The sequence below is a fragment of the Tachyglossus aculeatus genome, chromosome 20 (assembly GCF_015852505.1).
Source record: "Tachyglossus aculeatus isolate mTacAcu1 chromosome 20, mTacAcu1.pri, whole genome shotgun sequence".
Lineage (NCBI taxonomy): Eukaryota > Metazoa > Chordata > Mammalia > Monotremata > Tachyglossidae > Tachyglossus > Tachyglossus aculeatus.
In genome coordinates this window covers 6,818,379-6,962,557 of record NC_052085.1, presented here as the reverse complement: position 1 = coordinate 6,962,557, position 144,179 = coordinate 6,818,379, and the positions used below count along the sequence as shown (strand labels likewise).

Sequence of the window (144,179 nt, the reverse complement as noted above, 5' to 3'; positions counted from 1 at the left end):
TTTGCACATAGTAAGCGCTTAATAAATGCCATTATTATTATAGGGAAGAGGGAAAAGGGAATGGTCCCTGTCGGAGAGGCTCGGGATTTGGGAATGCGCTGAAGGTGGCGCTCTTAGGGATTGAAAAAGAAGGGGTGGGGAGAAAAATTCCCCCCAAATCCCCTCCGCTGGAAGCAGTTGAGCAGTGGCCGCGAGAGGCTAGGGAAGAGGGAAGGATTGGGAAGGAAGAAGCGTCGAGATGGCAGGGAAGGGGAGGTCCGGGGCCCCTTCCCGGTTTTCCTGGGCGCAGTAGGAGGGCTTTCGTTTAACGCCGGCCTGTGGGGGGGAGGGAGGCAGGGAGGGAGGGGAGACCACCTGCATCTCTGCGTTGGATGGGAAGGAGCCGGTCCTTGGCGGCCTGGCTTGTCCCGGGAGGCCCGGCCGCTGCGGAGGAGCTGCAGGGGATGGGCAGCGCCCCGGCGGCCCGGCCCGGGCCACCGACTGAGCGGGGCGAAGAGGGGGCACCGCCGCCGCCACCACCACCGGCACCACCACCACCACCACTACCAGCAGCAGCAGCAGCAGGTGAGTTTCTCGCCAACTTCTTATTCACGCGCTCCCTCATTCCGTCGTATGGACCGAGCGCGTCCTGCGGGCAGGGCACTGCGCTAAGCGCTTGGAAAGTACAAGGCGGCAACAGAGAGGGGGGACAAGCCCTACCCAACGACGGGCATACAGTCGCAAAGGGGGAGGCGGACGACAAAACAAGTAGGCAGGCGCCAGTTGCATCAAAATAAAGAGAATTAAAGATATGCAAGGAATAGAATTATAGACGTTTGCCCATCATTAATAAAATGGCAAATATGTACAAATGGACACGAGTGCTGTGGGGAGGGGAAGGGGGTAGAGCAGAGGGAGGGAAGTAGGGGCGATAATAATAATAATGATGACATTTATTAAGCGCTGTCTATGTGCAAAGCACTGTTCTAAGCGCTGGGGAGGTTACAAGATAATCAGGTTGTCCCACGGGGGGCTCACAGTCTTAAGCTCACAGCCCACTGTTGGGGAGGGACCGTCTCTATATGTTGCCAGCTGGTACTTCCCAAGCGCTTAGTACAGTGCTCTGCACACAGTAAGCACTCAATAAATACGATTGATGATTGATTGATTGGGGCACAGAGAAGTTAAGTGACTTGCCCAAAATCACACAGCTGAAAAGTGGCAGAGCCGGGATTTGAACCCATGACCTCTAGACTCCAAAGCCCGGGCTCTTTCCATTGAGCCACGCTGCTTCTGGGGAGGATGGGGAGGAGCAGCAGAGGAAAAGGGAAATTATTAAGAACTTAATACTGCTGGTATTCGTTCAGGGATTGAGACTGTGAGCCCCCCGGGGGACAACCTGATCACCTTGTAACCTCCCCAGCGCTTAGAACAGTGCTTTGCACCTAGTAAGCGCTTAATAAATGCCATCATTATCATTATGTGCTAAACACTGTTGTAAGCGCCGAGGGCGATCCCCAGGGAATCGGGTGATCCCACGTGGGGCTCCCGGGCTTCATCCCCATTTTCCAGATGAGGTCACCGAGGCCCTGAGAAGTGAAGCGACTTGCCCAAGGTCACACAGCTGATGAGTGGGGGAGGCGGGATTAGAACCCACGACGTCCATTCTATTTTGTTAATATGTTTGGTTTTGTTGTCTGTCTCCCCCTTCTTGACTGTGAGCCCACTGTTGGGTGTAGGGGCTGTATATGCTGCCAACTTGGACTTCCCAAGCGCTTAGTACAGTGCTCTGCACACAGTAACTGCTCAATAAATACGATTGATTGAATGATTGATGTGACTCCCAAGCCCGGGCTATTGCGGCCCAGCCGCGCTGCAGCCGGGGCGTTTTTCCCGGCTTTCCCGGGCCTCAGTTTCCCCAGACCCCGAGCACATGATGAGCAGCGTGGCTCAGTGGAGAAGAGCACGGGCTTTGGAGTCAGAGGTCATGGGTTCGAATCCCCGCTCCGCCACATGTCTGCTGTGGGACCTTGGGCAAGTCACTTAACTTCTCTGAGCCTCAGTTACCTCATCTGTAAAATGGGGATTAAGACTGTGAGCCCCATGTGGGACAACTTGATCACCTTGTATCCACCCCCAGTGCTTAGAACAGTGCTCTGCACATAGTAAGCGCTTAACAAATGCCATCACAGCGATCCGCAGACTTGTTTGCGCCCCGCGGGTCCCGGGCATTTCCCGGCCCAGGCTGACACCTCGAGGCCGGCCGGGGAGAGGAGGCTCCCTGTCGGGTTAGCGCCTAGGGCGTTGGGTATAACGCGGCGGGGGGGGGGGGGGGGAGGCGTAGACCCCGAGCCGGCCGTCGGTCCTCTCGCTTTGCCCCCACCCTCGGCAGCACAACCCAGCAGGGCTACTTACTGAGCGCTTCCTGCGTGCGGAGCACTGTGCTAAGCTAGGACGCAGGGACGGAGCCGGTAGACGCCTTCCCTGCCCACAGGGAGCTGACAGTCCGCCCTCGGGGACGGGGATCGTGCTCTCCCAAGCGCTTAGCACAGCGTCCCGCTCACAGCAGGTTGCACGCTCCCAGAGAGCGGGGATCATGTCCTGTTGACTGTTTCAGACTCGCCCCAGCGCTTAGCACAGCGTTCCGCTCACAGCAGGCTGCACGCTCCCAGAGAGCGGGGATCATGTCCTGTCCACTGTTTCAGACTCGCCCAAGCGCTTAGCACAGCGTTCCGCTCACAGCAGGCTGCACGCTCCCAGAGAGCGGGGATCATGTCCTGTCGCCTCTTTCATACTCGCCCAAGCGCTTAGCACAGCGCTCATCTCACAGTAGGTTGCAAGCTCTCCGAGGGCAGGAATCGGAACCGCCAACTACCAGCTTAGCACAGCGCTTGGCTCACAGTAAGTTGCCTGCTCCCAGAGGGGAGGAACCGTGACTACCAACTCTTTTGCACTCTCCCACGCGCTTAGCACAGTGTTCTGCACACAGTGGGCTGTAAACTCCTAGCGGGCAGGGATCGTGTCTGCCGATACTTTGGGACTCCTCCAAACGATTTTTTTTTTTAAAGTGGTATTTGTTAAGCGTTTATTCATCAGTCGTATTTATTGAGCGCTTACTACGTGCAGAGCACTGTACTGAGCGCTTGGGAAGTACAAATTGGCAACAGATAGGGTCAGTCCCTACCCAATAGTGGGCTCACAGTCTAAGAGGGGGAGACAGAGAACAAAACCAAACATACTAACAAAATAAAATAAATAGAATAGATATGTACAAGTAAAATAAATAGAGTAATAAATATGTACAAACCTATATACATATATTAGGCGCCAGGCGCTGTGCTGAGCGTTTAGCACAGCGCTGCGCACCCAGTAAGCTACCAAAGGACAGGGGTCGAATCTACCGATTTTTTGTTACTCTCCTAATCCGCTCGGCCCGGTGCTCTGCACACAGTAAAGCCCTCAATAAATGATGGTGCTGATGATGGCGTTTGTTAAGCGCATAGTATGTGCCAAGCACTGTTCTAAGCGCTGGATTTTTTCGGATGGTTGAGACTCCAATCCGGACTGATGATTGCGCCTCTCCTCCTTGCTTCCCGCGCCCCTTGGGTCTTAATAGGTTTGGGATCGTTTGCGGGGGGGAAACTGCTCTGCTCGCCTAAAGTCCGCCAGTTGGGCCGGGGGGGAAGGAATTCCGGGATCGGGATCGCCGGGATATTCTGGATTCCCAGCGTCTTGGCGGCCAACGGGCTCTGTAGGCTTCTCCTCGGCCCCGCGACGGTGGCCTTGAGAATGGGACGTGTCCCCCCTTTTCCCTCCCGAATGTGAATCCGCCTTCCTCCTCCCTGGAGTTCTCGGGGTGCAGCCAGACCCTAAAGGGTTAAACCTGGGGGGCGCTCGGAGGTTCTGAAGCCCCTCCCCCATCCCCAGCAGGCAGGCTGGAGGGAGACGCCCCTTCGAGGGAATCAATCAATCAATCAATGGTATTTATTGAGCGCTTACTGTGTGCAGAGCACTGTACTAAGCACTTGGGAAGTACAAGTCGGCAACACATAGAGACAGTCCCTACCCAACAGCGGGCTCACAGTCTAGACGGGGGAGACAGAGAACAAAAACCAAACATACTAACAAAATAAAATAAATAGAATAGATATGTACAAGTACGATAAATAAATAGAGTAATAAATATGTACAAACATATATACATATATACAGGTGCTGTGGGGAGGGGAAGGAGGTAAGATGGGGCGAAAGGAGGGGGAGAGGAAGGAAGGGGATGTGCTGGCCAGACCCTCCTAATAATAATAATAATAATGATAATAATAATGATGATGGTGTTGGTTAAGCAATTACTATGTGCCAGGCACTGTACTAAGCGCTGGGGTGGATACAAGCAAATGGTGTGGGATCCAGTCCCTGTTCCACCAGGGACCCACAATTTCCATGCTGCTGCTGCAGCCCTTCGAGGCCGGGGTTAAACTGAAAAACCCCGGGCAGAGGTTGGCAGCAAACGGAGGCCCTGGCTATGACTCCTCTGGGAATAGGAAGCCCTCTGGGCCTCAGGAAGATGGTTTTCCAGTTTTTCCAACGAGACTGTAAACTCCTTGAGGGAATGAACCATGCCCCCCCTCCTTTTTTTTAAAGTGGTACTTGTTAAGTATTTACTTATGTGCCAGGCACTGTACTAAGCTCTGGGGTAGGTACAAATTAATCAGATTGGACACAATCCATGTCCCACAAGGGGTTCACAGTCTTCATCCCCATTTTATGGATGAGGGAACTGAGGCAAAGAGAAGTGAATTGACTTGCCCAAGGTCATACAACAGACAAGTGGCAGTGGCAGGAATAGAACCCAGGAACTTTGGATTCCCTGGCCCAGGCTCTATCCTCTAGGCCACGCTGCTTCAGACTCTTCTGACTGTAGAGCCCTCACCTGAGCGCTTGGCACAGTGCCCTGCATGCAGTAGGCGCTTAGTACATACTATTGATGGATTTACAGTGCACGAGGAATTCTACAGGAGTCATGTTTTTTTTTTTTAGTGGTATTTGTCAAGTGTTTGCTATGTGCCGAGCACTGAACTAAGCATTGGAGTAGATTCATTCATTCATTCGATTGCATTTATTGAGCGCTTACTGTGTGCAGAGCACTGTACTAAGCGCTTGGGAAAGTACAATACAGCAATAAAGACAATCCCTGCCCACAACAAGCTCACAGTTTAGAAGGGGTGAGGCAGACATCAATACAAATAAACAACCACTGATATAAATAAATAAAATGACTGATATGCATATATCTATGTGTAGATAAACACATAGATACACATATGCAAGTTGATCAGGGTGGGCACAGTCCATGTCCTACATGAGGCTCACAATCTTAAGCCTCATTTTACAGATGAGGCAACTGAGGCACAGAGAAGTGACTTGCCCAAGGTCACACAGCAAACAGGTGGTAGAGCCGGGATTAGAACCCGGGTCCTCCTGACTCCGGGGCCCATGCTATACCCACTAGGCAGTGCTACTTCTCTTGAGGCCTGTCTCTGACCCAAACTGGGAAGGGAGGCTAGAGAAGGAAGGTTGTGGCCAGTGCCCTCCATCCGTGAGGCTTCTGACCTTTCCACCCTGCGCGTGTCAGGAATCGGTGGCACTTCCTCCCATGTTACCAGATTCAGTGGAGGGATTCCCTGTTAGCATGGCAACTGAAATTCAAAGGGAGCCCCGTGATGCTTCTAGTTGAATAAGTGGTTGGAGTTCATTAAGTTACCTGCAGGTCCAGCTGCGAACTCAGCCACGAAGAACACATCTGTGGTTAGAGAACCAAGATGATGAGAAAAGGATGACAAGTAATGATATCATCTTCCCTCACTTGAATCCAGGGGGTCAACATGGTAGTTTCATAACTATTCATTCATTCAATCGTATTTATTGAGCGCTTACTGTGTGCAGAGCACTGTACTAAGCGCTTGGGAAGCACAGGTTGGCAACAGATAGAGACGGTCCCTACCCAACAGCGGGCTCACAGTCTAGACGGGGGAGACAGACAACAAAACAAAACATATTAACAGAATAAAATAAATAGAATAGTAAATATGTATAAGTAAAATAAATAGAGTAGTAAATCGGTACAGAGTTCTGCTTAAGTCAGCAAGGAGGAGGGAGGGGCTCCAACTTTATCTTTGCTTTCCTCCTCTCCCCTTCCTCACCCATCCCCAACTAGTAGGGCCCTCCCACTGACCAGAAAAAAGGCGTTAATACTAAACTGGAAACGTGACTGATGTTACCTGCCATGGCCTTGCAGCTCTAATGCAAACTAGGTCCTCTTACTGTCAAATGCAGGACGGGGGTGGAGATATAGAGGTAACATGAAAGCAGACCTGATTCATCCAGGTAGTCAAATCTGGTTCTCTTTCCTCTAGACTTGTTATAGGCAGGGAACATGTCTGCTAGTTTTGTCTTTTCGGACTCTCACGAGTGCTTAGTTCATTGGTCTGCACAAAGTAAGTGCTTAATAAATACTTCTTCCATCTCTCTGCCGTGTGATCACAGGTCACAGTGACTGCATCAAGCAGTTGTTCAGGAAGGACTTTTCCTAAGAAAACGTGATCGGGGATACAAAAAACAATGCACATTTTGAACCTCTTTGATGTTTGAAAATCTATTTCATGTTATGAACAGGCAGCTTTACTGGGGACATTTTGTAGACTTTTTTTAAAGCACAGATTTTGGGAATTTATGGCCTCTGTATATACCCTATTATGTGCAGAGGTTATGAGAATATCAGTAGCAGTAGTTAAATATGACTGAGAACTATAGACCTGACATCTTACCTAGAACAGTCCTGGAAAAATCAATTCGCCAGCAGTGTGCTTGATGAGAACAGAGCAATAGGTAACAGTTATTGTCATTGGTATAAACCTGTTGGATTAATTTAATCTCCTTCAGAACTACAAGGCTATAAAATTCTAGGGAAACTAAAGATGTACTCTTCCTTGACTTTAGGGAGACTTTTGATTCCAAATCACATCATGCTCATCAACACTGGAGAAACTAATTTAATCAATCAATTGTATTTATTGAGCGCTTACTGTGTGCAGAGCACTGTACTAAGCGCTTGGGAAGTACAAGTTGGCAACAAATAGAGACAGTCCCTACCCAACAGTGGGCTCGCAGTCTAAAAGTAACGTTTTTAAAATTTAAAATTTTAAAACTTAAAATTTAAGTAACACTACTAAGTGTAACACAACTGACTCGAGGGGCCCACTCAGAGAATAGAAATATGTGGATTAGTGTCATCCTTAGAGATGAGGGGTTCACCCGTGTGAGTGGGCAACTCACTTAATTTCTCTGTGCCTCAGTTATCTCATCTGTAAAGTGGGGGTTAAACTATAAGCCTTATATGGGATGTGGGCTGTATTTTACCTCATAATATTATATTAGACTCTAAGATCCTGGTGGTCAGGGATTATGACTCCCAGCTTTATTATACTCTCCCAAGCACTTAGTACAGTCCTCGGCATGCAGTAAGCATTCAGTAAATGCATTAGTTGAGTAAAGAATAAATGTGACTCTCAGGATGTTTAAAAAGAAGTCTAGGTTCTTTGCTATAAGCTCCCTTTATATGTAGTTTTAGACCTAAACTTGCTAGAATGCTGTGCTCACTGTGACCTCCGGAACTGAAGAGTTATCAGCATTCATTCAATCGTATTTATTGGGCACTTACTGTGTGCAGAGCACTGTACTAAGCGCTTGGGAAGTACAAATGTACAACAAAACCTGTGAGGAAGGGATAAAGGAATTCCAAATTCTTCCTAGACAAAAGATGATCATGGAAGGCTTTAACATAGAGCACAGTGACCAGCTGTTATCGGTCTCCGCTGTAACCTGCAGAAAGAGTAAATAGATTGAGTCCAACTCGATTTGCTTGTATCCATCCTAGCGCTTAGTACAGTGCCTGGCACATAGGAAGCACTTAACAAATACCGTTATTAGTATTATTTAAACAGCAGTGTGATGGGTTTAGGTTACCTCTGAGAATTTCTAGGCAACAGGAGTTAAATAGTCTATTAAAAGAACAAAGATAGTGTGGCTTAGTGGGAGGAGTGTGGGTTTGGGAATCAGAGGACCTGGATTCTAAACCTGACTTCACCACTTGCCTGTGACCTTAGGCAAGTCATGGGACTTCTCTGTGCCTGTTTCCTCATTTATGAAATGGGGATTCATCACTCTTTCCCCCTCGCACTTAAGCTGTGAGCCCCATGTGGAACATGGATTGTGTCCTGTTCGATTATCTTGTATCTACCCCATTGCTTAGTCAAGTACCTGGCACAGAGGGAGCGCTTACAAACACCCCAATTATTATTACATTAGGAGAGTTCTCACCCAAATTGGTTGAAGGGTTTTCCCACTTGGTGGTTGGGAGATAAGGAAGAGGTGATTTTCAAGGTCTCACCAAGTTTTGACCATCTAATTAATTATACGTGGCCTTTATTTTCCCCATCTCTTTTAAACTTAATCATCATCATCAATCATATTTATTGAGCGCTTACTGTGTGCAGAGCACTGTACTAAGCGCTTGGGAAGTACAAGTTGGCAACATATAGAGACAGTCCCTACCCAACAGTGGGCTCACAGTCTCTAAGGGGGAGACAGAGAACAAAACCAAACATACTAACAAAATAAAATAAATAGAACAGATATGTAAAAGTAAAATAAATAATCATTTATAATATAATAAATAACCAATAACTAATTATTTATAATTATTTATTTATTATATATAAATATATATTTATTATATAACTATACATTAATTATTTGTTATAAATAATAACTAAGTTGAATGGGGTAAGAAGTAGACATCAAATATACACCAGTGATTATGAGGGCCTTGTTTTAGCTAAGCACTGAGGGACAAAAGCCCAATACTGAGAAATCTGACGGAAAGAACGGAGTCCCTGACTTTTCTTTTTTTAACCTAAGGCTACCTATTCCAAAGCTAGATTCAAGAGCTAATGGTATTCTACAAAGTCATTCTTCAAATGAACAAAACATCTAAGTAACCCCAATGTAAGACTGTATTTTTTTTTTGTTTATTTTTTATACTTAGAAAAACATGGATTTTTAGCCCAGATAGCACAGTTGTTACTTTGGCATAATTTTCAGTTCAGTTTGCAATGACAAATTTGTACTCAACCCATTTGTCCGGATCTTACTTCACTTGATAGTGCAGACCACTTAAGTCTTTAAAGTCCTCTGTGCAGCTCCAATTTACTGAAACAGATGGTATTTAAAGCAATGATATTTAAATAATTAGGCTAAAAATATTGGCACAGTGGGAGGAAAGATGGCATTTTTGCTGATGTTACTTGGTTGTAGTTGTCAATTTTTGTTTTGTCACTGAAATCAATAGTCACATCTCCCATTATTTACTGTGATTCTGTGAAAGTAAATACGGTATTAAAACTCTGCTAATTGGCAATAAGACTTGTTAAGTGTTGTTGATGCTAACAAGGTATCGAATAAAAAACTACTCTTGCAAATACATAGTAACAGTTGGGGCAGCTGAGCTAAAGATTAGGCAGGCATGTTTGAAACTGGTAAGATCCAGAACGAAAGTTTACATTTCAGAAAGGCATCTTCTGCACCAGAAACCTGTTAAGTAATTTTCTTTATGAAGGCAGATGCAGTCATGCACAACTTTCTTAGGAGAGAATACAAAGTCTGCCAGTGTTGTAAAGACTCAAAGATCTACGGTGCATTTATGAAAGACAAGGAGGAGGAGAATAACATGCAAGCCATTATAGCAAGAGAAAATGCCAGTACATCCCACCCTTCAATAAAACTGAACCTGCTACTTACTGGTGTCTTCTGAGGAAAAAGCATCCCCAAGTTATACGGATGCCCATTTCTCGGTTTTGAAAGAACCTTATGTCGGCTTGAGGAGAACCAGTCAATCAATCTGTGGTATTAGTGGCTTAGTAATAATAATAATAATGATGGCATTTGTTAAGCGCTTACTATGTGCAAAGCACTGTTTACTAGAAAGAGCACAGGCTTGGGAGTCAGAGGAAATGGGTTCTAATCCCGGCTCCACCACCTGTCTGCTGTATGACCTTGGGCAAATCACATAACTTCTCTGTGCCTCAGTTACCTCATCTGGAAAATGGGGATTAAAAGTGCCCCTTATGGGACAACCTGATTACCCTGTATCTAGAACGGTGCTTGGCACATAGTCAGCACCTAACAAATACTATAATTATTTTTATTATCATTAAGCACCTACCACACACTGCGCTTGGAGAGTACAATACAGTAGAATTAGTCGACCGTTCCCTGCCCACCAGGGTCTTACAGTCTAGAAAGGGAGACAGACATTAAAATAAAGTAGGAATATGTTCATAAGTGTGGCGGGGCTGAGGGCGAGGTGAATGTCAAGTGCCTAAAGGGCACAGATCCAAATACACAGGCCACCCAGAAGGGAGAGGGAGCAGGGGAGACGAGAGTATAATTGGGGAAGGGTGGCAGCTTCGCTTGTCAGACAGCCAGTGCTGTGACTGCTAGGTGCTTAGTACAGTGCTTGGTACACAGTAAGCGCTCAATAAATACAATTGAATGAACACGAGGAAGTAAAGTGGTTAACGTTGCTGAGCCCTGTGAGTCTTGGGGGTAATCAAAACCAGTTAGGGTGGTCTTACAGGACTTGCCCCCCTCCCATCTTATTTCACCCACTGCCCCAGGAGGAATATGACTGGCAAAGATAGTACAGGACACGTGGTGCGTGCAAACCACTAGCACCAGAATCACTTCCTTCGGGCAGCTCCTCAGGCCGACATCTGTGTGACCAGATGCAGGCTCGTCTGTCATTTCTGACTCCATCAGTCTTCCCTGGATGGATTTGAGTCAAGATGGCTCAGAGAAGAAACAGCTCTAGGTTCCTTTTCGAAGAACCATTATCTGGCCTGGATCTTTCTGAAGCCCGGCGGGCAAAAGTGGGCGTCCCACAAGGCTGCCCTAAGCCCCAGCAGGACCAGGGTACCAGTTTGATACAGAATTTAAGGTCCTTACCCATCACACTCCATGCAGTGCTGTTCTGAGCCAGCAGCCGCACAGACGCTCTGGAGCCCTGCTCAATAGCCTGGTAGAATAAGCGTAAGCACGGTCCTAGTAATCAGAGGACCTGCGTTCGAATCCTTGCACGGCCACTTGCCTACTGTGTGAACTTGGACCATCACAACTCCTCCGTGCCTCAGGTTCTTCATGGTTTTCCCTTCTACTTAGATTGTGAACCCAGTGTGGGACAGGGACTGTGTCTACCTGATTAATCTTGTATCTACCCCAGGGTCTGGCACATATTAACAATTTCTACTGGTATTATTAATAATCATCTCTTGCATTTCATGCATTTTATTGTGTGAAGTTTATTCACCTAGTCTATTTCATTTTGTCCCAACAGCAACTCTGTGAATAGGAGAATGGGGAGACACAGGTATCCTGACTGTCCCTCTAGACTGTAATAATAATAAAGATGGTATTTGTTAAGCACTTACTATGTGCCAAGCACTGTTCTAAGCACTGGAGTAGATACAAGGTTATCAGGTCGTCCCACGGCGGGGTTCACCGTCTTAATCCCCATTTTATAGATGAGGTAACTGAGTCTCAGAGAAGTTAAGTGTCTTGCCCAAAGTCACACAGCTGACAAGTGGCAGAGCTGGAATTAGAACCCACGACCTCTGACTCCCAAGCCCGTGCTCTTTCCACTAAGCGATGCTGCTTCTCAAGCTCTCTGTGTGCTGGGAACAAGTCAGTCAGTCAGTCGCATTTATTACGCTTACTGTGGGCAGAGTATCATCATCATCAATCGTATTTATTGAGCGCTTACTATGTGCAGAGCACTGTACTAAGCGCTTGGGAAGTACAAATTGGCAACATATAGAGACAGTCCCTACCCAACAGTGGGCTCACAGTCTAAAAGGGGGAGACAGAGAACAAAACCAAACATACTAACAAAATAAAATAAATAGAATAGATAAGTACAAGTAAAATAGAGTAATAAATATGTACAAACATATATACACATATATAGGTGCTGTGGGGAAGGGAAGGAGGTAAGATGGGGGGATGGAGAGGGGGACGAGGGGGAGAGGAAGGAAGGGGCTCAGTCTTAGTACAGAGTACTGTACTAAGTGCTTGAGAAACAGTACAACAGACACATTCCCTGACCAGAGCGAGCTTAAAGTCTAGAGGGAGAGACATACATTAATGTAAATAAATAAATTACAGATATGTACGTAAGAACGTGTCTACCAACTCTCTTGTACTCTCCCAAGTGCTTAGTACAGTGCTCGACACACAGTAAGGGCTCAGTAAATTCCATTGATGATGATGTTTACCAGTTTTGCATTTGAGAAAACTGAGACCTAGACATTGCTAAATCTTACTAGTGGGCAGGTGCAAAAACTCTTATTTGAAATTCAGTAGAGACTGCTAACTTAAGCAAGCACAAGTTCTTCCAGAAGTCTTTTCAGTGGTAGGCTTAGGAAAAGTGGCAGTTCAATGAACTGACTCACTATTTTGATGATCCTTGATATCAAAATGTCAGTTTACTCCGTGACCAAATTCTGATGCCTCTCATGATGCTACGGCCGGCTTAGCTGTCTAGGTTGCTCCAGGAAGAAAGTGGAGTGAAACTCAGTGGGAAAGAGCCCGGGCTTTGGAGTCAGAGGTCATGGGTTCAAATCCCGGCTCCGCCACTTGTCAGCTGGGTGACTTTGGGTAAGTCACTTCACTTCTCTGGGCCTCAGTTCCCTCATCTATAAAATGGGGATAAAGACTGTAAGCCCCACATGGGACAACCTCATCACCTTGTATCCCCCCAGCGCTTAGAACAGTGCTTTGCACATAGTAAGCGCCTAATAAATGCCATTATTATTATTATTATTATTATTATTATTATTATTATTATTCTGAGGAAATTCATCTTGGGCCAGAAGATCTCACCAAGGGAATAGTTGAGACAGATAAACCTTGTGTGTGGCAGATTTTACTGAGTGAAGTTCTCAGAATCTCACTTGACATCTAAGAGCGTGGCAATACTTGTCTGCTCTTTGACCTTGGGCAAGTCACTTAACTTAGTACAGTTAACTTAGTACAGTGCTCTGCACACAGTAAGCGCTCAGTAAATACGATTGATTGATTGATTGATTAGTGCCTGCTACCTCGTCTGTAAAATGGGGATTAAGACTGTGAGCCCCAGGTAGGACGTAGACTACGTCCAACATTTCTAGTCTGTATCTATCACAGTGCTTAGTACAGTATCGGGCGCATAGTAAGTGCTTAATGAATACCATAAAAAACCTCAAAACTTTGATTATCCTCTAGAGGATTTTTTTAATCTTTCTACTACTCCTCAAGCCTGTCCAGAAAGATATTAAAATCAAGTTATTTTAAAGATCTTTGAATAAGGCCACAAGGAGAGAATATTAAGGATAAACCAAAATCAGTTTCTCTTTAATTGCTTTTGCCAAATGCTGAGACATATCTTGCACAAAAACCTGAACGTTTAGGATGAGAAATCTACCAGAATTCAGTGGAACTGTGAACAGAAGTCTGTTCTCTTAGTCTTGATTTTTTTTTTTACATGGTATTATGTGCCAGGCACCGATCTAAGCACTGGGGTAGGTACAAGTTAATTAGGTTAGACACGGTCCCTGTCCCGCATGGGGCTCACAATAATATATTAATAATAATGGCATTTATTAAGCGTTTACTATGTGCAAAGCACTGTTCTGAGTGCTGGGGAGGTTACAAGGTGATCAGGTTGTCCCATGGGGGGCTCACAGTCTTAAGCCCCATTTTACAGATGAGGTAACTGAGGCACAGAGAAGTGAAGTGACTTGCCCCAAGTCACACAGCTGACAGTTGGCGGAGCTGGGATTTGAACCCATGAACTCTGACTCCAAAGCCCATGCTCTTTCCACTGAGCCACGCTGCTTCTCCTACAATCTACAGTCTAAGTAGGAGGGGAAGCAGGTATTGAACCACCCTGAAGACCCGGAGGCACAGAGATATTCCAAGGTCATCCAGCAAGGAAGTGGCAGAGCCAGGATTAGAACCTAGTTCCTCTGACTCTCAGGCCTGTGCTCATTTTATTAGGCTAATTAGCATGGTTCTAGGGTGTCTTTGTGGTTACAAACTCAGAACGGCACTTTTTGGAGCATGGTGGGTAGAGACCTAAAGTTCTGTATCATTCTGGTATTCTGTCTCTTGGTTTCCTCTGTTGCTGATCCCAGTGAAGTAATGATTTGCCCGGGATACACATTCACAAACATTTTCTCTCCTTTCCACCTCCCCCGACTTTGAATTCCGCCCTGCTTGGCCACTTTCCCTTCTTTGTTCATTACATTTATTCACTGACCCTGGGGACCGTTTCATCACCCCTAACCATTGAGAAAAATGGAATGAAGCAGAGCGCCCGAGAGTGGTTAGGAATTTATGAGAGGCACAGGATTAGTGTCTAGGACTGATAGAGAAATGGAACCCATTTAAGGGATGAAGACCTATCCCAATTAACTGTATTTATTGAGCACTTACTGTGTGTAGAACACTGTACTAAACTCTTAGGAGAGTACACCACCACAACAGATACATTCCCTGCCCACAGTGAGCTTAGTCTAGAGGAGGAGATAGACATTCATGTAAATAAATTAAAGATACGTGCATAAGTGCTGTGAGGCTTTGGGTGGTGGGGGTGAATAAAGGGAGCAAGTAGGGGCGACGCGGAAGGGAGTTTAAACAGAGGAAATTGGAGCTTAGTCAGGGAAGAGCTCTTGGAGGAGAGCTTGGTTTTGCCCCCAAAATAACTCAAGAATTGCAGCTATCCAACTGAATTTGGAAAATTTGATGTGATGACTGTAAAATGTCCATCTATGGCATCAGATTATCAATAGTCGTCTTTACTGCATCCCAAAGCAGCACATTTCGATCTGGCCCAAAACCTTAGCCCAGATTTACACCGAGTGGAAAATGCGGAAAAGTGTTGAAAACTGCCCACTGTGATTCACAGCAGCGTGGCTCAGTGGAAGGAGCCCGGGCTTTGGAGTCAGAGGTCATGGGTTCAAATCCCGGCTCTGCCAATTGTCAGCTGTGTGACTTTGGGCAGGTCACTTCACTTCTCTGTGCCTCAGTTACCTCATCTGGAAAATGGGGATTAAGACTGTAAGCCCCATGTGGGGCAACCTGATCACCTTGTAACCTTCCCAGCACTTAGAACAGTGCTTTGTACATAGTAAGTGCTTAATAAATGCCATCATCATCATCATTCACGCACAATCTCTCAGTTGAAGTGGAGGCAGGAGTGGGGAATAAAAACAAAGACCATGTGGCCATGTTTCAGGCCACTGTAGCCATGGCTGTGATAAAAAGTCAACAGGAAATATTTCTTCACTGGATCAGTTCTAGTGAGAAAGGAAAGCCAGACTCTCTAGTCCTCACAGCTCAGGGGCTTGAAGCAACTCAGGAAATCTGAACTAAAGCTTGCTCTCACTGTTGACTTATGGAATTTCAAGAAAATACTCCTCATTTTCCAAGTGAGACATTTTTTGGACATGTTAAGTCAATTCAGTGCATATTTAGTCTGCTTGATCCACCCACCTCCACGGGGGGTAGTGAGCTGTAGTAAACTTCGAGAGCACTGCCAAGATGATTTCACACTGGGGCTGGAAAGGGAGGAAAGAATGGCTCTTCCCTCTCTTCAGGGGTGAGGCAGCAGGCTTTGTATTATCCTGGTGTGTATCGTGTCACTGAGGCCCTGCGGGGAGGGGCAGACTGGAAGTAATAATGATGATCATATAATAATTATGGTAGTAGGCGCTTACTATGTGCCAAGCACTGTAACGGGAGGGTCACATTCTCGGGGAGCAAACTGCCGGGCAATTCTCCCCCAGCCCCTCCTCCCTGCATTCTGCAAGAGAGTTTAGACAGCCGGCATAATAATTATAATTATGGCATTTATTAAGCACTTACCGGAGCCAACCATCAGGCCAAGTCCAAGGGTAGAAGCGAGATAATCAGATTGGACACAGTCCTTGTCCCACCCGGATTTTGCTGTGTAAGAGGTAGGGAGAGCAGCAGGGAAATAGGCTGTCTTCCCCTCTGTCGGATGTAAACCTAGGCCAATTTGAGTGCTTACTGTGTGCAGAGCACTGTACCTGAGCGCTTGGGAAAGTACAATTGTACACATTCCCTGACCAAAAGGAGCTGGGATGACTCTACCTGTTTTTTGGTGCAAAAGGGAGACTGAAATCCATTGTTTACCCCCAGTGCACCTGGCACTGAACCACATCAGATTTAAGGCACCCACGTACTAGGCAGAATTGTGGGGTCCCTGTTAGTCACTGTGGTATTTCTTCAAAAAATTGGAAAACGGACCCAGTGATCTGGAAAATTCAAGCACAATTTGCCTGAAATGTTCACGGAGCGGAGGGAAAATTCATCCATAGACTGAATTGTCCAGAAAATGGACATTACACCGCATCACCTCACTAATAAAGATCTGGAATCGGAGGGCAATACTGTGACAGTGATAAGGAAAAGCCGGTCATTTAAGAGATTGCAAAGTACAAAAATACAGGGTGAACTCATGTGAAGCTGTCCATAAGTAAAATGGCCCCTCAAGATATTATATCACCATCCATTATTTGCACTTAACTAGTATCTAGAGGAAAGATGACAGTTCCCCTGTGATAACTTACTTGAAGAGAATAATCTCCCATTAATATTGGCTGTTTTCTCCCATTGTTTTGGTTGCCTTTGATGTACAGCTGCACAATACAGAAATGGGTTCTCAGAATGTTCTCAGTGACGCAATAGAAATGTTAATTGAAACATGAACAAAAACATGCCTAGATATCTTTATCCAACACAGTTTCTTTCTTTGAAGAATGACAAGGGCAGTAACATGAATCAAATTTTTGTTTGTTATATTCCGGTGACAATTTTCCTTTGCGGTTGTGAAGTCAGTTGAGCACCCTACCAGAAGTGTGGTTCTTACGCAGATACCACTGAAGAGGAAATTTACATAAGGCACAAAAACATAAAGTTTCAAGATTTGCATAGGGCGACATCCACCGTCACCGCCTCTCCAGTTTAAGCGATTAGCATTCTTACTTAACAAAATAACTGGTTCTTGACTGCTGGGGGTGGAGGGTTTCTAGTCACTGAGCTGACATTTGTGAAATAAATGGATCGATGGTATTTATTAAGCCCTGTCTGGATGCTAAGTCCGATAAACGGGAACAACATCCTCAAAGGGTGCTCTTCCTTTAATCTGTTGGTTAGTGGAAAAGCGTGAACAGAATCAATCAATTAATTGTATCTATTGAGCGCTTACTGTGTGCAGAGCACTGTACTAAGCACTTGGGAAGTACAAGTTGGCAACGTATAGAGACAGTCCCGACCCAACAGTGGGCTCACAGTCTAGAAGGGGGAGACAGAGAACAAAAGCAAACATATTAACAAAATGAAATAAATAGAATAGATAGGTACAAGTAAAATAAATAGAGTAATAAATATGTACAAACATATATACAGGTGCTGTGGGGAAGGGAAGGAGGTAAGACGGGGGGATGGAGAGGGGGACGAGGGGGAGAGGAAGGAGGGGGCTCAGTCTGGGAAGGCCTCCAGAAGTGAGCAGGCCTTACCTTGGGGTCAGGGTTCGTGTCTTCTAACTCTATTCAACTCTCCCAATTAATGGCACTTTTTGAGCACTCATTTTGTACAGGGAACTGTGCTCAGTAGTTAGGAGAGCATGACACAAAGAATAGGTATAGTTGATCCCTACCCATGAGGAGTTTACAAACTAGACGGGGGAGACAGACATTAGAATGAATTACAGATAGGTGCTTTGGGTGAGGGGGTGACTATTAATAATGATGGTATTTATAAATCAATCAATCAATCGTATTTATTGAGCGCTTACTGTGTGCAGAGCACTGTACTAAGCGCTTGGGAAGTCCAAGTTGGCAACATACAGAGACAGTCCCGACCCAACAGTGGGCTCACAGCGCTGGTATATTAACGTGCTTAAGGGGAACAGACCCAAGTGCATAGGAGATGCAGAATAATAATAATAATCATTATTATTATTAGGGTATTTGTTAAGTGCTTACTATGTTCCAAGCACTGTTCTAAGTGCCGGGGCAGATACAGGTAATCAGGTTGTCCCCTGTGGGGCTCACAGTCGTAATTCCCACTTTACAGATGGGGGAACTGAGGCCCAGAGAAGTGAAGTGACTTGCCCAAGGTCACACAGCAGACAAGTGGCAGAGCTAGGATTAGAACCCATGGCCCTCTCACTCCCAGGCCCAGGCTCTATTCATTCATTCAATCGTATTTATTGAGCGCTTACTGTGTGCAGAGCACTGTACTAAGCGCTTGGGAAGTACAAGTTGGGCTCTAGCCACACCATGCTGCTTCTTAAAAAGGGAGTGCTTAGACAGGGAATCAATCAATTAATCAATCTATGGTATTGAGCGTTTAGTATGTGCAGAGCACTGTACTAAGCACTTGGGAGGGTACAGAACAACAGAATTAGCAGTGAGGGTTTAAAGGAGGGCCTCCCAAGTTTCTGGTAATACTAACAATAATAATAGCATGAGTTAAGCACTTACTATGTGCCATGCTCTGTACTAAATGCTGAGGCACATAGAAGATAATCAGATTGAACACAGTCCCTGACCCATTTGGGACTCACAGGCTAAGGGAGAGGAAGAACAGGTATTGCATCCCCATTTTGCAGAAGAGGAGACTGAGGAACAGAGTAGGTAAGTGAGTTGCCCAAGGTCACACAGCAGGCAAGTGTCAGAGATTAGAACCCAGGCCTCCTTACTCCCAGACTTGCACTCTTTCTAAGTACATACCTACATGAGCCTAATCCCAGCTCTGCCACTTGTCTGCTGTGTGACTCTGGGCAAGCCACTTAACTTCTCTAGGCTTCAGTTACCTCTTCTGTAAAATGAGGATTAATAATAATAATAATAATGGCATTTATTAAGCACTTCTTATGTGCAAAGCACTGTTATAAGCACTAGGGGAGGTTACAAGGTAATCAGGTTGTCCCACAGGGGGCTCACAGTCTTAATCCCCATTTTACAGATGAGGTAACTGAGGCACAGAGAAGTGAAGTGGCTTGCCCAGAGTCACACAGCAGACATTAAGACTGTGAGCCCTACGTGGGACAACCTGATTACCTTGTATCAACTCCAGTGCTTCGCACATAGTAAGTGCTTAACAAATACCATTATTATTATTATTATTATTATTATTATTATTATTTCAGCCAAACTTCATTGCAGATCATTCTTATGAGACTTTCCCTTTATAACGTTTTTATATTACTGCACACGGGAGAGGTGGAGAAAGAAAAGGAGAAAAGCATCTATTTTTCAGGGAAGAGATTAAATGCTTTTTTATATATTGTCTTCCAATAAGTCCACTCTGTTTTGTGTTGAAGAGATTATTTCAAATGAGACAGAATCAACAGTACATTAAAACCTTTCCTTAGCTGCGTTATCTTAGCAGATTTATTTCCACATTCAACATATTTATTGTATTTACCTGACAAACAATATAGAAAAGCTCTAGCGATGTGTTATTAATATCCAGTAGGAATATCCAGCACACTCTATCAACTCACTGCTTCAGTGTGAAGGGATTTCAAGTAAGAGAATGCAAATTATAATGCCGACTCTGTCACTCGCCTGCTGTGACCTTGGACAAGTCACAACTTCTTTGTGCCTCAGTTTCCTCATCTGTACATGGGGATTTGATACCTTTTTACCTTGCTACTTAGTCCATAAGCCCCATGAGGGACAGGGACTGTTTCCATCTGGATTGTCCTGTACTTTCCCAAGCAGTTAATACAGTGCTTGGCATATAGTAAGCACTTAACAAATGCCATTATTATGATGCTGCCAAAGTTCTGCCCCTCAGTGCCCTACTAATCTCGAGTTACTCTGTGAAATCGTCTAAAGGTGAAGTATAATCATTTATTCATTGTATTTATTGAGTGCTTACTGGTTGCCGAGCACTGTACTAAGCACTTGGGAAAGTCCAATACAGCAGTAACCAGACACATTCCCTGCCCACAGTGAGCTTAGAGTCTAGAAGACAGGTTTACGGTCTCCAGTAAATATCCCACTTGATACCAGTTATCAGAACTCCAGTAATTTGCTTTCTTTTTAAAGCCTTCTCTGTAGACCGGCTTGGACTCTGCTGGGATGGGGGAGGATTTTGGCATTGGGCCAGGGGCCAAAGCCCACATCTCCCTTTTCTAGAGGAAGAAGGAGAGACATTAACTGCCGGTCATCATCATCATCGTCATCAATCGTATTTATTGAGCGCTTACTGTGTGCAGAGCACTGTACTAAGCGCTTGGGAAGTACAAATTGGCAACATATAGAGACAGTCCCTACCCAACAGTGGACTCACAGTCTAAAAGGGGGAGACAGAGAACAAAACCAAACATACTAACAAAATAAAATAAATAGAATAGATATGTACAAGTAAAATAAATAAATAGAGTAAGAAATATGTACAAACATATATACATATATACAGGTGCTGTGGGTCATGTCCCCCCGCCACCCAATACCCGGTTATATACCTAATATGTCACCCTCCAATGACAATTCCCCCCCCCTACTCCAAAGCGCCATCCCCTGCGGAGGTTGCTTTCATGAAAAATACCCCCCCGTTATCTTCCGATTCCTGCTCTTCCCTGTGTTTTAATCAGGTGACATAAATTGGTTCAACATTAGAAAGGCACTGAGGACAGTTTTGGTACAATCCCGAACCTCTTCACACTAATGGCAGTGAGATGAGCCAGTTGAACAGAAGTTGAGTTTTTCATAGCGTTCAATCCCAGTGAGTCATTTTTTTTTTTTTAAAGTTGTTACCTCACCGTTAAATTTTAGATTACTGGTAATTGTGAACATGCAATTTTCTGGCGCCAGAACTATCCCAGGGCAGTGCTGTCCTTTTCAGTGTGGCCTAGTGGATAGAGCACGGGCCTGGGAGACTAAAGACCTGGGTTCTAATCCCGGTTTTGTGTGACCTTGGGCAAATCACTTCTCTGTGCCTCAGTTACCACATCTGTAAAGTGGGGATTAAATCCTACTCCCTCCTACTTAGACTGTAAGTCCCATGTGGGACAAGGGACTGTGTCCAGCCTGATTAACTGGTGTCTACCCCAGATTTTAGAACAGTGCTTGGCACATAGTAAGCACTTAACAAATACCAACATTATTATTATTATAGTAAGTGCTTAAGTACTATTATTATGATAATTCATTCATTCAATCGTAATTAATGAGTGCTTACTGTGTGCAGAGCACTGTACTAAGCGCTTGGAAAGTACAATTCAGCAATAGAGACAATACCTACCCAACAACTGGCTCACAGTCTAGAAGGGGGGAGGCAGACATCAAAACAAGTAAACAGGCATTGATAGCATCAATATAAATAAATAGAATTATAGATATGGACACATCAAAACAGGTAAACAGGTATTAATATAAATAAATGGAATTATAGATATGTACACATACACAAGTGCTGTGGGGTGGGGAGTGGGGTAGAGAAAAGGGAGCAAGTCGGGGCGATGGGGAGGGGAAGGGGAGCTGAGGAGAAGGGGGATTTAGTCCCACATAGCTATTTTGCCTGTATAATCTGATGCATGCTAAGAAATCAATTAGTGGTATTCATGGAGCACTTACTGTGTGCAGAACACTGTACAGAACACTTGGGAGAGTACAAGCGAGTCGGTAGGGACGTTCTCTGCCCATAATGAGCTGACAGTTGTGAGGTGAAGACAGACAGTAATATAAATAAGTCATTTATAGATTAGCACGTAAGTGTTGCGGGGTGATTACTACATGCCCAAAGGGTACAGATCCAAGTGCGGAGAAATGTATCAAGCCTCCAATATAATCCCTTTTTTAGACAGGATGAGTGTCCTTCGCCTTGCGTGTGTTTTCAGTCCTGTTCCTGGCTTTAGTCAGTAAAAGCTGACCTCTCTGCTTAAAGGCTAGATTTTAGCTCTTAATGATTTAGTCTTTCTTCACTAGTCAGAGAAGGTAATGGGAGTCAGAGGCACATATGAAGAGAATAATGGGCTCCTTGAAAGAGCATTTTAGCGAACACTTTCTCTAAATTCTCATTTGGATATGAAAATTATTTTGATTTAAGTTCCTCTCTGGAGAAACCTTTCCTAAATAAGTTTTCAATTTTAAACTTGAAACGGAATATTTGTGTGGGGGAGTTTCTTATACTCTACTAGTTCCCCTATCCTTCATCTAAATCAATGTCTCTCTCCCTCCTTAGACAGTAAGCTCCTTGTGTAATATTGTACTCTGTTATACTCTCCCAAGTGCATACTACAGTGCTCTGCACATGGTAAACTCTGAATAAATGCCACTGCTCGATTCTGTGGAAGTCAGATATCATTAGAGCACCAGACTGGAAGGTAGATTTCACTGCTTCTCTTTGGGGTTTTCTGTGACTCATTTTACCAAGTGGACTAAGGCTTAGATGCCCCATGGAGATGCAGATGCTTCGGGTGAGTGATTTACTGTGAACTTCAAAGTCTTCTGAAGATGGCACTAAAGTGAAAAATAGCAAACAACGGTGGGTCTGTAGTCGCAAAACAGATTCTTGTTCTCGCCATTTTTTAAACTCAGCCCCAAATGGATCAGATAATTGAAATATCTTAAGACAGTCAGTCAATGATATTTACTGGGCTCTTTCTGTGTGCACAGCACTGTACTAAGTGCTTGACAGAGTTAGTAGACGTGTTCCCCTCCCCTCAAGAAACTTTCAATGCAGTGGAACAGTATACAATGTGCAGTATACGGCATAACAACAACAACAGGATAACAATAAATAGACACATTTGCTGTCCACAATGAACTTAAGGGGAGACCTAGCCAGTATGTGACAAAATCCACTTAAAAAACGTTCTTCATTGTATTTATTATCCCAGCCAGCATGTATTAAATCTTTGGCTCCACTAGTCTGTCAGCTCCTTCAGGGCAGAGATCATGTCAGAGTACAATAATTCAGCTGTACTCTGACAAGCACTTACTTTCTGCCCTCTGCATATGGAAGGTGCTCAATAAATATCGTAGATGGACTTCATTTAGGATTCATATTAGAAGCCTTTGAATCCGTGTAACATTCCTCCAACAACTGTGTTGAACCAGCAGAACGGACAATTCAGGGGCAAAAGCCGTGCTCTGACCTCACTTATGCGTATTCTGCAATATCTCATTTGGTGCATTTAAGTGGTTCCTTCAAATGAAAGTGTTCAGCACTGTCTTGACTTCCCAAAGGAAATAATGTAGTGCGCATCATTGCCTTCCTAAAGTTCAAAAAATGGTCCAAGCTAATATGAAAAAACAATGTTGTTAAACACAGTCAATATAGTCATGTGATCAAATAGCAATGTAAATAGTTGCCACTAATCGAAGATTTTGAATGGGGATTTTGGTGCATGTGTGTGTGTGTAAATGCTGTTCCTAGTTTTCGGAGTATTCTCTTTCACATCCTATTCCGGGAAAGGCACCTTGCGACAACATGCAGTATTTAGGTTAAATAGGTGTCATAAAGGGAGGCTAAACTAAAGTGGGCTGTAACTCGCTAAAGGGCGGAGAAGAAAAACTCAAGCCAAGGTAAACTTTGCATGGGAGAGCCCCGATAGCTGCATTAAAACTCATTAAAGTTGTTTTGAAAGAGCACCAACAGAAGAGGGGGATGGCTATACTTTGGATTTTATTTTGGCCTAAAAAAAACTAGATAATTTTCCAGGGTGGACCTGTCCTCACTGTAGATGAGATGTGGGTTTGTTTGCACATCAGGAGAAGCAGCATGATGTGGTGGCTAGAGCATGGGCCTGGGACTCAGAAGGTCCTAGGTTCTAATCCGGCTCCGCCACTAGTCTGTTGTGTGACCTTGGGTGAGTCACTTCACTTCTCTGTGCCTCAATTACCTCATGTGCAAAATGGACATTAAGACTGTGAGCCCCAAGCCAGACAGGGTTTATGTTCACACTGATTAGCTTGTTTCTACCCCAGCACTTAGTACTGTGATTAACAATTACCCCTATTATTATTATTATTATTACCAAACTGGAAAGGAAAGTGTCTGGCAGTGTGGAGATTACTACATAAGCAGTTGCAAACCTATTTGTTCATACGCATGCTTCCTTTGGTCTTGTCGACAGGAGAAATGATAATGTATTTCAGTGTAAGTAGGATATATTCATTTGTTCCAGTAATTAGGTATAAATATGTCATTTCACAGCTCTCTGCTAACCAGTGGACTTATGTTTGAGCATATTTGTTTTTGTAATGAAGGCAGTTCTACCTAACCCTCTTTACAAACATGGGGCTTGTGGATTACGGCATTATTTCCCAGTGAATTAAAGCCATTTTCCCTTTTGTAATTCAAGTATCCTAAGTGGGCTATAGAATATTTATGTTCCTAGCTGTGTCTCATCTCCTCTCCCTCGGTTCACAGAGTGCTCTGAAGGAGAGTTTTGTCTGTTTGTGAGGTATGGCACTAAACCCACAAAACCCTTCCACGCCCCACTCTCTCCCCCTCACAACTCTTACGTACATATCTTTACATTCTCATTGCATCCCCCTCTCGATCAATCAATCAGTCTTGTTTTATTAAGCACTGACTGTGCATAGAGCACTGTACTAAGCGCTTGGGAGAGTTCAGTATAGCAGAGTTGGCAGGCATGCCTCCCGCCCACGATGAGCTTACCTGTGGTTTGCTTTGGTGATGTCTCTATATGTTGCCAATTTGTACTTCCCAAGAGCTTAGTACAGTGCTCTGCACATAGTAAGCGCTCAATAAATACGATTGATGATGATGATGATGATGATGTCTCTCCTCCCACTAGATGGTAAGCTCTTTGAAGGTAGGGATCCTGTCTACCAAATCTATCGTACTCTCCTGAGCACTTAATAAGCACCTACTCCACCCAAAGCCAGCGTCCTGGCTTCTGAGAAAAGTAGAACCCCAGCATTAGTTTTTCACTTAGCTCTGTCTCCGATGAAAGTTGCAACGTTATATTCACCCCATACATCCTGACTCTCCTCCTGCCAATGCTTAGGCACTAAGTCATGCCACACAGCTTGGAGGCACTGATGAATAGCTCCCTGAGGGAGGAGGATGAGCCAAATGAGGGTGATAATAATAATAATAATAATAATTATGGTATTCATTAAGCGCTTACTATGTGCCAGGCACTGTACTGGGTGGATACAAGCAAATCGGGTTGGACACAGTCCTTTGTCCCACATGGGGCTCACAGTCTCAATCCCCATGTTACAGATGAGGGAACTGAGGCACAGAGAAGTGAAGCCACCTGCCCCAGGTCACACAGCAGACAAGTGGCGGAGCCGAGATTAGACCCCATGACCTTCCGACTCCCACGTCCGTGCAGTCTCAATCAATCAATCAATCGTATTTGTTGAGCACTTACTGTGTGCAGAGCACTGTACTAAGCGCTTGGGAAGTACAAGTTGGCAACATATACAGTCCCTACCCAACAGTGGGCTCACAGTCTAAAAGGGGGAGACAGAGAACAAAACCAAACATACTAACAAAATAAAATAAATAGAAGAGATATGTACAAGTAAAATAAATAGAGTAATAAATATGTACAAACATATATACATATATACAGGTGCTGTGGGGAAGGGAAGGAGGTAAGATGGGGGGGATGGAGAGGAGAGGAAGGAAGGGGCTCAGTCTGGGAAGGCCTCCTGGAGGAGGTGAGCTCTCAGTAGGGCCTTGAAGGGAGGAAGAGAGCGAGCTTGGCAGATGGGCAGAGGGAGGGCATTCCACCTGGGGCTCACAGTCTCAATCCCCATTTTACAGATGAGGTAACTGAGGCACAGAGAAGTGAAGCCACCTGCCCAAGGTCACACAGCAGACAAGTGGCGGAGCCGAGATTAGATCCCATGACCTTCCGACTCCCACGTCCGTGCAGTCTCATAATCTCTAGACTGTAAGCTCGTTGTTGGCAGGGAATGTGTCCATTTTTTGTCGTAGTGTACTCTCCCAAGTGCCTAGCACAGTGTTCTGCACACAGTAAGTGCCCAATAAATCTGACTGAATGGATGAATGATAATCTCAGACGGGCAGTGTGTTCTGGCCCACACCTGGACGAGGCTGAAATTGGGTCAGCTTGCAGGGGGAGGAACCCTGTTCGCCCCGTATTCCCTGGCTGGCCGCCCTTGCATAATTGGGTTCTCCGCCTCCAAGTCCGTGACTGCCAAATGGCCCCTGGAGCGACGAGGGGGGTCAACTTAAAAGTACAGCCTTTAGTGTTCACGGAGGAAGAAAAGTTGTTTGCTCTGTTCGTTTTAACCTTAGTTAACAGAACTGTTTTGGTATCCAGTATGCCAAGCGTTTCATCCATCTCCTTTCCATCAGTTCTCCCTCTCTCTCTTTTGGAACCAACCTAGTATCTTGGCATAAACAAATGATTTTGTTCTTCCATAAGTAAAAGCTGTCTTGATCAATAAATACCTTATTATAAGGGAAGGTTTGTGATGTTACCTGACTAAAATGAAGTATTAAGAGTTTGTACATTGTTTTACTTTGAAGAAGATGCACTATTACACGGATTAGGATTTAATTATCTGCTAGATTGCAAGCTCCTTGAAGACAGGGATCACGTCAACTCATTTTTTTTTTTTTTTAGGTATTTGTTAAGGGCTTACTTTGTGCCAGTTGCTGTCCTAAATACTGGGGTAGATAAAAATAATAATGATGATGGCATTTGTTAAGCGCTTACTATGTGCAAAGCACTGTTCTAAACACTGGGGAGGATACAAGGTGATGAGGTGGTCCCACGTGGGGCTCACAGTCTTAATCCCCATTTTGCAGATGAGGGAACTGAGGCACAGAGAAGTGATGTGACTTGCCCAAAGTCACCCAGCTGACAAGTGGCGGAGCCAGGATTTGAACCCATGACCTCTGACTCCCAAGCCCGGGCTCCTTCCGTTGAGCCACGCTGCTTCTCTATACAAGGTAGTCAGGTTGGACACAGTTCATGTCCCACATGGGGCTCACAGTCTTAATCCCCATTTTACCGATGAGGGAACTGAGGCACAGAGAAGTAAAGTGAACTACCTAAGGTCACACCGCAGACAAGTGGCAGAGTTGGGGCTAGAACCCAGGTCCTGCTGATTCCCAGGCTTGTACTCTAACCACTTGACCACTCTGCTTCTCATTGTGCTCTCCCAAGTGCTTAGTACTGTGCTCTTAACACAGTCAGCATTCAGTAAATACTACTGAGTGATTAATTATAGTCTCAGCTTAAATTTGGGATTTCTAAAAGACCTTGTCGACAGGTTTATTTCCATTATTAATTAGATTTTATTTGGAACGAGAGAAGGATAAAAGAAATCAATTAAATGGGGTGAAAGAGCTTATTAGCTTTTGACCCCTTGAAAAGTAGAAGCATTTAACATTTTTAACCTCTAGCTTTCTAAAAACTAAAATACACCTCTTAAAAATCTTTGCAGGTCAATAGCAATTATTTTGGCGAAGCTGTGTGGTTTAGTGGATAGCGCATGGGCCTGGACCTGGGTTCTAATGGTGACTCCACCACTTGTCTGCTGTGTGACTTTGAGCAAATCACTCCTCTTCTCTGTGCCTCAGTTACCTCATCTGTAAAATGGGGATAAGACTCTAAGCCCCATGTGGTACAGGGACTGTGCCCAACCTGATCAACTTGTATATACCCCAGTGCTTCATCATCATCATCAATTGTATTTATTGAGCGCTTACTATGTGCAGAGCACTGTACTAAGCGCTTGGGAAGTACAAATTGGCAACATATAGAGACAGTCCCTTCCCAACAGTGGGCTCACAGTCTAAAAGGAGGAGACAGAGAACAAAACCAAACATACTAACAAAATAAAATAAATAAAATAGATATGTACAAATAAAATAAATAAATAAATAGAGTAATAGGGCTTGGCATAGAGCACTTAAGCAGTACCATAATTATTATTAATTATTATTTTGGAGAACTAGCTCATGCAGCCGGTTGAAGAAGTTTGGAAAAGTTGACATGATGGTTCCGTTTGAAACGGTGACTCCCTTAGGAGGAGGTCAGGAAAATGTCAATTCTGACCTCCTCCTTGGTACTGGTGCTACATGCTGGGGATGAGATGGGATTTTGGGGTGCCAGCTTCACTGAATGACCCTTGCATATCTGGGACCCACTTCCTCCAGGAAGCCCCCCTGTTCGAACCCATTCAGAGTGTTTTGATGTCCAATGATGGAAGTCTAAGGCCTTGCTAATCCTGGATATTCCCGGCAGGACGACCGCTACTTTGGGCCCTGACTCTTGGACTAAAAAAGAGTTGATTAGTGTGGTGTAGCCTAACTCTGGGAGGAGAATATCCTAGTGGAAAGAGCACAGGGCGGAATCTCATATGTAACTGGTTGCCATAGAAGCGGTGAGTGTTATTATACTCTCCCAAGCGCTTAGGACAGTGCTCTGCACATAGTAAATGCTCAATAAATACCACTGATTAGATTGGATCTTTGGTCATGAGTGTATATATGCATGTTCATTTGCACACTTAATTTATTCTGATTACTGTATTCCTCTCCCTTATTCGAGTGTAAGCTTTTCCGGGGGCAGGGAATGTGTCTCATTTTCTCTTGAACTTTGGCAAGCGCTTAGTCCAGTGTGATGCACTCAGTGAGCTTTTCATAAATACCACCAAGTACTTCTACTACCAGGTGATTAAGAATAAAAATCATAATGAGGTCAGATATTTTGAACAGGTGGGGACAATAAATGTTCCTTATTCTGTAGAGAAATGATATTTGAATTTAGGAGATTTGCCAAGGTATTTCAACCTGGAGGGCAGAAGAAACCCTGGAAAGGCCTGAAATGTGGAATTTTCCAAATACTATTCCAATACCATTTTATTTAAAATGCCCTCTCTAAAATCGTTCCACGCATTTAAGTTGTGAATCACAGTTGAAACATTCAATTTTTGAAACCCTTTAGCATTTCTCCCTGAATTCATGAAATAAGCCTTTGTGATTTACATTTTAAAGATCACTATTAGTATTTTGAAAGCTTTGTAATGTCACATCAATCCACACAAAATACACATCCAAGTGCACCATCTATTTGTTTGGATTTTCTTACTGTGAAGGTGCCAGGATGAACTGCAGAGGTGGTTTATCTATCTTTACAGGAGATGAATCAAATTTCCTTTTACACAGAGGCTTTTGGGCTGAAAATGCTTTTGAAAATAATGAACTGCATACCCATTGTGGAGTGATTTTGTAAACAAATGAAAACACCACTAAATATTCAAATAATAGCACCCATAAAGATTGAGGAGAACCTGCAGGCAGTAGAAGTTTTGTTAGGCTGCACAATTATCCACGCGGAAAGCTCAATGCCCTTGTCCTCGGGAGAAAGCCGTACCATCTAGTATTAAGGTCTATTGTAAATAAGTTAATTATCAGACCTAAATAAAATTGCAGTGGCATGAAATACAACAGATTGCAGTTGCAGCTGGAAAAATAACTCCGCTGGATTTGGGGCAAGCATATTGCCAACTAAAGTGTGATGAAATTAGCACTATTCTACCCTACCTTCCCTTCTTCTCCCTTCCTGCTACCATCTTAGATCCTTGGCCCAGAGGGGAGACAACTGTCTTCTGTTTTTCTGTGGTATTCTTTCTTATAGCCAGATATAAGCACATAAAAAATATCATCCTGGATCAGACCGTTGGTCTACCAAGCCCACTGAGCTGTTTGACAAAGGATGCTGGGATGCTGGGAGCACAGATGGTTTTCCTTGGAGGCATTGATTCCTCTCGGATCGGGATCTGCCCTCGAACATACCCGTGTTTTCCCTCCACGTGTTTAGCCCTTCTCAGACCTTTTTCTCCGGAGAGAAACACCGGGCCGGGGATTGGCCTGGAAGCCGAAGTCTGGCCAGCGGACCCAGTGAGTGGGTGGCGGAACCGGAATCGAAGGAATGGACAGCACAGTTGAAGGTCTTGAGTGGCTGTCCAACGTGTGCCGAGAGTGGGAATCCGGTGAGCCACACAGTAATTCTTGTGGCGTCTGCTAAATGACCACTGAAGAATAACGTGAAGAATTCCTCCTCAATAGTATTTATTGAGCCTCTATGGAGTGCCCTGTACTAAGTGCTTAAAAGAGAGAACAATCTTTGTAGGAGGCGTGATCCCTGCCCTGAAGAAATTTTCAGTTTAACCTCATATTTCCTCATGGAGCCTCCTTATGTTTCCCTCTCTGCTGCTGCCCGCTCTGAGCTGTCTCTAAGGACTTTCCACAAGCCCGACCTTGTGAGCCCACTCTTCTAGACTGTGAGCCCACTGTTGGTTTAGGGACTGTCTCTATATGTTGCCAACTTGTACTTCCCAAGCGCTTAGTACAGTGCTCTGCACACAGTAAGCGCTCAATAAATACGATTGATTGATTGCCCCGCCCCCTTGGCTTTGACAGTAGCCTGAACCCCAGTGCCTTTGACTAGTTCAGTTTTATCCTTTATTGCTTCTTTTTTGTGGGCAGTGCCACTCTTACCCCATCCACCCTTCCTCTTCTTTCCCTCCACTCTTTCTCCTTCAGCTTTCTCCTCCCTCACCTATTACCATTCTGGATTCCCCCCTTCCCCATTCTTTTTTCATTTTCCACCCCCACAGTCTCTTCTCTCATCCGTCCATTCTTAACAAGACAATACCATTGAGCCAAACACTCTCATTTTTCCCCCCCGCAATGGTTCTTCCAAAGTACATCGTATTCAGGGTCTCTGAATCACTGCAGAAAAATTTCTCCAAGTGATCTCCTGGGATTTTAATAATCGAGGTTCCCACAGTATAATTCCCATGTAGGCCCATGTGACTTTTCCTTTGAATGTCATACTGAGGATGAATCATTTCTTAAATGGTTCTGTGAATGGTCCTTGTCCAATGAGGGAATATACTGAAGTCATCTTTCTCTCTCTGACGACCTTTCACTTCTCCTGGAACTATTAGAGGGAAGTTCAGATACCACCGCTTTACTAGAAATACCGTCTCCTCCCTCTCATTTCCTGCTCATCAGTCAGCCAGCAGAATTCACTGAGGACCAGGTAATAATAATAATAGTAATAATTGTGGTATTTGTTAAGCGTTTAGTATGTGTCAGGCACTGTACTGAGCGCTGGGGTGCATACAAGCAAATTGGGTTGGATACAGTCCCTGTCCCATGTGGGGCTCATAAACTTTATCCCCAATTTACAGAGGAGGGAACTGAGGCCCAGAGAAGTGGTAAGACTTGCCCAAGGTCACACAGCAGGCAAGTGGTGGAGTCGGGATGAGAATCCCGCTCCTTCTGATTCCCCATCCCGTTTTCTATCCCCTAGGCCATGCTATTTCTCCAGGCCACACTGCTTCTCCAGATCTCCCGCCTTCCCCGCTCTTACTGGTGATCTTTCTGATCTTTCTTTGTGGACACTGCTTTCAGAGACAGGCTGAAATTCAGGCTGAGGCACCCCAAGTGGGTTGGTGTTGGAGGAACAAAAACAGCCGGTTGAATTGTCGTGGGACATGAGCGACGTTAGATAGGAGGAGCAGAGCTGATCGATAGAACTGATTAGAACTAGTGCATTCACAAGAAAACAAATGCATTTTAAAACAACTCACGCTTTCTTCAAAATTGTACGGTATGTATATGAGAAATTGATTAATGCCATTGTATTCCACCCCTCATTCTCAGCTACCACATTCTGGTTAAGCTGATATGTGCATCCAACTAATGCACTTTGCAGCAGCATTTCTGAAATAGGAAATCTTTGCCGTTCCTTAACTGAGCCGATCATCTGAAACACTGCCCCGCCGAAGAAGACCGTAAGCTTGGCAGATTTAGAGGCAGAGTTTGATTTGTACCAGGGTTTGCCAGAACTCATTCGTGGGACATTTGGGGCTACTGGCACAGCTTGGTAACTCTGGGCCCTCTTCTAGAATAAATTAGGCCCTGTTCAGAGATCCTTTTTTTTTTTTCCCCTGAAGCTTCTGGCACTGACAGCCATTAAAACGAAAGAAGCTGATTTTCCATCTTTAGCCTCTTTACCAACTTTTATTTGTAGCCCTGTATTGGCAGTTGGAAACTTGGCATCATTCAACCAGTTGTATTTATTAAGCACTTATTGTGTGCAGAGCACTGTATTAAGCACTTGGACTACTACAATAAAATTAATAATATATAATAATAATGATAATTGGGAGTATTTTAAGCACTATGCCCTTTGGTAGATACAATATAAAAAGATAGGATGAAGTCTAATTAGAACACATGTCCCCAGCTGTCAAGGAGTGGGGTAGACAAGTATTAAATTACAGATAGGAGGAAGATGAAAAAGGAGATAGATATATGTTATACAGTCTCTCCCAGTGCATAGTAAAGGGTTCGGCATACACGAAGCGCTTAATAAATGCTATTACTACTAATAAGGTATGGGCAGAAGTGCTACATTGCTACATATGCCTGCAAATGTACAAATGAAGAATCATTTCTGGAAGGGTAGTTGGAGGAGATATAACCTGGAGGAAGAAGATACATTAGTCCTGAAAGGCCTAATTCAGTTTCACTCCTAGGGGAGTCAGCAACAATCTTCAGAGGCCCAGATTGGCCACCATTTTCCCAAAGTAGCAATGGAGGGAATTCTGCAAAGGAGCATTTGACAGTGGTAAATGCAAAATGTCAAAAACAGAGAATACTGAACCAAACCAGCTCCAGGCAGAACCCTTCCCCATTTCCCAACCTTTATTGTGACAGTAAAATCCATAGGGTTTGTGACCAAGCTGAGGTCACGGCTTCCTCTTGCCTAGTCAATACAACCATCTGTATTTGGGAATTGCACTAATGACAGGACCAGTGCTATTAAAGGGCAGCAGTCCAGCCTCCCCATAGAAATGCCTTGGAGCCACTTTCTGATGGACTGCATAGCATTTTCCTGCTGGTGAAACGTCTTTTGGGGGCAGAGGAAGTAAACAAGATGTGGAGGGATTAATGGGTTGTTATCTAACAATATGATCAGTGGTGATAAATACATTTTTCCGTCTCCACCTACAAATTTATGCCTTCTTGTGTTCCCATATTTGGAAAGACAAACACACAAAAAATGCGCAACTCCCAAGATGACATTTGTTGGTAGGCAAGTTGGGAAGCGAATTTTGAAAAACTGGGTCACTGATATTGAGAAATCTTATGAAGAACAAATTTCTAAAGGAGAGTCTAGAGATAAAGAGATAATATTGTTGGTGAGGCCTATTCCTGTTCTCATTTCACAAGAATTGTTGCAAAAAGGTCCGAATGACAGTATTTTAAAAGAAAAGTGTTGAAATGGAGAGCAGTACCATCAGTGGAAGAAGCATTATGGCAGAAGAGGGATTTGGAAATCTTCAGGACACAGATGGTAGATTAAAATTATGAATTAGGAGAGCGCACAATTTTTTTTAAAAGCTATGTTGATTTATTTTCACACTCGTATTTTCTTTTCATTATGGCCACAGAGAGCTCACAAATGTTCACTGGGTAATTACTTCTTTCTTTATTATTCCTTTGCTTTTCTCAGTTTACTCTTTTTCTTGTTAGGTTTTTCAGCCTTTTGGTAAACTGCGGTTTTCAAAATGATCTTTGTTGCTAAAATATTTCTCGAAGAGTTCATGTGGTTTGAGGTCTTTATTATAAATATTTTACTCAATTACCGTGAAAATTTTCCCTGAAAACCATTCTACTATGTGAGAGTTGTTCTCTAAATTGAGGAGTTAACTATATATTGTAAGGCAGGATATCAGTCAAGTTTATTTAAAGTCTATGAGGGATTTAAACCAGGAAGATGGACCCATTAGTAATGAAGGATGCTTGAAAAGATTATTGCTTATAGTTAAATTCAGAATTATCTAGCTAGTTTTAAGTAAACCACCATGAAGCAACCACGAGGTAGATGAGAAATTAACAGGGAGCGAGATTTCTAACAGGAAATGGCTTTAAGAAAGAATGAAAAAGCATTCAGCGAGGTCAGGATTTGGAGTAGAGGGGGATTAAAAGATTATTTCTAGCATAGTAAGTGCTCAATAAATACCATTAATTGCACATCAGTACCTGTTCTGGGACTCTCTGTTTTTCACAATCAGAAGAATAACAACTTCAGTGCGGACTCACTCATTAATATGTGATGGGAAAATACGTGCCCATGATCTCAGAAATGATCCCACCTGATGTAGTATTTGGGTTTATCAATCGCAGTCTCAAGTGGTTTGTAGACCATCCATATCCCATTATGTTTTATAAGGACTATTAGGATTATCTCAGTAAAAAGGTAAAGTACAGTCCAACTAATTTGGAAACTGATCCAAAATCAGTGCAGCTGGAGGAATATGGAATGTACATTTTTCACCCTTTCAGTGGAGTAGCACCATTGGCAGTGTTATATTCTGCCACAAAGCAAGTTTACTTCATATGTATTCATTTATTCATTCATTCAATTCATTCAGTCATATTTATCGAGCAGTTACTGTGTGCAGAGCACTGCACTAAGTGCTTTGGGACAGTATGATGTAACAGAGTTGGTAGACACGTTCCCTGCCCACAAGGAGCTTACAGTCTAGTGTTATGCTAAGCGTCAGACTAAGAATTGATATACTTTGCCTTGCTCACCAAAGGGAAAATGGCACTTTAGCCCTGGCTGTTTTAGGGGCTAGAAAAGGAATCCTATAAAGGGTCTGCCTCGCCAGAGGTTCTGTCTGGTGAACCTTAATATAGGAGAAAAATCAGTGACTATCTTTAAGAGCAGACAAGGTGTTCTGATGACATGTTGGCTATTTCTGCCACACTCACACCCATAGATAACATCTTATATTCAGTAGCATCATCTGAAAGTTAAGTAAGGACAGATAAGTACACACATAGAGAGAGAGACTGCTATATGCATTGCACAGAAATAAGTTTTTAATAAGTGAAGTATGGATATATATACCCACACAATATCTGTCTACACCCACTTATATTGTGAGCCCCATGTGGGACATGGGCTCTGTCTGATCTGTTACGTTTGTATCTACCCCTGCGTGTAGCAGTGTGTAGTACATAGAAAGCACTTAATAAATACTGCGATGAACTAGCCATATATACACAATGCACTCGGCAGAGGAAGCATCGCAGTTGTGCATTTTGAAAACCTCGCAATTGTGCATTTTGTTAAATGGTAATTTTACAAAGGAAAAACATGGCCATTCTTTGGCTTTTATGCCATGTCTCTCCGGTATTGTGCACATCATTTATTTTCTACTGGCCTGTTCTCTGTGGTTTGACACCCTCTCTAGACCCTGTTATATTTAGGATTTCTTTTGCCCAAAGATTAATGCCTATTAATTAAGGAGTTGGAATCACTAAGGTCATTAGTTATCACAATCTTGCCATCAAATTTCCTCAAATAAACCACAGTCAATCTCTCTTCTTTCTTCTTAATCAATATCCCTGATTCACATTGATTTTATTCAGGAACAGATCTTCACTGACTGGAACCAGAGTGAGGTTTTCACATAAAAATATTAAATCGCATAATACCCTAGTGCCCTGATTATGGTATTTGTCAAGTGCTTACTATGGATCAAGCACTGTTCTAAATGCTGGATTAGATACAAGTTAATCAGGCTGGACGCAGCTCCTTGTCCCCCATGGGGCTCCCAGACTACGTAGGAGGGAGAACAAGTATTGAACCTCCATTTTCTCTGCACACAGTAAGCGCTCAATAAATACGATTGATGATGATTTTACAGTTGAAGAAACCAAGGCACACAGAAGTGAGGTGACTTGCCTAAGATCACACAGCAGGCAAGCGGGGGACCGGGAATTAGAACCCAGGTCCTCTGACTTTCAGGCCTGTGCTTCTCCACTAGGCCGCAATGCTTCCCATAGCTTCGATCTGAAAATTACAAATAAACCTGACCATACTTTAGAAGAAGCTAGCACCTGATCTTCTCCGGTATGTGTTAACGTTAAATTTGATTATTCAGCTATGGCATATTAGATTGGATGACTTTTCCTCTCGTAAAGACTCCGGATGAAGCCATGACAGAGGAGCGGATGTCACTGATGCGTTTCATTCCTGTGCTACTGGGTTAAAAGCTGGAGCCTAGAAAGAAGCCCAGAACACAGATGCAAACCTCTGGCAAACAGCTACAAACTTAGTTAAGTTGGACCTCAGAAAATGCTGTGGAAGAATGCCTTCTCTTACCTGGCACCTGCATCCTGCAGTTGCCAAAGGTATTCAGTGTGTGAGTATCTTCACTGGTAGCTAGATTGTAATCTCCTTTAAGGCAGGGGCTGTGTCTACCAATTCAATCAGTCCATCAATCAATCGTATTTATTGAGAGCTTACCGCGTGCCGAGCACTGTACTAACCACTTGGTAGAGTACAATGTAACAGAGATGTTAGACACATTCCCTCCCCTCTATTATACTGAGCTCTTCCAAGTGCTCTGCACCCCAGAAAGCAGTCCATAAATATTACTAATTGATTGATAACATTTTTGCTGAAATGCAACATAAAGAAGGAAAAATGCATTTTAACAAGACTTAAGCAGGCTACCAATCCACCTTTCATATAATAAAATGCCTATGACATTGTGGACAAGCCTGCTAATTGCCAAATTTCATGCATTCATTCAGTGCATGACAGCCCACTGTAGATGCCTAATTTACTTTGTAAGGAGGCACATAGTTCATGATAAAGGGATAATAGATCTATAGAATGTCTTGCCTACCTATTCGTATTCTACAGGTTATTGTCACTAAGGGATATTACAAAGGGAATGATAATGAGTTGTTCAGTATACGAACAACTTGCAAGGTAGGACATATAAAGCAGGAGTACTTGGCTTACAAGTTGTTTGCACCTGGATGTCTGAATTAAAACACACATTTAATTTCAGATAGGTTAACTGTGGATAAGACCAGCTAATTTTTTTTTACCCATGACCAAATGGAAATGCTTTGTGAATTAATAATGTGAATGAGTAATCTCCTTTAGATTATAAAATCCCTGTGGGCAGGGAACATTTCATTTGCTTTTTAAAAAATATTTTTTATGGTATTTAAGTGCTTACTGTGTCTCAAGCGCTGAGATAGGTACAAGTTAATTCTAAGCTCTGGGGTAGATACAAGTTAATTAGGTTGGACACAGTCCCCGTCCCACTTGGTATCACCTTTAAATATAAGGTGCTGTTCATAGGCTTTAATGAAAGGAAGCAGCCTTTTAACATTTCTTATCACTGGGCTCTGTTCTCCCCCAGCGCCTGTTTGTTCCGTGGTTATAAATTGGACCCTTTGAAAGTGTATTGTTTTTCGAGGTCAGAAGTGCAATATCTAGTGGCTACCATAGAAACAGTTCCTATTCTCTTAGCTTTTATTTTCCACCTCTTAAATTTCTATACGACCGTCTTCTGAATCCTTTTTGAGTTCTCCATGACCCTTGTGGTGTTACGGGACTGTACATAGTGACCTAAGAAGGGTCAAATCATTACTTAGAATTCTGGGAAGATTACTTCACGTTTCTATCTATACCCTAGTTTTTGGTTTTGGTTTTTTTTTTCTTTTTTAATTACAGGGCAATGTTCTTACTCCTCATCACAGTGTTACCCTCTATGATCCCTAGATCCTTTTCTGATGACTCACACGTAGGTAATCCTCTCCCGTCTTGTATTTGTGCTGTTCATTACCTTTCCCAGGTGCACTACCGTGTATCTGATGTTCAATAAGAAGCAGCATGGCTCAGTGGAAAGAGCACGGGCTTTGGAGTCAGAGGTCATGGGTTCAAATCCCGGCTCCTCCAGTTGTCAGCTGTGTGACTTCGGGCAAGTCACTTCACTTCTCTGGGCCTCAGTGACGTCATCTGTAAAATGGGGATTAAGACTGCGCCACCCCCCCCCCCCCCCCCCCCCCCCCCCGCCGCGTGGGACAACCTGATCACTTTGTAATCTCCCTGGCACTTAGCTCATCCTGGCTAAACTATCAGCTTGGCTTCCAAGATTACTGCCGTATATTTTTTTCTAATGGCATTTATTAAGCACATACTATGTGCAAAGCACTGTTCTAAGTGGAGGGACATTCCAGTCTAAAGTTGGGGAATGTTGTCTCCAAGACAAGCAGTGTGGCCTAGTGGATAGAGCACAATCCTGGGAGTCAGAAACACCTGGGTTCTAATCCTGGCTCCGCTGGTTGTCTGCTGAGTGACCTTGGGCAAGTCACTTAACTTCACTGTGCGTCAGTTACTTGATCTGGAAAACTGGGATTAAGACTTTGAGCCTGATGAAGGACAAAGATTGGATCGGACCTGATTAATTTGTATCTATCCCAGCACTTAGTACAGTGCCTGACACACAGTAGGCACTTAACAAGCACCATTTAAAAAAAAATCTCTCCTGCAACTTCTCCACTTCCTCATATCTCACGAAACTACTGAAAACAGTCCCTTTATATCGAATGTCTACATATTTTTATTTTATTTATGTATTTGTAGTAATGCTTGTCTCCCTCTCAAGACTGTAAGCTCATTGTGGACAGGGAATGTGCCTACCAACTCTGTTGCATTGTAATAATAATAATTATGGTATTTGTTAAGCACTTAGTATGGGCCAGGCACTGTATACTAGAGCACTGGGTTGGATGCAAGCAAATCGAGTTGCTCTCCCAAGCTCTGCTCTGTGCGCAGTAAATGCTCATTAAATATGATGGATTGATTGATATATCTTAAGAACATTCAACATGCCTTCCAAATGGCTTTATTCAACCATCAAGGAACACTGTCGCCAAGCTCCTCAGTGTTTAGAGCTGCAAGAAGCTCCGAAGAGGTGTAGGCCCTTTCAAGTTCTCAGTAACTCCTATGGCCGATTCACTGAGGGTCTACTACCCATTTTGCAAAAGGTTAAAGGGGCAAAGTTGACAATCAGTTAATCCCTAGGTAGTTTAACAGCTACACAGACTAAGTTGATGCTTCCCAGAAAAAGCATTTTGAATTCTGTTGAAGCCAGGCCTTCTATAAGAATGCGTTCACTAAATGATACTCTTTTAAAGAAAACCTCACCCGACTCCTATAGATGTAATTTGCTAAATGCCCACAACCTTTGAAAAGTACAAATGAATATAAAATAACTGCAATCAAACATGCCCTATAAGGTGTTTATTTTCACTTCTGGGAAGACTACAGGAGGTGTGTGTTAGGCTGTAAATGTCCTTAAAAACGGTAGAAATGCAATTTACCTTCCATTCAAAGTACTTTCCTTTATATTATAAATAAGGTCTAAATTGTCAGGTAGTTGGTAATTGCACAGATACTATTCACCCACCTGCCATTCAGAACTGCGCCTGTCACTGTCAATCACTCTGAAATTCCAACCAACCAAAAAGCCACTCTCTTCTCATTTCCTAGGTTACCAGTACATCGCTGGTTACAGTTGAGAAAAATATTCCCCCCTCTTCCCTCCTCCAGAAGAAAGGCTTTCAGCATTTGCACTTGATAATGAGCATTGATTTTTCTCCCCGTATGTGGGAGTAGAGTGTTGTGATGCGGTATAAGGATGTCTTTTGTCAGTTTTCGGGGGCAGGAGAGAAAATTATGCTTCCTGTGTTCGAAAATGACGCTTCCTGTGTTCATGGGGAATGCTGCTTTATGGGTGTATATCGAACCAGTGTAACTTGTCAGGCTTGCAGGGCAGAACTCCGGGCTGGCAGCATAACTATGGCAAAATTGACACCCAGCAGCTGCTGCATGGTTGATGGTTCCATTTGGATAAAAGAACCAGAATTTGAGGGGTGCGGGTGGAACCTAAGAGGGTGGGGGACAGAGAGAGAAGGGAACTAGAGAAGGTGGGGACAGAGAATAATCAATCAATCGTATTTATTGAGCGCTTACTGCGTGCAGAGCACTGTACTACGTGCTTGGGAAGTACAAGTTGGCAACATATAGAGACAGTCCCTACCCAACAGTGGGCTCACAGTCTAAAAGAATAAGAAACCAGATCGTTAAGGAAACTTTGTGGCTTGATGGAAAGACCACAGGCCTGGAAGTCAGACGACATGGGTTCTAATCATGGCTTGGCCGCTTGTCACCAGTGACCTTGGGCAAGTCACTTAACTTCTCTGAGCCTCAGTGTCTTCATCTGTAAAGTGGGGATTAAATCCTCCTCTTTCCGATTTAGACTGTGAGCCACATGTGGGACAGAGGCTGTACCCAATCTGGTGATCACGTATCTATCCCAGCACATAGTAACTGCTTTACAAGTACCATAAAAAGCAACAGTGGAGGAATAGGAAGAGTTAGAGAGGGGAGGGAAGAGAAACAGCAGGGGCCTACTGGAAGGAGCCCAACAGTGGGTATCAGCAGACCTGGGTTCTCATCCCAGCTATGCCATTTGCCTGCTGTGTGACCTTGGATAAGTTACTTGACTTCTCTGTGCCTTAGTTTCCTCAACTGTAAATTGGGGATTAAATTCCCATTCTACCTCCTAATTAGACTGTAAACCAGACTGGGCCTTGATTATTGTGGATCTTCCCCAGCATTTAGCGCAGAGCATTTTAGTGCAGAGCTTGGCACCAAGTAAGCATGTAACAAATATCTCAATTATCTTTCTTAGGTGCAGCGGGAGAAGGGAAAACATTGTTTCTGTTGCAGCCCCACCACTATCATGACCTTGGATGCAATTCTTAACTCTTCGTTAATAACAATAATAATGTTTGTATTTGTTAAGCACTTACTATGTGCCAAGAACTGTTGTAAGCGCTGGGGTAGATACAAGGTAATCAGCTTGTCCCATGTGGGGCTTGCAGTCTTCATCCCCATTTTACAGATGAGGTGACTGAGGCACAGAGAAGTTAAGTGATTTACACAGCAGACAAGTGGCGGAGCTGGGTTTAGAACCCATGACCTCTGACTCCCAAGCCGGTGCTCTTTCCACTAAGCCACGCTGCTTCTCTATTCTTTGACAGCACCTCCCCATTATGTTTTTACTGTCATCATTTGAATTTACGACAGTTAAAGAACAACAGCCAGGAAGCTGGAAATTGCCGTGAGATCCCACTGTTCTCCACCATTGCTGGCAAGATGCTTAGCCAGAGTTTTCCTGGTACTGCAACCCGAGATTTAAGGCTAAAACAGAGCAGGCCCTGGAAACCTTGATGTTTGCTTCATGTCAAGTATAGGAGAAATGCAAGGAATTATTAGAGGGACGCTGCACTGCATTTGTAGGCCAAATAAAGATGTCTTCCACCCACTTGAGACCCCCATAAAACGTATTTCAAAGCCTCGTGGGCTTTTGCAAGATGTACTGCTCGAAGTTTTGGCTCCTTGCTGATTAACTGGGCGGCCGTCGTCAGGATAGAAATGACCCGTTCCCTATCACAGAGAGAATAAATCTAGGTTATGTAATGTATTAGGTCCATCCTTGTCTTCTGACCGATTCTGCATAACCGTGGTTGAGGGAGCTAAAAGGACTTGGTCTTGCAAGAATCGGATTTATGTCCTCCTAAAGAGGACTAAAAAGGTCACCTAACACCCTTGACTCAATCATCTAGAAGCTGTTTTGTGACGAAGATTGCATTCTAGAAGCCCACCCTCAGATGGTTACCATTGGGTCTGTGGAAACAGCAATGTTCTGGCTTTAAAAAAAAAAAAAACACTGCGGAGATGGAACCTCCTGAACCCACCAAGCAATGCTTTCAAGCCAAAGATCTCCATCAGGGAGACAAAATTAAATGTCATCATTGAAGTTTGCTACCTAAAGCGCTGCAATTTGAGAGCAGATTAAGATGTAGAAAATCAATTGAAATAAGCTAGCATGTCCGTTAGGAGACTAACAGAGTGTGGTGCCAGCTTGGCATGCCTACATATGTAAAACCTTTGCTTTTTGAATATAATGCAGCCAATGGGGAGACCCATTCATTCAGTTGTAATGATTGAGCGCTTACTGTGTGCAGTGCTTGGGAGAATACAAAACACCAAACAATAGACACATTCTATGCCCACGATTAGCTTGCACTGTAGAGACCCCATCCAACACCTTCAGTGTTGAAAGCAAACTATCAAGTGCTTATTACAGGAGGCAATGTGACCCAATGTTACACCTGTATAGTTATTATAAATTACATTAATGTCTGTCTCCCCTTCTAGACTGTAAGCTCATTATGGGCAGGGAATGTGTCTGCTAATTCTGTTGTATTGTACTCTCCTAAGTGCTCAGTATAGTGCTCCGCACATAAGTGCTCAAGGAATACCACTGATTGATTGATTAATGGAAAGAGCATGGGGCCGGGTTTCAGAGAGCCAGATTTTAATCCCAGCTCGGCTACCAGCCTGCTGAGTGACTTTGGGCAAGTCACTTAACCTCTCTGGGCCTCAGTTTCCTTATCTGTAAAACGAGGGTAAGATACTGGCCCTTCCTTCCTCTTTGACTGAAAGCCCCACGTGGGGCCGAGACTGTATCCACTCTGATGATCTCATCCCCGTTTCAGCACTTTAACACGGTGCTTAGTGTGTAGTGAGCACTTGATAAATACCTTTAAAAACATAAGGCTCTTGGGACACATAAGAACTAATGCAGCATGGCTTAATGGAAAGGGCCCGGGCTTGTGAGTCAGAAGACGCGGGTTCTAATGCCGGCTCCCCCACTTGTCTGCTGTGTGAATTTGGGCAAGCCACTTAACTTCTCTGGGCCTCAGTGACCTCATCTGTAAAATGAGGATTAAGACTGTGAGCCCCCCGTGGGACAACCTGATGACCTAGTATCTAGCCAGTGTTTAGAACAGTGCTTGGCACATAGTAAGCGCTTCACAAATACCATAATTATAATGTGGCAGGAGTGTTCAATAGAATGACGTGCCCCTGACTTACCATTATGGCCTGGGTCTTTTTAAAGGGGTGTGTGCTCATGTGTTCCGTCTTGAAGCTCTCTCTTCAGCTGGTGTTTTGCTCTGCACGCAGTGATTGCTTCTTGTGTTGCCAGTTGGGTTCTGGTTAGCCCAAGACTGCGGCAGAAATCCTAAGCATCCTCACAGAGACGAGTGACTCCCCTCAGCCTCCGAGCAGCTGCTTGGAAAACCTCTCCCGATTTTGCCCGACATTCGGCTCGCAAGAAGCTAACGAGATCGTAAATAGTAATAGGAGTCAAATAGGGTCCCGAGCACATATTTCTTCCGGGTTATGGGTCCAGATAAATTTGTTGCTGCTCCCATTTTAAATCCTGGTTGGCGAAAACCAAATTATGACCAAGGGTTTAATTACTGCGCCCAGCTGCTTCCAGTGAATAGCACTGAACTCATTTGCTCTCCAGGTCTGGGCCCTCCCCACTTATCAGGAGGAAAGTGCAGAGCTGTCTGAGTCGAGGTTTATTTTGATTGAATTAAGACACAGACATTGCTTTTAAAGAGGCTTTCATGGAAGGAGCAAGGGACTGGGAATTTGAAGACTGGTGGTAATTCTCCTTTGGTCACTAGCTTCCTAGGCAACCTCGGGCAAGACGTTTTACAAAAGAGGAAACAGTCCCAGAAAGATTGAGCTATTTTCTCTCCCTTCTTCTGAGATCGTGAGCCTCTATGGGCCAGGGACAATGTCTGATCTGATTATCTTCTATGTGCCCTAGCACTGAGGAAACAATCAATGAACCAATCAACTGTATTCATTGAGCACTTTCAATGAGCAGAGCACTGTACAAAGCACCTGGGAGAGTATAGTGTAACAGAGTTGGTAGACATGTTCTCTTCCCACAAGGAGCTTTGGGCATAGTGCTTGGTGCCCAGGAGGTACTGAAATAACCCCGCAATGTTGACAATTTTAAGGTATTTTATTTTTCATTGGAGATGTAGGCTGGTAGACTTTCATTCAGTCAAATGTAATGTCTGCAATAATTTGTAGAAACCATCTACTTTGAAAGAAACAAAACAGAAGATTTCAACAGTTGAGGACAAACAGTGCAGTGCAGAAATTCAATTCAGGTCGATGAAATAGGCTCATGTGACTGAAACAGTTCTTTTCATCATTGCTGGAAGAGGAACAAACCCAAGCACGTAAAACACTTCTCCATGATAAAGTTCATTCATTCAGACATTAGCGAGGGAAGGTAAATAAATATTAATAATTGAACAATGGGAAATGTAAGCTGAGCTTTAAAAGACAATTAGGGGTGAAAAGTAATCAATGCAACCATTAAAGGTCAATCCCCAGAATGTAAGTATATATTTGTGTCCATGCTGCCTTTCTGTTTCAATAATTATGTTCTGGTTGATGTAACTTCTGTTCCACGTGGCCTGTAGGTTCAAAGCTTTAGAGAAGAATGGTCGTTTCCACACCTGTGGGAAGCCATGAAATCATTTCTCCAGGAAGTTGTGCAGGTTGAAAAGGTAGTTGGGTTCAAGAGGGGTTTGGATATATTCACGGAAAAGTAGTGTCTTTCTCTCCCTCAATGAAGGGAGAGAAAATAGCTCATTCTTTCTGGGACTCTTTCCTCTTTTGTAAAATATCTTGCCCGAGGTTGCCTAGGAAGCTGGTGACCAAAGCAGAATTCCACCAGTCTTCAAATTCCCAGTCCCTTGCTCTTTCCATGAAAGCCTCTTTAAAATCAATGTCTGTGTCTTAATTCAATCAAAATTAACCTTGACTCGTACAGCTCTGCACTTTCCTCCTGATAAAGTCACGAGTGTCTAAAGGGAAAATTAGGGACGTAGAAGAAAAGGTGATAGATTGGGTGGTCCATGGAAAACCCTGGCAGGGGGTGTCAAGGAGGTTCACCATCACAGAGTTCTACCAATTATTCCTTTGCCACTGCCAGAGGCAGACTATCAGGCTGAAGCAATCTGGTTCAGTAATGGCATTTCTTTTCTTCAGTTTTATATTATCAATCAGTCGTATTAACTGCTTACTGTGTGGGGGGCACTGCACTAAGCACTGAGGAGAGTATAATACAACAATATAACACTATTCCCTGCCCACAATGAGCTATATGAACCACTCTGCAAGAAACTGGCAATATTTTTTTTTAATTTATAAATGCATTTTATTAATTAAATTTCCTTTAGCAGTATTATTAGTGTATTTCATTTCTGATTATTGTAAAGATACAATTTCTTTGCAATGCGCAGCTTTTGAGAGTACGATAAGTGAATGAATACGTAACTACATCTGTGGCCCACTCACAGGAATGAGCTTCACATGTCTGCTTTAAGTAGTGGTATTAGTGTAAGATGCTTCATCCCTCCAAGATAGCTCAGTACATTGTTCTGCACACAGTAAGCGCTCAATAAATTTGGTTGAATGAATGAATATTAGCCTCTGGGATTTTCTCCAGTGTAGCATTCTTTAGTTGCTTAGTCCACCAGTAATATTTACTGAGCATCTCCTGAGTGCAGAGTACCGCATTAATTACTGGACAGAGCTCTCTGATTGCTTAAACAGGTCATTTATGCTTTTTATTCTAATCACTTAAATCTCAATTGTTGGCTCAGCATTTATTAGCCCTAAATGTGGACTCTACTAGCCACATCAGAGCAGTGTTGCCTGGAAGGGCTTAGTAAATGTAATTCATGATATTTGGCAGTAATGTAAAGTATCAGACTAGTGGGGGTCTGAAATGAGAACTTGAAGAAATATCAGGTTTATTCCTTGTTGATTTAAAACCGCAAAATATGAGTTCATGGATTAGCCAGTTTTTTTTGGCGGGGGGGGGAGAGGGGGTGTGTGTGTGTGTGTGTGTGTGTGTGTGTGTGTGTTGTTCATTCATAAGCTGCACTGCAAGTCTTTTTCTCAAGTCAGGAAAAACCAATTGTGTCAAGCCCCTCAGTGAGGGCTTCAATAAATGCTTCTCTCCTGGAATTGATTGCTATTTTTAGGTAATGGTTTAGGCCGGTGAGGGAAAGGAAACTGGTTTAGAGCTATTAAAGCTCACTGACCTGCTCTCTTTGATATATGCTCATGTGGCCCCCGGGGAAAAAAGTAAGTGACTGTAGAAGGTATAAACTGTCAGGCTGAGAGTTTTAAGACTGAAGGCTCCCAACTAGACTGTAAGCTCCTTCAGGGCAGGGAAGATATCTTTCAACTCTTTTGTAGTTTCCCAAATGCTTAGTCTTCTGCACATAATAAACACTCATATATCTTTGATTGATTGAGTGGTTGCTGCCGGAAACCTTACTTCCTTTGAACTTCCCAACCAAGCACTTAGTACACTACATTGTATTTATTACGTGCTCAGTAAATACCATTGCTACTACTGCCTTGCTAGAAAAAGTGCAGCCCACCCCGGAATAGGGCTCTAAAGAAACAGGTGCTGGAAGGAAGGCTGTGTCTGAATTTGCTAAGTTTGCATTCATCCCAGTGCTTAGTACAGTTTAAACTTCTCATCCTTGTCAGAAAGTTCCTTCTTCTTCTGTCCCACTTTCCCAAGTGCTTAGTCTGGTGTGTTGCACTCAGGCACTGTGACCTAATGGAAAGAGATATACGTATATATATGTATATATGTTTGTACATATGTGTTACTCTATTTTACTTGTACATATCTATTCTATTTATTTTATTTTGTTAGTATGTTTGGCTTTGTTCTCTGTCTCCCCCTTTTATACTGTGAGCCCACTGTTTGGTAGGGACTGTCTCTATATGTTGCCAACTTGTACTTCCCAAGCGCTTAGTACAGTGCTCTGCACACAGTAAGCGCTCAATAAATACGATTGATGATGATGATGATGAAGAGAACAGGTCTGGGAGTGACTTGGGTACTAATCCTGGCTCCACCGCTTGCCTGCTGAGTGACCTTGGGGAAGTCACTTAGCTTCTCTGTGCATCAAGTTCCTCATCTTTAATATGGGGATTCAATACCTGTTCTCCCCCCTACATAGTCTGTGAGCCCTATGTGGGACATGGGCTGTGTCAAACATTATTAGTTTGTATCTAACCTAGCGCTTAGTACAGTGCTTGGCACAGAGTAAGCACTTAACAAATACCACAATTATTGTTAGTAGTAGTGGGTACTCAATAAATAGCATTAGTATTGCTTCCCACAAAGCAAGCACTCGATAAATGCCGTTGCTACCACCATGAAGCAGAAATGTAATCTTTGTTTATGTTTTACCAAGTCAACATGTGTAATAAGGTCCGAGTTCAGTTTTCAGGTTATTCACCGATTGACTGTGTGCAGATACTACTCTAGTCTCAATTTTCCATTCTATAAAAAAAGATACCCCTTTTCAGCAGGATGTTATGTGGATGAATGCCTTGATGTGAAAAATGATTTAACCTAAGAAAAAACTGTTGCTAAAAAGAAAAAAAAAGTCTTATTGTCTCCTATAAAATTCTTAAATAGTCATATCTTAGGCAACACTTTCCCTTTATTCCTCCTACATTGACCGTGTTCACTATTTCAATGCTATAAACCTGGTTTCAGGCTCTTAATCTCTTGTGTAACCTTTAATTGGAATCCAGTTGTGGCATTATTTTCCATAAGCGTGACAGCAACTTCAAACCCATGTATTTGCAAGTCAAGCAGAAGAGTTGCAAAGGAATACAAGGTGACAAAGCCTCACAAGGCTATTAAATCTTCCCCCTCAAGACATAGATGGCAGAGCCTAAGCAGATAACCGTTCAATTTAACCTCCTCTTCTAATCCCATATGAAACCATACATATTACTAGCAGGGACTTTTTCGTCAGCTTTTCATAGACGGAGCCAAAAAAAAAAGTCCTTTTTAAGTTAGGGAGCAGTGCTTTATCATTTTCATTCTTGGTAATTACAAGGGTGCTTTGACCACCATGGTCATCAGTCAACTGGATTTATGGCACGCAGGACAATATTCACTGTCTTTTAAGGTTATTTTCACATTGCGACCCTTTTAACTTTTCCCCCATCCCTTGGAGGTTGAAAGCCTCTCCTTTCTCTATGGGAAGGAGAATGACAAGGACTCATTTCAGCCCTCAAAGCGTAAGTGCCCATCGCCCCATATCTTTTACAAATGACTACTGCTGGTATCTTGTTGACTTTCAACGAAGCAGTAAATCCACTTCTAGATTATTCTTTCAGAGGCAGCATGTCAAGAGTGCTTTAAATTTCCAAAGACAGAACAGCCTTCGCTGTGATTCCCTCCTCATCAAGATGCAGAATTGTGACTACTGCCATGGAAGCTGTTTGTTTCTTCTTCTCTGGACAGGATGGTCTACCTTTTTTTTTTTTTAATGGTCTTTGTAAAGCGCTTACTGCAAGTTAAGTGACTTGCCCAAAGTCACACAGCTGGCAAGTGGTGGGATTGGGATTTGAACCCATGACCTCTGACTCCAAAGCCCGTGCTCTTTCCACTGAGCCACACTGCTTCTCATTTTGCAGATGAGACTGAGACACAGAGAAGTTAAGTGACTTGCCTGAGGTCACATAATAGGCAAATGGTACAACCTGGATTAGAACCCACACTGTCTGATTCCTAGACCATAGTCTCTCCACCAGGCCATACTATTCATTCATTCATTCATTCACTCATATTTATTGAGCACTTACTGTGTGCAGAGCACTGTACTAAGCGCTTGGGAAGTATGAGTTGGCAACATAGAGAGATGGCAACATATAGAGACAGTCCCTACCCACCAGTGGGCTCACAGTCTAGAAGGGGGAGACAGACAACAAAACAAAACATATTGACAAAATAAAATAAATAGAATAAGTATGTACAAGTAAAATAAATAAATAGAGTAATAAATATGTTCAAACATATATACATATATACAGGTGCTGGGGGGAGGGGAAGGAGGTAAGGAGGGGGAGAGGAAGGAGGGAGCTCAGTCTACTTCTTCTCTATAGCTAGAGCAAGAGGGACTTCAAGATGATGTGATCCGCTTCACATGATGTCATGTGACACCTAATAAATGTGGAATAGAATACAAGATACTTGAATCTGACTTATACTTCCCAAGTGCTTAGTACAGTGCTCCGCACACAGTAAGTGCTCAATTAATATGAATGAATGAATGAATGAATGAATGAATGAACCCAAGTTTGTTAAGAATGACTGACCATCCTCCTTATGGGATAAGGATGATAGTTTCTGCTAGGTTGTAAATTACTGAGGGCAAGGATTATGTCCACTAATTTTATTGTAATCAATCAACCAATCGTATTTATTGAGCATTTGTGTGCAGAGCACTGTACGAAGCACTAGGGAGAGTGCAACCTAACAGAGTTGGTAGACAAGTTCTTTGCCCACAACGAGCTTACAGTCTAGAGGGAGTCTCCCAAGTCCAAAATACAGTGCTCTGGACATGGTAGACTCGCAATAAATATTCTTGACTGAATGTCTCTGCTTAATTTGCTAGCTTAACAAATACCATAATAATAATAATAATTATTATTATTATTATTATTCATTACTCTATTTTGGATCAAGTATAAGGAGAAAAGAGGATAATACTGGAGGAGCAGGCTTCCTTTGGAGACAGGTTTTCAAAAGCTTATAGCAGTTCCTGAATCTTCAGAAGGTTTTGTGGCATCAGAGTATTTTTTTCATAACCAGCAAGAAAACCCAGAACATGCTGTAACAGTCAGCATTTCTCTCCTCAGAAACCATCCAGTCCTCCTTGTAGTAAGTGTCAGGGAATCGCTAGACTCATTAACTTTGTACCGTGCCTCTGGGAAGTGCAAAAATCTTGAGCTGGGAAATCGCACTGCCATTTGAAAAGAAACTCAAACCTTCAGGTAGCGAGGAGAAAACTGACTTAAATTAATACCACCATTCCCACTCTACAGATGTGACACATTCAGCAGTCAGCAGGCTGCTAACCAGAACCCATTAGACATCATGGATCTTAAAGCTGATTTTAGATGAGACATGCTAAGCTATTATTATCTAGAAGAAAACAAAGCCAGCTGACATATTAGCCATGTAAATATTGACTGGCGAAGGCATTTAAGATGGGTGTAATTGCATTTCTTTGTTTGATATGTCCTCATCCATCTTCCAGGAGTGAAATCAACATTGCACTATTCCTTTCTATTTTTGCCTCTTTCTCCAGTAAAGCAAGTTTCCAGTACCTCTCTGGTCTACCAGTCACTGGCCCAAGGTCTTTGACTACATATTTATTACTCTATTTATTTATTTATTTTACTTGTACATATCTATTCTATTTATTTTATTTTGTTAGTATGTTTGGTTTTGTTCTCTGTCTCCCCCTTATAGACTGTGAGCCCACTGTTGGGTAGGGACTGTCTCTATATGTTGCCAACTTGTACTTCCCAAGCGCTTAGTACAGTGCTCTGCATACACTAAGCGCTCAATAAATACGATTGATGATGATGATGATGATGATGATGATGATGAATAACCCGTGTCTGAGACACATTGTCCATATGAGGTTCTGGTTTCAGGTGTGGAAGCTATCTCACTGGTTATTATTATGGTCCTTTTTAAGCGCTTAATATGTACTCAGCTGTAGAGGCAAGATGATCAGATTGGACACTGTCCCTCTCCCACATGGGGCTTACTAAGTAGGAAGGAGTAAGATTGAATCCCCATTTTACAGATGAGGGAACTGAGGCACAGAGAGGTTAAATGACTTGCCCATGGTCACACAGCAGACAAATGGTAGAGTCAGGATTCAAACCCAGATCCTCTGACTCTCAGGCCCAAATTCATTCCACTAGGCCATGCTGTTCCTCATGGTGAAAGAGCAGGTTTGTGGCGCATCACCCTAGTCCGATCAATCCAACAGTTACCCATGGCACTTCCTGATATTAACACTTATGTGTCCCCTTAGCCATTGTGCAGGGACTTTTTAACATCGGCAATTCATCCTGCTGTTACTCTTTTGAAGAGAGACGTGGAAGGTGGTTTGCATGATCCAAACAACCAGATTCCCTCCACTCCGGAATATCTTTTGCAATAAAGCCATCCTACAGTATAGACTGAAATCAGAAAACATTCTGTGTGGAACCATCTGATGTGTTCAGGGAAAGTCGTATGTAGCTTTCATTAAAAACTGATAGGAGCCTGTGAATCTGCTTTGCTTTGCTCCTGTTTGTTTCTATTCGTGGCCTTAGGACTTGTTCTGTCATAAATAGTCATCCCACATTCCTGCTCCTCGTAAATGAATTGTGTCATCTAAAATGAGGGGGGAAAGTTGGGCGATGGTACCTCTCTGTATGTATTAATTAATTGCTCATGGTATACTTAATCATTCACTTTTCTATCCCAATTTTTTTGGCCGATTTTACTGGTGAGTTCAGAGAATCTTGGGTATGGTGAACGGAGCATTAACTCTTAGTTTTGAGCATAGCGAATCTACTTGAAATAGGGTGAAAGGTGTACGGGCCTAATGGGAAGAATATGGGAATTGGGAGACAGGAGATGTGGGTTCCAGTTGGCTATTTAACTGCCCTGTTGGCCTTGGCATTAATAATAATAATAATAATTGTGGTATTTGTTAAGCGCTCCTTATGTGCCAAGCACTGTACTGAGCACTGGGGTAGATAGAAGATGACTAGGTACCACTTGGGGCTTACATCCTAAGTAGGTATTGAATTCCCATTTTGCAGATGAGGGAACTGAGACGTGAAGTGACTTGCCCAAGGTCACACAGCAGGTAAGTGGCAGAGCGAGGGTTAGAATCCAGGTCCTCTGACTCCCACTCCCGGGCTCTTTCCATTAGGCCATGTTGCTTAATACTTAATGTCACTCCACCAGGCAGAACCCAGGATCCCAGCCAGAGGAACAATAAGACTTTGTCCATATTTTTAAACATGGCAGGAGGGGGAATGTCGATCGCCTCTCCGTCTTTTCGGTCACACGCGCGGTCACAGGAATGAGGAGAGAATGTTCCCTGAGGTTCCTAATGAGGTGGAGTGGCTAAATGTGGGTGGGATCCATGAAAACTTTGAGGGACGAATGGAATTTTATGACCCTAAAGAATTTTAGAATGTTTTGCAGGCATGACAGTAACTGCCTCATTTAGGAAACACATGAGGCTCTAAGATGAAAGATACCACTGAGAGGCTAGTAGCTATTCCATTCCCGTTTTGCCAAGCAGGTTGCCATTTCAAACTCAGAATGTGCAACTCACAATTCACCATAATTGGAGGGGATAAATCAGCGTACGGCAATTTTAAAAGACCGGCTTGCGATTAAATGCTGGCATTTCTATAAATTAGCCTTTTAATAGGTAAATTACAGAGGGCAGTTATTAATGCCCTGTGCTTCGGGCGTGGTTTGTTTTTGCAATTTCAGGGACCGAGGAATAACATGGAATGAAACATGGCCCAGTTCTACTACAAAAGAAACGTGAACGCACCCTATCGAGACCGCATCCCCCTTCGCATAGTCCGAGCCGAGTCCGAGCTCTCGCCCTCGGAAAAGGCCTACCTGAATGCCGTGGAGAAAGGCGATTACGCCAGCGTGAAGAAATCCCTGGAGGAAGCCGAGATCTATTTCAAGATCAATATCAATTGCATCGACCCCTTGGGACGCACGGCTCTCCTCATAGCCATTGAAAACGAGAACCTCGAACTCATCGAACTGCTCTTAAGCTTCAACGTGTATGTCGGAGATGCCCTGTTACATGCCATCAGGAAGGAAGTAGTAGGTGCTGTGGAACTGCTCTTAAATCACAAGAAGCCCAGTGGAGAGAAGCAGGTACGGTGCTGGGCGGAGCGGGAGGGATTATGGCCTTCGTCACTGGGTCTCCAGAGGAGCGTATCCAGGGTTAAATAATAGTAATAATAACAATTAGGGTATTTTTTAAGCGCTTACTATGTCCCAGCCACTGTTCTAAGCACTGGGGTAGATACAAGATCAATGGGTTGGACACAGTCCCTGTCCCACACGGAGCTCACATTCTTAATCACCATTTTACAGATGAGGGAACTGAGGCGCAGAGAAGTTAAGTGACTTGTCCAAAGTCACACAGCAGACAAGTGGCAGAGCCGGGATTAGAACCCATGACTTTCTGGGCCCAAAGAGAAGCAGCATGGCATGGATAGAGCAAGGGCCCGGGAATCCAAAGGTTCTAATCCTGGCACCACCACCTGTCTGCTGTGTGATCTGGGGCAAGTCACTTCACTTCTTTGGGCCTCATCTGTAAAATGGGGATTGAGAATGGGAGACCCATTTGGGACAGGGATTGTGTCCAACCCGATTTGCTTGTGTCCACCCAAGAGCTTAATACAGTGTCTGGCACATACTAAGCACTTAACAAGTACCATTGTTATTACTACTACTACTACTACTACTACTACTACTACTACTACTGATAATAATGTTTTAATTACGTTGGTCTGCCTTGTTTGGGGTTCAAGGCACTTCTTCCCTCCCCTTAGCTGAAGTGCTCTGATTTTTTTTTTTGATTGCCTAGTTCCTGAAGTAGCTTATCTCCTGTTTCTTGCCAGAAGGTATTGGTCTCTAGGTTTCCATGATGCTTCTGATTGCCTCCCATCTCTTCAATCAGGCCAATTTCATTCCCATTTGCCAGGGTAATTGGGTGTCTGGAGAGGATCTCTGCTCTTAGAAAGATTCCCTTGGAATCTGTTCAGCCACCAGGCCCAAGTCCCCTTCTTCCAAGTAGGTGCTGACTCCTTAGAGGCACTTTGTCTGGACCATATTATTAATCAGCAGCACTAAAGGTTTGAGATGTGTCAGGAAGCTGAGAAACCCCAGACTGGGCAGGTTTCTGGAAAATTTCTTCTAGGGCGGTGGGTGAGCTAGCATTCCTTTTCTGTTTGAATGTTTCTCTATTCCACTTGCGGGGAAAGTTGGGGGTGAAGGGAGGAGCCTTTTTATGAACCTGTAAGCGCCCCTGGGCTTGATTCATGCAGCTCACAGTTCCTGGTGGCTCAGAACAATGGCTTCTCCTCCTTCTGCACTTTAAATTTGCTTCCACACAAGTAGGATGCAAATTCAAACCTTACTGTGCCGTAGCACAACTTCTCTGTGGAGTTAATTGCTCCCCTAAACATGGACCCAACACAGTGTGTTGCTTTTACCCAGCACGTCCCTCGGTGCTGTTATCTTTTAGAGTGCCATTCCCTCTTTCAGTTCTGGACCACAGTTCCCCAGTATGAATGCAGCTGCTTTTGCCCGAGAACCCAATCTTCCCTCTTCAGTCCGTATCCCAGGGAAGCCAGGAATTTAAACCATTCCTTATAACCCTGTTCTTTCTCTTAACTCAAACCACAGTCCGCGTTCAAGGCTACCCCCTGCCACCCCGAGAGACTCCGTCATTCCTCCTCTCGTTGTCAGATTTTGTGAGGGCTTTCGGTGCCACGGATAAACACCGAAAGCCGAAACAGCCAAGTAGGAAAATGGATGGAGGGCGTCTTGACTGTAACTAGATAAATAACATTGTTCAGAAGTCTCGCGGAGGGTCTCATTCTTAGAAAACCTGCATAACTGTGAAATGATAGAGCTGGGAAGTATAGCACGTCTTTCCCCTCGAATTCCTTCACTAAGGATAAGTGAGCATTCAAACCGTTAGCACAGGAGTGATTAGAGAAGCAGTGGGGGGGCTGCGTGACCCTGGGTTTGTCACATTGCCTCTGTGTCTCAGTTCTCGTATCTGTGAAATAGGGCTAAACTATCCATCCATTGTATATACTGAGCGTTGGCTATGTGCAGAGCACCTTACTGTGCACTTTGAAGGACACAATACGATAGAGTTGGTAGACAAGATCCCTGCCCTCAAGGAGTCTAAGGGGGAGGCAGACATTAAAATTAATTACAGATATGTGGGACAGAGACTTTCTGCACTGAATTAAACACTTGGGAAAGTACGCTATAGCAATATCATCATCATCAATCGTATTTATTGAGCGCTTACTGTGTGCAGAGCACTGTACTAAGCGCTTGGGAAGTACAAGTTGGCAACATATAGAGACAGTCCCTACCCAATAGTGGGCTCACAGTCTAAAAGGGGGAGACAGAGAACAAAACCAAACATACCAACAAAATAAAATAAATAGAATAGATACATACAAGTAAAATGAATAAATAGAGTAATAAATATGTACAAACATATATACATATATACAGGTGTTGTGGGGAAGGGAAGGAGGTAGTTGGTAGACACACTCCCTGCCCACAGCAAACTTACTGTCTAGAAGGGGACTAAATTAGCATTTAACCAATTCCAGAGTTATTACTAGAAGGTGCTATTCTGCTGCTTCTCCTGTTAATCTTTTGACACATTAACACAGGATGCTCTGATTCACATATTTTTAATGGTATTTATTAAAGCACTTACAGTGTGTCAGATCTGTTTTAAGCACTGCAGTAGGTACAAGTTAAGTTGGATGCAGTCCCTGTCACATGAGCAGATGATGATACTGGCTCTATTGGAATTTCTTTTCTGTGCCTTTTGAGTATTTCTATATTTTATAACCTACATCCATCTCACTGATCGGGCTCTCTTGTTTTATTCATATCCTCTTTGTGCAGTCCCTGTGTGTTCCTGAATTAATCTGAACCTGTTGGAGTTTAACTGTGCTAGATTTAGCCCCAAAGTTAAATCCTCTGAGGGTTTTTAAAATGAGAGTTTACCGTATCCCTTAATTACAAGTGAACCTAAGACCTCTTGCATGTTCTCTTTAAATGGCTTCAATATTTGTCTGCAGATGCCATTCTTCTCAGCTACCCAGAGTCAAATAAGATTTACATTTTGGGGGGTGATTAAGTCATTTGTAAGTAGATTACGATGCACTTGAAAACTGACGAGCTCATAACGAACCAGCTAATTGAGTCTCTAGAGTGCCTTTGCCCAGTGATGGATTCATATTTTTGCATAGCTGCAAGGTTTGGTAGGGCCTGCCACTGTAAGATAGCACAAGGGGAGCATGTTTTGCATTCGTGACCGTAACTGTTTTGGGATCTAAGTGTGTAGACACAGTGCTTTATTTTTCCTCATTGGGGATATTGAAAATTGCAGCAGTAGTGGGTTGCCTGACTTTTCATGACATCTCATGAATATCCGGTCAGTGGCATTTATTGAGCGCTTACTGTGTGTAGAGCACTGTATAAACATTTGGAAGAGTGTAGTACAGTAGAGTTGGTAAACATGATCCCTGCCCACAAGGACCTTACAGTCTAGTGGTGGAGACAGACATTAAAATTACAGATAGGGGAAGCGGTGGAGTCTAAGGATATGTACATAAATTTGGGGGGCTGGAGGTGGGTTGAGTATCAGTCTAAGGAGTAGACATGCAAGTCCATTGACGGCACAGAGAGGAGGGCAGATAGGGTGGGGAAATGTGGGGTTAGTCAGGGAAGGCCTCCTGGAGGAGGTACAGTTTCAGTTGTAGCTACTGTCAATACATCCGCAACAGAAATGGGGGTTAGTTAGTTTTGTCTGATCAGAGGTTGGCCACAGGTCTATACTATGTGCTAACAGCTATCGTGATACTGAAATAGCAAAAGAATTACTTGTTTGAACAGTTGTTAGGAAACCTGTTTCTGATGCCATGGGTTTGGGATATTATCTTGGAAGACATATGTTACGCCTTTAGTTTCCCCAGTGATAGAGTATTATGACTGTTTTCCAGTCCAGTTGGGGATTGGGTTTGAATTCTGTGGAAGAAAGATGATATCCATAGTGACTAGCTCCTAGAAGTTGTTTTACCAAATCTCCCATATGTCCTTATCTTGCTTTTCTTAAAGACGGTGTCAAACTCATTTTAACTTCAATAATTCTATGGGCTAACTTTTATAGCTGGTGATTTAGGCTATAGTGGTCCCCTGTAATTCAAAAGGATTTTTAATTTTCATTCATTCAATTCAGCTGTATTTATTGAGCTCTGTGTGCAAAGCACTGTACTAAGTGCTGGGAGAGTACGATACAACAATAAACAGTCGTATTTTGGCAAGTGAGAGCTCATGGGAAATATTCTTTTACTTTATTATTGGAAGGAAAACATTCTCCCTCCCCCTTAGACTATTGAGCCCCATGTGAGACAGGGACTGTGTCCAACCTGCTTAACTTGTATCATCCCTAGTGCTTAGAACAGTGCTTGGTACATAGTAAGCGCTTAACAAGTACCAAAACAATTATTATTGTTATCACTGGCTCTGCAAAACAATCCTTTTCTGATGGCCCTCTTTCATTCAATCGTATTTATTGAGTGCTTACTGTGTGCAGAGCACTGTACGAAGCGCTTAATAATAATGATAATGATAGTAATGATAATAATGATGGTATTTGTTAAGCGCTTACTATGTGAGAAGCACCATTCTAAGTGCTGGTGGGGGGGAAACAAGGTGATCAGGTTGTCCCACGTGGGGCTCACAGTCTTAATCCCCATTTTACAGATGAGGTAACAGGCCCAGAGAAGTTAAGTGGCTTGCCTAAGGCCACACCACTGACAAGTGGTGGAGCCGGAATTCGAATCCATGACCTCTGACTCCCAAGCCCGGGCTCTTTCCACTGAGCCACGCTGTTTCTCTAATGCAGCTTCTCTGATGGCCAGGAAGCATTCCTCCCTCTTTACCTTCCAACTCCTCCTCACACCCTTGCTCCACTCTGCTCCTCCTGCCCCTCACCCCACCTACCATGGTGCCGTCCTTCCTCAAGGATATTTATTGAGCACCTCCTGAGAGCAGAGCACCATACACTCAGTTCTTCCAGAACGCATGCTTTTGCCATATGCTATGGATCGAATGCTATTTGGGAATTAGGGAAGGTTCTACCGCTGGTGGACTGCAATGTCGGAAGAAATGCTCATACAACTACGTGGTCAGGGCATGTGTTTCCCTTCAGGTGGAGCGTCAGCAAGAAGTAACCCCTGCCCTTTAGGCGAAATGGGGGAGCTAAGCGGTCGGTTGGGAGAACAGAAATCACAGACCTTTGCCCACCAGGAATGGGAGACACGAGACAGATTCCCCAAGGGAGAGAGCAGGAGAAGCGTCCAGATCTCTGACCCGGCAGAGGGGAAAGCCAGAATGGCACACTGTTCAGCGACATCTTCCAAAGACCCCACAGAGAGACAGTGAACGGAAATTTACTCCTCTACTTCTAAGTGATAGCAGGCGGCAGCCGGAGAATCCGACTTATACATCCTCATCTCAGCCCTACTGAGAGCTCACCTCCTCCAGGAGGCCTTCCCAGACTGAGCCCCTTCCTTCCTCTCTCCCTCGTCCCCCTCTCCATCCCCCACATCTTACCTCCTTCCCTTCCCCACAGCACGTGTATATATGTATATATGTTTGTCCATATTTATTACTCTATTTATTTTACTTGTACATATCTATTCTATTTATTTTATTTTGTTAGTATGTTTGGTTTTGTTCTCTGTCTCCCCATTTTAGACTGTGAGCCCACTGTTGGGTAGGGACAGTCTCTATATGTTGCCAACTTGTACTTCCCAAGCGCTTAGTACAGTGCTCTGCACACAGTAAGCGCTCAATAAATACGATTGATTTGATTGATTGATCTTCATCGATTTAGCTAGCTTTGGATTGGGCCCAGCCAAGAGCCCATATATGAACAGTAAATACCGCAAATATTCCAGCTCCTTGCTGCCGCACAACAGGATAATCTGAAGTCTTTATTAAGCAACTGTCATGCTTCTTGGGGTCCTCAAACAAACCAGCAGCAGTGGGAAAACTCACAAATCGATAGACAGGCTTATCAATTTGGCTGAGGTTGGGATTTTTCTCCTTAAGAGTGAAAAATTGTCGGAGAAGAATTCTTACCTCACTGTCTGGCAGAGAAGTCTCGGTTGAGGAAAAGGGTTTCGTGAGAGGAGAAAAGGTGTTGGACAAAGTTATAGGACCTGTAAGCCCAGCTGCTGGTCATTGCTTTCCTCAGGGTTCGGAAGTCAGATAAGTAGGTCTCCTGTCTCCAGTGAGAAAACTTGCACGAGAGTATTTTAGTGAGTTGTATAGTGCATTTAAACTAAAGGGAGCTCTTTGCTTTTGATTCTTGAATTTTGTTCTTTCTGTAGCCACGAAGAAATAACATCGCACAGGGTTTATTTCCTTCAGAAAACCCAGCCACCGAGTTCTAGACCTCTGATAATGGGGAAAGTTGAGAAGTACACAGTAAGAGCTCGACAAACGATACCAGCTAACCACCAAAGGAGGAGTGCAAGGAGATAAAAGCAAGAGCAAAGTAATTGCAACTGTAAATTTAGCAAGTGTAATACAGAATCTGTACCCTTTGAGCACTTGACATCCACTCCACGCTCAGTCCCATGGCACTTAAGTAGCTGTAATTTATCTATTTATATTAATGTTCTCCCCGTCTAGACTGTAAGCTTGTAGTGACCACGGAAACATGTCTGCTAAATATGTTGCATTGTACTCTCCCAACTCCTTAGTACAGCACTCTGCACATACTAAGCACTCAGTAAATAACCTTTGATATGATTTCGATTCTTGGAGACAGCTAGGTCTGGGGACCGGGTTCTAATCCTAGCTCTGACACTGCCCCGCTGGGTCAAATTGGACGAGTAAGTTATTTTACCTCTCTGGGATTCAGTCTCCCCAGCTGTAAAATGAGGACAAAAAATAACCGCTTCTCCCTAACCCTCAAGGACGTTGTGAGGATAAAATGAGTTAATGGATGAGAAAGTGCTTTGGAAAATAAAGTCCTTTCCCTTCTTCCTGATACCACAGCCAAACTTGAACTCAGATAGGAAAGGCTACTATTAAGATAATTTGTAAAATTCAACAGAAATAATTTGGTCGGGGAAAATGTATTCTACTAGGCAAACAATTTCTTTTTGAAGTGAAAAATGCACTCACCTAAAATGAAGGGGCCGTATCAGGAGAGATGAAAAAGCATTCCATTCAAGTTATCCTTACTCTCACGTTCCATTTGAGGGAAACTTTTCCTTTGTCTCTTCAGATATATTGATGCCATTAACAATAGACTGATGGTGCCATGGCCAGAAAATCAGTGATTCTGAAATAATTAGCTAGAACTGTAGCATTCTTATGCAAGAGACTCAGCTAGCTAACCAACAGTGTCTATTTACTCTATTTATTTTTACTCTAATTATTTATTTTTACTCTATTTATTTTTACTCTATTTATTTATTTCACTTGTACATATCTATTCTATTCTATTTTATTTTGTTAATATGTTTGGTTTTGTTCTCTGTCTCCCCCTTCTAGACTGTGAGCCCACTGTTGGGTAGGGCCTGTCTCTATATGTCGCCAACTTGTACTTCCCAAGCACTTAGTACAGTGCTCTGCACACAGTAAGCGCTCAGTAAATATGATTGATTGATTGATTGATTGACTGACAGTGTCCAGCATGGAGGAAGTTATCGTTTGATTGGGGATAAACAGATAACCACCTGTTGCTGTAGATGGAGTGCATATTTTTTTAAGCTTCTGCATTTTGGGGACTGCTGACTTGGCCAAGTCAGAAGCAAGGAACACTAGGATCACATTATTCTGGAAAAGGTCACTTTTGTCACTTTCCTTATATTTATAAACTTCCTAAGAGGCAACAGCTGCTGGAGACTTTATAATATAAATTAGCCAAATCTGAGGTGACTAGATATTGAAAAACCTGTATAACAGCTTCCAAGAGCCCAAATTTTCCTAACCCAATGGCATAGCTTAATATAGATGTCAAGGTGCCCATTCATTAGGATAGCAGTGACCAAAATATCTTTTTTCTGAAGAGTGGATGCCCGTTTCTTCCAATATGTACACATGTAGAAGAATCTGGTTTGGTTTTGTTGTCTGTCACCCCCTTCTAGTATGTGAGCCTGTTGTTGGGTAGAGATTTCTCTAACTGTTGCCGAATTATTCATTCCAAGCGCTTAGTACAGGACTCTGCACACAGTAAGCGCTCAATAAATATGATTGAATGAATGAGTGGGGCTCACAGCTTAACAGGAAGGGAGAACAGTTAAGAAAACTGAGTCATAGAGAAGTGAAGTGATTTGCCCAAGGTCACACAGCTGGCAAATGGTGGAATAGGGATTAGAACTCAAGTCCTCTGACTCCCAAGCAGGTGCTTTTTCCACTAACCCACTTGTGGATTTCTACGTACCCCTATGAGAAACAGCGTGGCTTAGTGGAAGAGCACAGGCTTCGGAGTCAGAGGTCATGGGTTCAAATCCCGGCTCCCCCAATTGTCAGCTGTGTGACTTTGGGCAAGTCGCTTGACTTCTCTGGGCCTCAGTTACCTCATCTGAAAAATGGGGATGAAGACTGTGAGCCCCCCATGGGACAACCTGATCACCTTGAAACCTCCCCAGCGCTTAGAACAGTGCTTTGCACATAGTAAGCGCTTAATAAATGCCATCATTATTATTATTATCAACCATGCCTGAATGTTTCTGGCATTTGTATTCTGAATGATTATGCCTTTAGGATCTAATTTTATGTTCTTGAATTTTACCTACTCCAGTAGCTTTACTACTCCTCTCTTACTGCCATTTCCCAAGGCGGGACCTGGTGAATAAGGTTTGTAGAGAGCATAAGAGAGACTAAAAATATTTTTTTAAAAAAATCTATGTTTGCCTGTATCCCAGATAATTTATCCCTTAATCAGAAATGCCTGGCATAGGTTGTTACTTGAACATAAACAGTCTAGTCTTTATCACTGAAGAATGAACTTCCAGTGACCTGCTCCAAACAGGAACTGCATATGTCAGGCACAAAGGAAGTCGATAAAAATGTTCCATCGATATTAACCTCGAGAACCGAAATGATAGAAAAGTGTAGAAATTAAAGGCAGTTTACTATGTTTGGTTTTTCGTACCGATCTGACAAAGCGACAGTCACTTTGGCTGCAACTAGTCCTGTACTGAAAGGTCACATTTTAAAAGGTGGAGGGTGCTGTGGAATTTATTTGGCTACAGTGGTTTAGGAAGAACAGGCATTCTGACTCATAAAATCATGTCATGTCTGAAACTCCGTAGTCACTCTGTCTGCTTCCCGAACACACGTGAACAGCCCCTTCTCGAACATTTTCCCTGCTACTGCCTTGCCATTCATTGCTCTTTATTTTGAAAGCCTAATATTACATCTGTTAGGAACCTGTCAGAGTCCAAAGCAGTTAGTCCCTCTTAGCAACCCAGGTGTGGACACCATTTTGCATTTATTCTGCACCTTTCATACAACAATTGGAAACAACCTCCATCCAAGTGAGCAATGGTCATCCCATTTGACGGGAACAGAACTTGAAGAGCCCGAGACATTCCCCGTTTCTCACACTAGTCCTGCATTTGGCTCATTAATCCGTCTCCAATAATAGAAGCCCTAAGAAGTGTGATATCCTCTAGACTCGAAGCTCAGTGTGGGCAGGGAATGGGTCTACCAACTCTGTTATACTGTACTCTCCCAAGTGCCTAGTAAGGTGCTCTGCACACAGTAAGTGCCTAATAAATACCTTTGATTGATTTGTCAAGTGCTTACTATGCACCAAGCACTGTACTAAGTACAGGGGTAGATGCAAGATAATCAGGTCAAACACAGTCAAGAGATGCTCTCCTAAAATCAACCTCAGGCTTTTGGACGTAGCATTTTCCTCTATCAAGCCTTCAATCGATTGTATTTATTGAGCACTTACTGGGTGCAAAGCACTGTACTAAATGCTAGGTAGACACATTTCCTGCCCACAGTGAGCTTACTCTCTAGAGGAAGTTTTGATCCAGCACCCGTGAATCTGTTCACTCCTTCTCAAACTTCTACCACCCCTAACATTTCCTCCTTTCACATTCCTAACTTTCTAATTATCCATTCCAGACCCACCATCCAAAGGTTATTCAAGTCCAGGGGGAGCAGGGGAACTGAATTCAAAAGGTCTCTCTCTGCCTCCTAGTGCCATCTTTTCACCTCTAGGAAAATTTCCTCCTGGGTCTTTTCTCAGAAACCACATTGGAAAGTAAGTACCGTTTCTTGAAAATGAGGAAATTCTGGTCCAATAAGAAGAAACACAGTGCGGTCTAGTCGACGGAGCACAGGCCTGAGAGTTAGAAGGCCCTGGATGCTACTCACGGCTCTTCCACTTCTCTGCTTTGTGACCTTGGTCAAGTCACTTCACTTCTCTGGCCTTCAGTCAACTTATCTGTAAAATGGGGATTAAGACTGTGAGCCCTACATGGGACAGGGACTGGCTCCAACCTGATTAACTTGTTTCTACCCTAGCTCTTGACACTTAGTAGGCACTATACAAACACTATATATATGTTTTAAAATTCACACAACTTGCAGAAAGTAACCTCCTTCAAGTACATCTTTTCATATATATATATACATATACATATATACATATACATATACATATATATGTATATGAAAAGATGTACTTGAAGGAGGTTACTTTCTGCAAGTTGTGTGAATTTTAAAACATTCATCCTTGGAACAAACTATGGATTAATGTTGAGCTAAGGCAAGGCAGTGTGTACTTTGTCCACGCTGGACTAGTCTTGTGGTTTGCTACCAAACTAAAATTCTTGTTGTTTGGTTTCTTTTGCATGGTTAAGTGAGCCTTCCTTTTTCAGATTTAAAATGATCAAACTATCCAGTGAAAAAACACATCATGACAAATTCATCATTCATCAGCACGTCTGCTGACTGCATTTCTCCAGAAATGATGTTGCTTGAAAAATGATTGAGAGTTGCCAATCCGTTTCAAATTTATCTGAACCAAAGTGGTTTTCTTAATGTAAATAAATGCTGTTAGAATCCAAAATGGGATTTGAATGTTCTGTCCCTGCAAGTGATCTTTTCTCTGAAATTTTTTTCCTCTCCTAAATTGCTCCTAAAAGTTTCTGCAGTCTTTTGTTTCTACGTATTTTAAGTAGTTGGAGCATGTTTCTGTATCTGAAGATAAGAATGAAAGATTCAGCTAGGTAAAGCGTTTTTGTTTTGGTTTCATCCGTCAGTCCTCCAGAAACAGATTTTTCATGCAGAACAGAGTAATCTGAGGACTGAGACTTCATATCACATTCTCCTCCTTCTTGTGGTTATGGCCCCTTATGGTGAAAGGAACATTTTCTGTGGTGGGGATAATTTATTTACGTAATTTATTTATATCAATGTCGGCCTCCCCCTCTAGACTGTAAGCTCACTGTGGGTAGGGAATGTGTCTATTATTATATCGTACTCTCCCAAGTGCTCTGCACTTGGTAAATAAATACGATCGAATGAATGAATGAATAGGGTGGGGGAACTCATACACACTCACACACACACACACACACACACACGTATGCACGCATGCACAAAAGGTGCCATGGGGGGGTAGACTGAGGAATTTGCTCACTAGCTTATCCAGATCTAAAAATGATCAAATGTTATTGCATGATGAAATAGTGCACTTTCACATAAGACTTGGTTGGACAATAGCTGGTGTAAAATGCAAAATCAGCGATAATATTGACAGGGATTAAGGCGAGTTGTTACTTAGCGTATTCAGACGAAGCCTAAAATGAAAAACCCTCAAACAATGCTTGCTATATTTCAGTGGAGGAAAAAAAAATCCTTCCTGACTTCAGCTGGCGATTGGTTTCTATCCTGAAGGCTGTGATGCCAGCAGATCAAGGCAACACACTCATATTTTCTATTAAGGTTCAGTGGCTCATTTAACAATTGGTCCATTTTAAAGCTCACGAACGTTTGAGTTCGACTTTTTAGAGAATCACGTCTGCCTTGGAAACGTGTGTCTTCAGAGGCCCCAAGTGAGCTATGCCTCTCTCCAGTGACCATTTTGCTGCCATTTTGAGTGAACGGTCTTAAGACGGAAGGTAGATGTGAAAAAGTCTTCCATTTTATGGGAGGAAAGCGATGGAGTGTTTTCTTGGGGCCATCTGATTAGTGTGAGCTCTGTTCTGTTTAAAATACAAATAGAAGGGAGGCTAAACGATTCTATTTTGAGCGGCTAAAGCAGAGATAAAGAATCTGAGGCACCGTGTCCTGTTTCATACTGTAATCATTCTTATCAGATGAGCACCTCTGGCTGCTCCTCCGAGCTCCATTGTGAGATCTGGGGGATTATCTCACAGATGGAAAGCTGGACTCTTAAGTTGGGTGTCCAAGGAGTGCTTTGTGAAAGCCACTTGTCAGTTTTGTTTCTAAATTTGCTTTGTGAGGGCGTAAGACGATAGATTTTGTTGGCCTTATTGGGGCATCAGGTAATAACAATAACGGTATTTATTAAGCATGAACTGTATGTCGGGCACTTTGCTAAGCACTGAGGTAGATTCAAGGTCATCTGAGCTGACACGGTCACGTGGGACTGGGAGGGAGAATAGGTATTAGATCCCCATTTGACAGATGAAGAAACTGAAGCACAGAGAAGTTAAGTGACATGCCCGAGGTCACACAGCAAGCGTGTGGCAAGCCAGGGGTCGGGGGGTGGGGGGAGACCGGACCTGAGGGCAAGGTTGTTTTCTCTCCGTCCTTCCCCCACCAACTCAGAAACTCAGAACAAATGCCATTTTCCTTGGAAATCAGAAGGCAATTTTCCCAGCACCTGATTTCCTCCTGATCCTTTTTTTTTTAACATGGTATTTGCTAAACATTGACTATAATAATTATGCTATTTGTTAAGCGCTTACTGTGTGCCAAGCACTGTACTAAGCGCTGGGATGGATACAGGCAAATTGGGTTGGACACAGTCCCCTGTCCCACGTGGGGCTCACAGTCTCAATCCCCATTTTACAGATGAGGCAACTGAGGCACAGAGAAGTGAAGTGACTTACCCACAGTCACCCAGCAGACAAGTGGCGGAGCCAGGATTAGAACTCGTGACCTTCTGACTGCCAGGGCCAGGCCGTAGCTACTCTGCCATGGTATTATGCGTCAAGCACTGGTTTAAGTTCTGGGGTAGATACGGGTTAATCAGGGTGCACAAAGTCCCTGTCCCACCTGGAGATCACAGTCCAAGTAGAAGGGGAATAGGTATTGAATCCCCATTTTACAGTTGGGGAACTGAGGCATAGAGCGGTTAAATGACTTGCCCATGGTCTCACACAGCGGGCAAGTGGCAGATTCAGAATCAGAACCCAAGTCCTCCGGTCCCCAGGCTTGTGCTCATTCCACTAGCCCACGCAGTTTCCCTTACATTTAGGCTTTTCGTTATTTATCATTTCGGGGCATTTTTTTAGTACCAGCCTGTTCAGAAAGCAACAGTTGGGAACTGCGGTAAGATTTCTGTGTAAGAGGTTCATAAGTTTTATAACAGCTTGCATCTCACACAGGATTTTTCATTTTAGCCACATTTCCGATTGGCCTCGGGGGACTGTGAAAACTACCAGTTTGAGGACCCGCCGCAGTCCCGTTTAAATCCCAAGTTATCTACAGAATTACTCAGATCAGAAAATCTCACACTTCACTATCTTTCTCTTCCTTTTAATAATGCAGCTCTGGAATCTTACGGAACTTCCATTTTGGGAACGTTATGGTATGACAGGCGAGTTTGTTCCGACACGAAAGGAAGCTAATTATTCTCTCTGGTGTCATCAGTAACCGACTTGTTTTTGCATCCAGCCATCCCTCCGCTCAAGGCTTGGCAGTGCTGATTGACTGAAAGTATCTCTCACAGCCTGTCATTGCTGATTAAATGCACGAGGCAAGGCCCAGCATCTTCCCAATCTGATTTAAATTGGTTCTGTATCATTATTCTATTTATTTTATTTTGTTAGTATGTTTGGCTTTGTTCTCTGTCTCCCCCTTTTAGACTGTGAGCCCACTGTTGGGTAGGGACTGTCTCTATATGTTGCCAATTTGTACTTCCCAAGCGCTTAGTACAGTGCTCTGCACATAGTAAGCGCTCAATAAATACGATTGATGATGATGATCATCATAGGGGCAAAGACATTCACCTAATAACAGTTTAAAACCAATTTGTTGAAACCCAAGCAGCAGATTCCTTTTGCAGTTGCATCTATGCAGTTACTTTTTTTTTTTTTTTTGTATTAAGTGCTTACTATGTGTCAGGCACTTTACTAAACTCTGAGGTGGATACAAGGCAATTGGGTTGGACACAGTCCACGTCCCATATGGGACTCAGCCTTAATCCCCATTTTACAGACGAGGTAACTGAGGCACAGAGAAGTGAAATGAGTTGCCCAAGATCCCGGAGCAGACAAATGGTGGAGCTGGGAATAGAAACCAGATCCTTCTGATTCCCAAGCCCGTGCTCTATCCAGGAGGCCACACTGCTTCGCTAATCCAATTTAATCCTGACGGAATCATGGGCCTTGACCAAAGGGAGGGTTTGTCTGCTTTGCAAAGTGTTAAGAAAGTGGTATCCGTGCAATGGGCACATTTCTGCTTCAAGACAGTTCTCTGAGGAAAGAGGAGAGAGTTAAGAGAAGAGGGCATTTTGTCGATCGTCAATGCTATCATTAGAAGAAACTGAAGTTAGATGAAAAATAGTGAGGGGAAACTGCATTCCAGGTTAAATCTCTCTGTCTCTTTCTCTCTCTCTCTTATCCCATAAGGGAAAGTGTCTCTGCACTGCTTTCTGCTTTGACCAGTCAATAAACCAGTCATATTTATTGATGCTTACTATGTGCAGAGAGCACTGTGCTAAGTGCTTGGGAGAGTACCACGTAGCAGAGAAGCAGTGTGGCCTAGTGGAAAGAGCATATGCCTGGGAGCCAGAGGAACCGGGTTCTAATCTCGGCTCTGCCGCTTGTCTGCTGGGTGACCCGGGGCAAGTCACTTCACTTCTCCGTGCCTCAGTTACCTCATCTAAAAAATTGGGATTAAGACTGTGAGCCCCATGTGGGACATGGACTGTGTCCAACCTGATGATCTCGTATGTACTCCATCACTCTTATGTACAGTGCCTGGCACACAGTAAGCAGTTAACAAATAACATGTGTTGGAGGCACATTCCCTGCCCACAAGGAGCAGAGGGGGAGATGGCCATGAAAATAAATTAGAGCTATATACATAAATGCCGGAAGGCTGAGGGGGTGCTGACTAAAATCCAAATACAACGGCGACGCAGAAGGGAGAGGAAGTAGGGAAAATGAGGGCCTAGACGACACTAGGAAAAGCCAAAGTCTCCGGTTGGACTATAATTTCCACTGAGTTTCTAGCAGGTCATAATGTTCCTCAAAGCAGAATATTGTCTCTCTAATGAAGTCAAATGAAAAAATAGTTGGTGCATAGGCATCCAAGATTCAGGCTGTGAGCCCACTGTTGGGTAGGGATGATATATGTTGCCAATTTGTACTTCCCAAGCCGTCACCAAAACCTGCCGGTCTCAGCTCCGCAACATTGCCAAGATCCGCCCTTTCCTCTCCATCCAAACCGCTACCCTGCTAATTCAAGCTCTCATCCTATCCCGTCTGGACTACTGCACTAGCCTTCTCTCTGATCTCCCATCCTCGTGTGTCTCTCCACTTCAATCCATACTTCATGCTGCTGCCCGGATTATCTTTGTCCAGAAACGCTCTGGACATATTACTCCCCTCCTCAAAAACCTCCAATGGCTACCGATCAATCTGCGCATCAGGCAGAAACTCCTCACCCAGGGCTTCAAGGCTGTCCATCCATCACCTCGCCCCCTCCTACCTCACCTCCCTTCTCTCCTTCTCCAGCCCAGCCCGCACCCTCCGCTCCTCCACCACTAATCTCCTCACTGTACCTCGCTCTCGCCTGTCCCGCCATCGACCCCCGGCCCACGTCATCCCCCGGGCCTGGAATGCCCTCCCTCTGCCCATCCGCCAAGCTAGCTCTCTTCCTCCCTTCAAGGCCCTGCTGAGAGCTCACCTCCTCCAGGAGGCCTTCCCAGACTGAGCCCCTTCTTTCCTCTCCCCCTCGTCCCCCTCTCCATCCCCCCGTCTTACCTCCTTCCCTTCCCCACAGCACCTGTATATATGTATATACGGTTGCACATATTTATTACTCTATTTATTTATTTATTTATTTTACTTGTACATTTCTATCCTACTTATTTTATTTTGTTGGTATGTTTGGTTCTGTTCTCTGTCTCCCCCTTTTAGACTGTGAGCCCACTGTTGGGTAGGGACTGTCTCTATGTGATGCCAATTTGTACTTCCCAAGCACTTAGTACAGTGCTCTGCACATAGTAAGCGCTCAATAAATACGATTGATTCCCAAGTGCTTAGTACAGTGCTCTGCACATAGTAAGCGCTCAATAAATACGATTGATGATCCAAGAGGCTTTGCACATTTTCTCAGTCCAAAGCCAACAGCTTTATTCATTTACCACTCCGTCCCTGCACTACTGAGCATGCCTCGTTTGGTTGGGTACTGCGTCGGACCGAACATTCACTGAACCAAACATGTTCCATCTTTCTGCTGCCTCCCTCCGCCGTTAGATCCCTCTCCTCACTCAGTAGTGCGCCACACCAAGTGATCAGTAAATCCGATCGATCGATTGCTGCCAGAGCCACTGCGAGCTAACGGCCCTTACCATCACCAAGCATTCTCCCAGATCTCAATAAAGCCAGGGAGGGCAGCCCTAGCCATTCTGCTTTGTAGGGAATGAGAAAATGTGTTCTGTATTTGCAGTGTGAAGAGGGACTGGGGAGACAGGTGACTCCCAACTAGGGCAAGCAGTGTGAACTAGTGGATAGAGCACAGGCCCGAGAGTCAGGAGGACCTGAGTCCTGAAACTGGCTCCATCACTTGTATACTGTGTGACCTTGGGCAAGTCGCTTCACTTCTCTGGGCCTCAGTTGCCTCATCTGTAAAATGAGGATTAAGGCTGTGAGTCCCGTGTGAGACGGACTGTGTCCGACCCAATCAATCAATCAATCGTATTTATTGAGCGCTTACTATCTGCAGAGCACTGTACTAAGCGCTTGGGAAGTCCAAGTTGGCAACATATAGAGACAGTCCCTACCCAGCAGTGGGCTCACAGTCTAAAAGGGGGAGACAGAGAACAAAACCAAACATACTGACAAAATAAATAGAATAGATATGTATAAGTAAAATAAATAAATAGAATAATAAATATGTACAAACATATATACAGGTGCTGTGGGGAAGGGAAGGAGGTAAGATGAGGGGGATGGAGAGGGGGACGAGGGGGAGAGGACTGCCTTGTGTCTACCCCAGCGCTTAGAATAGTGCCTGTCGCACAGTAAGCACTTAACAAGTACCCCAAAAAAAGAGAATGGGGCAGAGGGGCAAGAAGACAGACAAAGGGCAAGGATAATAATAATAATAATAATGATAATGGCATTTATTAAGCGCATACTATGTGCAAAGCACTGTTCTAAGTGTTGCGGAGGTTACAAGGTGATCAGGTTGTCCCATGGGGGGCTCACAGTCTTCATCCCCATTTTACTGAGAGACAGAGAAGGTAAGTGACTTGCCCAAAGTCACACAGCTGACAGTTGGCGGAGCCGGGATTTGAACCCCTGACCTCTGACTCCAAAGCCTGTGCTCTTTCCACAGAGCCACGCTGCTTCTCATATGGGCAAAGGGAAAAAGTGGAGAAAAAAGAAGATTCATGAGGCCACTAATCCTTTTTAGTTCAGTAGGATGAATAATGATATTAGCAGACGGTCGGGAACAGTAATCACGTTAATATTTAGAAACAAGGATTATGGTATTTGCCCTGGCATTTATAAAAATGTAAAGCAAAATAGAGTTTTTGATTATTATTTGTTTTGGACAGGGAACATGTCTGCTAATTATGTTGTACTCTCCCAAATGCTTAGTACAGTGGGCTGCACATAGTAAGTGCTCGATAAATATGATTGATTATTACTATTGTACTCCTTAGGCGTTTACTATGTGTCAAGCACCGTTCTAAATCCTGGAATATATACAAGTTAATCAGGTTGGACACAGTCCATGTCCCACTTTGGGGGAGTCACGGTCTACAAGAGGAAGGAGAACAGGTATTTAATCCCCATTTTACAGTTAAGGAGCTGAGGTACAGAGACGTTCAGTGGCTTGCCCAGGGTCACACAGCAAGCAGTTGTCAGAGCAGGGCCCTCTCTTTCTGCTTGGCTGTAATTATCAAAAGAAATGTGATGCCTGTGGTATCTCAGCCAAAATCATAGTATTTTAGATAACACAGTTTGGTGATCACAGAGTCTTAAATGCCTACAAATCATCCCGCTCCAGATTAAGTCCAGGTCTTCCAATTCAACCGAACATTATTTGCAATCATTAAAGGGAGACTTCATAAACAGAATTAGACCAACTTAAACTCACACTGTAGGAAATCATGTTGTCCTAAGTCTGTGAAGGTTAGCAACACATCATCAGTAACGGTGCGTGAAAGGAAGGATGTTTTAATAGGAATCATAACTTCTCAGTTGATGGGTGCACAGTGTCGTAGATAGGATGTTTATTTAGAAGCCAATAAATTGTTCAGTGGCTCTGTCCTTAAAACTTACGGAGAAATTTAAATTCAAATGCATTTTATGTTTGTTTCAGCAGCAGCAGTCGTGGTAATAGTACTTATTAAGCACTTACTGTGTGCAGAGCACTGGGGAGAAATAAAGAGGTGGGAATGATCTTACTTGTACATATCTATTCTATTTATTTTATTTTGTTAGTATGTTTGGTTTTGTTCTCTGTCTCCCCCTTCTAGACTGTGAGCCCGCTGTTGGGTAGGGACTGTCTCTATGTGTTGCCGACTTGTACTTCCCAAGCGCTTAGTACAGTGCTCTGCACACAGTAAGCGCTCAATAAATACGATCGATCGATTGATTGATTGATTGAATTACACCTAGTTCCCCCTTTGTGGGGGTCTCAGAACCTAAAAATGGGGAAAGGGGCTGTCAAGGCATATGGGGAGAGATAAAACAGTAAAGCAACATAAAGACAGGAAGAGAGATCAGTTGACTACCATGGCTAAGCTTGGGTTGCACTAAGCTCAGGCTAACAAATATGCCATCTAATACTGCTACTGAATTAGTATCTTAGGTCTTTGGGACAAGGAATTTGGTCTTTCACTTCATCATCATCATCAATCGTATTTATTGAGCGCTTACTATGTGCAGAGCACTGTACTAAGCACTTGGGAAGTACAAATTGGCAACATATAGAGACAGTCCCTACCCGACAGTGGGCTCACAGTCTAATTCTAATTGATTGCATTTCATCAGAAACTTACAGTGACACAGGACTTCTGACTAGGTTAAGTAAATAGTAGATCTTAATTGGGTGAAAGGGGTTATAGGCACTTGAAGAACTTGATATTCGCCACCCAAAGCTCCATAGTGCTTAGGTCTGCGTCTGGAATTTATGAAAATGTCGGCCTCCCTGCCTAAATCAATCAATCAATCGTACTTATTGAGCACTTACTGTGTGCAGAGCACTGTACTAAGCGCTTGGGAAGTACAAGTTGGCAACAGGAGCCTAAACTGTTGGCTCCTGGTGGGCAGACAGCATGTCTACCAGCTTTGTGGTAATGTACTCTCCCAAGTGCTCTGCCCGCAGTAAGCACTCAGTAAATACCATGGCTTGATTTAATTGATTGAAAGATTTCAGTTATTTTTATTATAATTTTCAACGTTAAGCCTCATTAATAATAATAATAATGATGATGATGATGGCACTTATTAAGTGCTTACTATGTGCAAAGCACTGTTCTAAGCGCTGGGGAGGTTACAAGGTGATTTGGTTGTCCCACAAGGGGCTCACAACCTCAATCCCCATTTTACAGATGAGAGAACTGAGGCTCGGAGAAGTGAAGTGACTTGCCCAAAGTCACACAGCTGACAATGGGTGGAGCCAGGATTTGACCCCATGACCTCTGACTCCAAAGCCTGTGCTCTTTCCACTGAGCCACGCTACTTCTCATTTGTTTCACTTTCCACAGTATAAACACCTTATTGTGCTGCCACGTCAGAGATGGAAGAAATTCAGAAAGTAAAGGGGAGGGAGTTTGACTGACTTTTTAAAATTTTTAGTTTACTGCAGGAAGATTTGACTCATGGCTTTTGTAGGAGACAACTTTACCAACCAGAAACATATTAAGGGAGCGGAGGTACTCAAACATTTGCCATGGCAAGGCAATTAGAGAGAAAAAGGCATTTCTTTCTCACTGATCTTTTCAGTCTCTGTTTCAAATGACATCTGTGGAAAAAAAGGAAGATCAATCAATCATATATTGAGCACTTCGTGTGAGCAGGGCACTGTACTAAGTGCCTCGGAGAGTACTATGTAACAGATTTGGTAGAAACATTCCCTGACCACAGTAAGCTTACAGGTTAGAGGGTGAGACAGGCATTTATATGAATAAGGTATGGATATGTACATAAGTTCTGTGGGGCTGGGGAGAAAATCAGGGGGACACAGAAGGGAGTGGGAGAAGAGGAAATGAGGGCTTAGTCAGGGAAGGCCTCTTGGAGGAGATGGGCCTTCAATAAGGCTTTGAAGGTGGGGAGAGTCATTGTCTGTCGGACTTGAAGAAGGAAGGCATTCCAGGCCAGAGGAAAAAAGATAAAATGCCTCACCCCCATAAGAGGAGAGAGAGAAGAGAGTGATAAAAATGAAAAATTTGTCGACTCCTCACCACAGCTTTTACGCGTAAGCAGGAAAGTACTTTCTACCCTCAAATCTGTGGTTGTAGTTTTTAAATCGAGGTCCCATCCCTGGGGTGCAATGTTTTAATGACATTTCTGTTATTTTTTAGACTCTGGGGATAATCCAACACGGAAGGGAATAGTCAATTTACATTTTAGTTCAGTGAAGGCAAGTGAAGAGATAAGTGGTTAATTTAAAAATGGTCCATTTCCCTAAGGCCTAAATATACGATGATGACGACGAATAAGGTAAAATACCAGTCTCTCTTGTCCTCAGTAGGGATAGAAGATTATTTAAAATCTGGAGTTGCAAAAGCTTCAGAGAAATGCACTGTTATCCAAATTAGCCAACGTGGATAGAGTGAAAGACTAACAAGTGTGACAAATTTGAAATTAACTATGTATCTGGGAAAATCTGCTATTGTGTTCCCGAAAAAGTGTAATTATAAGATGTACTGACTTCGGTAGATCTCTCGATTTAAATATTGACTTGTTTATTTTGTGAACCCGGGAAAGTGACGTTCCTGAAGATTATCAACATTTTCCAGTTGATAGTGAACAGAGAAATGGTAGGAAATAACATCTCATGCAGGGTCTAGTGAAAGCCACCCTCTAGTACAGCTTAATATGCGTAATGTTCTGGAAGCTAATGTTCCGGTAATAAAGAGACTTTTCTATATTTGGATAAATTCAGATGGCACAAATTCCAAAATGTGTGCCTCAGACTGGAGCTCATTTCAAGATGAAACCCTTGGATAAATCATGAGAAAAGCAATCAGCTTTGCTCTAATGGGCTTCCTAGACAAGTCAGTCTCACTTCAGCGTTCTGGTGATGGAAACGGTGATGACATTACTGTTCTAAAAACTCCTGGCACGTGGATAGCCCAGAAGTCAGATGGAACTAGAAGCATCCTCTGGTTCCCTATCTTCAGACAGAAGAAAAACTGTCTACACTGAAATGCAGAAGGTGAAACCAGGGAAATCCAAGTGTGAGGGTGACACTGAAGGGAGAGGGAGTAGGGGAAATGAGGGGGAAGGCCTCTTGGAGAAGATGTGATTTTCATAAGGCTTTGGAGGGGAGAGAGTGATCTTCTACTGTACAAGACGGGTGAGTTTATTGGATGTCGTACTCTCCCGGGTACTTAGTGCAGTGCTCCGCTCACGGTAAGCGCTCAATAAATGCAGCTGATTGACTGACCGCCTGTTTGATGCTGAAGGTGGCCTCCCGGGTGTCACCGCCCTCTTCAATCAATCAATCGATCGTATTTATTGAGAGCTCACTGTGTGCAGAGCACTGTACTAAGCGCTTGGGAAGTACAAGTTGGCAACATATAGAGACAGTCCCTACCCAACAGTGGGCTCACAGCCTGGAAGGGCTCACTCTTGCGTTCTTTCCCTCAGGTTCCTCCAATCCTCCTGGATAAGCAGTTCTCGGAATTTACCCCCGACATCACCCCCATCATCTTGGCGGCCCACACCAACAACTACGAGATCATAAAGCTGCTCGTGCAGAAGGGCGTGTCGGTCCCCCGGCCCCACGAGGTCCGCTGCAACTGCGTGGAGTGCGTGTCCAGCTCGGACGTGGACAGCCTGCGCCACTCGCGCTCCCGGCTCAACATCTACAAGGCCCTGGCCAGCCCGTCGCTCATCGCCTTGTCCAGCGAGGACCCCTTCCTCACCGCCTTTCAGCTGAGCTGGGAGCTGCAGGAGCTGAGCAAGGTGGAGAACGAGTTCAAGTCGGAGTACGAAGAGCTGTCCCGGCAGTGCAAGCAGTTCGCCAAGGATCTGCTGGACCAGACCCGCAGCTCCAGGGAGCTGGAGATCATCCTGAACTACCGGGACGACAGCAGCCTGATCGAAGACCAGAGCGGAAACGATCTCGCCCGGCTGAAGCTGGCCATTAAGTATCGGCAGAAAGAGGTCAGTGTCCCCCTCGCTGAATGGCCTCGGAGGCTTCAGTTGGTTAGGACGGGGGGTGTGGGGGAAGAGGATAATAATAATAATAATAATAATAATGATGGCGTTCGTTAAGCGCTTACTATGTGCTAAGAGCTGGGTGGATCGCGTTTGAATTGCGCCTTGGCTGCATACCTCCTTCCCTTCCCCACAGCACCTGTATATACGTATATATGTTTGTACCTATTTATTACTCTATTTATTTTACTTGTACATATCTATTCTATTTATTTTATTTTGTTAGTATGTTTGGTTTTGTTCTCTGTCTCCCCCTTTTAGACTGTGAGCCCACTGTTGGGTAGGGACTGTTTCTATATGTTGCCAACTTGGACTTCCCAAGCGCTTAGTACAGTGCTCTGCACACAGTAAGCGCTCAATAAATACGATTGATGATGATGATGATGATGATCTTGGGCAAGTCACTTCACCTCTCTGGGCCTCAGTTTCTTCATCTGTAAGATGGAGTTTAAGTACCCACTCATTGTCGTATTTATTGACTGCTTGCCATGTGCCACTCAAGACGGTGAGCCCCTTGCGGGACGGGGACTCTATCTAACCCGATTTACTTGTATCCAGCCCAATGCTTAGTACAGTGCCCGTCATCCCCCGGGCCTGGAATGCCCCCAATCCCTCTGCCCATCCGCCAAGGTAGCTCTCTTCCTCCCTTCAAGGCCCTGCTGAGAGCTCACCTCCTCCAGGAGGCCTTCCCAGACTGAGCCCCTTCCTTCCTTTCCCCCTCGTCCCCCTCTCCATCCCCCCCATCTTACCTCCTTCCCTTCCCCACAGCACCTGTATATATGTATATATGTTTGTACATATTTATTACTCTATTTATTTATTTTACTTGTACATATCTATTCTATTTATTTTATTTTGTTAGTATGTTTGGTTTTGTTGTCTGTCTTCCCCTTTTAGACTGTGAGCCCACTGTTGGGTAGGGACTGTCTCTATATGTTGCCAATTTGGACTTCCCAAGTGCCTAGTACAGTGCTCTGCACATAGTAAGCGCTCAATAAATACGATTGATGATGATGATGATGATGGCACATAGTAAGCACTTAAGTAGTGACTTGCCTAAGGTCACACAGCAGGTAAGTGGCAGAGCAGGAATTAGAACACAGGGCTCTGTCCATCAGGCCACACTGCCTCCCCACTGTGCGACACCATCTCACCAAACCACATTTTTACAAGGGAGAAACTATCCCATAGGCAGAGGTGGGTTCTTCCCAATTCTGTTTCCTTAATCGTTGACTGTTCTATAATGCCAAGAAGGTTGACACATTTTAAATTCAGTCTGTTGCCCTCATTTGTATCCCTTGAAACGGGCAATCTTGCTTTATAGGTAAGACTTTCAGATTCATTTAGCCGAAGCTGCCTGCAAAAAAATTTGATTTGGTATTTTCTAGTGAACTCCTGCATTTTAAATGCAGTTCTGATTTAGCACATTCATCTTGCATCCTAGCTGCTTAATTTAAGTTTTCCTAATTTTAGTCTTAACAAGTTTCATGTAGCTGAAAGTGTCGGTTCTTGGGTGAGGTCCCTGTAGAATTTTTTGTCTAATTGAGTTGCATTATTTCAGCTGATTACCTTTCGTAGAGTTCCTCAGAGGGCAGACATTTGAAAGATTCCCACTTCAATGGGTTTGATTCTAAATGGGGATGGTTTCCTGTCTTCTATCAATGCCTAAAAATATGGTGGAATTAACCGTCCTGCCAACTGATTTCTGCAGTGTTGCAGGGAGAAGGGGGATGGGGGTAGTTGAATGTGTAGACCTGTCACTGAGGATTAGCGCCTATTGGATTTGAGTTTGAGGAGGTCCTGTCTGTTTTTTGAGATTACCTCTTGGTATCCCAGTCTCTTTCCCAGCCTTCTCCTTGCTTCTCCCTTTTGTCCCCTCACTCTTTTTCCAAGTACAGCCTAATTGAAGTACACACTAGTGGAAGATTCCCCTCTCTCCCTGCTCGATCCCCAGCTCAATCCTCAATCTCTGAGTGGCAGAGAAACAGATTGCATCTTTTTCTGTAGAAGCCCCTGCCGCTCGCCGGCTATTCTTTCTTGCCTTCCTGCAGCAAGTTAATCTTGTTTTTTTTTGGTGGGTTTTTTTCCTCTCCAAAGTCCAGCCAACAGGCTCTTCCCAGAGCGAGCAGGCGCGCTGCAAAAAGCCCTAAGGAGCCCTGAAATGTTTCAGTTCCATCAGCCTCTGTTTACCTCCTTGCGTGGTTTTGCATCCTCCACTGTGTTTGAGGTTTCAGGTCTTCTACTGCTCCCCTTCACCATCCTAAATTCTCCCCCTGATCCCCACTTACCTTCCTTCAGTGGCACAGGAGGACAGGCTAAACATCTTAAAGGGACAGTACTATAGTTTCCTGTTGGAGAAGCAGTGTGGCTTAGTGGATAGAGCATGGGACTGGTTGTCAGGAGGACCTGGGTTCTAATCCCAGCTCTGCCACGTATCTGCTGGGGGACCTTGGACAAGTCACTTCCCTTCTTTGGGCCTCAGTTCCCCCATCTGTAAAATGGGGATTAAGACCTTGAGCCCGATTTGGGACAGGGACTGTGTCCAACCTGATTAACTTGTGTCTTCCCCAGGTCTTACTGTAATCAGGCATCAGTTCTTGGTGTGACTTTGTCAGGTCACTACGCATTTAAGTGATCTTTTCGTTGATAGAATTGGATGCCCGAAACTCTAGAGCTCCTTTACAGTTAATTGAATGATATGTAACATCATTCCTTTACTTCATTTCTGACCTACTAGTTCAGTTATTTCACTGAGCAAGTCCTGAAGGGTATACGATCTCTGGTGTAACTTGATGAGTTTTTAACTGTTCTTTTGGTAAGCTGTGAATTTCAAGGCTTACGGAACATAAGTAATGGAAGATCGAAAAGGTATTTCATACTCCTGGAATCCCAAGGGCAACTCTTACCCATTTTTACAAACAACTACAAAAAGAACATAATCAGCCATCAGCCAACCTAGATTCCCCATTATTTCAGCCTGTCCTTCACGGATGGAAGTTCTCATCAAAATAAGTCATCTGGCTCAAATTCAAATTCAGACTCCCTTTCGACAAAAGTCTTGTTCAAAGCTGCTTTAACGTATCGAAAACAAAGTGGAAATCAAAAAACAATAGAGGAAACTACCAAAGTTGAAAAACATCAAAGTGGATTTGAGCACCTCTTCCCTTTTCAAAATAAAGAGCCTTTATTCGAGGCTTCAAAAATGTAACAACAAATGCCATTCACAAAAACTCACACCTTGGCCCATCACTTCACATGTCTGCAAAGTCGTTACAAAGTCCGACATCCCGTGGTGTTATATCCATACAGGTGTGCCTTGTGGGGAGACTCTTTGCTGATTCTTGACTAGTGTTCTGTCCAAAATGCATAATGATAACCTGTGTTACAGAAAAACTGACTGCACTGGGATCTTTCGCCTTGTCTCTTAAAGATGGCACCTTTGAGATCCTATGATAACACTGATCCACGTATATCAAAAAGTAGCTTGGGTGAGCATTTAAATAGTGAGGCATTTTTATTCTTACAGATCTTGGTACGATATGCCCTTAGATACATAGAGGCTTTATCTTTTTTCATTGTCCTCCCTGTGGTAATGTCTTCCTCAGCAGTTGTAACTATTTCTCTTTCCTCACTAGAGTGTAAACTCCTTAAGGGCAGGGAATAATAAGCATTTTAATGGTGATACTTCTTTAGTGCCCAGTATGTATCAAGCACTGTACTAAGTACTGGAGAAATCACAAGATAAGTAGGTCGGACACAGTCCCTGTCCCACAAGTGTAATCCCGACTCCACCAGTTGGCAGCTGTGTGACTTTGGGCAAGCCACTTAACTTCTCTGTGCCTTAGTTACCTCAGCTGTAAAATGGGGATTAAGACTGTGAGCCCCACGTGGGACAACCTGATAACCTTGTATCTCCCCCAGCACTTAGAACAGTTCTTGGCACATAGTAAGCGCTTAATAAAAAAAAAAAAAGGGAGAAGGAGCCCACATATTTAATCTATATTCTAGAGATGATGGAACTGAGGCACAGAGAAGTTAAGTGGCTTGCCCGAGGTCACCCAGCAGACAGGTGGTGGAGCTGAGATTAGAACCCAGGCCTGTACTCTGTCCATTAGGACATGTTGCTTTTTTTTTTTTCACCTAGTAAAGGGCGATAGAGAGGCATTCATCCATTCAGTCGTATTTATTGAGTACTTACTGTGTACAGAGCACTATACTTAGCGCCTGGGCAAGTACAGACTAGTGGTTAGAGCACGGGCCTGAGAAGGACCTGAGTTCTAAAAACGGTTCTGTCACTTGTTTTCTGTATGACTTGGGCAAGTCACTTAACTTCTCTGGGCCTCAGTTTCCTCATCTGTAAAATGGGGATTACAACTGAGCCACTTGGGAGAGTACAATATGATAGAGTTGGTAGACCCCATCCTTGCCCCCAAGGATTTACTAGATCGTAAATCTAGTGTCATTAGGAGCAACAGAGGTAGGAAGATGGTGGCTCAGGAAAACTCCATTCAGTCAATTCAGTTATATTTATTGAGCGCTCACTGGGTTAAAAGCACTGTACTAAGGGCTTGGGAGAGTACACTATAGCATCAGACACATTCCCTGCCCACAATGAGCTCGCAGTCTAGAGGGGGAGACAAACATTAATATAAACAAATGAATAGATACATAAGTTACAGATATATACAGATATATGCATATGTGCTGTGGGGAAGAGGAGATTTTCCCATGACATCTTCCCCCTCTCATCTTCCCCTCACTTCTCCCCATATCTACCCTTCTCTTTCCCTTCCTTCAATCTTGTTCTCTCTCCCCCCACTCTTCCCTTTTCCCTTTCCTCTTCCCCTTCTCTTTTCCTTTTTTTTGACATCTTCCCTCTCTCATCTTCCCCTCACTTCTCCCCATATCTACCCTTCTCTTTCCCTTTCTTCAATCTTGTTCTGTCTCCCCCCCACTCTTCCCTTTCCTCTTCCCCTTGTCTTTTCCTTGTTTTTTTTTCCATTTTATGTCTCTCCCTATTCCCCTCTTGCAGGATCTCCCCGTCCTCTGTTTCTCTGCTTTTCCCTTTTTAGGTTCACTCAGTAAGACCTCGTCTTGGCTCTAATCCTCCAAGGGCTTGTTTGGTTCTCTCAATTTCTTTTGTTGTATGGTCATTTCACAATCCATCATCCCGGACTACTGATCCGGCCTTATCTCAGCTGCTTGCCATTGCTGCGCTCTGAAGATTAAGTTTAGTTTTTCCCACCTTTTTTTTTCTGTTAACCCAAAATGTCCAAATGCTCCTGTCTCAAAGACAGCACCTGAAATTGATGGAAAAACAGAAATCTAGCCTGCATCTAGTGATCCAGGAGTGAGACAATACTCAGGTAAACAATATCAAGAAAAGAAAAGGAGTTTTAAGCGATTGGGAGATAAATAGGGATGTTTTTAAATAACCGTGATGAGGCAAGTGCCTTTGGAAACTAAAAAAAATCAATTCTGAGCCAAACCTCCATTTTCTTACGGACTTTATCTCTAATGTTCTTGGCTAAAACTGCGTGATGTAGTTTGCTACTCTATCTAGCCATCATCAGTGTGCTGCCTAGATAGAAAAATCCCATGAGAGCCCTCAGAGGTTTATCTTTGATGAAAATATTTGGTGGTTGTGTAGGAATTTCAAGATTCAGCCTTTTGCAGATATACCGTGAGTTCAATGTGCTTTCCTGTTTCTGCCAAGGAATGGCATACCATTTCATCGTTCTTCAGGGGACTGGGCTTCCTGAAAACAGGTGTCAGCAAATGGCTGCTTCTGTGTGACAGATTTCAGTACTCGGAAGAGTTTCCTAGAGATTCAGGGGTGGCCCCTTTTCCAGGTTCCTTGTCATGTCCTTAGCATGACCTGATGCCGAATAAAGTAGGAACTGTTACTTAGATGGTGACGACGGGGGGGAGGAACCGACCCAACACATTTGCAATTTTGACACAACCGACTGTACCACTGAGTTGTCACAGGTTGGATCTTACCCACTTCTAAGGATAGCCACATCCCTCATTTCTTTTTCTCCCACTCCCTTCTGCATTACTACTGCACTGGGATTTGCCCCTTTATTCTCCCAACCTTCCCTCTCACAGCACTCATTTACATATCTGTTAATTTATTTATCTTAATGACTGTCTCCCCCTCTAGACTGTAAACCCCGGGGCAAGGACAGTATCTACCAACGCTGTTATTTTTGTACTCTCCCAAGCACTTAGGACAGTGCATACAGTAAAGGTGCAATAAAAAGCAGCGTGGCTCAGTGGAAAGAGCATGGGCTTTGGAGTCAGAGGTCATGGGTTCAAATCCCGGCTCCGCCACTTGTCCGCTGTGTGACTTTGGGCAAGTCACTTAACTTCTCTGGGCCTCAGTGACCTCATCCGTAAAATGGGGATTAAGACTGTGAGCCCCCCGTGGGACAACCTGATCACCTTGTAACCTCCCCAGTGCTTACCACAGTGCTCTGCATATAGTAAGTGCTTAACAAATACCATCATTATTATTATTATTATTAAATGGGATTGATTCATTGATACAGTATGGAGAACTGTTTCTGGATTGCAGTTAAAATCACATCTGTTGAAGGAATGCATTGAAAATGAACAAGAGTGAATAGGGGTTGGTGCCAAACAGGCTGATGGGTTTATCCCAGAAAAGCCCCAATTCCAGGATATTTGTAGAGTTTCCTAAAATAACCCACAGTCCCCTACAAAATGCGGGGTCTGCCCTGGCTAAAGAGCTGATAAGTTTGACCTAGCAGCATGCGGTACCTTGCGAGTCTTCCTAATTCCAACTTAACCAATTGTCTGCTGTGTGAGCTTGGGCAGGACACTTAACTTCTCTGTGCCTGTTACCTCATCTGTAAAATGGGGATTAAGACTGTAGTCCCCATGTGGGACATAGACTGTGTCCAACCTGCTTAGCTTGTTTCTACCCCAGCACTTAGTACAGTGTGTGGCGCATAGTAAGTGATTAACAAATACCATAAAAAAAAAAAATTATGGCCAACCAGGTTACAGGAATTCATCATGGAAGGAACAAATGGAAAGTATAGGTTGTTCAATGTCTAGAGAATGATGAACCTGAAGTGAAAATGAGATTCATTTGGAAAGAACAAATCCTTCCATACAGCTTGATTACTTTTCCACCAAATTAAGAACTGAAGGACCCAGTTGGGAGTATCAGTTTTATACTGTATCCTATCATCCAGTAAAGTGCACCACAAACTGTTAAATGCAGAAGGTATTTTAATTGCTGTATTTACATACACCAAAATTGCACTAACTTAATTGGAGATCAGTTTGTTCCACATTTTTGGACAACATCAGATCGCAAAAACTCATGTTCTTTTATGGATAGCTTGATTAATTATTGTCACACAAAGAGTCTTCAACTTGTTGATATACAAAAAAGTCACTTTAAAAGTGAATCCACACATAATAATAATAGTAATACTCATGGTATTTGTTAAGCGCTTACTGTGTGCCAGCCACTGTACTAAGCACTGGGGTGGATACAGGCAATTCTGGTTGGACACAGTCCCTGTCCCACATGGGACTCACAGTCTTAATCCCCATTTTACAGTTGAGGTCACTGAGGCACAGAGAAGTTAAATGACTCGCCCAAGGTCATACAGCAGACACGTGGTGGAGCTGGGATTCGAACCCAGATCCTTCTGATTACCAGGCTTGGGCTCTAGCCACTAGACCACATTGCTCTAGCTGCCTTTGCTGTACTTAATTTCTAGAGAACGATACCAAATGATCCTGCTACAAGTAGATTACTAGTATTTATATAGAGTACTCTGTAGTTTATAGAAAGACTGAAGTGTAAATATTTTAAAAAATAATGTATTTAAAGGATTAGGATGACCTGGGGTTGTTCCACGCTGTGAAAGCCTTACTTATATGGGCTAAACGAGAATATATTTAGTATACATTACGTCCAGGACATTTGTTAATTTTCAAACAGTTGGTCTCAGTCCAACTAACCCAAGGCCTCCACGTAGAATTGATCCAGGGTGGCTGAGTCCGAGAGAGCCTGGTGGAATGAAATTGGGAATGCACTACGGTTCCTCGGGGACAGCCCAAATAACGATGAATTTGTTAAGCGGGGTGAAAGATTAATCTATATTAATCATTATGGTATCTGTTAAGCGCTTACTATGTGCCAGTCACTGTACAATGTGCCGGTGGAGAGACAAGATAATCGGGTCGGATACAGTCCCTGTCCCAATGGGGCTCACGGCCTCAGTCCATATTTTATAGATGAGGTAACTGAGGCCCAGAGAAGTGACGTGACTTGCCCAAGATCACACAGCAGAGCCGGGATTAGGACCTTTTGGCTCCCAGGACCATGCTCTCTCTACTTCACCATGCTGTTTCTCACATCTTTAATCTTTAATCACATCTTTAATCACATCTCACATCACATCTCTGTCTCCCCCTTTTAGACTGTGAGCCCACTGTTGGGTAGGGACTGTCTCTATATGTTGCCAATTTGCACTTCCCAAGCGCTTAGTACAGTGCTCTGCACATAGTAAGCGCTCAATAAATACGACATGATGATGATGATCTTTAAGCACATCTGTCTGTCTTAGGGAATTTTTGACTGATTCTCGAATATAAAGGCACTGATATAAAAAATGGGGACCGAACATTTGACTGAATGTGGGGGTTTGGTGGATGTAGAAATATGGACCCCATATTATCACTGGAACCTAGAATAATCCCTTTACTGTTCTCTGATCCCCAGTGTGAGTTATCTGTGGGCAACAGGTAAACATAAGCAGAGTATCTTAGGGAAAAAAATTGATGAAATTTGCCCAGGGGAGAATTCACAATTCCATCTCTTTGCCAGACTGCATACTGTGGATTTCAGCTGTGTGGGGTTTTGAGCAGCTACTGTTCAAGTTCAACTTTGCAAAACCAGATCCACTGCGTTTGGTGTCTGAATAACAGAAGAATGAGGAGGAGCCCGCTAATTCTGTTTCCAACCTGATAGTAATGTCTGAGTTGTTTGCAGTATAATTCCAAATTAGTTTAGGGTTACTGAAGACAGCCAAGTAGGTCTTTTTGTTGAAAATCTCAAAGTGAACATATCGTTCCAAGTGAACATATCTTATGGCCTTGTGTTTCAAGCAGCCAGTACAGTGTGTTGCTCCTTGGGGGCACTCAACAAATAGCATTGCTACTTTAATTTGCTGAAATGGGAAATGCAAAAATGAGTTTATTCCAGTTGTTAGAAAACACGTTCTCTCCCGCACTACCTTTCAATGGAACAGTTCAAAGCTAGAAGGGGAAAAATTTTGAGAACATTTTGTTCCATTTAGAGGTAGGAAATTACAGGGTTTGTAAGGTTTGGCCAGTAGGATCGGCTAATCGTTCCCGAATGCTTTCGAATGCCCATGGATTCACAGTAGGGCAAATAACTTTGAGAACAAACTGCTCTATGCTATTTGACAAGTGTAATAATACATTCATTCTAAAAGCCCAAGGCACTTTTTTTTTTTGCAATCCCCAGAGACTGAATTTGTATTCACATCAGTATTCTGAATGGTATATTGAGGCAGCATTTCGTGAGACCGTATCAGCTTGCTCGATCAATTGATGGATGGCTAATTAACACTCAAAATCGCTGAAAACATTGAAAAGCAAAAGGACATGTGGGTATCTGACCGAGTTTCTACAGCCATCGAGTCACCTAGTGAATGGTGGTCTCCTCCGTATGGTGCCATTAAAGCAAGGAAAAGTGCAGACCATAATTGGAGGAGGAGACCTTTCTTTCTTCCTTTTTTTTTTTAAAAAAAGAACAGATTATTCAGCTTCTGACTCTTTGAAACCTGTGTGTTTAGTCTAGGTGGTGCAAGAATGACTTTCAAGGTTGGGTATCTGCCACCCTAGCTCCTGTTTCTCCACAATCTCAGACATATTTTTTAAGCCCTTTAAGTAAGCACTTTGCCAAGCAGGGGCAAACATCTTTAAAACAGACCATATGTTTGCTTTGCAAATATTTGCCCATCTTTTCTGTTTACGGATTAGATTCTGTGGGTTATTTGAATAGCTTAAATTGTGGCGGTTACAGCTCTCTTTCATGTGTCATTTCTTGCTTCGGTGCAACTGCTTATGTCTGCCCAAAGAGCTCTAAATAGATTGCTATTCAGATCTACACAAATCCCATTAAAAATGAAGGAAGCTCTGTCCTCAAAATCAAATGGAGAGGAAAATGGGTTCTTAAATATAAGCAAGTTTACCCCATTAACTGTCAAAAGGGTTAGCCCTATTGTGTTAGTGCCTATTTAATTTTAACGGACATCACTTCTGAAGAGAAAGCTTGAGGCTGCAAGAAAGCCGAATTTTGACGTCCCTTATTTACTCTTTTGGAGTTACAAGCCCGTGGTCAAGTGGGAGAGGTTTCCAAGGCCAATTATATTGACAAAAATCAATTAAAGGAAAATGTCAGCATCCACTCTCAGTAAATAACTTTGCCCAGGGTACCATTTCTAGCCCAGAAGCAATTTGGAAGGGGAGCGGAAAAGAGAAACAAAAGCTTTCTGAGCCACTTGTCCCTCAGGCCCAAACTGGATGAGTAGCAGGGCCTGCTCCCCAAACTGGGAACTGGCAAAGCCTCCAGTACGGAGCAGAGTAATTAGAGAGCGTTTTCCTAAAGGAAATCTGTGTCTGTGAGGCTGTCTAGACCATCTGACAGCTAACAAACATTTGGGGACATGATCAACTGATGCGTTTGAGTGAGGGAACCAAGGGGAAACAGTTTTTCCCTGGGAAACATTTGATTAACATGTTTATTTTAAAACCAGTATGTTCTGCTGTATTTCGGGGAAAATTCCAGAGAAAAACAGCAACTGCCACCCAGAGCCCTTATGATTGGATGTCAGAAGGGCCCCAAGGGGGGTCTGACCAGAGACTGCCAGTGATTAGCTGGGACAGAACAGGACAGCGTGCATTGAGGCGAGAGGAGTTAACCTCCTCTCGGGGCTTAATTTGGAATGGAAGAGTTGCCAAAACTCAAGCAATTATGTCAGTTTGCATGTTCAATGTGCTCTGAATTTGAATATGCTCCGTTTTTACCAAAATTCCCAATACTGCCGCACATTCAGTTTATTTGGAAGAGCAGCCTAAAAGTACAGTAAACTCTATGGGGTTTAGAAGATTAGCTGTCTAAACTCTGTTTTACTTTCATAACTCTAGACTGTAAGCTCATTATGGGCAGGGAACACGTCGGCTAATCCTGTCACACTCTCCCAAGTGCACAGTACAGTGCTCTGCACTGAGTAAGCGCTCAGTAAATACTATCGATTACTGATCTGCTAAGTCCAAGCAGGAGTCTGCCCAAGGGAAGCCCAGTCACCTTTCCCGTTTGAACCCAGCTAGGACTGGTTTCTGAAAAACTTCGGGGATCTTTTAAATACCCTCTTAGAATGGAACTCAGACAAGGTATTGTCTACCCAGGCAAAGAGAATTGATTTATCTCCAGTAGATTGGATGAATATAGACCCACTATTATGGGTGATTTTTGGGGGTGGGAGGGTGGGGGAGAGGAATGGTTCCCTTAATCCTCCCCAATAACATTTTTGCTTAAATCACCCAGGAAAATTCCACTTCATTCTGTCACTGTAGGCACAGATCTAAAAAAAAAATGCTTTGTCCTCAAAGAGTGATTAATGTCTATGTAGCCATACCTATCTGTTTAAAAAAAAAAGTTGGCCCCAGCAAATATTTACCTAGCCTTAGGCCATGTAATATTTAAACCATTTTTCATAGTCAATATATACATAGAATGAATTGAATTTTTCCTGGAGAGCTAAATGTGTACCAATTTCAAAAGGCAGAGTTAAAACTACCTTCTGAATTCAAATTCTGGAGAGTTGTGGTTCTCCTTTCACTATCCCAAAATGTCCACTTTGTGAAGGAAAATCTCCAAATCAAGTGCATTGTCCAGATTTCCTGCTTCCAGGACATATTTCAAACCAACTTTTCCTGTAAAGTGCTTCTCTGTCCATAATTTTGATTACTCCTTCCTTTCCGTACTTCTCTATCCATAATTTTGATTACTCCTTCCTTTCCGTACTTCTCTATCCATAATTTTGATTACTCCTTCCTTTCCGTACTTCTCTATCCATAATTTTGATTACTCCTCCCTTTCCTTAGTATTCACTGACTGCCTGTTGTGTTCATAACACTGTATTAGTAGCTTGAGAGCATACAGTTATAGTAAAAGACACTGTCCTTGCCTTCAAGGAGCTTACAGTCGAATGGAGGAAACAAGAAGACACAAATTGTATACCAGGCAGTACAAAAAAAGTAGAAATATAGAAAGAACTGTTTAAAAACAGAAGTACGCAAAACATGAATAAATGGAATAAACAGATTATACCCGTGAGGGGTAAGGATTACTCAGAAGTCTTTTGAGAGAAGCAGCGTGGCTCAGTGGAAAGAGCCCAGGCTTTGGAGTCAGAGGTCATGGGTTCAAATCACGGCTCTGCCAATTACCAGCTGTGTGACTTTGGGCAAGTCACTTCACTTCTCTGGGCCTCAGTTACCTCATCTGTAAAATGGGAATTAAGACTGTGAGCCCCCCATGGGACAACCTCATCACCTTGTAACCTCCCCAGCGCTTAGAACAGTGCTTTGCACATAGTAAGCGCTTAATAAATGCCATTATTATTATTATTATTATTTTGAGGATTCCTCAAGTTTCTTGAGCCAGAAGAGTTTTCCAATGAATTGGGAGACCTTCCTGACTCTAGTTTCCAGTTGGGTGACTGCATTCTGAAGCAGCGTGGCTCAGTGGAAAAGAGCCCGGGCTTTGGAGTCAGAGGTCATGGGTTCAAACCCCGGCTCCACCAATTGTCAGCTGTGTGACTTTGGGCAAGTCACTTAACTTCTCTGTGCCTCAGTTACCTCATCTGTAAAATGGGGACTAAGACTGTGAGCCCCACGTGGGACAACCTGATCACCATGTAACCTCCCCAGCGCTTAGAACAGTGCTTTGCACATAGTAAGCGCTTAATAAATGCCATTATTATTATTATTATTCTGAAGCAAGGTAGCATTGGTATAGGATAAACAGGACAGTACCAAACGTCCAACCCAAGTTCACTCAAATGGGGATGGGGGAAAAGATACCAAAGCTTGTCCGAGAGACGTAATAATAGTAATAATAATAGTAAAGTGCTTACTATGTGCCAAGCACTGTTCTAAGCGCTGGGGTAGATACAAGGTAACAGGTTGTCTCACATGGGGCTCACAGTCTTAATCCCCATTTTACAGATGAGGGAACTGAGGCCCAGAGAAGTGAAGTGACTTGCCCAAAGTCACACAGAGCTGGGATTAGAGCCCACGACCTATGACTCCCAAGCCCAAGCTCTTTCCACTAAACCACGCTGCTTCTCTAATGTCAGCGTGGCATTATCCCCCCCATCCACCCCAACCAGCGATGTTGCTGTGAGTTTATAAACAGCTCATTCCCACTACCAAAGGGAAAATGGGTTTCTTTGAATGTATTGTTCTTTAGTAGACCTCTAGCTCACATAATTGTGGAGTTTTAACATAGGGTTCCGAAGCCTCTGGAATCGAAGTCTTTTGCAAATCCAATATTTTGAAGGTCTGAGCTTTCCAAATTTTTCATTCTACCGAAGCCTTTCTATTGAGAGGAACTTCAAACTGCTCAGCAGAAGCAGCTGTTAGAAAAATAAATCTACCCACCGACTCACAAAGGGAAATTTAAAAATAAAATGTTTTTCCAGCTTCCTGGTTTAAAAATACCACGCTTGCTGAAACTTGTATGGATTAAAAATAGCCTTTAAATGGAGATATCGTGTTTATTCGAGATTCTATTTACTTGAGATTCTATGCCTGAAGTATTTAAGGAAGGCAGCAGTCAGAGTTTGGAAATCACTTAAAGACTGCGGGAGTAACCAAGAGAAGTCAGGATTAAGATTGAGCCTGGCCCTGGATGAAGTACAGGATTGTAGCTCGTTGCGGGCAGGGACTGTGTCTACCAACTCTGTCTAGCGTACACTCCCAAGCATTTAGTACGATAGTCTGCACGCAGTAAGCGCTCAATAAGTACCTCTGATCGACCGGTACGTCCCACTAGGTAGAGGAAGTAGATTTTGAAAGGAAGCGGGAAGCCTCTTCTTATCAGAGAAGTGACATGCCCAAGGTCACACAGCAGACATGTGGCAGAGTCGGGTTCGAACCCAGGACCTCTGACTCCAAAGCCCGTGCTCTTTCCACTGAACCACTTGTCAGCTGTGTGACCTTGGGCAAGCCACTTAACTGCTCTGTGCCTCAGTTACCTCATCTGGAAAATGGGGATGAAGACTGGGAGCCCCACGTGGGACAACCTGATCACCCTGTATCCCCCCAGTGCTTAGAACAGTGCATCGCACATAGTAAGCGCTTAACAAATACCATCATTATCATCACAGTGCTCTGCACACAGTAAGGGCTCAATAAATACAATTGAATGAATCATTATTACTATTATAGAGAAGCAGCGTGGCTCAGTGGAAAGAGCCCGGGCTTGGGAGTCAGAGGTCAAGGGTTCGAATCCCGGCTCTGCCACATGTCTGCTGTGTGACCTTGGGCAAGTCACTTAACTTCTCTGAGCCTCAGTTCCCTCATCTGTAAAATGGGGATTAAGCTTGTGAGCCCCACGTGGGACAACCTGAGAAGCAGCGTGGCTCAGTGGAGAAGAGCCCGGGCTTTGGAGTCAGAGGTCATGGGTTCAAACCCTGGCTCCGCCAATTGTCAGCTGTGTGACTTTGGGCAAGTCACTTCACTTCTCTGTGCCTCAGTTACCTCATCTGTAAAATGGGGATTGAGACTGTGAGCCCCACATAGGACAACCTGATCACCTTGTAACCTCCCCAGCGCTTAGAACAGTGCTTTGCACATAGTAAGCGCTTAATAAATGCCATAATTATTATTATTATTATTGTATCCCCCTCAGCGCTTAGAACAGTGCTTTGCACATAGTAAGCGCTTAACAAATGCCATTATTACATGAGAAGACAGCTGAGAAAACGGAGAAAGGTTGGACTACCAAGGACCACGTGGGGCAGGGACAGTGTCTGATCTGATTCCACTGTCTCTGCCTCATTGCTTGGCAGATAGTAAGCCCTTAACAATTACAACAATTACTATTAGTAAGGGCAAGGTTAGAAGGAGAGCTCATATAATAATAATAATAATAATAATGGCATTTATTATCATATCTCTAGGCTCCGCACTCTTTCTACTAAATCACACTACTGCTGAAATGCCACCTCATCCACAAGGTATTCTCTCTCATTTCTCTTACTTCCCATTTGTGAACCGAGGAAAAGAAAACACACTTTGAGAAATATTCATTCTAGCAGATCTTAACTAAATAGAGATGCCTGTTTACTTTTCTTCTTCTGTGGACACGAGGGAGTTTGGATTTAAGTATTGCTTTCGGGACGGAAAATCGTATCAGGGCATTGGCTGGGGGAAAGGAGTGAAGAAGAGTTTCACTTAATCCCCCCAAACATAACATCATTAGTACCAGCTGGATTGGAAAAAAAAAATCAAAAACAATCAAAATTAAATAGTCTTTCTTAATGGCGTGCTTGTGTCATGTTATCTTTCATTAAAGTAAATGCCTTTATCATGCAAAGCAAGAAAATCGTACTTAATGTAGCTGGTGAACAAATTTGACAATGAAAAACTTGCCAACATTCACGAGTGGAATGATAAAGGTGATTCATCAGCTTTGAGAACAGCAGACACAATTTTCAAAATTCAGTGAACAATATCCCTAAATGCACAATTAAGCCTTGAAGAATAGTTGTTATTTACTGGGATGTAGCCTATAAAAGCATCATCAATCTCATTCAGAAGGGAAATGGTTCCTCTGGACAATACCAGAAATATTTTAATCCTGGCAAAGCCTGTTGATTCTAGGGATAACTAGTACTTTTGTAATATGCAGAACCTGATTTGATAGTGCACAATTGATCCCTCCACCAAAGGGAGAGCGAGTGCAGGGATTTAATCCTCGTTTTTCAGATGAGGGAACGGGCACAGAGAAGTTATAGACTAGAGGATGAGCTTACAGTTTAGCGATGGGCAGTGATTGATTGATTGATTGGGATGCCCTGAGTGGCTGGCTTAGAGTGGCATCACGTTTAATAGAATCGCTCAAGAAACTGTCTCATTTTACTACGCTCGCATCTACCTGGGGATTCCTTTGAAGACACCCAGTCACCGGGAGGTGAGGTGAACTGTAAACTACCTTGAGGGTAGGGAACATGTCTACCAACTCTGTTAAACTGTAGTCTCCCAAGTGCTTATTACAGTGGTTTGCATAAATATGACTGAAGAATTGATTGATTGATTGAGGTACCCACCAGGATTGTGGGCAACAGTAGTGCTTTAATAATAATAATAATAATAATAATGGCATTTATTAAGCGCTTACTATGTGCAAAGCACTGTTCTAAGCGCTGGGGAGTTTACAAGGTGATCAGATTGTGTGTGTGTATTGTCGTCAACCCCAAACCCTAATGGGAGAAATAATATTAGTAGACCTCAGCCTCTTTCCTTCTCCAGCAACTTATGTCCCTTGTAACTTCTGTGGAACCAGAAGTGGCAAAGGTAGCAGAAGCGGTTAATATGGACTCCATCAGATGGGCTGGCACATCTGGGAACATCTGATAATAATAATGATAATAATAATGGTATTTGTTAAGCGCTTACTATGTGCCAAGCACTGTTCTAAGCGCTGAGGTAGAAACGAGATAATCAGGCTGTCCCACGTGGGGCTCACAGTCTTAATCCCCATTCTACAGATGAGGTAACTGAGGTACAGAGTTGAGTGACTTGTCCAAAGTCACACAGCTGACAAGTGGCAGAGCCAGGATTAGAACCCACGACTTCGGAGTCCCAAGCCTAGGCTCTTTCCGCTGAGCCACGATCAGTGAAGGGGAAAGCAGCCCTTCAGACTTTAATGAGGTCCCTCCTGACACAGAATGGGGACTTTTGATTCCCAGCCGTTCCAACCGACACGGAGCAGGGTTCCATCTATCATGAGGGTGATGATAATCAGGAGAATGGTGATGGTCATAATTATATATACTTAGCTGAATTCTTTATGAATCATTCTTCATTAAGGGTCCTAGCTACAGGCTATTATTAGCATCTGTAGAAGAAAATAGATTGATGTTATTTTTGAACCGACATGTCCCCAAGGTATCTTTGGAGTCCTCCTTTTGAGAGCAAACAGGTTCTGTCTGCTTTGTATCATCATTATTTGCCAACAGCAGATAATTTTTTGACCACCTTAAATGTCTGTACAGAAATTTCTGGTGTGTCATGTGTAAATGCAAAAGCCCAGCAGTTAAAATATTTACTTCGCTTTCTATCAGGATAATGCTATTAGACCAAAATTTTACTTTAGCATTTTGCATAATTTGAACTCATTGCTATGACAAAATTAAGCGGGATCAAACCTATCTTGGGATGCTTTCCCGAAAAGCACATATTTACAAAGGAAAAACTGCTTATCGCCTGCCATTTGTTTTTATATCTATAATAAACATACATAAAAAACAAAATCTCTATTGCTGTTCAAATGAATAGGCGGGACAACAACAGGTAGGGCAGTTTGAAAAGTATTCTCTGCCTCCCCCTCTTCCCCGGCGTTAGGCTTGGCAAATTCAGCTCCACCTCTTTCAGATCTAGGTATCCAAAGGTGCCAGTACTGAACAAATTGACTTTTCTGGCTGACTTAATCATCCACACCCTACATCTTTGAGAGGCAGGCGGCGATGGGGTTTTCGTCTTTTTCCGATGACTCTATTTGTAAGGATTTTATGTCCGCATCCCTTGCAGGAGAAAGCTCCTTATGTGCAGGCCACTTGTCTCTTCTTTCTGTTGCACTTCCCCAGGCGCTCAGTACACTGCTTTGGGATTAGACCCCCAGGCTTCTGATTCCCAGGCCTTTGCTCTATACACTCAGCCACGCTGCTTCTAGGCTATAATACCTGGCTACTAAATTCCCAGTTTGAAACCGGTTGAGTCGTGATTGTGAGCATCCTTTGCGGAAATGTCTCTGAAACTGATTAGGAAGCAGCGTGGCTTAGTGGAAAGAGGCCGGGCCTGGGAATCTGAGGACCTGGGTTCTTGTCCCGCTCTGCCACTTGCCAGCCGTGTGGCCTTGAGCAAGTCGCTTAATCAATCAATCAATTGTATTTATTGAGCACTTACTGTGTGCAGAGCACTGTACTAAGTGCTTGGGAAGTACAAGTTGGCAACATATAGAGACAGTCCCTACCCAACAGTGGGCTCACAGTCTAGAAGGGGGACGTAAGCGCCGAGGGCGGGATGTAGACCCAAGTGCATAGGCGATGCAGAGGGGAGGGCTGATAGAGGAAATGAGGGCTTAGTCAGGGAAAGCCTTTTGGAGGAGATGTGATTTCAGGAGGCCTTTAAATCTGGGCAAATTATCAGTCTGTCATGTATGAAGGAGCAGGGAGTTCGAGGCCCGAGGGAGAACGTGGGCAAAGGGTCAGCAATGAGACAGAAAAAAATCAAGATGCGGTGAGTAGGTTGGAATTAGTGGAGTGACGTGTGTGAGCTGGGTTGAAGTAGGAGGTCACCGAGGTAAGGTAGGAGGGGAGGAGTTGATCGAGTGCCTTATAGCTAATGGTAAGGAGTTTCTGTTTGAAACAGGTGTAACTGGGCAACCCCTGGAGGGTCTTGGTGAATGGGAAGACGTGGAATGGATGGTCGTGTTGAAAAATAATCTTGGCAACAGAGAGGAGAAAGGCAGGAGGCAGGGAGGCCAGTGAGGAGGCTGTTGTAGTGAAGGCAGGACTTAATTGCTTGGAGCAGCGTGGTAGCAGTTTGGACTGTGAACCCCATGTGGGCAAGGGACGGTGTCCGTCCTGGTTGTCCTTGTAGCTACCCCAGCACTTAGTACGGTGCTTGGCACAGCGATAGCCCTTAACAAATACCACAGTGACTATCATCATCTCTTCCTGGCAGGCCCAGCTGGTCTCCCTAGCCCTGAACTATGTCACAAGCAAAGGGCGGGCTTTAAGGGCACAGCAGTCAGTCATACTTATTGAGCGCTTACTGTGTTTAGAGCGCTGTCCTAAGTGCTTAGAAGAGTACGATATAACAGTATAGCAGACATATTCTCTGCCCGTGACAAGCTTCCAGCCTAGAGGGCTGTGTACAAGACTGCTTTGCCTTTGTTGCTCTTTTCAGAAAGGTGTCTTTGAACGGGAAAGGTGTTTGCTAATTGAGCATTGGAATCTCTCCCTTCATATGTTGATGGTAGGAGAAAGACAGTCTGCCCAGGACAGTTCCTGAGAGGCCGTCTCCACTCCCCCCAGTCCCTGAAAGCCACCAGGACCATACAGCATGTGAACATTGGAAACCAAGAGACCAATAAAACAGATGAAGCCCTCTTAAGCCAAAGAGCATGCAAACATAATGCCACCGATGGGGAAGATGCTGTTTCCAAGCCCATTTTAGGAAGAAGTAAACTTCAAAGAAAATATGCTGGCATAAGGACAACCGCTTATCCCCAACCAATTCTCAAGAATCGTCTGTACTCGCTTTGTTCTGGCAATTAAAAGTAGAAATATTTATTTTTTTAATTACAGAGATGCTGTTTCCCTCCCACAGTGAATAGGGGGTTTGTTCTGGTAGAAAGGCAAGGGAAAGGAGTTCTTTTAAGGCTGCTGAAGGAGCGGGAGAATTCATGATAATTCATGTCATTTATTTATTTTATTTTACTTATACATATCTATTCTATTTATTTTATTTTGTTAGTATGTTTGGTTTTGTTCTCTGCCCCCCCCTTTTAGACTGTGAGCCCACTGTTGGGTAGGGACTATCTCTGTATGTTGCCAACTTGTACTTCCCAAGCGCTTAGTACAGTGCTCTGCACACAGTAAGCGCTCAATAAATACAATTGATGATGATGATTGATGATGTCTGTTTGAGTCACTGGTTTTTAGACTTCCCTGGCCACACACCAGGAGCGGTCCCCTCTTCTCTCTCCCACCCCGTCAGAAGTCTGAATGAATGATTGAATGAGAATTTGCCCCGGTTTGGAGATACTAGATGTCTAATCTGTACGGAGCCCAATCCCTAGCAATCTCGTCTCGGTAAACAAAAACACCACATAGAAACATAGGTATTATTCTAAGTGCTTAATACAGTCCTTTGCACACTATATGTGCTCAATAAATACGATTGAATGAATGCGCTTACAGTCCCCATTCTATATGGCTGCCAGTCTCAGTAGTCTGTGATTTATATCATTCATGAGGGTGAAAATAAGCCAAAGCCAATGTCTCTGAAATGTACAAAGTCATCATAATACAGGGGACAAATATGGTGTGTACAACCTAAAGGGACTTAGGTTCATTTTCAAGTTCGGTGAATGCTTCAAGTCCAACTAAGTGTATTTTTGTTAACCTGGAACCCCAAATCCTGAGGAATAGAAGAGTGGGAGAAGCAGCGTGGCTCAGTGGCAAGAGCCCGGGCTTTGGAGTCAGAGGTTGTGGGTTCAAATCCCAGCTCCGCCAATTGTCGGCTGTGTGACTTTGGGCAAGTCACTTCACTTCTCTGGGCCCCAGTTCCCTCATCTGTAAAATGGGGGATTAAGACTGTGAGCCCCCCGTGGGACAACCAGATCACCTTGTAACCTCCCCAGCGCTTAGAACAGTGCTTTGCACATAGTAAGCGCTTAATAAATGCCAGTATTATTATTATTATCATAAAGGAAAGAATTGTCGTGAAGATTTGAATGTATTAGTGTTGCAGGAAATTGTTCACAGGCTATTTCAGTTCCTTTCAGATAAGATCACGGTCTGCATCTATGGCTTAAATCTTTGCTGGACTTAACATGTTACCCACATCCGCTCAGATGGCTTTATAATGTCCGTTTTAAACCCTTGTTTCTGTTAAGATTTCCTGTGCCTGAATTTTCATGCATTCTTCAGGATGGAGAAGTTATAGCACTTCCTTCAGGTCAAAACAGTTTTAAAGTATGTTTTAACAATGCCTTATTAATCAGCAGCACTGATTTGCATATCTGTAATTTATTTACCATAGTATCTGTCTCCCTCTCTAGATTGTGAGCTCCACGTGAGCAGGGATTGTTGTACCAACTCTGCTGTACCTTATTGGCAGAGCAGAGCACAAAGCATATACTAGGACAAAGTGATTCACCACCCCCTGGAATAGATTCCTCACCCAAGTGGTGGAGGACAATGTCACTTGATTTGGCTAGATCGGGTGCAGTTTGGGATGGTAATTTTCGCCTTGTTCTACGAAGGCTGGAAATTACCACTGCTGGTAAGATGGAGAAACCTCTGATAATTTTGGAGATTGGTCCCTGATCATAGGAATAATGATGATAATAATAATAATAACAATAATAATAATAATGATGATGATGATAGGAAGAAGATAATGTTGTATTTGGTAAGCTCTTACTATGTGCCAAGCACTGTGGAAGATACAGTACAATCCAATCGGACCCAGTTGCTGTCCCAAACGGAGCCCATAGTCTAAGGAGGAGAGAGAGCAGGCGTTTAGTTTCCCTTTTACAGATGGGGAGACTGAGGCACAGAGAAGTGAAGTCACTTGCCCACAGCGACTCAGCGGGTAGGTGGCGAAGTCGGAAGTAGAACCCAGATCTCTTGTCTCCCAGACCTGTCTTCTTTCCTAGGCTGCACTGGTTCCTCTAAAGCTCTCTGAGGTAAACTGGATTTCTTTCTTTTTTCCTTTCCTTTAGTTTGTGGCCCAGCCGAACTGCCAGCAGCTGCTCGCCTCTCGCTGGTATGACGAGTTTCCGGGCTGGAGGAGACGGCACTGGGCGGTGAAGATGTTGACGTGTGTGGTCATAGGACTTCTTTTCCCCGTCTTCTCCGTCTGCTACCTAATAGCCCCCAAAAGCCCCCTGGGACTCTTCATCAAGAAGCCATTCATCAAGTTTATCTGCCACACCGCGTCCTACTTGACTTTTTTGTTTCTCCTCTTGCTGGCCTCCCAGCACATCGACAGGTCAGACTTGAACATGCAGGGACCGCCGCCCACCATCGTCGAGTGGATGATATTACCGTGGGTCCTGGGTAATAATACTCATCATCATAATTGTGGTATTTGTTTTGCGCTTACTGTGTGCCAAGCACTTTGCTGAGCGCTGGGCTAGATACAGCATGGGACCCGGTCCCTGCCCCACCTAGGGCTTACGGTCGAAAGGGGAAGAACAGGCATCTGACCCCCGTCTACATTTACAGATGTAAAAATGCATCTGTTCAAGAAGTTAGCGCCAATTGGGACTCGGGAGCAGAAATCAATCAATCAGTTGTATTCATTGAGCGCTTATTGTGTGCAGAGCACTGTACTGAGCACTTGGGAGAGTACAGTATAACGATGTTTTTTTCTCGTGGTATCTGTTAAGCACTTCTTATGGGTCAAGCCCTGTTCTAAGAACTGGGGTGGATACAAGATAATCGTGTCGGACACAGTCCCTGTCCTAAATAGGGCTCATAGTCTTGCTCCCCATTTTGCAGATGAGGTAACTGAGGCACAGAGAGGTGAAGTGACTTGCCCAAGGCCACCCAGCAGAGTGGTGGTGGAACCGGGATTAGAACTCAAGACCTCCTGATTTCCAGGCCCATATTCTACCCACTACGCCATACGCTGCTTCCTTGTTTCTGTTCTCGGACTTCCCCTGAGATCTGTAGAATATCTTCCCTGATGTATTATCAATAGGTGCAGAACACTACTCAGTAGGCTATAATAACGATCATATATTTCCTGGGTACTGTACAGTTTTCTAAGTTCAGGGGTAGATATCATCATCATCGTCATCAATCATATTTATTGAGCGCTTACTATGTGCAGAGCACTGTACTAAGCGCTTGGGAAGTACAAATTGGCAACATATAGAGACAGTCCCTACCCAACAGTGGGCTCACAGTCTAAAAGGGGGAGACAGAGAACAGAACCAAACATACCAACAAAATAAAATAAGTAGGATAGAAATGTACAAGTAAAATAAAGATATAAAATCATCAGATCTAGTCCCTGCCCAACTTGAGGCTTGTAATCTAAGAGGTAGGGAGGACAGGATCTTATCCCCGTTTTACAGAGGGGGAAACTGAGACCCAGAGGGGTTGTGACTTGCTGGAGGCCTGGTGGCAAAGCAGGAATTGGGCCCTGAGATTCCTGATTGCCCACTCTGTGATCTGTCCACTAGACCATGCCATCTCTCTGCGTACAAGTCGTTCATCATCCTTCAATTGGCTTTTTGGGGGATTTTTTTCAACCTGTACGTCAGCAACGGTGAGGTGAAGAGCCACTCTCGAGGATGCGTTTGCAGATTTTCCCACATGAAAGCAACTCTCGATCTTGGTGTATTGGGGGAAGGGTGGGATGCTGCAATGCCTTCTTGCAAAGCACATTGTATTCTCTCAGCTTAGTTCCCGGGATTCAATGCGCCGGAAACAAAAATAACCCTCACAGAGCAGCTTGTAGTGGGTAAGGTGGGAAATAACTATTAGATCAGCCTGAGACCCACAGGACTTTTTATTTTAAGTAAAAAAAACCTCATTTTACTCATCTGTACTAGACACTTGTCTTTTGTTTTCCCTAGTCCTGACATTAATAATTACAGTTCTTCTTAAACCGAAGTTCTGAGCCACGCGGGCTGTATTTATAAACAACACAAAGACGTTTTTGAAATATTCCCATCGTGGAGACTCTGATCATCTCCCCAGCTGCTTCTGTCTGGATTTCCGAATCTTGGTTCCTTTTATTCTGCCTCCCCCGTTACTACAGGTTGGTTTGAATTTGGGTAGAGTAGGGATTGGATGTCAGCGAGCATTGTGACTGGCCGTGTACTCTGAGTCTCATTTTTCTGAAGCCTTGAAGGAGAGCAGACAGGATGGTGAGTGTGATAACCTGGTTAGCTGTGCATGGAGCAAGCGTACCTTTTTTAAAGGGATTTTACAGAGAAAAATGATTTCATTCCATCCTGACTGGGGCAATTTACTTTCGGGCCCCGAGTGATGTGCTTGGTGATTATAACGATAATGATGGTATTTGCTGAGCGCTTACTAAGTTCCAGGCGCTGGGGTGGATACAAGCAAATCAGGTTGGACACCTGGGGCTCACAGTCTCAATCCCCATTTTACAGATGAGGTAACTGAGGCCCAGTGAAGTGATGTGCCCAAGGTCACACAGCAGACATACTGTATTTTTAAGGTGCCAGGCACTGTTCTAAGCGCTGGGGTAGATATACAGTAATCTGTGTTGGACACAGTCCGTGTTCCACATGGGGCCCACGGCCTTAGTCCCCATTTTACAGGTGAGGTAACTGAGGCACAGAGAAGTTAAGTGATTTGCCCGAGGTCACACAGCAGATGAGTAGCAGAGCCAGGATTAGAACCCAGGCCCTTCTGAGACTCAGACCCGAGCTTTAACGGATTGATTGATTTAACCAACACTTTTACGTTGGTTCCTGGTTTGGGGATTATTTACCAACACGGTGGTGGTTCATGTCAACTAAATCAATGGTTGCAATTTGGTACTTAGCTAGTCGGTCCCCCAAGGCACCATCCAGATTGGCAACTTTCCAGTTAGCATGGACTCTAGCAGTGAACATTCTTCTCTCCAACATCCTCCTCTTCAGCTTCAGTGTGAGGTAGGAGAGATGTCAGGGTGGTTTTACCCAAATTCAGCTCCTGGTTGATAACTTTTGATAACAGGGCTTTCCCAATCGCCTTAATAGGAATAATCAGGTAAGAAGAAACAAAACTTCAACTGTGTTGATAATGGTGAAAAATCTAGAATGATGACTGTTTTGAGATTTGGGTGTTTTTTTTTCTCTGAGCGTGAGTGAGTGTGTGTGTGTGCACCATTGAATAATAGCTTAATAAACTTCCTTCGACATAGCCTCAATCCTTTCAACTGCTGCTGGAGAAAGACTTTGTACTGAATGGTCCGCCGTGTTCCCAGGAAGTCAGTGGGGCTTAGTCGATGAAATGATTTCCCTGAACTGCTCGAATCCTTCCTCGGATGTATTCTGGGGTCTGTTGCTCTTGATTTCATTCACAGTTAAGGGGAATCATGTACTTCAGACTCAGGGAAAAATTTCATCCTGAGTTTCAAGGTGACCTTTTTGGCATTCTTTCGGTGGTATCCTGCCAGCCAGAGTGCGAGATCGAAAGCAGAATATGGAATAGTCTCTCCCCCAAAGTACTTTCCGGGAAGACAAATGACACCGTTTTTATATCTCTGATTTTAGAGGCATAGAATTAAAGAATGGAGAAAGATATGGTTCTGCTTTGAAAATAAATAGCTTCAATATTTCTTCTAATTCTAGGTTTTATATGGGGTGAAATTAAACAGATGTGGGATGGCGGACTGCAGGATTACATCCACGACTGGTGGAACCTGATGGATTTTGTAATGAACTCCTTATACTTGGCAACAATCTCTTTGAAAATTGTTGCACTTTTAAAGGTAACTACTAATTATGCTACTAGTTAAAGCAAAGAGGGTAAGTGATTATTATTACTGAGATATGCTTTTGATACTTTCACATGTTTTTCCTTAAAGTGTGCCTTCAGCGGTTCTTTAGAGAAATCATAATCCGGGCCCCCCTGCTTACCTGCTGTGTGACCTTAGGGAAGTCACTTAACTTTTCTGGGCCTCAGTTCCCTCGTCTGGAAAATGGGGATTCAATACCTAATCTCCCTCCTACTTTGACTGTGAGCCCCATGTGGACTTGATGATCTTGTATCTACTACCCCAGCGCTTAGTACAGTGCTTAGAACAGAGTAAGAGTAACAAATATCACGGTTGTTATTATTATCATTTGAGTGCCTGAGAGCAATGCATCAAGCACTTAGGAAACTAAAACAGAGGCAAAAAAATGCATTCCCTACCCACAAGGAGCTTTTGCTTTTATGGGAAAGAAAAGGAGTACCAAATGTTTACAAATAGTAGAAGCACTGGGAAGAATAAGGGTCAGCTAAGGAATAGAATGGAAGTGCTAGGATGAAATAGCAGAATAAATGATTGACTGGTCAGTGGACTACAGATGCATTCTCCTTTCTGTGCCAAAGGGACTATTCAATAGGTGTCTTAAAAGGAATCGATTTCATTACAAAGACTGACTTTTGAGAGCATAGGACAAAAAGACCCCCCTCACCCCCCCAAAGACCACCACCCCATGTTCCTCTGCATCACTGCACCTAGATCAAAGCAGGGCTTCAAGATTCCTTGAACAAATGCTATATAGTCGGCAGCTTATCCCAAGATGAATACAATTCCACCCTCACTCAGGCACTGTTTAACGTACGCCACCTAAATATCCAATTTTATCCGAAAGCACACATAAACCTCATTTGCAGCTCAAATATTACCTTCCCGAATCATTCAAATTATATTTCCAGATCAAATGAATATGGCATAATATTGTTACACCTGAATTATCATCTCTTCATTCCCCTGATCCCCTTCAGCTTGACAGTGTCGGAAATCACACACTCCCATTACTCCTCAGGCTTTTGCGCGGCATCAATCTTACCCGAAACCACATACTGCGTCAACCGGTTTTTGTTCTGCAGTATTGAAATGAATTTGCCTTGGCGGTGACATTTCAAAACACTCCTGCCTTTCTCCCCTCCCTTCTTCCCAGGTTTCCCTTTTCCTGGAAACGATCAGAGGTTCGATAAGCCTAACGGAGATGTCTTTCCCCAGCTATATGAGTCGCGCCTCTGATTTAAGGCAGCCACTGGACCGCCCAACAGGAAGAGGGCGATTCTAAAAAACTGACAAGCTGCAGTCGAGAGGCCTTGCGTTGGTCTTTGCTGAATGACCCGGCGTGATAGAGGCCCTCGTAGGGAATTCTTCTCATCAGGGCTTTGTTTCCTACCTAAAACAGGGCCTGGCTCGGGGTGGGTTGGAGAAGGGAAGGAGATAGGGACAGGCTCCTCACAGACTTGGATCCTGACAGCAGAGCTGCCCTGCAGCCCTGTTTGATCGGGGGAGTAGTGGCCTGGAGGTTTCCAAAAATCTCTCTCTTCCCACTGTCTCCTACATCGCTCTCTTCCCACTGTCTCCTACATCGCCCCTCTCTCCCATTTTTTCAGGCTTGCCCTCCTGCTGGGACTGTTGACAAGTATTGAGCAGCTCTGTCCCTTCTTCCGTGGACGAAGGGAAAAGATCAGTTGCAGCAGCTTTGTCGGAAGGAAGGTTAGAGTTGAAGGATGGAAATGGAACTACCGTTGTGAGTTGGCTTTACTCGAGTTGACGTAAAGACCCCCAGGGTGCACTACAAGTGGAGGAAGATATGTACATATAAACCCCACCTTCCTCCGGGAAAGATGATTCAATCCTAGATGATGAAGAGAGTAGCTTTCTGACGCCCCTTTTTTCAGGCTTGCCCTCCTGCTGGGACTGTTGACAGGTACTGAGCAGCTCTGTCCCTTCTTCCGTGGACGAAGGGAAAAGATCAGTTGCAGCAGCTTTGTCGGAAGGAAGGTTAGAGCTGAAGGATGGAAATGGAACTACCGTTGTGAGTTGGCTTTACTCGAGTTAAAGTAAAGACCCCCGGGGTGCACTACACGTGGAGGAAGATATGTACATATAAACCCCACCTTCCCCCAGGAAAGATGATTCAATCCTAGATGATGAAGAGAGTAGCTTTCTGACGCCCGTCTCCCGACTAAGGAATTTTCTTTAGACTCTTTGGAAAGCTTTTGGAAGTGATTTGCTCTAAACTACTTCTAATTAGAGCATTCTTCTCGGCTCAAACACTAAGTCCAACATGGAGCCCAGTGAAACTGTTGCTGGCAACGCCAGCTATCCAGGGTAGCTAAAGCAATCCAAAAAGCAGAAACCAGGGACACTGAATTTGAAGGATTCACATCTCAGTGGCAGCCTCTGTTTTGGCTGAAGATTTGCAGTTATGGAATATAATGTAACAAAAGCAAGCAAATGAAAACCCTTTGTAGACTTTTTTTTTTGAAAGATGAGAAAGCATGTGTCAGGCTATTTTGGTCTCCATCTCAAAAATAAAGCCACTCTTTGTTTTATTACACCCTAGGATGCTTTCAATTTTACGTGAGAACAGAAGTCTGAACACACAGCTGCTAGTGTCTGGACTCAAGAACAAACAGCTCAAAGTAGGGCTGTTTGAACCCCCTAGGACTATTACTGTGATATACAGTTGGATTTTATTTCTTCAGGCATGAAATATCTAAGTTAAAGACAACCCGGTTGAATATTAAGTTTGGGGAAAAATATATCTGGGTGCTCAGCGTTTTATTTTACTTGAAGGGCCAGGCTTCCGCTATCTCTTTTTTCCTACCCAAAGATGGAGTTTACCGGGTATTGTGCTCTGTAGGGGAAGTATTTTTTTTGCTTTTTTTTTATTATTCCAAAGGAAAGAACATTTGCTCTCCTGGTCTGTAATCCTATGAAAACTTCCAAACCGTTATCCCGAGTTACTTGTCTTTTTCCTTTCCTTTTCTCCCCAAGCTAATGCTTGGACATCTGTTCATCATCAATCGTATTTATTGAGTGCTTACTATGTGCAGAGCACTGTACTAAGCGCTTGGGAAGTACATATTAGCAACATCTAGAGACAGTCCCTACCCGACATTGGGCTCACAGTCTAAAAGGGGGAGACAGAGAACAAAACCAAACATACTAACAAAATAAAATAAATAGAATAGATATGTACAAGTAAAATAAATAAATAGAGTAATAAATATGTACAAACATATATGCATACATACAGGTGCTGTGGGGAAGGGAAGGAGGTAAGATGAATCCGCCAATGAAGCAATAGCGTTTGCAGAGTTCCTACCATTTGGGGAACCCTGTATGAGATGCCTGGGAGAATGCAATGTGAGTAAAAGACACGGTTCCTGCCCCCAGAGAGCTTACAGTCTAAATGAGAAACAGGCCACCACCCAATTATTTCCAGTTCGCCCCAAAGAGTTACAACTACTTCTAATGAGAGGATGAACAGGCAAATGAAAAAGTATATAAATGGCACTGTAAATGTTTGCTCCAGTGTTGTGGTGGCTGTTGTGCTGACATAACCTGGGCTGAAGGATGAATCAGGGAACACTTTCTGAATAATTCGAGGAGCGTATCTGCTCCCAAGCAAGAAGGGATTCTGCTATTCTCCCCAAGGTTTGTGTCTCAATATTGTAAAGTTAGGCCAAAGAAGTCATCTTTAGGGTCATTCCGGGGCAGAACGCAAAGGAAACTACCACAGGCTGGTGGAGCCACAGTTTCAGTGTCCAGCCCACTTTTCAGATAGAGGTTTGAGGGTATAGAAACGAGGCTTTAGAAGACTCGTAAATTGCTGCCAGTAAACGGGTCAGACTCGGGTGTTTGCAGATGTGTCTTCATTCATTTGCATTCTCAGATTCAAGAAAAACCTGGCCCTAGGGATATTTTTTTTCTATCTAGGAGAGGAGGATTTGATCATTTTGGTCAATTTCCCCCAAATCCTGTAGAGCCATTAGTTAACTGTGGATTTGTCGTGGCCTTGGGACCTTTCTCATGCATATTTCATTGGCCTCAATACACTGGCTGATGATTTTATTTTGATCTTTCGCCCCTTTGCGCCATTGCTGGAGATTTTATTTATTACATTTGTCTTCAATTGTTCAGAAGTTTAAGGATCACCCATATACGCACGTTGCCTATATTTCTGACCCTTCAAAATGCAATGAAAACCAAACGGGCCAAAGATTAACTTCAGAGATAGGATTTCATTTTTCGTGCTTCAGCTTTCTTCTCAAAAAGGAAATAATTGTGCATCAGTCCCATTATTCTTCTGTCAGCGAGGTCACCCCAACTACTGTCGTCCCCATTTTTCAGATGGAAAAATTGGCGCCCCCAAAACATCCTTCTGCTATTCTTGGCACACCCAAAATATCCTTCTGCTATTCTTTTCTTCCTTTCTTCCCAAGTGCCTGTGGCACTCCATTACCTTGGCCTTCTGTTGTCTATCACTTAGGCTGTATCCGCTAGGCTCTCCTATCTCAGGAGAAAGCCGGAATCAAACTCGAATCCTTTACCTCTGACAGAAATCTTTTCCCTTGCTAGCTTTCTGTCAATCCTGATGAAGTGAGATGGGAGTCTTGGGTTGGCCCGGAGGGCCACTGATTTGACCTTGGCCAAGGCTTTGACCTGTAATGACTCACCCCAGTTCCCCAGTATTGTATTCTCATCGACCATGGCCACCTATATGTTGTTAGCTCATTTTCCAGAAATGAAACCATTGCAAATCGAATCAGCTCTGAATTCTTGAATGAGGATTTTCTAGATGGGCAATATGTAAAAGCGTAAACCAGGAATTCAAAACCTCCAAATACGCCCTGTGAGTTATGCAAGTTCAGGATACTTCACAAGTAAAAAAGACAACTGCTATACTGACAGTCTGTATTAATCCCTTCAAATTGCATTTACTAACCCTTCATTAATTGAAAAGGTGTAAGGTGATATTTGGGTGTGTGTATGGAAATGAAATAAATGCATCTAGTAAGGTACGGGTGGAATTATTTCCCCAGTGAACTTCTAAAAGACCTGTAGCTAAAAATCCAAGTTGTCATTTTCACCTACTCCGAAACAAAAGACGGAAAATGACCATCACCTCCCTTGGTTGAATAGTAGGTGGATTTCTCAAACGTTACCACCTCCGGGCTGAGACTGTGTATGAGAAATTTCAAACCTAGTTATCAGCGGATCGAAACTAAGGGAAATGATCGCCCTCTGGTACAAACTTGATTTTCTAAACTGCCAGTCTTGCATCTTGAATCGAAGATAGAAGTCAAAGTTGGAAATCTTGACCTAAGCCACTTTCTAGCTTTTTCTACCCCAGGCAGGTCACGAACACCCTTGTGTTCGAATGCATAGCTTCCCCATTTATTACGAGGAAATGAAAACCTCTTCTACTAACCCATCTCAGGATGCTTAGGCAAGAATTAATGGGTTAGCGTTCAGAACGCTAAGTGTTCAATCAACCCATGGTATTTATTGAGGACTTACAGCCTGCAGAGCACTGTCATAACTGCTTGGTAAAGTACAGTGCAGTTGGGAAAATGTTGTTGGCAAATGTGGGTTGCTGCCCACAGTTAGCTTACAATCAAGTGGGGTCACTGAGGTCACTGGTCTCATGGCCAAGTTTAGCCTGGAAGTTGTAAAAATTAGCACCGGTTATATGAATTTTCTAATATCGACTGTACTTGTGGTTTAGTAGTCTATTTTTTAATGACATTTACATAGTGATTACTATGCCTGGCACATAGTAAGCGCTTAACAATCAATCAATCAATCAAATTTATTGAGCGCTTACTATGTGCAGAGCACTGTACTAAGCGCTTGGGAAGTACAAATTGGCAACATATAGAGACAGTCCCTACCCAACATTGGGCTCACAGTCTAAAAGACCAAATACCAGTCCAACAAATACCATAATTATTATTATTATTATTGTTATTTTACTATATGCCAGGCACTATACTAAGCACTGGGGTAGATGACGATGATGGTATTTGTTAAGCACTTACTGTGTGTCAAGTCCTGTTCTAAGCGCTGGGGTAGATACAAGCTAATGAGGTTGGACACTGTCCCTGTCCCACATGGGGCTCACAGTCTTCATCCCTGTTTTACAGATGAGGGAACTGAGGCACAGAGAAGTTAAGTGACTTGTCCAAGGTTACACAGCAGGTACATGGCAGAGCCGGGTTTAGAACCCAGGTCCTTCTGCCACCCAGGCCCGGGCTCTGTTTTCCAGGCCACGCTGCTTCTCTACAATTGTAATCTAATATTGACTCCCCTCTGTGGGGTCTGAACCATGAGCTCCATCTAACTTGGAGCATGCCTGTGTCACTGTTGTTGTTGTTATTATTATTATTATTATCAGTGGATTTATTAAGTGCTTACTTTGTGCCAAGCACTGTATTAAGCACTGGGGTAGATAATAATAATTATCATATTTGTTAAGCGCTTACTATGTGCCGAGCACTGCTCTAAGTGCTGGGGTGGGTACAAGCAAATAATAATTATGGTATTTGTTATGTGCTTACTGTGTGCCAGATACCGTCTAAGAACTGGGCTGGATACAAGCAGACAATAATCCTAATAATTAATAGTTAATAATGAATTGGGGAAGCAGCAGAGTATAGTGGATAGAGCGTGGGCCTGGGAGTGTCAGTGTCATGAGTTCTAATCCCGGCTCTACCACTTGTCTATTGTGTGACCTGGGGCAAGTCACTTTACTTCTCTGGGCCTCAGTTACCTCATCTGTAATCAGGGGATTGAGACTGTGAGCCCCATTGAGATTGTGTCTAAACCGATTTGCTTGTATCCACCCCCGTGCTTAGTACAGTGCCTGGCACATACTAAGCACTTAATACCATTATTATTGTTGTTGTTATTATGGTATTAGTTAAGTGCTTACTATGTGCCGAGCACTGTTCTAAGCGCTGGGGTAGAGACAAGCAAATAATAATAATAATGATTATGGCATTTGTTAAATAATAGAGAAGCAGCGTGGCTCAGTGGAAAGAGCCCAGGCTTTGGAGTCAGAGGTCATGGATTCAAATCCCGGCTCTGCCAATTGTCAGTTGTGTGACTTTGGGCAAGTCACTTCACTTCTTTGTGCCTCAGTTCCCTCATCTGTAAAATGGGGATAAAGACTGTGAGCCCCATGTGGGACAACCTGATCACCTTGTAACCTCCCCAGCACTTAGAACAGTGCGTTGCACATAGTAAGCGCTTAATAAATGCCATTATTATTATTATTATTAAACACTTAGATACAAGATAATCAGTTGGAACTTAGTCCCTGTTCCATATGGGGCTCAGAGTCTAGGTAGGAAATAGTAGGATTGAATGCTCCTTCTACAAATGAGGAAATTAAGACACAGAGAACTGAAGCGACTTGCCCAAGGTCCCACAGCAGACGCGTGGCAGAACCGGGTATTAGAACCCAGGTCCTTTGACTCCCAGGCTTGTGCTCTTTCCACTAGGCCACACTGCTTCCCTAGTGTCGTAGTTAAGGAAAACAGACCCAATTGGATGTTCATTAGAGAATTAGGAAAATTGAATTTGGGACTAGAACAACAAAAACGAGAAGGGTAAATAGAGTTGATGGTTCTGACCCACTGAGGGTGGGAATGGGGTGACATAAACCGTTTTCAGTCCCGGTCAATTCCCATTGAGCCCAAGTTCCTTCGAGCTATCTGCCATTTTTGATAAGGTGAAGGGGAGACCAACAGTATTTGTTGAGCGCTTGCTCTGTGCAGAGCCCAGCAACGAAGCGCTCGAGGGAGGACAAAAGAGTAAGTAGACACAATCCCTGTTCTCAAGGGCCTTCTAATCTATCGGGGTCTCTAAGAGAAGAAATAAAGCCAGAGGGTGGTGCTTTGGGAACTTAACCAGATCCGTTATATTAGGAAGATGAAGTGCTGTGCTTTATGTGGAACCACCCCCCCTAAAAAAATTTAACTTTCTCTTTTCTGATTTTGTGTTTTCTCCAGTATAGTCAGAGGCTCAAACGGGATGAGTGGGACATGTGGCACCCCACCCTGGTAGCTGAGGCTTTATTTGCTATTGCAAACATCTTCAGTTCCCTGCGCCTGATCTCATTGTTCACTGCAAATTCTCACCTGGGACCTCTGCAGATCTCTCTAGGACGAATGTTACTGGACATTTTGAAGTTTCTATTCATATACTGTCTCGTGTTGCTAGCTTTTGCCAATGGCCTCAACCAGTTGTACTTCTATTATGAAACAGGTGGCCTAAATAACTGCAAAGGAATTCGGTGCGAAAAGCAGAATAATGCCTTTTCCACGTAAGTTGGCCCTTTCTTTCCGTTTACCTTTGGAGAATCTATCGCGAGTATCGGTTCCTGCAGTCGCCAGACGCGTATCGAGAACGGAGCAGAGGTGGTTATTGGTAAAACCGATCTATGCATACAGTAGTAAATAAGGTTAAAAAAAAAACCCCACCATCAGTTGGGCTGTATAAGGGTCCTCTTGACTTTAAAAACTTTCATATCTGTGTCAATATTGGTTTCGGAGACAACTGGAGGAAGCTATTTCTCTAGCTTGACCTCATAAAGATTAGTAAGGAATGATGCCGAAGCTTTGAAACCTTAAGAAAACCTTGGCACGGTTGATAAATCACAGTGCAAGGTTACTTGGGTATTGATGAAAGAAAAGCAATTTGGTTCCATCTGTCACAGGCCTTGTGTGCCTGGCAGTCCCAAAATGAATCTTTAAAAACTCTCATAGATTTTCGACTTTTGTGATTTTTATTTTCTCTACCTGGTGCTTTGTGGTGCCACGCTTTCTAGAGGTGCTGCAAAGCTGAAACTCCCCTCTTAGGCGGATGCCCGCATTTAATTGGAAAGGCTATAATGGGCTTGAGTATTTTTTGGCTAATAACCAGTGGCTGAGCACAAAAGAATTTGGTCAGAATAGTCCTGGGTGAATTCCTGAAGTGCTGGTTTACTTCATCATCAATCGTATTTATTGAGCGCTTACTGTGTGCAGAGCACTGTACTAAGCGCTTGGGAAGTACAAGTTGGCAACATATAGAGACAGTCCCTACCCAACAGTGGGCTCACAGTCTAAAAGATACTTTGAGAATCAAATGCCAAAGGACTTCAGGCCATTCACCTTTCTTTTAATAGAACTTGTGATTTGTATACCTGGGGTGTCACTTTCAAAATCAGATATTTCATGCCCCCACCCCTTCCCCTTTCAGTCTCAAGGGACACAGAGTAAGATGTATTCCTGAAGCTATCACTGGCTGTTTAGTATCACATAGTGATTGCTCATTGAACCAGATATCACCAAATGGAAGTGTAGTAAGTCAGTCAACTGCGTTGAGCACTTGCTGTACTCAGAGCACTGTACTAGGCGCTTGGGAAGCTCCTTTAAGAGCTGTTTTCCACAGAATAGGCACTGGCACTGACTCAATAGTTCTGATTCCCCTTCCGTGCTTATGAGTCCTTTATAACCGAGTCTGGGAGGACTGAGATTTAAATGCTTAAAGGAGGACACAGTAAGGGATGGGGTTAGATGGGGGAAGGTGGAAAAAAAGGAATGCTTTGGAAAACTGGTGGCCACATAGTGTTTTTATATCAGATATGCCCACTACTGCAAGGGATGGGCAAACAGAACTTGCTCTCCCTTGCAAAAACTGGAGAGAGTATGACCGTACCCTTAGTTGCTTGGAAAGGAGAACATCTGGGCGGACGGGGAGGCATTACTCCTCAAATGGGTTTTCGATCATTGCTCTGTAAGAGGGAGTTATTTGGTTTCCATATGGGGTTCATCTGCTGCCTTGGGGGCATAAGGAGGCTAGGCTAACCCCTAGCAAAGGCTCGAAAGTGATGTACCAAGCGAAGGAAGTCAGTAGAGTCTTTCTGCTGGACTGAAGGACTGAAACAGGATGATTGATTTGGAAATAAGTTATTTTTCCATCACAGATTGTACGAGCACACTGGTCTCGATATTGAAATAATTTAAAATCATCCATGCGAAGAAAGTCTGTATCTACATTCTCTGTCCAGCCGGGAATTTTAATACATTAGATTCAAAGTGTGATTAATAAATAGCTCAAACTAGAAAACTGTTTTTCTTCCCGGGGGGTCCGGGGGACACAGTGCATCAATGTTTTGACAATGATCTCAACTAAATCCCAGCGTAAGGCTTTAGGAATGGTTCTGAATGTTGCACTGATTGTTGTCAAGGGGATGTTTTTGCCTTTTCTTCCAGGTTATTCGAAACACTGCAGTCCCTCTTTTGGTCTATATTTGGGCTCATCAACCTGTATGTGACCAATGTCAAAGCCCAGCACGAATTCACCGAGTTCGTCGGCGCTACCATGTTTGGGACGTATAACGTCATCTCGCTGGTTGTTCTGCTCAACATGCTCATTGCCATGATGAATAACTCCTACCAGCTGATTGCGGTGAGTCTTTCCTTACTTTTATTACTTTCTATATCATTCCCCCCCCCCCCCCGCCCCCCATCACCTCTTTCAGGGCCGTACGAGAAAATAAAAAGCCTATCCTTTCTGTGCTTTCTGTGATGTTTAAATGATGCTTTTGAAAGATGAGCGAAGTTACGCTGGCAGAGAAAATACGAATGCAATTATGTCCTGTGTGAGGAAAAGAGGCACAAAAATGACTAATGGTTTCATAGGCCTTTTCAGTTGAACCTCTTTGAGGAATCTCAGTGGTCTTTTGGTAACAGAAACCCAGAGGCTTCTGGGAGAAACCAAAGTGAACTCTGTGCATCTCCGCAATTAACGATTGGAACACGGCAGCTGTAAAGAGACAGACCAGAGAGGAGCACTGTGACTTTCTTGTACTGAATCAAGTTAAAATTATGCCAGAAAATGAGGACAGGTGGGCTTGGGCACAGCAGGAGCCAGAGATGACGGTTATTTGCAGTTAACTTTATCAAGCAGGGAGCCTTGGGGTTTTGCTTAAAGTGTGTATCTCGACTGAGTCTACTGTCTTAATGTGAGAGAGCCCGCGCCAGTTTGGCTGAAAACAGAATGTGGCCTAGAAAGATTGGAAGCAGCAGCAGAACCAGAGCCATTAGGATCTCAAAGAAACCAGAGGAGGGTTGGAAATTAAGACCACTGGTGACCACCGATACCTGTGTTGTTGGTAAAGGATGAACTTCGAACAGGTGTGAACGAAAAAAGAGACAAAGGAAGGGGTTAGAGCATGTTCTGTTGTTGGGCAGATTTACGCCTCTTGGCACAATATATTTCACTGAGGGAGTTTAACCCATACGTTTGCATAATTTTCTCCATATGGAATTACAGTTATGGTGTAGTTGAATTCACTGTTGTACTCCCATAATATTCTAAGAATTATTTAAATGGGAAGCGTTCAGATGTACACTAGCATCCTCAATTACACTGAAGCCGGACTAGTTTTCTGATTTGGGCCTGTCTCTGGCGAAAAATCTGCTTAACATATAGTTCGTAAATGAAATTGAGTCCGCGATACCCCTACCCGAAGTCTCCCAGAATGTCACAATTCCACAGGGCGTGGGTAGGATTTTCATAGATATATGTCAGTTTGTCATTAATTTTCATTCAGTCGTATTTATTGAGAGCTTACTGTGTGCAGAGCACTGTACTAAGCGCTCGGGAAGTGCAAGTTGTCAGATGAGGGAAGTTGTACATAGGCAGATAAAAGCAGTGTAAGGGTCTGTCAAAATTCTTCCTTTTTTTGTTTTATGGTACTTGTTAAGTGCTTACTATGTGTCAAACACTGTTCTACGCGCTGGGCTAGGTACAGGTCAACTAGGTCGGACACAGTGCCTGTCCCACATGGGGCTCACAGTCTGAAGTAGAAAGGGGAACAGGTATTGAATCCCCATTTTACAGCTGAGGAAACAGGCCCAGCGAAGTAAAGTGACTTGCCCAAGGTCACACAGCAGAACCGGGATTAGAACCCAGGTCTTCTGAATCCCAGACCCATGCTCTTTCCACTACGCGACGCTGCTTTTGGACTTCAACCAGCTGATTACTTAAGAAAATAATAATGATAACAATGTTGGTATTTGTTAAGCACTTACTATGTGCCAAGCACTGTTCTAAGCACTGAGGTAGATACAAGGTAATCAGGTTGTCCCACCTGGGGCTCACAGTCTTCATCCCCATTTTACAGATGAGGGAACTGAGGCCCAGAGAAGTGAAGTGACTTGCCCAAGGTCACGCAGCTAAGTGGCGGAACCGGGATTAGAACCCATGACCTCTGGCTCCCCAGCCCGGGTTCTTTCCACTGAGCCATGCTGTGGCTCAGAATGTACATGGACTGTATCCAACCCGATTAGCTTGTTTAGTACAGTGCCTGGCACCTAGTAAAAAAAATAAAATATTTGTTAAGCACCTATAAGGTGCCAAGCACTGTACTAAGCATTGGATTAGATAAAGCCCAGTTAGCCCAACTGGCCCTGACCATTTGGGATGCCACTCCATTGAGCCCCCGTCTCTACTAATAAAGCCCTTTATTTCTTGAATGAAGGCGAGGTTCAGTCAGCAACCAAGTAATGGATTGTACGGGGCAGTTCTTTTCGAGGCACAAATTTGTCTGTTTTCAGACGGAGAAGAGGAGAGGAGAGCAATTTTTGCTTAGTGCTACGGCACAAATTAGGAACCGAATTTTGGTAAATTGCATGGATTACAGTTGGTTGAAAAGGGGCTGGCATTAGGGATTGGGTTCTCTCCATACCAATCTGCGGTCTTATTGCATCTTGCCATTGTCTGGCATTAGGGATTGGGTTCTCTCCATACCAATCTGCGGTCTTATTGCATCTTGCCATTTACCCCTCCAGGCCCTGGTGGGTCTGAGACAACAGCTGGAGCCCTGTAGGAGAAGATGACTGCATCACGCTGGGACCGGAGGGGTTGGCGTCTCTGGCCTCAGGGGATTTGTGGGGTCAGGCCCCAAAGGGAGTGAGCCAAGGCTGCCGGAAGATTCCTCCGATGCTGCCGTTTCTGGTGTTGATAACAAATCCCCGACACTCTTTTGATATTCAATTATTTTAGTTCTCTACCACGCTGAAGGAGGATGAAAAGGGACAAGAGCGCTCGGCCTTCCCGCGGGCGTAAAGCCATAATCTGAAATGTTTAGACTGCTATCGCGCGGAGACAGCTGGGCTTCCTTTCCCCCCTCCCCTTCACTAGTGGTCTCAGACCCGGGCCGAGTCGGGGGTCCCGAGAAGCTGTGCCGGGCTGGTCTCACCTGGTTCGGTGGGCTACCGGTCAGCTGACGCAGCCTGGCTTAGTGGCAAGAGCCCAGGATGGGAGTCAGAGGTCATGGGTTCTAATCCCACCTCTGCCACTCGTCGGCTGTGTGCCTTTAGGCAGGTCACTTCACTTCTCTGTGCCTCAGTTACCTCATCTGTAAAATAGGGATTAAGACTGAGAGCCCTACCTGGTATCTACCTCAGGGCTTAGAACCGTGCTTAGCACATAGTAAGCACTTAACAAATGGCATCGTTATTATTCTTCTAGACTGTAAACCCGTTGTTGGGTAGGGACCGTCTCTATATGTTGCCGACTTGTATTTCCCAAGCGCTCAGTACAGTGCTCTGCACACAGTAAGCGCTCAATAAATATAATTGAATGAATGAATGACGTCATCTTCTTCTTGGGTCTAGGATCACGCAGACATCGAATGGAAGTTTGCCCGAACCAAGCTGTGGATGAGTTACTTTGAGGAAGGAGGGACCCTGCCCACTCCCTTCAACGTCATCCCGAGCCCCAAGTCGCTGTGGTACTTTCTCAGGTGGACGTGGAGGCATCTGTGCAAGAAAAACATTAGGCGGAAACCCGAAAGCTTTGGAACCATAGGGGTGAGTGAGGCTAGACCGCGGTTTCGCTGATTGGCGTAGCTCTGCTCTCTTCTTGGCAGGTAACCCTTCACACTGCCACATTTTATTCCCTTTCGGGGTTTCGCTCACCTAGGGTTATTGCTGGGGCTGGGGCTGTACCCTTCCTGGCAGCTAGCAAATCATTTCTTTTAGTCACGCTGAGCAGGGCGACAGTTCCTGCAGGTGGGCAATTGAACCCCCATCTTCTGGACAAAGTTACGTGAATGCGTCATCCCCTCCATCCCAGAAAGGCTCCTCAGACTCTGTCAGCAGTCTACCCAATACTAGCCTCACAGCTGCAGATTGAAGAGACGCCTTTCTTCTTGCCACCCAGGGTCATTTTTTCTCTCCTGCTCTACCCTGATCAGTCAGTCAGCAGGAGACAGATTGCTTAAATTGTCTAGAAAATATGACTTATAGGAAAAGCAGTGTGAACATTCGTTTTCCAGAGAACAACTATACTGTTGTTTCTCCCAAGGAAATAGGATCACGTTTTTAATTTTCCCAGAAAGAGCGATGGCTGGAAGGTCAGAAAGGCATACCCAGCTCCCAAGAGATAGATGTATAATACGAAGCTCATTCTACCTGTATGGGTAAACATTCCTACATCAGTTCTGGTGCTGTAGTAGTGAGTCATGTGGCACTGCTTTTCATCAGCTAGCATTACTGACTGTAAAGTATTGGATTTTATTTGCTTGGTGCGAGGCATTGTCTTTCTTTTGGAAGACAGAGGACCTGGGCCTGTGGAGGGAGTTATCTATTGCTATCTAGGGCAGCCATAAGTCTTGAATCTGGATGTAGCCAGAGAAAGAAGGAAAATCAATCGGCCATATGTACAGGGAACTTACTCTGTGCAGAGCACTGTACTAAGCACTTGGAGAGTACAACAGACTGGAGAAAACTTGTTTATATCAAAACTTGTCAAGTTGACAAGTGATTGCCAGGAGGTGAGCACAAGAGAGTCCTTGGACTGGATTAGGCCTGCCAATCCCTTTGGTCAGTGTGATGGTCACTTATGCTAGCCCCCCCAGATGTGGGGTTGTGTGGGGGTGGGCAGGGGAGATACCTTAGAAGTAGCTAAAACAGGTAAAAAAACAAAAACGAACCCAAAACCCCACTCTGAGGGGCTCCCTCCAGGGGAAATCTAATCTCCTTAAGTCCCTAGCTGGAGGCTCAGTGCCTCACACAACCAAACACAGGGAGGGACCGGGGAAGAAGCCCCTCGGCCATTTTCAGTTAGTTGGGACGGCGCAAACCTTGGTCCAGGATGCTGGAGAAGGCAGCTCTACTTTAGGGTCCAGAGTGGAGGAAATGTAGTTTCACCCTGGAATCCAAAAATCCTGGGGAGAGAATCTGCAAGAGATCAACTTAGGGGTTCCCCGAGAAAGACTGACAGCAACCAGGGCTGCCAGTGGAAAATGAGAAGGAAAGGGACCTGCAGGGAGGAAAGGGATGGAGTCAAAGTGGTAGGGGGTTTGGATTTATTTTGTGGCTTAGATATAATCTTAATGAATATAATTCTTTTTTGATTAAAAATCAGTACAGCCCTAACTTCCAAGGCTTCTGGTGGCCTGGGAGGGAAAGAGAGAGGGAGGGAGGACTCCTGTAAACTTCTTGCAGTTTGGGATGTGTTTCTTAAAGTTAAGGGGGCAGTGGTCCTCGGCCTGAGGGGTGGAGCTTTGGGGGTTTTCTTTGTGCAGGTCCCCAATTCTCGTCTGCTCCTAGAGAGGGCCTTGGGAATCCCACAGATGTTTCTGGGTGTCCGAGCCCCCTGACAGTCCTCTGGGGGCTATTTCAGCCTTCAGAAGGGCTGAGGGAACCCCGCTCTGACACAATCCTCTCAGCCGGGCCCAGGGAACCAATCTAGTGACAGGAGCAGAAGAGAAGCAGGGGTTGCCGACTCAGGCAGGAGCCCAAAGGGGCAGAAATGAAGTCAATTCCACCTTTCAACCCCCTCCTTTTTCCCCACCCTACACGGGCACCCCCGAGCTTCCAATCTAGAAAGTGGCTCTCTGACCAAGAGAGTCCTGCCTTTAGTAAGGACAGCTCCCTGCACTCTGTAAATCGCAAGGTAGGCAGACGAACCACTAAGCAGGGAGGGAGGTGAGAATCAGAGTAATTCAGCCTCACCGTGATGGCCACAAAAATCTTCCAATGCACAAACACATTCCGCAACTCCTGTCCTTAAATCCCCAGTGCTTTCCCCCTTCTCTTCCAATACACAGGTCACGTTCCAGCTGACTGTCTGATAAAAGACTAAAAACGTTTCCCTGCAGAAAGACAGTCTTGTATTCCTCCACTAAAACTCTTAAGATAGCTGACCTCTCACCCTGCAGAAAAACCCAGGGCTCAATCCATTTATTTCAGGCTTCTATCGGCTTGCTTTCAACTGGAGGACACCAGGCCATATCCTGCTTTGCCTAGCTGGGAGTTGGAGAGAGAGAGAGAAGCCCAAAAAGACAAAGCCAGCTAAAGGTGGTAAATGTTGAGAAATGAAAACATTAGGCAGGCCAGCAGAAAATCTTCGGTAAGGTGACCAAAGCAGTGAGGAACTCTGGCTTTGGGGACGGGAGGGAAAGTGATGAGTCTCTTTAGGAGACACTCGATGAAGTTAAGGTCAGATGAGAGGAGTGATAAGCATGGCTAGAGTCAGGAGGTCATAGGTTCTAATCCTGGCTCAGCCACTGCTCTGCTGTGTGGCCTTGGGTAAGTCACTTCATTTCTCCGGGTCTCAGTTACCTCATCTATAAAATGGGGATTGAGACTGTAAGCCCCGTATGGGACAGGGATTGTGTCCAACCCAGTTTGCTTATATGAGCCCCAGCGTGTCTCAGTGGAAAGAGCCCGGGCTTTGGAGTCAGAGGTCGTGGGTTCGAATCCCAGCTCCGCCACAAGTCTGCTGTGTGACCTTGGGCAAGTCCCTTAACTTCTCTGAGCCTCAGTGACCTCAGCTGTAAGAATGGGGATTAAGACTGTGAGCCCCCCGTGGGACAACTTGATCACATTGTATCCCCCCAGTGCTTAGAACAGTGCTTTGCACATAGTAAGCGCTTAACAAATGCCATTATTGTTATTATTATTATTATTATTATTATTATTATTATTATTATATCCACTCCAGTGCTTAGTACAGTGCCTGGCTCATAGTGCTTAACAAATGCCACACATTATTATTATTATTATTATTATTATTATTATTATTATTACTGGCCTCCCATCCAGTGTGCTGCACTCTTCTTAGCAGTTGGGAAACTACAGTAGACATAAAAATATTGACAAAACAGAGAAATTAAAATAATTGAACGTACAATTGAAGATACAGATCCACACAAGTGCTGGGGACTGTGAGCCCACTGTTGGGTAGGGACTGTCTCTATATGTTGCCAACTTGGACTTCCCAAGTGCTTAGTACAGTGCTCTGCACACAGTAAGCGCTCAATAAATACGATTGATTGATTGATTGATTGGGGATGGGTATAAAGGGGAAGACCTTTTGGCAGAGGGACTTTGTAAGATGTGCCGATGTCTTATGCCTGTGGTCGATACTCAGATGTTTATCATCGGATTCTTCCCTGAAATCCTATGGACCCACAGAGCAGTGTGCCTGAAAATAGTTTGTAGTATCACTCTCCTGGACTGTCAACAGCTTTTGTCTGCAAAAACTAGACCAAAAGAAAGTGATTAAAGTTAGGCTCTCTGGGTCAAGTTATTTTGAATTCTAATTTCTTTTTCCCCCTGGAAAAATTAAGCTGGTCCTGAAATTGGTCACATTTTTCTTGTTAGGAAAAAAAAAATCAGACTAAAAACAGAAGCCCTGTGAGTAGAGCATCTGTATGGGAGAGGGCAAACCTCTGACCATAAAAAGATTGAAGTGCTTGGCCAGGATGATTCGTATATTCATTTATCATCTCAGATTCTGTTAGCTTTTTACTTTATAGTTTTTTTTTAAATCAAATCACGGCCCTTCAACTCCTCTGTGCTTAGCATATCCTTTTCCCTGCTGCAGATTGAAAAAGCCAAGTCGGTCTGTATGTCTGAGTGAAATCCATTTTAAAGCCCCATAATCGTAAAGGCTGAGAGAGGAGATACATCATTTTTTTCTGCACGAAGTTTACATTTATAGTCGAGGATAAGAGCCTGTTCATCTGCTGAAATAATCCCAAGAAAAGTGGCATGACGTTTGGATTAGCTGCTGTGTTTGGGCTTACGCAAATACCCCTGTAAATCTCGAAAAGTAAAAGTTACTGGTTGTTCGGAGTTTGCCGAAAGTCAGATGCCTCCATCTGGTGGCTCGGTTTAAAAGAATCCATGATTACGCGTGCTCGTGGTGCTGATTTATATATATATGATTGTTCTAGGGTTCCTGCTCTCAAATACTGAAGCTCAGGGCGTGAACCCACAAGCGAGTCAATGAAACTGACAAAGGTCAAATACAGTGAGCGAATATATGATCAAAATCCGATGAGAAAAATGAACGTCAAACCCTGTGAATAGATCGTGCTGCTGTTAGGAGCTGGGCCCTGTGGATTACTCACAGCTGCTAATCTAAAGCCCCGATGCTTTTTTGACCATCGGGAGAAAGTCTAACCTACCAAGTCCTTCAAAGGATGATGTCTTTGACCCTTTGCAGTATACCTTCCAATAAGACAAGCTTCCTCCTGGCATCATCTAGACTGTATTTTCCCAGGCATGGAGTGGGTTAGATTTGAAAGCCTTGCTGGAAAAAAAAAAAGTCACCCTTCTCGTGAACAAGAGTACTTTAGTACCCAGAAGGTCCTGGGGCCATCAGCACTTTTCCTGTTCATTCATTCAGTCGTATTTATCATCATCATCAATCGTATTTATGGAGAACTTACTGTGTGCAGAGCACTGTACTAAGCGCTTGGGAAGTACCAGTCGGCAACATATATAGTCTGGAAGTCTAGAACGCTTTTCCTGTTCCAACTTGGTGTCCCAGTGCCCAGTTTACTTTCCACTTGTAGTTGGTAGAGGCCAAAAGTGCATGTTCCACTCAGTTTTCCCTCCCTATTAGAGGAGCAACACCCCTTTAGCTCTCATTTAAAACAGATTTGAAAGGATTTCTCCACCTTAAACATGGCAGTGTCAGGTTTCCAACTTTGCATTTTAAGCTCTTTGTACCCTGACAGATAGCCTTTTTGCTACAGGTCTGGAGTCTTCCTTGGCTATGTGATTTTTTTTTTTTTGATGTGATAGCACATTCTCTGGCTTTAATCATAATGAACTCTTCCAAGGAAAGAGGTTATTCAAATTAAAGAAAAAAATGTTGTTTCCTTTTCAGAGGCGAGCGGCTGACAATTTGAGGAGACATCACCAATACCAGGTGAGGGGGTGATAGTTTTTTCTACCTGCTGTTTGTGGACTCAAGCATTGTCAGGGCACTGTACTGAATGCCAGGGAGAGTTCCAAAGAGCGTAGACACATTCCCTGCCCCCAACGAACTTACAGTCATATTTAATAGCTACTTGAACAGAAGCAATGTCTGGGTACCTCAGTCCAGAACAAATGTTTGTTTTTGAACCTCTTAGGAAGTTATGAGGAACCTTGTGAAGAGATATGTTGCCGCAATGATTCGAGATGCCAAAACTGAAGAAGGCCTGACAGAAGAAAACTTTAAGGTAACTGGATGTTGTGTAGGGAAAGAAAAAAAAAATATCAATAGGTTCAACAAGGGTTTAGATAAATAGGTTGTCGGGGGAGAAAGGCTAGGGAATGTTTCAGGGGTCAAGAAGCCACATCAGACATGCATTATAGGTCCCTGATACATTAATTCAGTGAAAAGTTGGGGACAGGAGGTGGATCTCAAGAGCGACAGCCATCATATGGCCCTACCAAGCACCCTTTGGTGGCCCTGATGGGGACAGAATACTGACAGCATTGGAAATGGAATATTCTTCCGATCCCAACTCTGCCTCTTACAGCAGGCCTCGGCTTAAAATGTGATGTGTATTCATTCAATCGTATTTATTGAGCGCTTACTGTGTGCAGAGCACTGTACTAAGCACTTGGGAAGTACAAGTTGGCAACATATAGAGACGGTCCCCACCCAACAGTGGGCTCACAGTCTAGAAGGGGGAGACAGAGAACAAAACCATAGTAATAAAATAAATAGAATAAATATGTACAAGTAAAATAGAGTGTACATATGCAGTTGAGTGGGTTCAGTCGATGATACACACCTGTTCATTAAAATCGCAAGTCGTGTTTTTTCACATGACTACATATTATTTAAAGCCCTTAACTGTGATTTCTCCCCACGCCCCTTCCCGATTTTAGGAGTTAAAACAAGACATTTCTAGCTTTCGTTTTGAAGTCCTCGGATTATTAAAAGGCAACAAACTGGCCACTCTCCAACCCTCCAAGGTCGTTAAGGAACCTCTGAGTCCCCTGGCTCCTGAAGACAGAAGTGACGGCGGTGGTGGCAGTAAGGCAGCCAATAAAAAGAATTTCAGCCTTTTTGACATAACTAGCCTGATTCACCCACGGTCAGCTGCCATCGCCTCGGAGAGACACCCCATAAGCAACGGATCCGCGCTGCTGGGTCCCGAGACCGCAAAGGAGAAACAAAAGAAAGTGAACTTTGTAACGGACATCAAGCACTTTGGGTTGTTTCACAGACGCTCTAAACTCAACTCTGGAGAGGTACAGGCGAACAAAATCTACTCCGTTTCAGAAGAAGTCTCCCGCCAACAGGCCAACCAACAACGTGAGAAAAACACTCAACTGGAAGCGGAAGGCTTGGCCGTGAAATGTGAATTACGCCTCGCCGGACTCGGGGAGCAGAGCGTGCCCACGGACGCTAAGCGAGATAACCCAGAGACCGTGGATTTACAGGTGGGCGAGGCTCCTTGTACATTGGAGCCGGAGGCGCTGATGGTTAAATCCTCAGAGCCGGACACAGTTAAGGAGAATCTGGACCAGGAAGGAGACAGTAACAAAGAGGCTGACCTGAAGATCTCGGAGACGGTCGTTCACGAAGATTATGTGACAACCAGATTGTGATACTTGAAGACAGGATATACAAATATACAAATATATATATTTTGCATAGTGCTTGGGCGGGGTGGGGGGGGGGGGATGTTTAAAATGATATAAGCCCATGCTGAGTTATACTTTCTAGCATTTAACAACTGTGGCTCACCAACTTGTAACATGATTAAATAAGGGAAAGGCTATAGAGGAACCTTGTGTTTTGTAGCCTGATTTTGCTTTCACAATTTGAGATTTTTTTAATAAACTGAAGCATCTTGTATTCTTGTACTGTTGCAATAACCCACAGAAGAAACTTTTTAGCTATCTTTTTCAATTAAAACAAATGCAATTTCTCTCATGATGGTAGTTGATTCCTATGATAAATATTTTTCTACGTAAGGTGAGCGGAAGACAGTGTATTACTGCTTGTTCACATCCTGGACCATAAATAATTACCTCCCCGCTAGTCATTTTTGGACAGTTTCTTCCATCCCAACTGTCCAAAACGTCTGAGGTTCGTTTGAGAAGCAAAGTTGAAACATAAACAAATCTTATAATGACGGAATCTATAGTCATCAATCCTTCCTCACCAGGTTCTTTTAAATCCCCACCGGCCCTTGCAGTTCAACTCCACCTTTGGCTGAGAAAGTTTCATTTGTCTGATTCTTTGTGCAAACGGAATGAAAAAATATCTCTAGCTTGCAAAAAGACTGATAGCTACTTTCCCCCCACATCTTTGCAATCCAAAACGGTGTTGCAACTGTCAGCATCCCTTATGAGGAAAGAGGATTCTTTATGGACTACTCAAATGCTTGCTACTGGGAGCCTTTACCAGATAGCTGTAGTTTAGTAAACATATTATCCCTAAATGCTAGAAAAGGATGTCCGTCCTCTAGGAATAGTTTAAGCACCTTAGGCCAAATTCTCTGATCCTTACCGGAAAGAACGGGACCACGTTGTACAGATAATTTTCCTTGTTTCAAATGTGATGGTTTCTCTAGTGCTTCTGGGTAGGCATACTGAATATAAATCCACTATTTAATTTAACCGCAGAAGTTCACATTGGCTTCAAAGGAAAAGCAGATAATGGCCTGCTCAGAAGTCCCAGACACAAATATGATTTTATGCAACTAATTTAGGCCTTTCCATTTAAAACACACATGCTGTTTTTAAAGAACAAAGAGTTATTTTTTCAATTTGAAATAAATATTAAAAAAATAAGCATTAGGTTCCTTTTTAATGGGTGATTTGTGTCTGGTATGTTAAAACTTAAATGGTATAGCCAAGAGCCGTCAAATTGACAAAAGCACAGCGATACAGAGGAACTCAATTAAGTGATTGTTTTCTTTCCCAACTCATTCTCTTGCTAACTTCGCATTGCAAGACCCACAGTCAGCGACTGCTTTTTGACAACCACTGTGTCCCAAGCCCTCTACAAAGGAAGAGGTGGGTAGACTTCTTAAAGGAACAGGCTGGCCAGCTTAACATGGTCACCCTAAAAAAGAAGTAAAAGTCACATTCCCTGCCCTTGAGAAGCCTTCAATCTGGCTGGGGAAAACAGGACAGACCCAGCTAAGTGTATATGGAAACCTTGGGGTAGAATCAAAAAATACATTATAAACAGTTAGCTAAGGATCTGAAGAAACGGAAAGGTCAAAAGGCAGGGAAGACTTACGGGTGCCTATAGCCAGATAGATTTAATCAGAAAAGGCTTTGGGGGAGAGGATGGGAAGCAGATATGCTTGACTAAACTGGTTAGCTGGGATACAGAAGAGACTGGGTAAGGTTAACAAATACCATAAAATAAAAATAAACAAAATGCCTGCAAGGCTGATGAGGATCCTCCCAATAAGTACCCACCTGATCATCTTACATCTTTCCCAGCGCTTAGTACAGTGCTTGGCACATAGTAAATCTTGTAATAGTAAACCAAAGTATAGTAAAACTATAGTAAACCATAGTAAACCAAATTCCACAAATATCATGATCTAAATCATCCCATCGGATCCCTGACACCTTAGGCCTGACCCATACCAAAGCCTGCCATTCTAATAAGGACTCGTTATTTGGAGAAAAACTTATGGAAAAGTTGAGAATTAGCTGTGAAAATCGAGAGGGCGTCTGAAAAGGAGATGTGCCTCTTTGGGTTACTGGCTGGTCTGAGGGACTTTGCTTTGTACCACGAGGGACCGCCGAACTTCAGTATCAGTACCCAAACCTAGATTACCCAGGGGGATTAAGGCGGGGAGAGTTCAGCACGCAGGGCTCTCAAGTCTTCACCGCTTCCCCCTCTTTCTAACCCCCTGGTCGGCTGTGCCTAAGGAGATGAAAACTGGATGGTGGCAGTCTTCCAAGCTCTGGCAGTTTGCCAGGGAAAATGCTTATCTGCACATTTTAAATTAAAATAACAGTGGTACTTGCCGTTACCTACGTGTCAACCACTATACTAACTTCTGAGATAGGCATAATGCAATCAAATCACAGTCCCCGTCACATACACAGTTCACAGTCCAAACAGGAGAGGGGAAAGTTATTTAATCCCTATTTTCAGATGAGGAGGTTGAACCTCAAAGGAGATGACTTACACTGCTGTCACAAAGCAGGTAAGTCATGACACAGGGGTGAGAACCCAGGACTCCGCACTTCCAGTCCTGTGCTCTTTCCACTAGACCACAGCGCTCTTTCTGAACATGTTTCACAGCGACCAATGCTTCGACCCTATCCTAAGACAACAAATCTAGCCTCCATTAAACTGGTTTTCCTCATCCCGCTGAAAAAGACTGCACTTGCATTCGGATAGAACATGGTTGGGATTGTGTTTTGGACAGTGGGCAGACAGAAGGGAAGGAAAAAAAGGAGGGGGGAAACAAGGAAAAAGAAGCTGCAAAAGGAAAAGAGTAGAAAGTGAGTAAGGAAAGGTTCTGGGGTTTTGCTGCAGTGTCTGTTTATCCAGCATATCCATCATCTGCTGGGAGAAAACCAGCGCCTGAACCTGTTCGCTTTCAACTGGAATTTGTTTTTCGCTAATGTGTTATTTATAGCCATGCCCTTTTAGTTAACTCGAAGATCCTAGCCTTCAACCACATAATGACTCGTATCCAGCAATAAAAACTCATTTAGAGGCAGCCGGATAAATGTCTGTGGAAAATCAAAGGCGGCGTGGTCAGAGAAGATGCTTCTCCATCCTCAGACCTGAACGGTTCAATCGGACTGGGGTGGAATGTACAATTTCCTAAATCATCCCCAGTTTTGTCGGCAGCGGCCCGCTCCTAGCCTACATCCTGCCCCTCGGTTGGCAGGCAGGTGGTCTCCTTGATGCATTACGGGCCAGCTGGTCTATCCCAGGTGCCCTGGTTGGGAAGAGGGGTTTGGTGCGGGGAGAACGTAGCGAAAGCTTGACAAGGAGGGGAGAATGGAAAGCTTGAACTTATCGGAAGCTCATGAGAACTCCGGAAGGCCTCTGAGCAGCTCTGGCCCTCCCCACCACCTTCACCTGCTGGGTGCTCCCCAGATTGGACGTATGGGTGACATGGTAGGGGCTCAAATGCCGCTGACTCTGCAGTGACAGCAGCACCTAAATGTCCACAGTGTTACTGTGGGCTAAGGTGCTTGGGGACTATACAAACGGGAAACAGCCCTTCCTGCCCTGAAGGTGCTTACAACCCACTGGAAGAGATGGGAAATACAAAGATTAGCTGAAAGACAGCCATTTGGCTGTTTTATCTCTTAAACACTTTGATACAGCCCTCATGTATAATAATAATAATGATAGCATTTATTAAGTGCTTATTATGTGCAAAGCACCGGGGAGATTACGTATGTATCCTTATACTCATTTCCCTCATCTGTAATTTTTAATGTCCCCGTGAAGACTGGAAGCCCCTCGTGGGCAGGAACCATGTCTACTAACTCTATTGCATTGTACTCACCCAAGCGCTTAGTACAGTGCTCTGCACACAAAGTGCTCAGTAAATCTCACTGGTTCATTCATTCATTCATTTGTATTTATTGAGCGCTCGCTGTGTGCAGAGCACTGTACTAAGTGCTTGGGAAGTACAAGTTGGCAACATATAGAGACGGTCCCTACCCAACAGTGGGCTCACAGTCTAGAAGGGGAGGAGGAGAGGAAAAATGTGTTCATGGAGTTGCTGTGGGTTGATTAACTGCCCAGGCTGGGTCATCATCAATCGTATTTATTGAGCGCTTACTATGTGCAGAGCACTGTACTAAGTCCTTGCAAGGGGTTTAGGTCCTAAAGCTGGTTCCCCCTGAGGGTCCCCAATTACCCACAGGTCACTTTGGCTGCCCGAAGTGATGGCTGGGTGGCTGAGTCTCAGAGTGTGGCCTAATGGAAAGAGCACGGGTCTGAAGGCCGGAGGACCTGAGTTCTAATCCCAGCTCTACCATCGGCCGTGTGGCCTTGACCAAGTCATTTACCTTCACTGTACCTCAGTTACCTCATCTCTAAAATGGTGATTAAGAGGGTGAGCACTTTGTGTGGCAGGGACTGTGTCCCGTCCAATTTTCTCATATCTACCTCAGCACTTAATACAGTGCCTGGCACATAGTAAGTGCTGAACAAATACAATTAAAAAAATAAAGCTCCTCAAGAGCAGGGATTGTGTCTATTAACTCTATTTCATCATCATCATCATCAATCGTATTTATTGAGTGCTTACTATGTGCAGAGCACTGTACTAAGCGCTTGGGAAGTACAAATTGGCAACATATAGAGACAGTCCCTACCCAACAGTGGGCTCACAGTCTAAAAGGGGGGAGACAGAGAACAAAACCAAACATACTAACAAAATAAAATAAATAGAATAGATATGTACAAGTAAAATAAACAAATAAATAGGGTAATAAATATGTACAAACATATATACATATATACAGGTATATACTTCACTCTGCCAAGAATGTAATACAGTGCTCTGCATGAAATAAGTGCTTAATAAATACTATTCATTGATCCTGTGCTGGCAAAGAAATTACAAAATTATTTCTGGCATTCACCATTCTGTCCTGCTCCTGGCTGACTGTCACCTGAAATATGCTACTGAACAACCCCTGCTCCTCACTGAAGGAAACAGCTGCAAATTGCTTCACATCAGCCTGGATCATAACGAGCAGCACTAGAAGATTGAAAAATAAAAAAGTCATCACTGTCCTGAGCCTGAAAGCTGAGTATATCCAAAAATCTCACAAGAGAGCCAGTTCTCATGAGATTTCTGTGCGGTTTTGGAGAGGCACAAGGGTGACAACGCCATGGTTACGGTTAATTATCTAACCATGTGTTTCTACTCTGAGCTTAACCACGAGCAATTTGAGGTAGATTCGTATGCAGTCCCTTTCCAATCTGAATCTCTAATAACATGTGCCAGTTGCTTTATATCATCTCTGACCTCGTATCACAAAACCCTTAGCAATTCAGAAATAACATTCTCCATCCCTTGAATTAGGCAGGTCCTTAGCCCTAACACTTCCTAAACCACATTCGGCAACTTTCATGGCAAAAAAAAAATCCCAAAATGAACAAACCAAAATAACAGATTCTTTAGGAAATGGTAAGAAGCATTCAAGTGGGAGTAATATGCATAATACAAAGATATAAAAAACAAAGAAATGACTGACGGAAAGTTGTTCCCACTCCCTACTGTAAATCGTGTAGATTAGCGAGCTTGCTATAAAATTCTTCATTTTACCATTAACATCGAGCACAAAATTAATCTGAATTTCAGACAAGCCCACTATCTTGTTAGCTTACTTAATGGAAAAGCTTTTCTAGTCACCACAAGTTTTCTGCTATTCCGGGCAAATGTGACCATTAATCCATTCCACCCTTTAGCCGCCACTGCTTCTCTGCTTCTGAGCACTTGGGGGTCAATTACTACATAAAGTCCAATCAAGACGGGACTCTCGCCTGAATTTTGAGATGGAAATGGATTTGAATTTTGTTTCTATTTTAGGTGGTTTTCCCTTTTATCTCTCAGCCAAGCAGAGATTCAGAACAGACTGCGGGGGCCGGGGGTGGGGGGAACACAGGTTTATTTTAAATACATGGGTGAACTCACTTGGACCTGAGAGCACTACAGCCCTGACACAGTAAGTGCTCAGTAAATCCAACTGAATGAATTATCTGTAGTTTCACACTTACTCCTGTCTTGCAGCACCTCAAACTGAACAGGTCTAAAAGGGAAGCAACATGGTCTAGTGGATAGAGCAAGGTCCTGGGAGTCAGAAGGTCATGGGTTCTAATCCCAATTCTACCACTTGTCTGCTGGGTGACCTCGGGCAAATCACTTCACTTCTCTGGGCCTCATCTGTGAAATGGGGATTCAGACTGTGAGCTCCCCATGGGCCAGGATTACGTCCAATCCGATTTGCTTATATCCGCCTCAGTGCTTAGTACAGAGCCTTGCACATAGTAAGTGCTTAACAAATACCATAGTTATTATTAAAACAGAACTCTTCTTCCCACCCGAACTCTGTCTTCCCAGCTGCCTTTCCTATCACTGTAGACAACACCACTCTCTCCCTGTCTCACAAGGCTGTATATAACCTCAGCATTAACCTCCACTCATCTCTCTCATTCAACCCGTCGCTAAATCCTGTTAGTCCTACCTTCACAACACTGCTAAAATCCTCCCTTTCCTCTCCATTCAAACTCATTTCCCCTATTCCCTCTCTCTTCTTTGTCACTTGTATCTGTACACATTAAGCACTTGATATTTATCCCACCTTCAGCCCCGCAGCACTTATGTACATATCCGTAATGCATTTTAATGTCTGTCTCCACATCTAGACTGCAAATTCTTTCTGGGCAGGAAACATGTCTACCAACTCTGTCGTACTGTACAAGCATTTAGTACAGTGTTCTGCCCACCATACATGCTCAATAAATACCACTGATTGATGGACTGATTAGCATACTATGATATGTCAACTGCATGTTTCATGGACTCTCCCACATCTCGCTTTCTCAAGGAAAGTATTTGTGCGTTCTGAGGGCTGAGAGACGCCAGTGGTCAGGTTTGAGGTACATTTTGTACCCATGTACCTTCAGAGCTAAGCTGTCCTCCAAATTATTTTGTCATAACCACATGCCACATCTGGATTTTTCACTTGCATATTTCCTTTGGCGGGAAACTGATCCGAATATCGTAAGTGGATTTGTACCCGGGGCTGAAGAAGGCAAAGTCTTCTCTGGATCCAAATCTCACCTTCCTCTCCAAATTCCCCAAAGAGTCTGGACCTTTTGGAAGCATTGCAAATCTGTGTGCGTGCCAAACATGGAAACCCGCTGTGGAACTGGAAGCCCCAACTCCAAAGCTCTGGTCATATTTCCTCTTATTAAATGCATAAGTAGCACGAAAATCCAGCTGAAAGCTTGATTTGATGGAAATAGCAAATGGTCCATTTTTTCCTACCTGGTTTATGGGAGCAGAGAGTCAGCTGGAAAATCAAATCCAGGCCTTTGGAGTCATTCCCATTCTGGGCAAACTGCTCCTGTCACAGGAGTATTTTGAACTCTCTCTGCTATTAGAGGGACAGAATGCCATGCACTGTACTTCAGTTTCCCCAGAGAGGAACCTGTCAGGAAAATCCAAACACCACCAGAGTCTTTTCTAGCTGGGCCAAATTCTCCCTCTGTTGTTTCTGCCTGATATGAAGGGGGACCTGATATTGCCAATTCAACTTCCTGGGGCACACAGCAGCAAGTGGTAGAACCGGGATTAGACCGCAGGACCCCTGACCCTCTGGCCCTTGCTCTTTCCACAGGGTCAAACTGCTTCTCTATTGAAAATGTGTTTTCATCAGCCTTTGGGGAAAATTACCAGGGAGTCCAATCAGCCCCTTAGCTTCATTATCATGACTAATTCCATCAAGTGTTCACTGAGCATGCTTTCTAGTTCTTTTAAACTCCGATAGAGAATTAAGGAGAGAAGGAGTAAATAGCAGTGTGTGTGTGTGTGTGTGTGTGTGTGTGTGTGTGTGTGTGTGTGTGTACCTCAAACCCTACCTTTATCCCTTCCTTTCACTTGAACTGTGAGCCCCATGTCCAATCTGATTGCTTTTGTTTTTTTAAGTGGTATTCATTAAGCACTTACTATGTGCCAGGCACTGTACTAAGCGCCGCGGTAGATACAAGCTAATCAGGTTGGACACCAGAACTACCAGAACGAACATCCCTTCCTTTCTGGATAGACTACACTGTCTTCTGTCCAGTCTGAACAGGAACTGGCCCAAGGCATCTAAAGTAAATTACTTGGGATGATTACATATTAATTTATGAGTTCGTATTAGGCCCTTTGTCAGGCATTTTGTCTAATTTCCTTTTTAACAGATCCAGCAGGTTGTTGATGGTAATCATTTCCTTAAATAGTTTCAGTGCTGCAGCAGTGAAATGACTTCGAAACTGAACGAGGGGATGGACTCTTTACCTTCCTCCAGCGGATACGTGTGTTGCCTTGATGCGGATTCAGAGATTCTAGAAATCTTGAAATGATAAAACCAATTAATTGTGCTGCTCATTTTTGAGTTGGTGAAATTGAAAAGCCAAAAATGAACCCCAAAAATTACGTTTAGGGATTCCATTTCGAAAGCATTTTGAGTCTGTCGCAGATTTCTATCTCTCTGTCATTTTAATTGGCAGGTGCACTAGCTCTAAGCAATGTTGGGTTGGACTATTGTGGCAATATGTGCATCAGTGATATGTTTAGGTCAATGGTTAACCACCCCATCAGCTCCTAGGTGCTATAATTTGAACATTAGAGCCTTCATGGTTCCTAGGAATTAAGAACTTTTAAGATGGAATTATGTTATAAATAGCTTTAGAATTTTTATATTTTCTAGGTATCTGAGTCGTCACGGTTGGACAAATGAATTACTTCTGAAGCCTCCTTTTAGCACTCTTTAGTGTAACTTTACCATCAATTAAGAGGCAGGCAAATTCAAACTCTCCATTATTTTTGTCTGCTTACCGCACAATCTCCCAAGTGCATGGTTCTACATGTTATGAGAACGTAGGATGCTTTTATCCTTACCCTCAAGATGTCCATTACATAAAATTTGCAGAAATAGATGAGCAGTTAATATTCAGCTCACTCCTGCAAGCTAGCCTGCTCACTGTACCTTGCTCTCTGTCTCTCCCCACTTTAAACCTATTGCTCAAGTGGAAACTCTTCCCCCTTCTTATCTACTAGACCCTAGCTCCGGACCATCTTCAAAGCCAGCCTGAAATCACATCATTTCCAGATTAATTTCTCTTGTCTCCAATAACTACCTCCTCCACACTTCACGCTAATCCCGGCTCTGCCGCTTGTTTGCTGTGTGACTCTGGGCAAGTCACTTAACTTCTCTGGGCTTCAGTTCCTTCATCTGTTAAATGGAGATTCAGATGTGGGACCATTAACTGTGACCAACCTGATTAGTTTGTATCTATCTCTGCACTTTATACAGTACCTGGCACATAATAAACGCTTCACAAATACCATAAAAAAAGTCACCAGGAATATTTTCCAAACATACTAAAACTGCATTATAATTGGCTCGAATATTCATCCTGGCATTTCTAACTGAGACACGGTATTTTAAACCAAGGATGTGTTTTAATCTTGAGGTGAAATCTGTAAATGTCATCTTTCATTTGGTGGGTAAAATGAAAGTAAAATATTACTTTCAAGATTACGCATTTAAACTCTTCAAAAAATCCCCGTTAGGTACTTAATCTATTTCTACCCGGCAAAAGATAATATGTTAGAATAGCATTTACTGAGGGCCCTACTGGCATAGTGCATTATACTCAGGGCTAGGAAAGTTTAAAAATAACTTATAACTGCATTATAATTTATCATAATAAAACCATGATAGGTAGCAAATGTGTGTTACATAAAGAGTACAGCTGCCATCATAAATATGTCTTAAAAACAAACAAAACAGTTTTTGAGTCCCTGGCAGAGGCAAGTTAAATAAATCAAAGCTTTATGTATCAGCTGTTTCTTTCTCCATGAATCCCTACCATGCCCTCAAAAACCGTTCCAAAGGAAGAATGACTTCACGGGGTGTGGCTTGAGATGAAAGACAGTCCTGTCCTCATTACGTAGTTGAGCGTTTCTAATCATACAGGTATTTGTGACGAGGAAACATGCTGTTTTTCTACTGATTTCCCTCATCAGCTCGCTGTTCCGCTGAGCACTCACGCTGACATCTGCCAGATACCCATACCCGCGTTCGCTAACACTGCCCATTTGTTGAATTTGATAGCGGTGCTATGTTATCTGATCATTTTGTCAGTGATGCATTCAGGAGGAGTAGATGAAATCTCAGAAACTGAGAGAGGCAAAAACCAACTCTGTTTGCTGGGCTAATAAGGAATAATTACAGCAGGTCGAATATTCACCCTGACATTTCTAACTGAGACATGGTATTTTAAACCAAGGATGTGTTTTAACCTTGAGGTGAAATCTGTAAATGTCATCTTTCATTTGGTTGGTAAAATGAAAGTAAAATATTACTTTCAAGATTACGCATTTAAACGCTTCAAAAAATCCCCGTTAGGTACTTAATCTATTTCTACCTGGCAAAAGATAATATGTTAGAATAGCATTTACTGAGTGCCCAACTGGGATAGTGCATTATACTCAGGGCTAGGAACGTTTAAAAATAAAGAGAGAAGTAACACATTCCCTACCCACAAGGAACTAACACTCCAAATGAAAGAAAAATAAAAATATTTACAACTAGAGTGGTGACAGCAATACATAAATTCATGTTAGAGCATGTTATATGATTCTTTGCAAGTTGCACTGATGAGCACTTAAAATGTAATTCAGCTGTTTGCCTGAATTGGCTACTGACTAGCTGAAGGAAATATAGGTTCATTAATGTGGGCTCTATAACCATTTTTCTCAGTTATTTATTCTCCTGGGCCCCTGACACAGGGCGGTAACAAAAATTATCTTCTTTTACACACTTTCCTTCTTAAGTCCAACTTCTCAATTTTGAGTCTGAACTCAGGAAATTCACAAGAAATCACCAACCTCTCCTTCTTGGCTACAGTGATTCAGAGGATTCCTGGGCTGAAAGTCTTCTGGCCCCACCTTTTGTAATAATAGTGGTGGTAAGTGTTTATTATGTGCTAACCACTGTACTAAGCGCTGGGGAAGATGCAAGATCATCAGGTCCCACATGGGGCTCACAGCCTAACAGGGAGGACAGGCATTAAATCCCCATTTTGCAGATGAGGGAACGGAGGCGCAGAGAAGTGAAGCGACTTGCTCAAGGTCAAACAGCAGACAAGCGGCAGAGCAGGGATTAAAATCCAGGTCCTTCTGAATCCCAGACCTGCGACAGTGTCAGAGTCAGAAGACATGATGACCATTGCCTCAGAGAGCTTATAGTCCTCTGAAGATAAAAAGTCTTAAATAGCCTTCAGCTAGGGAAGAAGCAGATTCCCCTATGGGCTCTGGGGGTATGTGAAGTGATTAGGGGGTGCAGAAGGGCTGAGGCTACAGTGGGGGAGCGATCTGAGTGGCAAACCACCTCAACTTCATCACACAGTGACCCGATACCCTGTGCCGAGGATCAGGAGCTAATTCAGACGCCCAGGTGTCTTTGGATCGGTGGATCCTCTGACCAGAGGAGAACCGTGACGGACGCTGCCAACAGGAGAGAGTCCCCAAAGGAACTGCTCGATTCCTGCCTTTGACTGGCTCAGAGCCTCCTTTGAAATGGCAGCTAGAGGTGAGATATAAATTGGGTAGGCTAGAAATCAGTCAGGAAGGAATGTTGCCCTTAAGACTTCATCACCAGCTTCCCATGATACGGTCCCGGTTATTTTGTTCAGACTAGCCCACCGAAGGCATCATCACGGTCCTATAAGCCCTTCATTCAAGTGGCTGTGGTGCCTTCTCAAGATTAATTTTATTCACAAGAAAGGGCGTGGCCTAGTGGATAAAGCACGGGCCTGGGTTCTAATCCTGACTCCACCACTTGTCTGCTGTGTGACCCTGAGCAAATCACTTCACTTCTCTGTGCCTCATATGGAAAGTGGGGATTAAAACTGTGAGCCCCAGGAAGACATGAACTGTGTCCAGCCTGGTTGACCTGTATGTACCCCAGCGCTAAATGCCTGGCACATAGTAAGCACTTAAGTACCATAAAAGAAAAACTAGCTGAATTTTGTTGGTTTACTCCTGTTTACAGCAAGAGAAGCTAAAACCGTAAACAGGTGAAGGAGAGAACTGAACAATTCCTCTCTGACTGACCCCAATGTAAATAGGTAAATACAATGCCTTGGACTCCATTCCCATAATCTCCTCCACCTCAATCATCTGGACGTTCGTGCCTCAGGTAGGACCCGTCTGAGTCACAGAGTCAAGAACCATTATGCCACAGAAAAACTTCCAGAGAAACCGCTCTATGAGAGCCAATATCTTGGCTTGCTGGCTTGCCCATGGATAGGACCACTTCCATTATAATAAAAATAACTGTGACATTTGTCAAGTGCCTACTATGTGCCAAACACTATACTAAGTGCTGAGGAAGATACAAGTGAGTCAAGTTTGACACATCCCCTTCCACATGGTGCTCACAGTCTTGGGAGGGAGAACAGGTATTATTTTACAGATAAAGAAACTGAGGCACAGAGAAGTGACTTGTTCAGGGTGACACAGTAGACCAGTAGCAGAGATGAGATTAGAACTCAGGTCCTCCGGCTCCCAGGCTCATGCTCTTTTCCCTAGGCTTCCCTCACAGGACAGGTGAAGGTCCTGATTTGCCAAGGAATCCCATTGGCATTCAATAGCGACAGGGATATCTTACAGCTTTGGCAATCTTTTTTTTTTTTTTTTAGCGTGATAAGAGAAAGACATGACTAAAGAACACCGGAAATGGCTGCTTCATAGGAAGCACCAAAATAATCTTGGGTTTTTTTTTTTGCTCCTCCAACTGAAACGTGACTTTTGACATCCTACAGGCTTTTAGCCCATTGAACTTTTCCAGGAATAAGGGATTCAAATAGCATCTGTGCTCAGCTCTCACTGTCATTTTATAAGTTTAAATGGTCCATCTAGTTGAGGGGAAACTAGACATTAAATGGATTCACACGTTTTCCCTGCCCTGCCGGCTATCTTGTGGGAACTGGGGAAATAAGGGTTGTGAGATGTCACAGGGCCTCAGGGAGAGCTCCCTGGCATTCTGACAAGTTTCTCTTGCTCATTCAAAAGGACTATATGATTGTATGGCCCCACTGGGAACTGTGAGCTTTTACCATGTGAACCCACAGTACGGGAAGGGAAGAGTGAGACACCTTCATAAAGAGACTGACCTCTTGTACCCTGAATGGGATTTCTGACCAAAAATGAAAAACAAACAGCCTAAAGTCCAAATGTGTCTTCCTTCCACAATACTTATATACAGACCTTTAAATTACATATTATGAAATATTTATTTGTGTTGATGTCCGTCTTCCCCTCTAGACTGTAAGCTTGTGGTGGTCTGGGAACGTTTCTGCTAACTCTGTTTCATAGTAATCTCCCAAGCGCTTAGTACAGTGCTCTGCACCTACTAAGCACTCAATAAATACTACTGATTTCCCTTCATCTCCTTGTCTTTACCCAGTGTCTCAATGGTCCTGGTACAGGGCCATTATTGCCCCCTCCTACCCTTTGCCTGTACCTGTATATATGTATATATGTTTGTACATATTTATTACTCTATTTATTTATTTATTTTACTTGTACATATCTATTCTATTTATTTTATTTTGTTAGTATGTTTGGTTTTGTTGACTTGGGCAAGTCACTTAACTTCTCTGAGCCTCAGTTACCTCATCTGTAAAATGGGGATTAAGACTGTGAGCCCCATGTGGGGCAACCTGATCACTTTGTATCCCCCCAAGCGCTTAGAACAGTGCTTTGCACATAGTAAGCGCTTAACAAATGCCAACATTATTATTATTATTATTATTTTGTTCTCTGTCTCCCCCCTACTAGACTGCGAGCCCACTGTTGGGTAGGGACTGTCTCTATATGTTGCCAACTTGTACTTCCCAAGCACTTAGTACAGTGCTCTGCACACAGTAAGAGCTCAATAAATACGATTGATGGATTGATTGATTGATTTGCTGGTGTCCCAGGGGAACATCACTGAGCTGACACGGTTCCATTAGGACAGGTTCTCTTCAGAGGGTTGGGAGCAATTCCAGGTGCCGAGTACAGAGCACAGATACAAGCAGAAGGAAGTCGGACAGTGCTAGCCTCTACTGAGCCCTGACAACGTGTACATTGCTGTCCTGAGTGTGGGGATAATGATGAATTGCCACATGGCCTTTGCCCCAGAAGGACAGGAAGAAAGTGTGAAAGGTTGAAGTTGAACTGTTAATAATGGATTATGCGAATAAAGGACTACTCCGCTCCTCCGCTGCTAATCTCCTCACCGTACCTCGCTCTCGCCTGTCCCGCCATCGACCCCCGGCCCACGTCATCCCCCGGGCCTGGAATGCCCTCCCTCTGCCCATCCGCCAAGCCAGCACTCTTCCTCCCTTCAAGGCCCTGCTGAGAGCTCACCTCCTCCAGGAGGCCTTCCCAGACTGAGCCCCTTCCTTCCTCTCCCCCTCGTCCCCCTCTCCATCCCCCCCTTCTTACCTCCTTCCCTTCCCCACAGCACCTGTATATATGTATATATGTTTGTAAGCATTTATTACTCTATTTATTTATTTTATTTGTACATATCTATTCTATTTATTTTATTTTGTTAGTATGTTTGGTTTTGTTTTCTGTCTCCCCCTTTTAGGCTGTGAGCCCACTGTTGGGTAGGGACTGTCTCTATATGTTGCCAATTTGTACTTCCCAAGCGCTTAGTACAGTGCTCTGCACATAGTAAGCGCTCAATAAATACGATTGATGATGATGATCATGACTGTTGCTCCAGGAACACAAGCTTCATTAAGAAACCACCACAAACCCCCTGCCCCAACTGGAAGAACTAGAGATTTCCATGGGTCCTTGGCTCCCGAAGGGGGCCGGGCTAGACTTCAATCAGACAAAAGAGTAGAAAGCCACTGTTTGGGATTTTTTTTTTGTCCTTAACAATAAAAACTGTGGCATTTATTAAGTGTTTACTGTGTGCCAAGCACTGGTTTAGAGATGAGATAATCAGGTCAGACGCAGTGCCGGTCCCTCGTGGGGCTCACATTCATTCATTCATTCATTCATTCATTCATGTGTATTTATTGAGCGCTTACTGTGTGCAGAGCACTGTACTAAGCGCTTGGGAAGTACAAGTTAGAAACATATAGAGACGGTCCCTACCAAACAGCGGGCTCACAGTCTAGAAGGGGGAGACAAGCAACAAAACAAAACATATTAACCAAATAAAATAAATAGAATAAATATGTACAAATAAAATAAATAAATAGAATAATAAATACGGACAAACATATATACAGGTGCTGTGGGGAGGGGAAGGAGGTAAGGCGGGGGGGATGGGGAGGAGGGGGCTCAGTCTAGGAAGGCCTCCTAAGCGCTCCTCTGTCAGGCACTTACGGTGGTGCTCAATAAATAGAGTCAGATTCATTCGATCGTATTTATTGAGCGCTTACTGAGGGGAGAACACTGGACTAAGCAGTCTAAGTATGGGGGAGAGTGAGTGTTCAATTCCCATTTCACAGATGAGGAAACTGAGGAAGTGATTGGAAACTTCTCAGGTCCTTCCAGAAATGTGAAATGATGAGTGAAAGTTTAGCTTCACCAGCTGAGAGAGTTTTCTCTCCCAAGGAATAGGTATGTTATGGACATATTTTAAGAGGTTCTGTTCCCATAAGAGCTCCTTAGTTTCCTCCTCCCATTTTCTGCAAGCCACGGAGACAACCGATGCAGGGCTGAGAAAAGGTACTTTGACCAATGCCCTAACTGTCCGAGATTTGGACTAAATTTCTCTCTCTAGACACTAGGAGTATATCCAGGGATACACTACATTTTAAAGTTCCCCACCTTGCACTGCTTGTACAGATTTGAAAATTAGCACATGGGTAACTGCCCTCAAGAAATCACACTGAAACTCAAAGGCACCTAAGATATTGAGCTTTTAGACTGTGAGCCCACTGTTGGGTAGGGACCATCTCTATATGTTGCCAACTTGTACTTCCCAAGCGCTTAATACAGTGCTCTGCACACAGTAAGCGCTCAATAAATACGATTGATGATGAAGATATTGAGCTACAGTGAAGGCACGAAACTTTCAGCCCTTGACAGAGTAGTCGTTGCTACGACTTAAAACACCATCTCAACATGTACCTCGTTTGCTGAATACGTTGGATTTTATTCTAAAAGGGACTTCATCTACCTCACCCATGTCAACAGACAGAAAACAGACCTAATCAAATTTTAGCTCTGATTAGTAGCAAATTAATCGCTGATTAATGCCACTTCCTCAGCTACTTCACCCTACTCAAGTTTTCTGTGTTTACTGCTATACTTATCCATTTGTATTCATTGTTCATAGATATTCTCTCATCCGTAACCCTAATGCATTTTTATTAGGGTATTGGCTAAGCATTGATTCTGTACTAAATGCTGGGACAGGTCCAAGATAATTAGTTCAAAGTCCCTGCCTTTCCAGGGCTCATAATCTAAGAAGCCAAGATGGCAGATATTTTATCCCCATTGTATAGATAGAAAAACTGAGGCCAGGGAGGTTAACTAATTCAGCATATTGGTAGTAGAGGTAAGAGTAGAGCCCAAGATTCCTAACTTCCAGGCCGGCTCTTTTTCCATCAGGACACACTGCCTTTTTATTGTTCGTCCATTACAGCTTTCTTGGCTTCCCCATTGGACTATAAGCACCTTGAAGGTAGGTAATCCATATTATATCAATCAATGACATTTATTGAACACTTACTATGTGCAGAGCACTGTACTAAGCGCTTGGGAGAGTACACTACAACAAAATCAGCAGACACGTTCCCTGCCCGTAGCGAACTTACATGTGTACATTCCTCAATCGTTCAGTACAGTGCTTTACACACAACGGATAACATAGTTCCCGGTGGCTGGAAATAATAATGATGGTATTTGTTAAGTGCTTCCTATGTGCGAAGCACTGTTCTAAGCGCTGAGGGGCATACAAGGTGATCAGATTGCCCCCGTGGGGCTCACAGTCTTAATCCCCACTTTACGGATGAGGGAACTGAGGCACAGAGAAGTTAAGTGACTTGCCCAAAGTCACAAAGCTGACAAGCGGCGGAGCCGGGATTAGAACCCATGACCTCTGACTCCCAAGCCGGTGCTCTTTCCACTGAGCCACGCTGCTGAGGTTGACTAGTATGCTAATATGTCGATAGTTTATCAATTGCTGTGAAATCCTTTCCTTTTAGGATCTAAAAGGATCAATCAATCGTATTTATTGAGCGCTTACTGTGTGCAGAGCACTGTACTGAGCGCTTGGGAAGTACAAGTTGGCAACATATAGAGACAGTCCCTACCCAACAGTGGGCTCACAGTCTAAAGGGGGGAGACAGAGAACAAAACCAAACATACTAACAAAATAAAATAAACAGAATAAAGGATGACCAGAAAGAGAAGATTTAAGATGAAGAAGTGATTTTGTTTAGTGCTTCTCACTCTCTGAAATGACCTGTGACTGCAAGTCAAGTTTTCCCTGGCTACTCGGAGGATAATGTAGCCTTTCCGTCTCATAAACTCTCCCACACACATCCTAAGGGAAAAACCCTTTGAAGAATTTGTTTTAATTCTTTTGAAGTGATACATAAATATTTAGAGTGAGAGTGTATGTGAGAATTCCACTGAATGCAGAAGGGTTCATAAAAATAGAAAAGGGTCTATGTCGAAACATGCACAGTGTGTTCTTTGGTATCTTAAGTTTAATTCCAACATCTACAGGCAGAGATCTCTATTGGCAGGTCAGTGAAAAGACAGAGGAGAAAGAAACTGCATGGATCAATAACTTTGATCATTTTCACACACTTCTACCCTTCATGCTTCCCTTACGACAGCTCGGTTTTTGATGGTATTTGTGAAGAATATTAAGTCCAAACGCATGTGATAGAAGATGGGATTGCTTTGAAAAATAAAAAAAGTAAGATCATCCCTAGGGATCAGTTGTCTATTTACAGATATATTGTTTTCTATAGTTTTCCTTTTTCAGTTTCTTCCTCAGGTTGCCTGCACAGGTTTTGAGGTATGATGGGCTTCACAAATAATCCCACCTCCGTTTTCTCCTTATATATTCTGTGTATGCTTTTTTTTTCAGGAATTTAGCTTGCCTATGAACTTGGATCTATTCCCCTTAAATTATTGACATTCCCCCCCTACTCTCAGCCTCATAACACTTAGGTGCACGGCTCTTTACTCTGCCATTTCCCCTGTCTGTAATTTATTTTAATGTCTGTCTCCCCATCTGGACTGCAAACTCCTTAAAGAAAGGAATCACGTCTACCAACTCTACTGAATTATACTCCCTCAAGCCCTCAGTACAGTTACTTTGTACACAGCACTCAATAAATAGCATTGACTGTTTTCATTTGTATGCATTAGATTATAAACTCCAGGGCCTTTTCTCCACTTTCCACTAGCAACCATATTTTCAGCGCCAGCCATCTTGGGCTGAATTAACCTTAATTACATCTGATGGAAATGAAAGGAGGAAAATGAACAAATCGGGTTCTTTTCTTAATAAGAATACTAATTGTGGAATTTGTTAATCACTTTCTACATAGTTACTAGACTCTGCCCCATTTGGGCAAGGGGCTGCATCCCACCTGATAACCTTGAATCTACCCGGGCACTCAGTACAGTGCTTGGCACATAGCGAGCGCTTAAAAAAGCCCGCAATTATTATTGTATGCCAAGCACTGTGTTAAGCCCTAGGGTAGATACCGGCTATTAGGATGGGACACCATCTCGCTACTTCATGGGGCCTCACAGCCTGAAGGGGAGGGAGAGCAAGAAGCAGTGTGGCTCAGTGGAAAGAGCACAGGCTTTGGAGTCAGAGGTCACGGGTTCAAACCCCGGCTCTGCCAGCTGTCAGCTGTGTGACTTTGGGCAAGTCACTTAACTTCTCTGTGCCTCAGTTACGTCATCTGTAAAATGGGGATTAAGACTGTGAGCCCCTCGTGGGACAACCTGATCACCTTGTAACCTCCCCAGTGCTTAGAACAGTGCTTTGCCCATAGTAAGCGCTTAATAAATGCCATTATTATTATTATTATTATTATTATTATTATCCCCCTTTTCAGATGAGGAAATTGAGGCACTGAGAAGTTAAATTATTAGCTCAAGGTCACTGAGCAGGCATGTGGCAGAGCTGGGATTAGAACCCAGATCTCCTAACTCCCGGCCCATGCTCTTTCCACTTGATCAGGTTGCTTCCCGCTGACAAGTTTCTTCACTTCCTCCTCCAGGGGAAAAAAACTGTCTCGGTATGTTAATGCAAAGTGTCCTTACATGATGAAAAAATTAATCTTCTGTGTTTGGGCCCCATTCACACCATTAAGCCTGTGGAAAGCAAATGTTTCTTCCAGTCCAGTTACAAAACAGTGTTTTGCACACAGTAAGCGCTCAATAAATCTGATTTAATGAATGAATAACTCTAGTGAAACACTCTGGTGTGCATCTCAACCCAATAGCTTGTGCTTGCAGAGGGCATTGCATTCAGTAAGGGCTCAATAAATACCACTACAACTACCAAATAGCCATTAAAGCTGAAAATCAGCGTGGCCTAGTGGATACCTTATATCTTCCCCAGCACTTAAAACGGTGCTTGGCACCTAAGTAAGCGCTTAACAAATAGCACAATTATTGTTATTATTAGCACAAGGACCTGGTTACTGATCCCTGTTCTGCCACTTGTCCGCTGGGTGATCTTAGGCGAGTCACTTAACTTCTCTGGGCCTCAGTTTCCTCACCTATAAGAAGAGGATTAAGACTGTGAGTCCCATGTAAGACATGGACTGTGTCCAACCTGACAACCTTGTATCTACCCCAGCATTTAGTACAATGCCTGGTAATATAGTAAACGTTTAACAGATACTATAAACAGACAAACATTAAACTAAACAGCCTTGGGGGCAGGGATCATATCTACCCACTTTGCTGTACTGTCCTCTCCCAAGTGCTTAGAACAGGGCTCCACTCACAGTAGGTGCTTAATAAATACCACTGATTGATAAATGCTTCTGGGTTAACTAGTTCCGCACTTTTCCCTCCCAAGACTGCTTACGGATCCCAGACTTCTTTAGCCCTCAGTGAGCTCTGTTTTCAGCTCCTGTGTGTAAACAGGCATCTCTGAGGAGGGCAGAAGGCCTTTTGCAAAAGCATCACCTCCTGGGGAACCAGAAAGCACCATTAGCGTTTACTGAGGACAGAGCTGCCTTCTGTACAACCTGATCACCTTGTATCCTCCCCAGCGCTTAGAACAGTGCTTTGCACATAGTAAGCGCTAAGCAAATGCCATTATTATAATTATTACTATTATTATTATTCTCTTCCTGCCTTCGTGAACAGCGTTGTCCTACCTTAAAAAGAACAATGAAGGAAAAAGCTCAGTAGACTTAATGAACACAAATCAATGGCATTTATTGAGCACCTACTGAGACCTAAGTACTCTACCAAGCACTTTGGAGAGAACATGAGTAGCAAGAAATAGGCTCCCTGCCTCGGAGAGCTCACAACCTAATGGAAGAGATGGACGAAGAGTAGCTCCAAATAATGAAAGCAGGAGGAAGAATAAGATTATGGCGGAAACATCTGCGGTGGGGAAGAAAAGCTACAATCAATCAATCGTATTTATTGAGTGCTTACTGTGTGCAGAGCACTGTACTAAGCACTTGGGAAGTACAAGTCGGCATCACATAGAGATGGTCCCTACCCAACAGTGGGCTCACAGTCTACACTTTAACTTAGTGGAACTCTTTTAAGACCACAAAATGATAATGTGAACAACAGGGGAAAAATATTCTGGCCTAGGTATCCCTCAATGTTTTCCCTTTTATATTGAGCCTCCCCCCCCCCCCCCCCCCCCCCCCCGCCCAGCCCCCATTCCTGCTCTAAAATTAAACAACATCTGGGACTTGGTAGGCAAACCTTCATGAATCGCTGCAAGGATATTTAATGTAATATTGAGTCAAACATTTTTAGTATCAGTGGATGCTGGGATTGATCCTAGATCTGCCACTGCCAAAGGGAGTTAATCCCGCAATTCCACTATTTGGATTTTAAAGGCAAGTGGTGTACTGTGCCTTGTCCCAGGACCTAATCACATAATTCTCACCAGAATTAAACAGGGCTTTGTATTTTAGAAAGCAGTGACTAACTTTGTTGGTTTATATACGAAAAGATGCAAAGACTGCTTAGCAAGTCTCAGGAGAGAAACGTGGAGCTTGATTTTCCCTCTCTCCCATTCTGGGTCCACAGGTGGAAGGAAAAAACACAACATAACCTCTAAAGGGTGGTGGTCCGGAGTGAGGTGGGGAGGGGATAGTCTCTCCTTTCCTCGGAACCTGAGAGGAGATGGGGCGGAGTTTCAACGGGAGAAACCATTTGAAAATTATTTCTGACCTTGGCTTGCAGTTTTTATCAAGGAGCTCTGAGTACCCATCCAACATGACTTGCTCATTCTTGTGAGAGAAGAAAACTACCATGCCTCATTAATAGGGTGCCCAGAACACTGTCGGAGCCCCATCAACACTGATGAAAATAACTCCAACGACAGTGGCGCTGATGGAAGTAACGCATTGCTGCCTTTTCATAGCGCTGAGAAACTGAGCTCCACTAAAGAACCACCCCAGAGTCCCACGGCGCATGAGGACGGCAGGTCCAGAAATCCATCCCATTGTCCCCGTAAGGATAAGGATTTGGCGTTACAAAGCATTCCACATCGGTGACCTCTGCTTATACCACTGCCAGCAAGAGATCTTCAGCCATTTCCTAGCAATCCCCTCTGCCCTTGACAGTCGATCCATCACCACACCTGAGGCGGAGGGACAACCGTCAGTGTTAACTCAAGAACCGCAGCCTTACCTCCTGCCATTTCGAGAGCTGATCTTCAACGGTCCTTGAGGCAATGCAGAGGTGAACTGGACACAGGGTTGAAGAGGCCTGGGGAACTGTGCTGCTAGCCCAGCAGGCAGTGGTTAGTCCAAAGAGCCTTCCATCACAGTGAAGTCCAAGTCTGCTGCTGAATTCCCCACAGCTGGC

The 144,179-nt window shown here is 43.7% G+C and overlaps 1 protein-coding gene across 3 annotated transcripts; it reads left to right on the top strand.

Annotated features, from left to right (window-relative positions):
* Nucleotides 1–52,338: 52,338 nt before the first annotated feature.
* On the top strand, nt 52,339–122,010 carry TRPC4 (transient receptor potential cation channel subfamily C member 4). Of its 3 annotated transcripts, XM_038761776.1 has the most exons (10): nt 52,339–52,733; nt 74,924–75,442; nt 97,317–97,653; nt 100,914–101,053; nt 109,102–109,415; nt 111,349–111,544; nt 114,760–114,954; nt 120,272–120,313; nt 120,519–120,608; nt 121,267–122,010. In XM_038761776.1, the coding sequence occupies exons 1-10, from the start codon at nt 52,356–52,358 to the stop codon at nt 121,990–121,992; spliced, it is 2,937 nt and encodes a 978-aa protein (XP_038617704.1). In that variant the 5' UTR covers nt 52,339–52,355; the 3' UTR covers nt 121,993–122,010. The 3 variants fall into 3 exon arrangements, with proteins under 3 accessions (XP_038617704.1, XP_038617705.1, XP_038617706.1); XM_038761777.1 differs by lacking the exons at nt 52,339–52,733; nt 97,317–97,653 and having other exon boundaries at nt 75,375–75,442; XM_038761778.1 differs by lacking the exons at nt 52,339–52,733; nt 74,924–75,442 and having other exon boundaries at nt 97,575–97,642.
* The last annotated feature ends 22,169 nt before the right edge of the window (nt 122,011–144,179 follow it).

What these genes read in the sequence shown, in the direction of transcription:
- TRPC4 (XM_038761776.1), top strand. Translation starts at nt 52,356, where the DNA reads ATGGCCCAGTTCTACTACAAAAGAAACGTGAACGCACCCTATCGAGAC. An exon ending in ACTCCTACCAGCTGATTGCG is followed by an intron (nt 111,545 to 114,759) that starts GTGAGTCTTTCC and finishes TCTTGGGTCTAG; the next exon opens with GATCACGCAGACATCGAATG. An exon ending in GGAGACATCACCAATACCAG is followed by an intron (nt 120,314 to 120,518) that starts GTGAGGGGGTGA and finishes TGAACCTCTTAG; the next exon opens with GAAGTTATGAGGAACCTTGT.